The sequence below is a fragment of the Bos indicus genome, chromosome 26 (assembly GCF_029378745.1).
Source record: "Bos indicus isolate NIAB-ARS_2022 breed Sahiwal x Tharparkar chromosome 26, NIAB-ARS_B.indTharparkar_mat_pri_1.0, whole genome shotgun sequence".
NCBI classification, from domain to species: Eukaryota; Metazoa; Chordata; class Mammalia; order Artiodactyla; family Bovidae; genus Bos; species Bos indicus.
In genome coordinates, this window is record NC_091785.1 from 37,470,834 (window position 1) to 37,615,012 (window position 144,179).

Below are 144,179 nucleotides of genomic sequence, written 5' to 3' on the forward strand. Positions count from 1 at the left end.
GCTGGGGACTTGAAATTTAAACAAATAATCATTTAAATGGCGGCCCGGCATTACGTTCCGAGTTGTGTGCATTAATGTCAACATCTGGCACCAACATTTTGACAATTCTATTAAAATGCCCCAGCATTCCCTATCTAACACCTGTTAGCTCTAATTTTCTTTCCTGAGAAGCACACCAGTAGACAGGGTAGATTCCAAATCATTTATCACTTTTAAAGTGCTTCCATATGCGTGCTGGACCCAGCCTGGCCCTAGGCAAACGTTTTCTGAATGCATTAAAATTCAGGACTTTTTTTTTTTTTTAAGTGTAGACACCAATGTTTCATTGAATTCATGTCTGGTAATTATTAACTTAAATTATGGCTCACACATGACTTGACAAAGTAGACCATGAATTAAAACACGCGTGCACACACGCACACACCCCAGAACTCTTCAATAGATGCGCCCAACTCCTACATTGCTTGTTATTGAGATGTCAGTCAGTAATCATTAGGCAAACACTCTTCATGGAGGGAACTGCTAAGAGGCCCAGGAGTCCCAAGAGACAATCTAAAAATGTCAAAAATGTTACAGTATAAATGAATGACACCAACAAGAGAACATGTGTTAGCGATGCAAGCAATTAGTTAATATATTACAAGCTTCAACCTCTGAGCAAAACAGGCAACACAAATTTCCTCTTGACAAAAGGCTATAGATAAGATCAGGTGGGTTCCGGAACAATACAACCTCCCAGAATTGGAGCAATCCTCCAGCAGGCTGGGAGGGAGAGATGGGGGTCTGAGGAATCTGGGGTCTGTAGAGTGTGAGTCACCAGGTAGGTCTCACTGTCCCTGAGAATGACTGGCTGGACTTTTGGGCTCTTTGCAGAGGAGAAGTGGAGCCTGAAATGGAAGAGGACATCCGGTGTCCCCCGGATCTGGTTCACCACAAAGCTGCCTCCTCCTTGCTGGGGCTTCAGAATTAAAGTTAGAAGGTGGAATGAAATCGTATTGCTGTTTTCAAAGGCAAGGAGGTGCCTGTGCAAGGTGATGGGCATGGGGATATTATATGGGCAAATGCTTGATCACTGCTTTCCAGAGGAGATTTTAAAAACTAAATATTGTATATTACACAGTTTCTATCTCCCCCTTCTTCTCTTTCTTCTCTCTTTCACACACACACATAAAGATGTTTGAAACAGAAAAATCTTCTTACATATACACACAAACAGACAATATGTTTTAGGTAAAATACACATGATTGATGTACACTTGGACTAAGGATTTGAATAAGTCCCTTAGAAATACCAAGGAAATACTGAGAATGCAAGAAGGCAGGAAAACCTGAATTCACCAACTCAAAATGTAAAAAAATTTGTAGACAGTTAAAAATGTCTGCCCCTGTACACACGCACACCTACACTTTCACACTTCCTCTGTTTACTAAATAACATTTCAGCACAGTTTTCATCTTATAAGGAAAGTGTTTGAAACTTGGAATAAGTGCACTTAATTAAAGGAAGGCTGTGAAAATGTGCACTAATCTGATATGACTAATAGCAAAGTGCATGAAATTGCTAATTAGAATTTCATTAAAGGTGCTGCTTTATCAGCCTGTGAATATCACAACCTTTAAAATTCTTTCAGGAGAGCTTAATTCCTTTTCAAACAGAAATATTCTTTAAAGACATTTGATTTGTTCTGAAGGAATTCGTGGCTTAGGCTGGAACTTAAAATGTTGCCGATATTCCAGGAGGTGATATCAGAATAGGAATACAGATCAGGGACTTTGTTTCATTTGCCTGATGAATCCCTTTCTCCCCACCTCTATTATGGATTATCGTTCAAAAACCCAGTCATGAAAACAGAGTTGATTCCTGGGTTTATTCCACATGTAATTTGTTTTCTACTGAAGCCAACGTTTATTCTCTCTTAAAAGAATAAAGGAAAAATTACTTAAAAAAACTTAAGTCACTGAATATAAAATTAAACATTTTAATTTTTATACTCATTGCAAAAAATAAAAAGTAGACAATAAGATATTTTTTCCTTAAAGGAAACAAACATTCATTTAAAAAAAGTCAGCAGACTTTGCTTAAAAAAACCTTTTTAAAATAAATTACACTTCTTAAAATTAGGAAAGTCCACTATTAACAATAGTAGATGTATTTTTATTCTTTCTCTGACTTGCTTTCCTAGGTTACAGGATTTTCTTACTCTACAGTTTAATTATTCCTGACACTAAATCCGCATTTCACCTTGCTTTTTGCTTTAAGATTTTAGAAGTGCTGCCTTCTTTCTACTCCTTCATTTTCTCCATTTTCAACCTTATTTATAGATTTGTGGATATGAAATAGATCACTTCTATTTTCATATCCATAAAGCCTTATGACATATTACTTTCCCCGAACACAGTTCCCAATGTTAACAATTGTATTTTTTAATTTGCAGTTTTTCCCTGTTGATGAAGTGTTCTCACAATTAGTAACTGGGTTCTTTTTAATATTCAAGTTTGATTGAACAGTTACATTTTGTTACTGAAAACCCATTAATGTTAATGGAAACTACAGCTCACTGAAAGCAGCAGTTTACTTTTACAGAAGTTGTTAAAAACCTAGCCTGGCTTCAAATTTGCTGAACACATCAGTTAACAGTGATGTAATTTTGCAGAAGTGAATATTTTAAATACACTTTAAAACCTTCGATTTAAAAGCTAATCAGTTATATTTACCTGACGACCATATCTGAAAGGAGAGAAAATGAGAACAGAAGTAACTTTGAGAACCAGTGTGATTTCTCTGGACACTGAAATCTCAAGTGGCTTAATTAGAGTTTGCTCGATTTTTGCTTCAGCAAGAGGAATTTACATGGTATTTAGATAATTTATCTACTGGACTAGGTAACAGACAAAAGATTACATTTTCCCTTCCAACATTTGGGAGGTACATTTTTAATGCAACGATTTTAAAAGATCGGTCTAGACTTAAATGAATGAAAATTAGGCTTGTTAACTGTAATGTCTGCAGTCGGAGGTGGGGTGTCAGTCTTGCCTATCTGTGGGCCACCGTCGTCAAACAAAGCTGCTAATTCGAATGTTTTAAGTTTCAAATTGAGAAATATTGTTCTAATGTGGCAACAATGGGGCTGTTGTCCTTTCAAGCACTGCGATTGCGGCTTCCTTACGGCTCGTTTTATGCAAAACGAGTGGCAAGTAATTGTGATTTAATTCTTTTCAAGTAAATTACAGTGAGTGCGTGACACAAAGCCGCGGCGGACCCTGCTTTCTCTGTCAATAGTTGAATTAATGATGGCAGGAGTAAAAACACCAATTGTGCACCACAGCCCTCCCTCGGCCCCCACCCCTGCCAGGGGGAGACCTGCCAATCAGGCCGCGCCACCGTGAGACTGGGAATCCTCAAGGACCCGAGGATCGGGCGTGGAACGTTCCGGAGTCTCGGCGCGGGGGTCGCGGGGGCCCGAGGCGGCCGCAGGGGTCAGTATGTGCGTGCCACCGGCCGGGTGCCCGCCGCGCGGACACCGTGGTCGCCAGGGGTTTATGGCGCTAGGCACTCGCTGCCGAGTGGAGGGCAGAAAGTGTTCCCCAGGGGGCTTGGGGGTCCTGGCGCTCGGTCTATGGGTTAGCTGGGCCAGGCTGGCCTCCCCGGGACTCCCCGGAGGGCTTCCCGAGGAGGCGGCACGGCCCGAGCTAGAGGCGGAGGGGAGGCAGGGCTGCCAGCCGGGTTTGCGGGCAGCGAGGGGTAGCTAGGCTCTGCGCTTCGGGGTCCGAGGGCCGGAGGCCGGAGCGCTAGTTCTCACCCAGAATCTGCGAAGCCCGGGTGGGGAGGAAGCCGCTGGGGGAGGCCCGAGGGGCAGGGCAGGGCAGAAAGGCCGGGTCGCCCGAGAAGATCGCAGGTTGCGACCCTAGGCTGTCTGCAACCTGCCTGAGTGCGAAAAGGGCTCAATAATCACTGTACTGGCCACGAACGTTCAGTGTGATCTGATTACTTCCCGTTGTACTTGAACGAAATCGCAACTTTTTTTCTGAGGCCCAGAGGTTCTCTGTCCTCTAGCATTTGCCTGGATTCCCAATGCCAGGGAGGGAATCCTGCCTGCCCTGTTTTTCAGGCGTAACTTTGGAGGGTGACTTGACCGCTCTAGCCTCAGTTTCCACAGCAATGGGGGTTAATAGTGAAATCCTTCCTTCTAGGGTCCTTGCTAAGTCACTTCAGTCGAATCTGAGTCTTAACCACCGGGTGGACTGTAGCCCGCCAGGCTCCTCACTGCATGGGATTTTTCCAGTCAAGAATACTGGAGTGGGTTGCCATTTCCTCTTCCAGGGGACCTTCCCAACCCAGGGATCACACCCACGTCTCCTGTGGCTCCTGCATTGCAGGAGGATTCTTAAGGCCTGAGCCACCAGGGAACCTCTAGGTTCCATTATGAGCATTTAATAAGCTACTGGTAAAGTGCTTAGAATGGTGCCTGGAACAAAATGAAGTGCCCAGAACTGTTGGCAGGGCTTACTTGACCTCAGCTTACTTGACCACCTTCCCTTTTCCTGGATCTCCATAACCAAGTCCCTGCCTCAGGGTCTTTACACTTGCTGCCTGAGCTGTTGCTCTGCTCCTTTCATAGCTTCTGATTCAGGCCTAGGCTCTGAGAGACCTTCATGACTCATCACTGTCACAAAGTTCTTTGTTTCGTTCCTAGACATTATCCTTATCTGAATGTTTTTCCTCTATTTGCTTAGCCATTATTGTCTCTTTCATCCCCAAAATGTAAGTTCCATGAGAATGGGAACCGAGTTTGTCTTATTCTCTGCAGGTCCCAGCACCTTGATCGGTGTCTGCCTTTCAGCAGAGGCACAGTAAATTCCTGGAGAATGGATGCGTTCTTCTCACCTGTACGTCAAAGTGGGTGAACAGCTTCATCGCTGAGTGCCCATTCCTGTCATTCAAGATTATAAGTGAAATCATTGGCCCGGAAATAATATATTAAAAATTAAAAAAAAAATAGTAAGTTTCTAAAGATTTCGAGGTTCTCAGGAAGGGTGCTAGACAGTTGGAGATTTTTCTCCATGTCACCATCTTTCTACCTTGACAAGTTTTGACCGTGAGGCTGAAGTTCTCCCTATGGCTCCCTGATCCCCCCAGGTGATAGAGGGACGGTCTGAATTTCCTCCCTAACCTGGGCCCAGGAATCGTGTAGACCTCCACCCCACAGCACAGCAATATCCACCTTCATGCTATCTGCCCTTTAGTGTCACCCTGATGACCACCCCTGCTTCCCCACGACTACATCATGTGCCCTGGCCTTTTGTCCCCAAGCTCCCCTGCCAGAGCTTTTCTGCTCCTTTGGCTGCCCTCTTTGGTATTCATCACAGATTCACACCTGCTTTTTCTCCTCCCAGGAGCCAGTTGCCTTAGACTGGCTCCTGCTGGGCTTGCCAGACCGTCTGAAGGAGCCAGAGAGGCCAGCAGAGGCTGGGTGGGGCTGCCTCAGCAGCTCTGCTCATGCTGGGGAGATGAGTCAGCTGGCTCGGATCACCGGGTCACTGTGTTTCCTTGTCCCGGCTGGAGCCAGGGACAGAGTATTTCTGGAAGTCTGGCCAGGCTCCCCATCTCACACTGTGTATTTACTCAGTGAGGTCATTATAAACAATGAGTGTCTCGGACACGATGACCATCCTTGGCCAACTCCTGGCCTAGGGTCCTATCTTTGGGACAGAATTTGGAGAAGACCTCTGGCTATCTGGAGAACAGAAAGTATAAATACTCAACTCATTCATGGGTGCAAAACTAGCTTCTTAGCACCACTGGATCGGACACAGTAATGGCTGCTGGGGACATAGGTACGATAATAGCTAACATTTGTTTAGCACTTCTCATGTGCCAGAAACTGTTCTAGGTGCCTCTTGTGTGTTACATCACTAAACAAAATACTCAAATCTCAATGAAATAGGTTCTATTATTATCCTCTTTTATTCAGGTGGGAAGAGGCTCAGAGCAGACATAGAACTTGCCAAGGTTACCCAGACAGGAAGTGATGGGTCTGAACTTGGAAGCAGAGCCTGCACTTCTAACTAGCACACTGCATTGCCCTCTGTCTTAGTCTCCAAGACGGATAAAATGCAGCTTTGATCATCCAGGGGTACAGGGCATCAGAAGCAAACAGAAGGTAGGTGGGTGGCTATAGTTGCCCACACAGGGAATCAGTAGTGACTCGTAATGGTTCTTCCTGTGCACCAGGCCCTGTTCTAATTGCTCTACATACATTATTAGCTCTTTAAATCTTACAGCCCCCATAGCACCCTAGAAATAGGAAGTGATGTCATCCCCATTTTATAGGTAAGACACTGGGAAGTGCAGCCACTCATCCCAAGGTCTCAGGCCAAGTAGGTGGCAGAGCTGGGATTGGAACCCAAAAAGGGCCTCTCTCCAGGGCCCATACTCGTAGCCCTGCCCTGGGTCAGACCTCTGCCCAGCAGTCCCAGTGTTCTGTGCTCGTCCTCAGATGGTTAAGAGGGTGCTGATCCCCTTTGGTGTCACCAGAGACACCCTGAACTTGGAGCCCAGAGCTGCTCCTCACTAATGGAAACCCCAGAGAAGTCTCCATGACTGGAGGTCATGAGGTCAGCTCTCCCTACCTCTCAGAGCTGCTTCCAGGAGTAATGAAAAGAATGGACAAGGAAGAGCCCTGTGAAGTATGAACTCTCACCGCAGAAACACTTGGTTCTGCAGGCCTGGCCTGTGCTGGGTACCCTGGGAGGAGGCCAGGCGACTGACCTACTTTAAAGATCAGGATGTAGGGCCACGAAAAGGGAAGAGGTGATTATTTTAATTGTAAAATGGACAGCTGTTAATGAGGTATTTGGTTGGATGGTTAGAGACTTGTCTGCTACTTTTTTGTTTGTTCATTTCTAAGAGGACTGTACTCTGAGACCCTCAGAGAGCTTCATGCCTGTCCAGGTGCTCAGTGCTTTCTGTGCCCCATCCCTGGGCCCTCCTGCAGTCCTGTGAGGTGAGATGACACTGTGTCCATTTTACAGGCCGAGAAACTGAGGGCTAATGAATGGAGGAGCTGGGCTCCGAACCAAGTCCTGCTGACTGCAGTCCTGGCCTCTCTGCTCTGGAGGGTCCTGGCACAGACCTGGTACAAGGGGGCTGTCCCTCTCTGCTTCTGGTTCTGGACTTCCGGGTTTAGTTGCACTTTTGTCGAGGTTCCCCCTCTCTCGACCTTGGTACTTTTATGTCCTCACCCCTCCTCAGTCCTGGGGGTCCACCACCCACAGACCTCTACTGAGTGTCAGAGGGATGATCCCACTCTCCTCCACCCACCCACCCGCCAGCTTGCTGCTTTCTTGTAAGAGCTTGAAGTCAACCGCTTAACTTTGTGTCAATACCTCTGCCCAAGATAAAGAGATGTCTCTCCATCCCCAGGAGCTCACCCTGTGTGCAGGGGCATCCAGCAGGACTGGGGAGGAGAAGGGCAGGTATCAGTACAGACTGGGCTGCCTTGGTGCCCCATCACATTCACTCCAGGCCTGCTTCTGGTCCTAGGAGCTGAATTTATTTTGGCTTAAATGACACAGTGCTCAGAGATGGTAAATCTCCTTTTATCTGGTGGACTGAATGGGGTTGTGAAGGGGATGTCAGCTGCTCTTGGGCTTGCAGTGCCTGCCTTACATGGGCTCTGCCATGGGGCTTCCAATTTGCAAGTAGCTGATGACTGTACTCATGTGTCAGCCTGCCCCTGGGCACGTGCTCACCCTTAAACGGTGACTTCTTAAGGTGGGGGACAGGCCTGATGCAAGATGGGGGCATGAAGATGAGGGAGACGTGTTCTCTGCCTTGAACTCGTGGGGCGGCCATGGGCAGCTGCAGCTGAGTCAGTACAGGCACTGGAAGGAGGGTTTGCCTATGGAACTGGCTTGGGTTTCCCCAGTTACTAGCCACGGGGTCTTGGGCAAACTACATGACTCCTCTTTGCTTCCATTTTCTCATTCATAAAGCTGGGATAATAGCTGAATGTAGCTCAGAGAATTACTGGAAGAAGTTGATTATTTGTTCCTGGAAAAGCATTTAAAATGGTATCTGGTACAGAGTAAGCAGTCAATAAGTGTTAGCTGACCCCAAAATACAACCTCAAGATTACCTTCTCCATTCACATCTGCCTTCCCACTCAAAATACATAATATGCCAAAGTCGTAAAATGGGATGCCTTTAAAGCTCCATGTTGACAAGAGATAGTCCTGATGGGTATTTTGGGCCTCACCATTCACTACTGTGTGATCCTTTGCAAGTGACTTCATTTCCTGAGTTCCGGTTTTCTTCTCTATAAAATGGATATAAAATAAAATATCTGTTGTTAGTGGTGAGAATTAAGTGAATAATGTACATAAAGCAAATGGTACTTATCATTCTTCCTCATACCCTGTCCCATTTTCCCCCTTCTGTACAAGTTCTTTTGTAAGGCTATGAGATGTGTTCTCCAAACCAGTTTTCCTTCCCTCCTGGGTACACTGGAAGACTACATTTCCCAACCTCCTTTGTGGTTAGAGGCCTCATGTGACTGAGTTCTAGCCAATGAAATTTGGGCAGGAGTAATCTATTCTACCTCCAGGCCCAGGCCCTAAAATGTCTTGTAAGATCTTTCATGCTCCTTTTCTCCTCCATCCACCAACAGAATGTGGCTCAGGGTGACCTTGGAAGCCTACATGGTGAAGATGGTGGAGCCCCTGCCAGCAGAAATCTGTCCTTCACTGCCTGCTGGTTATCAGGCTGCTTGGACTGGGACATGTGTATTAAACCACTGAGATTTAGGGGTTGTTTGTTACTTCAGCTAGCAGTTAGCCTATCTTGACAAATAAAGAATTTTACAGAGACTCTACCTAGTGTATACACCTGCATACATTCATATTATAAGATTTCCCATGTATTTTAGAGCCTTCCTGGCCCCCATCCCCCTTAAGCTCATCTATATGACCCAAGTTAAGAACCAGACCCAGCAATTGTTATTAGTACTGATGGTGAGATAATTCCTGAGAGCAACTTTCTGGCTTCAGAGCTGCCCTGTAGCATAGAGGTTTTGAAGAGAACTCTTTACTAAGAGATTTTAGTGTCAGCCTCCTTTCTCAGGACAGAGGTCTCCTACGCGGGTTTTGCTAGTCATACACTCTCTTTCCGGCTATAGCTGCCAAAGTGCTTGCTTTTGTCCTCCCAGCACATCCACCAGATTTGATGGGTAACACGTTACAGGCTCTGGCAAGGGCTCCTCCCAGCTGAGCCCCTGAGACTTGGCCCAGGTCCCCCTGATAAATCCCTGCCCTCCTTCTGGCTTGGGTGAGATGGGATCCTTCTGTGCTGCCTCCCACTGTTAAATTGAGGGGAGCCTGAAGACTGGGGCTGAAATGTGTATCCATTCCCTCTCCTTAGAGCCAGCTGCAGGGTTGGGGTGTGGCCAATATCATTTGTTTTGCACAGGATTGTTGATTCCAGGGGTCAAGTACCATCTTTATGGTGTTCTGGAAAAAAAAAATCCTCAGCTTGGATGAAGTTTATAAGAATTACAAATAATAAGGATCTTAATATGTTGAATATCTGTTCTGTACCAGGCCTCCTGTTATTTCTTCAGATCCTCTCCATCATCCTGTGAAGTGAGTCTTAAGTAGCCCATGTGTTGATGCCGGCCCAGTGACCCAGACTGCTGGAGGTAGCCTGGAGACTCTAACAGGGATCAATTCAAAGGTAATAACCGTTAACTTTTCCTGAGTTAGGAACTGTGTATCGTGATGTGCTTTTGCTGAATCATTTCATTTAATTTTGATAATTTCTTTATGGAGTAGGAACTACTATTATTTCCATTTCACAGGTGGGAAAACCAAGGCTCAGTGAGGCAAATGATCTCTTTTCCCCAAGGTTTCATGGCTAAAAAAGGTGGTGCCCAGCTTCAAATTCAAGTCACTCTTGCTTTCAAACTTGTACTTTCACTCATGCGGTACCTTGCACTGCCTTGGCTGCCACTTGGAAAGTGCAGAGGGGACCGGGTAAATACACTTCCAGGGGTCATGGCTTTGGGTGGAGAGCCAGCCTGTGGTCAGGTGGACAGCCCACTGAGTCAACACCTGTTATGTACAAAGTCTGACCCCATGCCCCTGATATGATACAGGGGAGGTCCAGACTATCCCATGGCATTGGCGCCCTGGGTTGAGAAGAGAGCTGTGTATCTCTACCTGCAACCTGGATAAGTCAGTGCCCTGGCAAGGATAGATGCCACAAACCTCAGAGGAGAAAGAGAGCACCCAGGGAGGGGCAGGGATGGCTTTCCCATAGAAGTGGGATTAGATGAATCTGCTTTGCCTGGATTTGAATCCCAGCTAGCTCAGTGACTTTGGCTGCTGCTGCTGCTAAGTTGCTTCAGTCGTGTCTGACTCTGTGCAACCTCATAGACGGCAGCTCACCAGGCTCTGCTGTCCCTGGGATTCTCCAGGCAAGAACACTGGAGTGGGTTGCCATTTCCTTCTCCAATGCATGAAAGTGAAAAGTGAAAGTGAAGTCACTCAGTCATGTCTGACTCTATTCGACCCCTTGGACTGCAGCCTACCAGGCTCCTCCGTCCATGGGATTTTCTAGGCAAGAGTACTGGAGTGGGTTGCCATTGCCTTCGCCAGTGACTTTGGAGAGATTACTTAATTTCTCTGAACCTCCATTTTGCCATGTATAAAATAGAGATAGTAAAAGTACATAGCTCAGTTGGTAAAGAATCTGCCTGTGATGCAGGAGACCCCGGTTCGATTTCTGGGTTGGGAAGATCCCCTGGAGAAGAGATAGGCTACCCACTCCAGTATTCTTGGGCTTCCCTTTTGACCCAGCTGGTAAAGAATCCTCCTGCAATGTGGGAGACATGGGTTCAATCCCTGGGTTGGGAAGATCCCCTGGAGAAGGGAAAGGCTACCCACTCCAGTATTCTGGCCTGGAGATTTCCATGAACTAAGTCCATGGGGTTGCAAAGAGTTGGACACGACTGAGCAACTTTCACTTTTTCACCTACCTTGGAGGATTAAATATTAATATATAAAGTGTTTGGCACATAGGAAGCTCTTGATTATATACTTATTTACTCTTTGCATCATCAGGGACTAGTGTACTTTCATTAGGTAAAGAAAGGAAGCTTAATGTACCAAGTGAGTATTATAAGCAAAGCTTCAGAGCTGAGAAAACGGAGGGTTTTTTTTTTTTTTTTTTTTTGAAAATAATAAATGGCTCAGTTTGGCTGGTTCATATGGGAGCAATAGCAGATGAGGCTAGAAAGAGAGCCTGAGGCCAGATTGGTGAGGCCATGAGGAGCCACTGAGGGGTTTTGAGCTGGGGAGTGTCATAGCCAGAGCTGGGTTTTAGAAAGATAAGGCTGCTGGGTGTAGGGTGGATTGGGTGGGGACTGATGGGAAAATCCTTGTAGAACACTGTTGTCATCAGCCAGGAGAGAGGGCGGTGGCAGCTGGTAGGGCAGGCAGGTGTGAATGGGCACATGGCAGGGGAAGTCCTCTGGAGCTTGGTGCACTATAAGCTTGGTGCCGCATGGGGCGTGGGCTATACACACCCTTGGCCAAAGGCAGGTGTGACAGTGGTGCCCATCCAAGTCCAAGCGAGTGGCTGGGAACCAACAGCAGGGTTTTCCTTTTGCAGGCCCAGGCTTGGGAGGCCGTCCTTCTGGGATCATGTCATCACTGGTATCTTTGTTCCAAGAAAGAGACAAAAGAAAAACTAGAGAAAGGAGGGACCAGCCTCCTTTTGGTCCTGAAAACCCAGGGAGCCTGGTATCCTCAGGGTGGCAAAGCCCTTTAATGGTCTGGAAACAGGTTCCAGAAGACTTGCTTGGAAGTGAGAAAGGAGGCAGGCTCCTTTTGGGTTTTCATCTAGGTTTTTGAAAAGCAAAGCAGGCTGGCGAGAGCCGCCTGTCTAAGGCGTGTTTTATCTTAACCTTTGCATGTAATCCTGAAAGCCCACCTAATCAATTGAAGATCATAAAATATTAGACTTAATGCTGCAAAGTGCTGCTTTTTAATTCACATAACAAGCTCCTAAATAATTCAAATAGCAAACAGACCTGGCAAGTCAATGGTGGGAGGCTGCCTGGATCAGCGGGAGAGTGTCAACACATGCCGCATTTCCCGGATCGACTCCATTTCAAGAACCCTATTAAGTTAATTGCCGGTTTCTGACAGCAGAGAGCATGCTGGGAGCACAGCAAGCTTTATTAGCCTCCGTGGCATCTGGAGACATCAGCCATTTTGCCCCTACTTGCAGGCATCGAGAGCAGCATGGAGAAAAGTAAATCAAATTATGAGACAATAAATGCTTTTGGCAACACGTGGGCATCAGATTCATCGGCGGATACAAAAGAGTTCGAGTGTCAATTGTTGGCTTGTTAATTTTTTTATAGCAACACCGTCTGTTGCGAAAGTCTCACAGGGTGACATGGAACGGTGACATCATTTGGCACTGTCTGGCTGATGTAGGTCGACATTAGTGCAATCGAGGGGCCCCCACTCCCTGGGTGGAGAGAGAGTTTGTAAGTAGAGCAGGAGTTGGGGTAGACATTTAGAGAGCCCTCAAATAGTCCAGCTTCCTGAGTGGCTCAGTGGTAAAGAATCTGCCTGCCAATGCAGGAGATGCAGGTTTGATCCCTGGGTCGGGAAGATCCTTCAGGAAAGAAAATGGAAACCCACTCAAGTATTCTTGCCTGGGAAATCTCGTGGACAGAGGAGTCTGGTGGGCTACAGTCCATGGGGTTGCAAAGAGTTTGATAGGATTTAGTGACTAAACAACAACAGATAGCCCAGCGACTCCACAGAGCCCAAGCATTGCATGTTTAGGATTGTAGGCAGACCTGTCTGGGTTTGGAGACCCAGTGGAGACACCCATGGTGTTCTGGAGGCAGCTGGAGACGGGCAGGCAAGATGTGTGAAGTCAGGGTCCCCAGTCTTCTGTCCATTGGGAGGTTCCAAGTAGGCCATTGTTCCATGGCTAGCTGCTCTCCCCTTGGCAGCCTTGATACATATTGAGTTATGTAGTGGGTCGGGACGTCCTGGCAGCTTGGAGATGTACCAACAGGCGCTGCTCTGTAGAATGGGGATCTGATCTATCCAATGCACATTTCTGCTACATGAGAAAACAGGCAGAGAGAGATTCCTCAACTGTCCCCAGGTCACATAGACAGCCAGTTCTCTTCTGGCATCATCCCGTTTTGTGCTGTTTCTCTTTTAGGCCTTAAGAATGTGGTGCTATGGTGACAACCTAGATTAGATCTAGATTATCATCCTGGTTCAACTGTTTATTGTCTGCCTGACCTTGACTTAAGCTAAGTATGTATAATAACTTCTCTGTCCTTCTATCCTATTGGCAATATGAGGATGAGAGTGCTTACTTGGTGGGAGTTTTATGGACAGCATCGAACTAATGATAGGTGAGCTCGAGAATCTCAAGCTCGATAGCTCGGGACTAAGCATAATGTCATTACCCTCAACTGTGTGGGCGATTCATGTGACTGAGAGAGACGAGCAAGATTATTTATGCTTCTCGATGATTCTTTTACAAACCAACAACCTTCCAATTTATTTGCACATCTGAGTTTTTACATCAAGTTTACGTAAAGTGAGACAAATGATGTGCCCAAGTGTCTCCTCGCCTGAGTCCTGAGATCTAGCCTCAGTGTCTGCAGAAATAACACTTCTTCCAGAATCGGGTCCTTGATATGATAGGAATTCAATAAGTAAGAACATTGTAAATGACTGGTGGAGAGAGGCTGGGGGTAAAATCGGCACCGCTAGAAGTACAGCAGGTGGACTGTCTGTTCTGATCCTGGTTCTCAGACTCCCTTGTGTTCCTGGGGTTACTGCACTTTGATGCTGGGAGGGGTCTTGGAGATGGAGTCTGGCATCCTTGGGAAATTGCCGCTCAGAAAGAGTTGGTGACTAGCCTGAGGTCACACAGCTAGACAGCAGCGAAGCCAGTGACAGGGGCTGGGTCTCCTCCTGCCAGTCCTCAGTTAGGATTGACCTTTATGGCATTAAAGCTGATTCCACTTCGCCTGGGAAAGAGAACAAGTGTATACATACGCATGCGTGATTAGTCGTATCTGCCTCTTGGTGACCTCGTGGACTGTAGCCCGCCAGATTCCTCTGTCCACAGGATGTCCCAGGCAAGAAGACTGGAGTGGGTTGCCATTTCCTCCAGGGGATCTTCCCGACCCAGGGATCAAACCTGTGACTCCTGTGTTTCCAACACTGGCAGACGGATTCTTTATGACTAGTGTCACCTGGGGAGAATGTGCCACAGCCCCAAGACCCCTCTCTGAAAATAATAACATCAATGCGTAACTAATCTGTAATAATCACAACTGTCATTCCTAAGGGCTGAATTTCAGGGACTTGATTCACATTATCCATGGAGCCCTTTGTGGTGGGCATTACTGGGACTCCCATTTTTCAGAGAAGGAAGCTGAAGCTCAAGGGTTAAGTGGTTTTGCCCAAAGTGACACAGCTGTTAAGATTCAAAGGTAAGACTTGAACCAAGGCTCATGCAGACTTATGTTCTTTTCCTGCGGCAGCACCCTGCCCCACATTGGATTTTGGCTTAGGTTGGAGGTCTCTAGAACGTAAAACAGGGAGGGATGGATCACTGCCCAGGGCTAGAACAAGCCAAGATCAGTGGGCACTAGTGAGAAGATGCTGTTGGATGCTCCCCTGGCACCGGGACGTTCTGCCCCCTTACATACCACCCCCACTTGTATTTCCTGCCAAGCATGGGTTAGTAGCCAGGGACACAGAGCAGTCTCTAGTAACTCAATATATATGTTAGTTACTAGATATATATTGCACCCAACAGAAAACTCCAAAAATAGTGGCTTAAATGCATAAAGGTTTTCCCTCTAATGTACAAGAAGTCCTGGGGAGGCTGGTGTGGTGACCTCACGATCATGTGGGGCCCAGTCTGTGTCTCTCTTCTTGCTCTGCCATTCCCAACACTTGGCTTCCATCCTCGGTGTGCCAAGATGTCTGCTGTTGCTCCAGTCATTGCGTCCACATTCCAGGCAGCAGGAAGGAAGGAACAGGGTAAAACAAAGGGGTCTTTCTCCTGTCATCTCTTCTTCCTTTCAAAGAACCTTCCCTGAAATCCTCTGTGAGTTTCTCTTGTTTCAGTGACCACACCTTAGCCACATGGCCATACTTAGCAGGAAGCAGAATCTTGAACTGGACATATCGCTACCTCAAGAATATAGAGCTTGTGAGCAAAGAGTAATGGAAGAAGCAGAGGCAGACCCTGCCATGGCACGATTCTGTGGCACCTCTCCTACTTGCAAAGTGCTGATGACTGAGAACAGTCACGTTTTGAATTAGAGAAAACTCTAGTTAGCTCTGATCCGAGTTTTGTTTAATGCACGTGGAGATAATTGGAAACGCCCGGGGATGCCTCAGACCTAGGGTTGGAACCACTGTGCTTTCTGGGGCTGTTTGTTTCGGGGATGGCAACAATGATGAAATCAACAGTAATTCACACTGTCAGCAACTTTCATCCTTCACTGTCCCTTTTCAAAATACAAACACGTTTATTTCTCTGGATTTCTGCTGTTCATGATACATTTATTCTGTGGGTCTTCTGAGGTTGATTGGAGGATGTGTTTCCTGTTCTGGAGGAGTCACATGATTAATGGGCTGTAGAAACAAACACAGACACCACTGAGTCAGCTCCACCCATGTCCCAGGCTCTGTACATGTGGCACGTCATGTTACTCTCACAACATGAGAATATGGGAGAGGGATTATGATCCCATTTTACCAATGAAAAGTGGAGGCTCAGAGAGGCTAAGCAACTTGACCAAGATCACACAGCTGGTGCTTTGGAATGAATGTGTATCTCTCCCCTCCTCCCACTCACCCCCCCACCACTGCAGTTCATATGTTGTAACCCTAACCCCCGATGTGATGGTATTAATATCAGGAGGTGGGCCTTTGGGAAGTAATTAGGTTTGGATGAGGTCATGAGGATGGAGCCCCATAATGGGATTGGTGCCCTTAAAAGGGGATGAAGATTGCAGAGCTCTCTCTTTCTCTGCCAAGTGAGGACATAGTGAGAAGGTGGCTGTCTGCAAGCCAGGAAAAGAGCTGTCACTGCACACTGACCATGCCAGCACCCTGATGTTGGACTTCCAGGCTCCAGGACTGTGAAAAATAAGCATCTGCTGTTCAATCCCTCAGTTTGTGGCCCTTTTGTTGTAGCAGCCTGAACTGACTAGGGGCTTCCTAGGTGATAAGGTAAAGAATCCACCTGCCAATGCAGGAGATGTGGGTTTGATCCCCGGGTTGGAAAGATCCCCTGGGGGAGGGAGTGGCAACCCACCCCAGTATTCTTGCTGGGGTAATCCCATGGACAGAGGAGCCTGGCAGGCTACAGTCCATGGGGTCGCCAAGAGTCAGACATGACTTAGCAACTAAGCTCGCATGTGTGCAGAGCTGACCAGGACAGCTGGTCGGTGCAAGAGCTGTGCTTTCCCTCACACCACGAGCCCACCTCATACATCCCCATCCTTCACGCTCCTTCCCCATTGCCGACGACGACAACAGGGCCGTCACTGAGACCTCCAAGCCTCTCTGTCTTCTGAAGCCCCTTCTTACTTCCAGCTCCTCCTTCTTGCTCCTCAAGCCCTCTTCTTTCGGAAAGACCCCTTGAAAACTTGCCATAGGAATCCAGTTCCATTACCTGCCCCTGTGTGGGTTCTGCCAGCCACGCCTCCTTTCTGGCCCCACCTGGCGCATGCTCTGGTCCAGCCCATGTTCCCGCATCTCAGCTCATCAAGTCATCATAGTCCACATCACCTGCTACCTAGGACCAGAGTCCGTAAATAGGAACAAAACATAGGTGGTCCCCGTCCCCTGCACTCATCCCCAGCTCACTGAGTGAAGCCAGTGACTCTGAGGACAAAACCAGAAGCCCCTCTCCCTGCAGCCCCGAGAGGCAGGGAGGGCTGTGTGTGCAGCTGGGGCCTGGCTGCCTGCCGGCGCCGCTCACATCCTCATATACATAATCTAAATATATACTTTGAAAATTGAAAAAGAGCTCACATATAGAATGTGGCTGCACTCTCTTTGAACATGTCTCTTTAAAGACAAAATTTTCCAAGTGCTTTCCTGCCCTTAAGGAGACACTTGAACATGGCAGCAGATGTAAGATGGAAATTGAAGTGTCTCTCTCAGGCCACCGTACATGTATAAAACAGGCACAATCTATTCTAAGCGCTCATTAATAGCTGGTCTCTGAGGGCCCTGGCAGCAGCCAGAGGATCTTACTCATTAAAAAGGTGGCGAGGTAGACTTTTGTGCCTTCCCTGCTTCTCGCTGCGAGATCCTGGTGTTTAGATGTCGCCGGCAGGCCCCGAGATTGCTGGCACAGGTGACTATTTTCTGAAGGGTCTGAGAGTGTCACTGGCTCATTGGTGGGGCAAGAAACCCTTGTCATTTTTCGAGGGGGAATTCATCCCTCTTCAAGGTGGGCCCAGAGCAGCATTATCTGAAGACAGGTGCAGAGAAGAGAGAGCTTTAGTTTGTCAGCTAATCAAACGGTCATCAGTGATGCTCAGCACAGCATTGTGGTCCTCTGAACGCCACTGTTAATGACACAGTCACAGGCTTGGTCCTGGCAGGGAGGCCTCGGGTCTCTAGACCCTTGGAATCACAGGGCTGACAGACAGTCCCTTGGGTTTCACAACCAGCAGTGATCACTTGCAAGAGAGCCATTGGTTTACTCTAGCAAAAGAGAATCCTCAGCTCTTTTAAACCTCCCTCCCTCTTTGTTCTTTGTTTTGATTCTCCCACTGTTAGGACCAGTGTTTTGTCCTCTTCTCCTCTCTTATGGGGAGAGTGACATTGTCCTGTCCCCATTGGCATATCAGTGGGGATTCTGGACAGTTTTCTAGGAATCGGGAGGTCTGCCTGTCCAGCCAGAAACCTGAACACAATTTGGAATGACCTTGTTTACTTGGTAGCTCCCTTGATAATTGTGGTCTCACCCCCACGCCAAGGGTAGGTCTGGGGGCACAGATCTTCTGTCCTTTTACCTGTTTTTGCCACTGCTCGGCAAGGAGCCTGACCCCCCAAAACACTTGCTTTATTGAATTCATCCCAGCTAACAGAGGGATGAAACAGGGGCCTGAAATGGCACCCCACTCCAGTTCTCTTGCCTGGAAAATCCCATGGACGGAGGAGCCTGATAGGCTACAGCCCATGGGGTCACAAAGAGTCAGACATAACTGAGTGACTTTACTTTCTTTCACTTTACGTTTCTGTCCCAAGGCTGGGCTCTTAGTCACCCCACTGGGAGATTTGTGTGTGAGTGACCCTTTGTAGCCTCTAGGCTGTGGTCCCCAACTCTCCCTGGGGTGTTCCCTGCAGGAGTGCTACAGGGCTGCCCTACCTGGTACATTATTAAATCAGGATCACCCCAAGGCTACAGACCTGAGATTCAGACAAGAAGGTCATGGTATAGAGTTCCCATAGGGAATGTTTCCTCGTTTGTTTTTATGGCACAACATCAACCGTGGATTGAGAAATTCATTTATCTATCTTCACCCCACATTAGCAGGTATAAAATGTATTATTTTTGAAGTGCTAATAATGAATTGAGTGGTTTAAACTAAACTTCAAAATAATTAAGCTCAATATTAATAAAATAGGTTCAGGGTTAGAGGGGGTGGGGATATATACAGAGAGCATTCTGGAATTATGATTACTTTGTATGTAAAGAGCACTGGCTCATCCATGGAAGTATTTGAGTTGGCCTAGAGATATGCAGCCAACATCATTTCACAAATGATGAGGATTTCAACCAGAAATCCTCAGGGAAGAGAAATAGGCAGCAAAATCCATTCAGGTGAGGACTTACTATGCAACGTGTCCACCACTAGGGTCCAGGTGCTTTGGGGTTACTATGCATTTGGCTCTGAATGTCTGAGAAGCCAAAGTCAAGAGAGAAAAAAGAACAGATGAGGTTTGCAGGAGGTGCAAGTTCTTGAACTCTGGAGGGAAGTCAACTGAGAGGGAAGAGCACAGATAATGTTGACTCTTTTGAAAAAAGGATTTCAAATAATTTCTTAAAAGATCAAAGAATTGTCAGCCAAGTTCTCAGGCTGCTGAACTATCCGTCTCCAGTTAGTTAAAACCACCTGGGGGCTGGTAATCTGATGGCCCAGGGGTACCACTGTTCAAAATCCCCCCAGGCCTCCATCTGAAGACCCACCATTAGGGCATCACTTCCTGGAAAGAGCATGTGATTATGCTGCTGTGTGAAGGAGGCTGCAGGAATGGGCTGTGTTTAGGATGAGGGGGGCAGAGGGCTGGGACCCTGCGATGTGGGGTTCAGGGTTCGAGGAGATGCTGATGATGGGTACGCTGATTTCACAGTGGGATTGGATGGTGTGGATGGTTGGTGGGATAAAGGTCCAGTTGGGGCACCACTGAGCCAAGCTTAGATGTGACCCTGTCTGTGCACAAGGCACCCAGAAGCGTGACTGGTCCACAGCATCTTTGGAATCCCCAGACCGTCCTGACCCCGGGATCAACATCTCTTCCTTCCCTGAGAGCACTGTGTATTCATCTTCGTCTTATAAGCAGCTGATATGACACTGAACAAATATCCCTGAATGAAGGAATGGATTAACTAACTGAGCAAGTGAGTGCCAGGACTACCACCATGGTCCAAATGCCATCTTTCTTTCAGCTTTTGCTCAGGGTCACTTTCTCCAGGAAGCCCTCCCTGAATTCGCCTGCCCGATTCCATAGGCGCTAATAATGGGCGTGAGCCACTGTGGCTCCATGGTAAAGAATCCGCCTGCCAGTGCAGGAGACATGGGTTTGATCCCTGGGTTGGGAAGAGTCCCTGGAGGAGGAATTCTTGCCTGGGAAATCCCATGGACATACAGTCCATGGTGTCACATGAGTCAGACAGGACTAAACAACAACAAGAACAAAATAGGTAGGTCTTTTTTTGTGTTCTCTGTTGTCCCTCATTCCAGCTAGACAAACTCATTTTTCCAAAATACCTTCATTCAGTTGCTATGTATTCCCCACACTGTGCTAGACAGGAAGAGTTCAAGAGTAAACCAGACAGACAAGGAGTGATAGTCCAGTGCAGGGATTGTTGATTCACAAAAATGGGCAGGGGCCAAGCCCAGCCTCTGCCTGTTTTTGTAAATAAAGTTTTATTGGTGCACAGCCACACCCATTTGTTTACATATTGTATGAGACTGTGGGTTTGAGTGAGAACGGCAGAGTTGAGTTGTTGTAACAGAGAACATATGGCCAGCAAAGCCTGAAATATTTGCTCTCTGGCCCTTTCAGAAAAATGTGCTGACCCTGCTGGGGAATACAATCTAGAAAAAGATCTTCACAGCAGGATGTGTGCCCTGAGGGGCCAGAGCAAGTTTACGTGATTGAGACTAGCTGGGCGGGGGGTGTGCTCTTGTAGATTGGGTGGCTAAGGAGGCCTGCTCTCCTGGAAATGTCACCTGAGTGGAGACATGAAGGAGGAGAAGGTTGCCATGTGAACAGCTGGACATGAGCATCCTGGTGGAGGGAACAGCGTGTGCAAAGGCCCTCTGATGTGTTGGAGGAAAGGAGACAAGCTACAATGTGTGGCTGAGAACATCCTAAACAGGAGGACTGCAGGAGATCAGTGTTGGAGAGGCAGGCAGGGGTTAGATCTGTGATTCCCAAGGAAGGTGATTCTGCCCTGAGTTCATTTGGGATATCTGTTGGACTGCAAGTGTGCTCAGTCATGTATGACTCTATGCAACCCCATGGACTGTAGCCTGCCAGGCTCCTCTGTCCTTGGGATTTCACAGGCAAGAATGCTGGAGTGGGTTGCCATTTCCTACACCAGGGTATCTTCCCAACCCTGGGATTGAACCTGCATCTCTTGTGTCTCCTGCATTGGCAGGTGGATTCTTTACCACTGTACCACCTGGGAAGCCATTTGTTGGGGGAGGGGAGTGCCATATATGCCGTGAGTAGGCACCAAGGCTGCAAGACCTCAATCAGCATATCCAAGAGTCCTACACGTAGAGGGGCTGGCCTGGGTCCTGCAGGCTTTAGGATGTTCTGGTAGATATTCATGTAGGTAAAAAGCCAATTTCTAATAACCTGAGTCTGGGTATAACTCTCTAATTCACATAAACAGAAAGTAATTTTAGCACAGTGTTAATCATACATGGAATTTTCTAGGAATGGCGCTACTATATAAATGAAGGGATGACTGCTCTGTGTTTGTTTGGAGTATTACCAAGTGGTGCTTGTCATGTTGGGAAAATGTCACCCATGGCAACATCACTCTTGGTATTTGAGTCTCCAAACAGCACCCTGTCATCAGGTATGAGTTTCTTGTGACATTCACTATGATTTTACACACAAACACAAGTCCTTGTGTTGAATAGTGAAGTTGTGTCAGAGAACTGTCCAGTTGAAATGCATCTTTTTTTGATATGAATTATGTCTCCCTCCCATATGAAAGTTAATATATTAATATATTGATTAAAACATCTTGTGAGTAGATAAATTCTATTACTATTTCCACTGAATTCTATATCAGGATATCAAAGGAGCATTACAAAATATTGGCTGAGACAAGTCCTGGGACTGGATCCCAAAGTTTTCTGTACATCTTGATACAGGGTTTGGATTTTATGCTGAGGAAAACAAGGAGCCATGGCAAGATCTTAAGAACAGTGATGGGTTCTTTCAGGCAAGGGTGATGATTACACCTCCTCCTTTTCTCTTTGATCTGCCATCCTTCTCCTTCCAGCACCTGGCATGATGCGGGGTGCCCAGCCGGCACTCTGTAAATTAAAGTGCTACCAGCCAGAACAACCACAGCCCATGAGCTAAGCAGGTCTGTATGCCTCCCATACAAACTGAGATTGCTGAGGCCAACAAGGGTTAAGTTGCTTTCCTGGACCAGGTAATATCTGGTAAGTGATATCTGATAAATAGATATCTGTATGCTTGAGTTGGGGGTTGTTGTTGTTTAGCTGCTAAGTTGTGTCCGACTCTTTTGAGACCCTATGGACTGTAGCCCTCCAGACTCAACTGTCCACGGGATTTCCCAAGCAAGGATACTGGAGTGGGTTGCCATTTCCTTCTCCAGGGGATCTTCCCAAACCAAGGACTGAACCTGCGTCTCCTGCATTGGCAGGCAGATTCTTTACCCCTGAGCCAGCTGGGAAACTCTGGGTTGGGGGTTACCCATCTCCTTTTCTTGCCCCTGAGAGCAGTTCTTTGGGGCTTCCCTGTTTGCCCAGCTACCCACTAATTCTGCTCAGGCCCAGCACTGCCCACAGGCCTACCTGCCTCACTCCAGTTACCTGACTGAGGCTGCAGGCATCATTATGTCCCAGGAGCCAGCTTCTCCACCTTCAATCCTGGCCAAGATCTAAGAATATCTCCGAGAGTATTCCCCAACACCTGCAACAGATGTGCCCACAAATTACCTGGTCCCAGGGGTGGGGAGCAGGCCAGGAAAGGGCAGTGCTTTCCTAAAAGCATTACACACTTAATTTGCAAAGTTACATCACACATATGTGCACAGGTCAACTTTCTGGGAGCTTATTTCAGAACCGGAGGCAGGTCACGGATCCTGAGCGTGTCCTTCACAGAGAAGGCAGGAAGGCCTGTAGACGTTCCGTGAGTGTCAGATTCTTTCACACAAACCAGGGCAGATGGGGAGAGCTGGATATTTGAGGGGCCTGTTTCATCTCTGCACGGGCCCAGTGGGTGCCTCGACAGACACCATCTCACTTCTTCCCAGGAAAGCCCCTACCAAATGCGCATGCGCGGATCCTCATCTCACAGGTGTGGAAACTGAGGCCAGAGGAAGTCAGGTGTCTTTCTGTCTCTTACAGACCATGTGACATGGGCAGAGTCTGAATTTGAACCCAGGTTCCAGACTCCTAATTCTACTTTTTCCCCACCGCCCAGTGCAGTGAGAGATGGAGCAGGGGTGATGCGTGTTACGTATTACTTTTTAGAGTGCAGTTGCACATATACATCTGGCTACACTTCAAAAAGTCTTTATTGAAGTATAGTTAATTTACAATATTGTGTGAGTTTCAGGTGTACAGCCAAGTAATTCAGTTTTACAATACATATTTATATATATTCTTTTCCAGATTATAATTTATTGTAAGATATTGAGTGTAGTTCTGTGTGCTACAAAGTAAATGCCCTTATTTACAAGACAGAAACAGATTTACCCAAAAAACAAACATGGTTATCAAAGGGGAAAAAGGTGGGGGAGGAATAAATTAGGAGTATAGGATTATATACGCACTACTGCGCTACTAGTAATATACACACCACTATATATAAAGTAGATTTTAAAAGGACTTACTTAACTATAATTTTTAAAAGTTATTTAATGGCCTTGGGTACTTTAGTTATAAGAGTCACAGAGAAAGCTAGGGAACCTATGTGAGATTACAGCCAAGGAACTGTCTACAGAAGCAGTGAAACAGCAAATTGTAAAAATGAGTAAGATTGAGTTCACTCGACAGTTGTGTCAAATTCAGCTCATTTCATTGACAAATTAATTGCCTTGAATTATTATTCGTAATGTTAAGGTTTTACAAAATAAACGTGGTCATTGCATACTCAGAGGGGACCATTTAGAAGTCCATTTATTTCTAAAACTAATACTAGATACAATACAGTTGCAAAGTTAGAACCCTCATTCTTCCTTATGCTTTTATATTCTGCCTCTAAAATATATTTGTTTCTTCTCCTAGCTATTGTTTTTACTGTGATAAAACATGCGTGCCATAACATTTTTTGTTTAAATGATTTTTAACTGTATCAATAGAGTCCAGCGGCATCAAGTCCATTCCTACTATTGCACTACCTATACTTTTTCGTGAAACGTAAAAAATCTCTTCTGAAAATTCTAGCAAAGAACAAATGGATCAAAGGCATGGAGAAAAGTCAGCCCCGCACACCCCCAGATCCCCTTCCCCGGGTCCAGGGAGCACTTGTAAGCAGGTCTGCTTGTCTAGTGAGATGTGGATTTCTGCCAGATTTGCTCATTCGGTGAGACTTCTTCACTCCTTACCACCGAGAGAGCGTCTCAAACCCAAGCTGCCTCTTCCCTACCTCTATATTTCCAAGCAACGTTTCCCTGACCAGATTTACATTTTCAAAAACCCTTCAGATAATCACAAACCCAAGAAACTTCCACTCCTCTGAGGTTTAATTAGGAGAAACTGTCTTCCTGGTACTTCCGAGTGCCTGCCTCTAAATTTCTTGGCGGAAAGGCTAGGTTCACGGCAGATGAGTGGGAGCTAGCAGAACCTGTGAATCGCCTCCCGCTCCGTCCCCGTCTCTCCCCAGCGACCGGGAGAAGGCTGGGCTGCAGGTCATTGAAATCACATTGTCGTGTGCCCTCTGTCATTAGGACCTAGAGAATGGGGACGATCGGAACGCAGGATAACACATTAGTGATAGATAATAGAGTCTAAATAAACATAATCAGCTTTCCTCTAGTCTCCAGACCAAAGCTTATCTATAAATACCCTAATGACGCCCCACCAGCCAATTACTCGTTTCTTGGAAGAGCCCCTTATTAATGGCGTTTGCAGTGAGGGAAAAACATTAATTATTGGACACAGTGGGATCTTTTACGTGCTGTCTGGTCCGGACAGCACCAATTAATGCAACAATTATTATCAACGACTGTGGCAGCATACTGAGCGCAGCCACCCTGGGCTGGCTTGGTGGGGTGGGAGAACCTGTGTGCTGGGGGACCATCACCCACTCGCTGTTCCGGGACTCTGCTTCTTCCTCACTGCGGAAACTGCTGGAACAAAGCAGAGGGTGGCCAGAGTGTGTTGGGTGTTCCTTTTTTTAAAAGTTATTTATTTATTTTAATTGGAGGATAATTACTTTACAAAATTGTGATGCTTTTTGCCATACATCAGCATGAATCGGCCAAAGGCATACATGTGTCCCGTCCCTCCTGAAGCCCCCTCTCTACCCACCCTATCCCTCCAGGTTGTCACAGAACACTGGCTTTGGGTTCCCTGTGTCACAGGTTTTTCCTTTTAAGCCTGAGCATAGTGCTCCTGGGGTGCTAAGTAGGGGCGAGGAGGAGGATTCAGGCACTGGTCTGTTGTGTTGAGTTGTTCAGTGAAGCCAGGTAGAATATTGGAGAAGACAGGCCACCCTTCTGCAAAGAGGGGTGCACCTGGCTTGCCAACCCTTACCCCCCACCTCTAGTCCCTTCCCTCTCACTTATCACACTGCAGTCCCACAGTGTCTCGCTCAGCTTTTCCAATTCAGCTGTGATCCATCTGCCCCGGGACATTTACACAAGCTTGAAAGATCTCCTGCCCTTTGCAAGGCTGGCTCTTTTCCAGATGTAGTATGAAAGTTCTCTCTGTAGTGAGGTCCTTCATGAGCCTGAGCCCATAAAACAGCTTACCCTTAATATTAGTCACTTCTTGTTTCTATTCTTTACTCAGCACCTATACTAAATTATAGGGCTTCCCTGGTGGCTCAGAGGGTAAAGAGTCTGCCTACAACGCTGGAGACCCAGGTTTGATCCCTGGGTCGGGAAGATCCCCTGGAGAAGGCAATGGCAGCCCATTCAAGTACTCTTGCCTGGAAAATCCTATGGACTCAGAAGCCTGGTAGGCTACAGTCCATGGGATTGCAAAGAGTCTGACACGACTGAGCAACTTCACTTTCACTTTCACACTAAATTATATTTAACAAACATTTATCATTTTATTTGTGTTTGTTTCCCCCACAAGAATGCCAGCTCCGTGAGAGCGGAGAGTCGGTTTTCTCCAGCATGTCTTGGAGTGTCTTGCATGTAGCAGTTGCTCAATAAATATTTGGTGAGTGAAAAAAACAGTGAAGTATAGAAGCAGTTCATACTTAAGGGGCTCCATACTCTTATTTTGGCCACCTGATGCAAAGAGCCAAACTCATTGGAAAAGAACCTGATGCTGGGAAAGACTGAAGGCAGGAGAAGAAGGGGACAACAGAGGATAAGATGGTTGGAAGGCATCACCGACTCAATGGACGTGAGCTTGAGCTAACTCTGGAAGATGGTGAAGGATAGGGAAGCCTGTCGTACTGCAGTCCATGGGGTTGCAAAGAATCAGAGACACCTGAGCGACTGAACAATAACAACAAAATACCAGATGCCATAAAGACTAAACCAGCAATTCTGTTGCAGAAATTCCACAGGAAAAAAAAAAAAAAAAAAGCCCAAATTGCTCTATCAACAGCAATAATGTCTCCTGCAAACTCTATGTGGACTCTGCCTCTGCATTTGAAAAGTGATGAGTGTGCTTGAAGGAACTTGATGGACTGTCTTGTAAAATATGGGCCTCTATTATTACCCACATCATGGTACTTTATTGGAGATGGCTAGAAATGAACCTTCCCTGCCCAAGGTATAAAACAGTTGCAGGAATGCTTTTATTTTTCTCTTCTCAGTGACAAGCAGAGGATCTCTTCTGGGAGGCATTAATTACAGAGTACTTTGGAAAATTGGTTCAGAGAAGGCTGGGAGAACTCCCCTGGGCCTTGGTCAGGGCTCTGAGAAGAGGGTGTGCCCTTGTGGTCCTGGAAAAAGAGCTCCAGGCTATTTCTACTACAAATTACCCTTCGGAGTGTTAAAGTTGCTTATTTGTGTTATTCAAAATCAGAGTCAAGTTCAAGATGCTCATTCAACCTCACTGAACCTCAGCAACCCCCAGGGCCACTCACTGGGGTCCAGTCTCATGCACCCTTGACTGAGGTGGTCTTCTCCTGAGGTTTTCTTACTGACGAGGGACCATGGAATCTTAAAAGCAGCCATGGGGAGTCCTTAGCCTAGGGCTGCTCTACAGATGTGGCCATGGCAGCCTTTACCATCCCAACTCCCCTAAATAACTGTCTCCAGGGAAACACTTAGAAGTAATGGGGACACTCAGGGCATCTGTCAGGGCTGTTTTTGCTTTTATCTCCTAGAGGGTGGCAATGACCTCAACTTGCAATGATCTCACTCCGTTTGCATGCCTCCAGCACATTTGGTCTTGACCCTGTGATCGAGTTCAAGACTACCCAGCATCTAGGCAGTTGAGGGGCAGACAGATTGTAAGCTGCTGGAGGGCGGGGTCTGCAATGTCCCCACCCTGTTCAGTGCCAGCTTGGCGATGCCAGCTTGGCAGTGTTCAAGTCTGTCTCAATGCCACGTTGCACTCACATTGTAAGTCTCTTCGTCTCCACCCTACCCCTCCGACACCCGACCAGCCTGTGATTCTTGGACAGCTAGAACCACAAACTTGCATCCATCTCTAGTGCCTAGTGCAAAGGGCCCAAGCCCTCGAAATGACTTTCAGACTTCAGAATGAGGGAAGTCACAGGTCCTTGAATGAAGCTGCCGCAAGGAGATGCACAAGATGACAATTCCCGCTGCAGAGGTACCTCCCTCTTCCTTCTCCTTGAGAAAGTGCATTTGGGTTACTGTGGACTTCCAGATGCCCAGGATGAAAATTAAAATGAAGCATTAGAGTGAAGTCATTCTGAACAAGGAGGTTGGCTCATCTGGGTTTGAATCTTGGTCCTGCCACCTACTGGCAGGAGGCATCGAGCATGAAACTGAATCTTCCAGCACTTTGGTTTCCTTGTGTCTAAGATGATGTCTCAGTCAATAAAGAATCTGGCTGCAATGCAGGAGAGCTGGATTCGATCCCTGGGTCAAGAAGATCCCTTGGAGAAGGGAATGGCACCCCACTCTAGTGTTCTTGCTGGGAGAATTCCATGGACAGTGAAGCCTGGCAGGCTATAGTCCATGGGGTTGCAAAGAGTAGAACACGACTGAGCAGCTAACACACTTTCAAGATAGAAATGGCCAAATTCTCTTCACTTGGGTGGAGTGTTCCACGGGGTGATGTCAGTAGAGTGTTTACCATGATGATTAGGATAAGATAAACTTTTAATAGATGTTAGCTGCTGTGATTACTGTGCTATAAATGGAGAGCTTCAGCACATGGGACAGAGGTCAGCTGACAGATTTGTACTGGATGCTCACTGGGGGCCTAAGTGTTGTCCTCTGCCCTGAAGATGCCATGGTGACAAAGGTTGAATCTATCCCAGAGAATCTGTTGCACATTAACGATGCATGGCTTACTGCCGACTGGAACTCACTTATCCTGGAGACTCTGGCCTGTGTCTTGCAGAAGGACACCTTACATGGATGCAGAGTGTTTGACAAAGGAAAGGAAGACCAGAGATTGTGGGGGTGTGGGCTGCTTCCAAAGGCACCAACGGCAGTACTGGGGTATATTTCACACCTTGCTGTAGTCCCCAGACTGCGCTGGACAATTACTGCATGTATGCATACTCAGTCAGTCGTGACTGACTCTTTGCAACCCCATGGACTGTAGTTTGCCAGGCTCCTCTGTCTGTGGAATTTTCCAGGCAAGAATATAGAAGTGGGTTGCCATTTCCTATGCCAGAGGATCTTTCAAACCCAGGGATCAAACCTGCATCTCTTGCATCTCCTGCATTGGCAGGCAGATTTTTTACCCCTGTACCACCTGGGAAGCCCCTGGACAATCATTAACCATCTTTAAATCAACCAGTGCCTGCAGCCATGTAGAAATGCCCATGTCAGAGGATCTAAATCATGGGCTGCAATTCAGATTGTCTGCCATTAGAACTCTAAATCAGGGCTCGTGTTTGAAACTGCTGTTTATTTTCTCTGTGGCTTCCTGATAGATTTCTTAATCAACTGATAGATACTATCAGCTGCTCAAGGGGATGACTGTCTATTTCTCTAGGATACTGCGAAACTCCCTGAGTGAATGTCATGTGTGCAATATGGCAGCTATCTTATTTGGCCTCCCCAAATGTACTTTCTAAATTTGGAGAAAATCAGCCAGGCATTTCATGTGCTGTGAAAACAGACAGACAGAAAAGTATTTCATTTATGTAGATTTGATGTATAGGATCTCTGGTTTATGCCACTTGATATCATTTGATTCTAATTCCTCCTTCCTCTTTATTTGTCATCCCCTCAACCACACACACGCGCACGTGCACGCATGCACACACACACACACAGTAGTTCCATGCCCGACTCTTTCTCAAACACAGTGATTCTTGATTTCCTGGACTGTTGAAGAATATGGTAGTCATTTAAAAAGTGTTAAATTCTTTCCCCTAAATTGCAGTGTCTCTTCCAATGATTTCCATGATTATTTAAGACAAATGACTTTTCTTTTTGAATTCAGAATATAATTTATTCCAAAACAACAGCATAAGTTTCATATCAGTGTTCAGTCTCTATTGTGCAGTCAGCTGTACTGTGCTATGCTACGCTAAGTCACTTCAGTCGTGTTTGACTCTTTGTAACGCTATGGACTGTAGCCCACCAGGCTCCTCTGTCCATGGGAGTCTCCAGGCAAGAATACTGGAGTGGGTTGCTGTGCCCTTCTCCAGGGGATCTTCCTGACACAGGGATCAAACTCGCATCTCTTATGTCTCCTGCATTGGCAGGTGGCTCTTTACCACTAGTGCCACGTGGGAAGCAACTCCGGCCATTAGTGGAAAGACCGATGAAAAGCAATGCTCTTCCAGTTCGGAGTTTACCCACCCACGATAGTTAAGGAGTAAAACTTCACAGCTGGCTCACTGCTCTCCACTTCTTATCTGATCACACTTGCATCATGCTTGCTACCTCGTGGTATTTTGTGGCAAGTTCAATACCTTCTCTAGTGCAGTGCCCATCTGTGAACCTTGTGTAATTGGGGTCCCTCACGAAATATGTGTACTTTACATAATTGCTCTAACCGTGTGCATCATGTAATTGGAAACCAGGGACCTTTGAGCCATCTAATGACATCATATGACTTTTATTAATTTCTTCTCATTTGCTCAGTTGCCCATTTCTATACTTGTTCTAAACTTTGATGAGGAAAGGAAATTCTGATTATGTAGTTACCAACAGAGTTTATTCACACAATAAAAGCAATATCGAATGAAAAGGAATGAAGTCGGTGATAAATGAAACCCACAAAAATATAAAGCCACGGTACTGAAGACTCTCTTGAGTACCAACAACACCTTCCTTTACTTTGAGGATGGAAAAGTCTCCTGAGCTCCAGACTGCCTCTAGGTAGAGTGCAGGTGAGCAGGCAGAGGGTACAGGGAGGCCCTGGTGTAGTGAGAAAGAAAGCTCTGGCAAAGAAAACAGGTCCTGAGACAGACTGATTAGTGGAGAGATCTGGGGTAAGTTATTTGGATTTGTGAGGCCTCTGTTTTCTCATCTATATAAAGAATCAAAGTTAACCCTCATCTTACTGAACAGTACTGGGTGTAAATGAGATAATTTATGTGATGGACTGAGCACAGTGCCAAGTTCCTAGAGAGTACTCAATAAAGGAAGGATAAATGCTTTTCTAATAATTAGAACCAGTTAAAGCTTTATTGACTATGCCAAAGCCTTTGACTGTGTGGATCACAAGAAACTGTGGAAAATTCTGAAAGAGATGGGAGTACCAGACCACCTGACCTGCCTCTTGAGAAACCAATATGCAGGTCAGGAGCAACAGTTAGAACTGGACTTGGAACAACAGACTGGTTCCAAACAGGAAAAGGAGTATGTCAAGGCTGTATACTGTCACCCTGCTTATTTAACTTATATGCAGAGTACATCATGAGAAACGCTGGGCTGGAAGAAGCACAAGCTAGAATCAAGATTGCTGGGAGAAATATCAATAACCTCAGATATGCAGATGACACCATCCTTATGGCAGAAAGTGAAGAGGAACTAAAAAGCCTCTTGATGAAAGTGAAAGAGGAAAGTGAAAAAGTTGGCTTAAAGCTCAACAGTCAGAAAACGAAGATCATGGCATCTGGTCCCATCATTTCATGGCAAATAGATGGGGAAACAGTGCAAACGGTGTCAGACTTTATTTTTTTGGGCTCCAAAATCACTGCAGATGGTGACTGAAGCCATGAAATTAAAAGACGCTTACTCCTTGGAAGAAAAGTTATGACCAACCTAGATAGCATATTGAAAAGCAGAGACATTACTTTGCCAACAAAGTTCCATCTAGTCAAGGCTATGGTTTTTCCTGTGGTCATGTATGGATGTGAGAGTTGGACTGTGAAGAAAGCTGAACGCCGAAGAATTGATGCTTTTGAACTGTGGTGTTGGAAAAGACTCTTGAGAGTCCCTTGGACTGCAAGGAGATCCAAGCAGTCCATTCTGAAGGAGATCAGCCCTGGATGTTCTTTGGAAGGAATGATGCTAAAGCTGAAACTCCAGTACTTTGGCCACCTCATGCGAAGAGTTGACTCATTGGAAAATATCTGATGCTGGGAGGGGTTGGGGGCAGGAGGAGAAGGGGACGACAGAGGATGAAATGGCTGGATGGCATCACTGACTCAATGGACGTGAGTCTGAGTGAACTCCGGGAGTTGGTGATGGACAGGGAGGCCTGGCGTGCTGCAATTCATGGGGTCGCAAAGAATCGGACACGACTGAGCCACTGAATTGAACTGAAAGATGGCATGGGCTTCCTTGGGGATGGGCTAGTGAGTCCCCTGCCACTGGAAGTATTTAAGAGGAGGTAACTGGCTTCTCAGTTTCTTGTGCAAAAGATTTACCTGGGGAGAGTGTTAACAGTTGACTTCTGATTTACATAGGTTCTGGTTGGGGTCTGAGGTTCTGCATTTGTAGTTACCTCAGGTCAGTGGTCCCCAACCTTTTTGACACCAGGAACCAGTTTTGTGCAAGATGATTTTTCCACAGACTGGGTGAAGGGTGGTTTGGGGATGATTCAAGGGCATTACACTTATTGTGCTCTTTATTTCTATTATTATTACATCCGTTCCACATCAGGCATTAGGTCCTGGAGATTGGGGGACTCCTGCTATAGGCGATATTATTGCTACCCTATGACCACACTTGGGTAGAAGGGAGCTAGTTGATTCACTGGGGTTGGGGTTTGCTGGGGAAGATACTAGACAACCCAGATGGACCAACATGCTCCATGGTGTCCTGTTTGGTGGCCATTGGCCAACTATGGCTGTTAAGCGTTTGCAACATGGCTGAGTCCAAATTCCGATGGACTTTGAGTATAAAATACACAAAACTTGGTATATTAAAAAAAAAGAATGTAAAATATCTCAATAACTTTTATATTGATTGCATACTGAGGTGATAATATTTTGATATATTAGGTTCAATCGTATATGAAAATTAATTTCACCTGTTCCTTTTTATGAATTCATTTAATTTTTACTCTGGCTATTAGGAAATGTAAAATGCCATGTGTGGCCCACATTCCATTCCTATTGGGAAGCACTGAGCTGGACCAGCCCCACAGTCCCCCAGCGCACCCAGGGTCCGTGGTTTTCACGTGGACTCTAAGCTGATGTCCACGTGTGCCTAGGTGTGTGTCTCCTGGAGAATGTGTGGCCTGCTTCCTCCCTCTGTTGATGGTGTGGGCAGGGGAGAGACAGAGCCCAGGTTCTCCAGCCTCCTGATTGCCTGGGACCAGGTGTAGGGTGAGGAGGGAGCCTCTAGGTCTCTCCACTTTTCCCTCCCTCCTCATCTCCTTCAGAGCTAACAGACAACAAAATGCCTACAGAATAATCAATTTCTACCTTTGAATATTCATTGGAAGGACTGATGCTGAAGCTGAAGCTCCAATACTTTGGCCACCTGATAGGAAGAGCTGACTCATTGGAAAGCACTCTGATGCTGGGAAAGATTGAAGGCAAGAGAAGGGGGCGACAGAGGATGAGATGGTTGGATGGCATCACCGACTCAATGGACATGAGTTTGAGTAAACTCCAGGAGATGGTGAAGGGCAGGGAAGCCTGGTGTGCTGCAGTCCACGGGGTCGCAAAGAGTTGGACCTGACTTGGTGACTAACCACACCTTTGAAAATGTAATTTCTTGAAACTGCCTTTCTGGAGGAAAGCAAACTTTGTCTTTTACCCAGAGCTCCTTACTGAACTTACACCTCACCACCCAAAAAGCTGCCTGGGGGAGATATTTCCTTTGGGAGCTGGGTGTTCAGGAACCCAGGAGGCAGAGGCCCTGTCAGTGTCCATGGATGGACTCATGTCATCTCCCGGAAGGTCTCCTGGTGGATGTAGCTTGAGGGCTCCTGAGGGTCTGAGGAAATGAGTCCTGTCACCCTGCATATGATGTGGCAATCAGAGGTGGGGCATGCACATGTCAGAGGTCAATGCTAGTGTAACCCCATAACTGCAGACTTTTAACATCATCACTAATCTCTGCTCCCCATGTCCAGCCTCATGCTATTTTTGCAATGTATGGTTGGGTTTTTGCATGCATAAAAGTGAAACTGGAATCTGAAAACCACCTGCTATATCATCTCCACCATTTCCATCTTTCCGCATCTGTCCGTATCCGTAGTGACTGCTGGATATGAGGTTCTGATTTTTGCTTGAAGAACAGGCTCTACCCCTGCTCCTATGACTTTGCACAGTCATCTCTTTGGATAAGACCCAGTGCAGTAAGGAGTAAGAGGCTTGAATCCAGCCCATGTTCCTTTCTACCTGCGGACTTCAGACAAGTGGTACAGGAGTTCTGCACCTTGGTTTCCTTTCTGGAAAATAGTGACTTTGACAACACCTGCCTCCCCCCTCGGCAGAGCTCTTGTGAGAATTACTGAGATTATACGGTAAGGGGTTGAGAAGAGTTCGTTGTCCTAGAAGACTGAATATATTATGGCTGTTATTCTTGGCTAATAAGCACTCCCTGAATGGCAGACTCTTTTTTCAGCTGGCAGAGTACCTAGAAGAGCCCCCAGATTGCACACCTGGGTGAATAAGTCAGGTCCCGGGTGGCGATGATGTAACATCTATTTTCAGTGGCCTTGGCAGTTCAGGGAGTGACCCATTTTCTTGCACTTCGTCGAGGTCATTGCAATGGATTTCATCAACCGAGAGGTCTGGAAAGGAGCTTTTCCTGCCACTCTGGACCACTTTTACCCTGTGTGAGTCAGGGCTGGGAAGGGTGGAGGGACATCTCCATGCAGACATCCACGTTCAGCCAGATGGTAAACAGAGGTGGGAGGTGGAGCAGACCACACGGGGCCCCACTTGACTCCCCAGGGACATCTGCTGCATCGCCAGAGAGAGGGGTGGATTTTTGTTTGTTTAGTTTTTGACCTGGAAAATGTAGGTTGGATTTTCCAGGTATGTGCAGGACTTTTTGAAGATTGAATGACAGCGTCCTGGGGGAACACGTGTTGTGCAGCTCCTCCTGTTGTTCCCGATAGAGGGTGACATGGTTCCTAAGTATCTCGTTGGGCACCCTTGTCTGTGAGAATTTCTCAAGAATTCTGAACTTGCACCCTGGGGAGAATCATCGTGAGTTTCCGTACCACCAATCCAAACGGAACAGAGGGCTGTATGTGAAGGAAAACTCCAGCAAGTACAAAGAACCTGGGGGTTCAAACTCTCTTTGGGATGAGACTGACTGTGAATAAAAAAGTATAGATACTCAACTGAGTCGTTACCTGACCCAGTGTAAATTGAGTTGCCAGAGCTGGTAACTGATGTTAGTCATTGAGTCAAATCAAATGAGGTCAATGCTAAGAGCAGAGGTTTGAGCCAGATGGTCCTGGATTAAAATCGTGCTGCACTGCTGTTGGCTGTGTGGTCTTGATCAAGTCACTCAACCTCTCTGAGCCCTGGCGTGCGTGTCTGTGCGATGGAAGGTGAAGCCAACCTTACAGAGCTGTCAGAGCAACTGGGCAGGAGGCAGCCTGAGGCCTCCTGAACCTCCTGGTAAAGACTCAGGCTCTGCTGTTCCCACGTGACCCTTGGCTCCCTGGCTGCTTCTCATCTTCCAGGTTCAGCTTAAAGGTCACCTCCTCAGTGAGGCCTTCCCTGGTCACTCATGGGAAGCTCCCTGCTCCTCCCACTCCCTCTTGCTTTCCATTGCTTCCTCTGGTTTGTTTCCTTTCCGGCTTGAGATACAGTCTGCAATTTTCTTGTTTGTTTATTGTCCTTTTTTATTTGTTGATTGCTGGCTGTCTCGGGTCATAAGATGGAGGTCACTGAAGGCAGGGGCTTGATCCCTATGTGTTGGGACTTGGAATGCCTGACTCACAGCAGATGGCTGGAATATTTAACCAAAGGTCCTTGTAAACAGGGCAAGCTTCTGAGCCTCGCTGTTGTTATTCAGTCACTAAGTCATGTCCGACTCTTTGCGACCCCACTGACTGTAGCCTGCCAGGCTCCTCTGTCCAGGGGGGATTTGCCAGGCAAGAATACTGGAGCAGGTTGCCATTCCCTTCTCCAGGGGATCCTCTTGGATGAGGGATTGAACGCAGGCAGGCGGATTCCTCATCACTGAACCAGCAGGGAAGCCCTCTGAGCCGCGTTAGTCCTCAGTTTTTCTGTATCTGTGGCACCGGGATCCACTTTAAAGGGTTGTCGTGTGAAAAGGATGCGCTGAGATCCAGTGTGGATTTCACTGAGCACAGGAGTGAGTGACGCACGGCAGAAATCAATAGTGTTTAATAATATCATGAAACAGCATATGGAGTAATCAGTGCCTCCCCCCAAACATATATATATTTTTTCCCTCTGCTCCTCTATGAGTTTGTTAGTCTTACTTGTAAATACAGGCTACACAGAATGGAAACCTTGGGTTAATAGATGTGACCCTGAGAAATGAGAGAAGAGAAAACAAGAGTTGTCAAAACCCACTATTTCACTTATTATGGCAGTGGAAGGGGACACTCATTAACACCTCAGCTGTCTGAAGGAGTCATCCTAGATGGGAAAGGCGTTATCTTTACACTTACTGGTACATTCCATCAAAAGAAGAACACAACTCTTTTCTTCTGTAAGTTTATATAAGGACATTTCTTCATGAGATCATCTCTACTAAAAAGATTTGATGTTTCCTCATCAATAAGAACTACAGAACAGAGTGGATGTCTTTTTTTTTTTCGTCGAGTGGCAAGAAGGTCAAAGTTAATTTCACCGTTCAATCATAGTATTAGCTCTCAAGTTTCTATTCCGACTTATTTCTGTTTTGAAAAGAAGCAGAACTGAAGGAAATACTAATAAATGCATTTTGGAAATGTGATTTGCTTAATAAAACCCTATGGTTGAGTTTTCCGCGGTAGAAAAACTACCCTGATCCTCCTTTTTTTAAAAAAATATAAATTTATTTATTTTAATTGGAGGCTAATTACTTTACAATATTGTATTGGTTTTGCCATACATCAACATGAATCCACCACAGGTGTACACATGTCCCCCATCCTGAACTCCCCTTCCACCTCCCTCCCCGTACAATCCCTCTGGGTCATCCCAGTGCACCAGCCCCAAGCATCCTGTATCATGCCTCAACATTCTTAAATTTTGCAGTGGCGTTTGTTGAGAAGTCTCTGTAATCCTGAGCATATCTCTCTCTAGCTCTGGTCTACAATGTCCTCAGCTGTTAAGAGAGGAGTTTAGACTGAGGAAGGCCTTTCTGGGCACCTATAGATTGAAAATGCCTTCACATTTTTAATGTGCTAATGAGCAGTGACATCCTCTCTTCCCATCCCGCTGTGTCTCAATGCAGTGAAGCAGGAATTCTTTTCAAAATTTCTTTTTAAAGCCACATTGTCTCTCATGCAAAAGAAAACTGATGGGGAATCCAAGTACATGAAACAGATCAGAGCAGAGCTCTTGCGGTTGAAGTGAGGGGTGGGGTTGTGGGCAAAAAATCCTCCCCTCTCCCTGCCCTCCCCCTCACAGTCACTTCCCACAGCCCCAGGGCACCTCTGAACCATCCTCAGAGTTCTAGGGAACACAGCTCAAAACCACAGTATTGCAGGATTGCACCACAGAAGCAGAATGGAATTTGCTTTCTAAAATCTATCTGCTTGGAACCCAACCTAGATGGTAAGCTTCTCAAGGGCCAGCAGTATCTGGCAGCTATTGAAAACACACGTGTGAGCGATGAAAGGGACGTGTGAGTTCAGCAGGCTGTTCATTTCAGAGACTGGAGTGGCTTCGCAGGTCCAGTACACACCTCCCAGCAGCCCTTCATCATCTTTTTTTAATACCTGTATTGATTTTGTGACAATATTGCTTCTGTTTTACCTTTTGGTCTTTTGGCCAGGAGGCGTGTGGGATCCTATCTCCACGACCAGGGATCGAACATGCAGCCCCACATTGGAAGGTGAAGTCTCAACCTTTTGGACCACTAGGGAAGTCCCCCTTCATCATCTTTTGAGGCCACAGAGCAGGGGGTCCCCCGCTGCTCGGGGACTACGGAGCATGCACTTCTGTGGCCTTTGCATCAGAATGATTTGTGACTTCTCAGATGCAACTGCCAGTGATACAGTTAACATTTCAAAACTTGGCCAACCACAGATTTAATTTCTTTGAACCTTTGGGGATGTTTAAACAGTAGCTTGAGTATTATATTTGCACTTTATGAGAATGAGGGAAGAGGGACATGGAGTGGGGGCGGAACAGGAGGGGAGAATTTCCCAAAACTGTATGAAAAAAGGATGGAAAACATTGTTGAGTTTCTGCTTAAAAAAATTTTTTTTTCTTCCATTGAAATACTGCTTTAAAGCATTGGCAGGCTTACAGAAGTGAAATGAAAAACAAATCCCACAAAAATCCTGGAGTACCATAAAAATAATGAATAAAGTTGTGCAAAATGCTTTGATTTCAGTAATATTTTTCAATAAAGCTGGTGCATTCCAAACTGGGGCATATTTATCTTGAAGGAAGCCCTCTGCACCATGGCTTAAGAGTTTACAACAAATCTGGTGGTCTTGGTTGTGATATGATAATAAAAGTTACTCATGTAGTAAAAATGGCATGGGCTTTGAACGTGGGCTGATCTGGGTTCGAATTCCTCCTCCCCTTTATATTACCTGAGCCTCTTTAAGTGAGTGACTATGCTATCTATCTAGTTTGACTTTCCTCACCTGTAAAAATTCTAAGAATAATGCCTGTCTCAATGGGAAGCTTACATGTGTGGAAGCTGCTGGGGTTGTGGGTAGGCACTGGCACTGAGCTTGTTTGGGTAAGGAGAATGATTCAGTATTTGTGTCCAGAGCATTGCAAGATATCTGTAGTATCACACAAAGTTCATAGTCCAGCAGCACAGGAAACTACACCTTTGTCCTTGGTGTTTTTTTTTTTTTTTTACTGATTATGCAATTAATACGTATTTACTGGCAAAACTTGAAAACTAAAGATGGATATTAAGAAGGAAAAGAAATCATCCACAATCCCAATAAAAGATTGGTGTGTTTTTCTATGTCTACAAATAACATTTTTCTTTGGTCAAATTTATATTTCTTGGCAAGAAAAGAGTCTTATTCAGTGATAGTTTCAAATATATTAGAATATAATTTTACATATCATTCTTCTCTTATAATTTCTTAAGATATCATATTTTTTAAGTCTTACTGAACTTGTTACAATATTGCTTCTGTTTTATGTTATGGCCTTGAGTCAAGTGGGATCTGAGCTCCCTGACCAGGGATTGAACCTATATGCTCTGCATTGGAAGGCAAAGTCTAAACCACTGGACCACCAAGGAAGTCCCAGAATACTATTTTTAATAGTATAAGGGTAACACTTTGGCCACCTCATGCGAAGAGTTGACTCATTGGAAAAGACTCTGATGCTGGGAGGGATTGGGGACAGGAGGAGAAGGGGGCGACAGAGGATGAGATGGCTGGATGGCATCACTAACTCGATGGACAAGAGTTTGGGTGAACCCCGGGAGTTGGTGATGGACAGGGAGGCCTGGTGTGCTGCAATTCATGGGGTCGCAAAGAGTTGGACACGACTGAGTGACTGAACTGAACTGAACTGAATGCATGTACATTGTTAAATATTCATAAAAAGTGAAGGCACAAGAAGAAATGGAAATATTACCTATAATCTCAATTCACAGAAATAGTCACTGCTGACATTTAGCTGTGTATCCTGCTATTCCTTTTTAAAAAGTTTATATATATATAAAACAATCACATATAATATGTATATTATATATGAATATATATATAAAGTATATGTTTACACTTTATATATGATAAACTGTTAGATCTGCAGTTTTCTTGGGATCTAATTGTTATATAACATTGTATAAATTTAATGTGTACAACACAATGATTTGATATATTATATATTGTGAAATGATAACCACAATAAGTTTAGTTAACATCCATCATTTCACATGGTTACAATTTTTTTCTGATGAGATATATAAATTTAAAATTTAAAACTTAAATTGGGAACTTCTTGAATAACCACCACTACAGACTACTTTCTTTGGATGAATATTGCATTGAGAATCTTTCCTACATCATTAAGTTTTTCTGTGTGTCATAATTTTTAATAGTTGATACTATTTCAATGTTCTATATCATAGTTTATTAATTCCCTAATATTAGCTAGATTTCATTATTTTATTATCATAGGCTTTTTTTGGTTGGTGAATATCCTAATAGCTTATGCTATATCTAGGCTTCTCAGATAGCTAGTAGTAAAGAATACACGTGCCAGTGCAGGCCATGTAAGAGACGTGGGTTCGCTCCCTGGGTTGGGAAGATCCCCTGGAGGAGGAAATGTCACCCCACTCCAGTATTCTTGCCAGGAGAATCCCATGATCAGAGGAGCCTGGCAGACTGTAGTCCATGGGGTCACAAAGAGTCAGATACGACTGAGTGTCTGAGCACATGCTACATCCATGATAGATTTTAAACATAAATTTCTAGTGGACTTGCATGCATATTTTTAGGTCTTCTGCCCATGTGCCCTCTAGCAAGGCTATACCAATTTATCCTTCCACTAATAGTACATAAAATTACCTACTTCCTTGTACGCTTATGGTTATTATACTGGTGATACCATCAAGAAGAGAAAAGCTTTGTTAATTTGTCAAAAATTTTTATACCTGATTGTAATTTACATCTTATATTAGTAGTATATTTTTTCTGTTTTGCATTGTCTTCCATATATTTTACATATTTTTCTTTTTCATACCCATTTGTTGTAGTAAAGCAAGACTACAGAAAATGAATAAAATACATTAATTGGGTACAAATAGATTAGTTTTGACAGTTGTACACATCTGTATAAACACTTAGATTAAGGTATAAAATATTTTCAATACTCACAAGTAGAACAGAACCTCCACGGATCTATTTGTCTATTCTTGTAGTAATGCCACATTAAAAAAAAAAAATCACATACCTAGGAATGGCTGTTTAAAAAGGTGTGCAAGACATAAGCTCTGAAAACTACAACACGTTACTGACATAAAATTTAAAACACCTGGGTAAATGGAAGGATAGACTATGTTCATTAATTGGAAGACTCTATGTTGTAAAGATAGTATTCTCCCAAAATTCCTTTATAGATTAAGTGTCATCCCAAACAAATTCTAGAAAGCTTTCTTTTTCCTTTGTGGAGTCAGCAAGTTGATTCTAAAATTTATCTGGAAATTCAAAGGCCAACAAATGCCAAGTCAATCTTGAAGAAGAAATGAAAAAGTGGATTTATACTACCAGGTATCAAGACATGATACAATGGGAGTTATTAAAACAAAGGAGTACTATATGTAAAAGACTTGAACAGACGTTTCAAAAAGAGGATATTCAAGTGGCCAAAAAACATATAGAAAGGTTCTAAATTTTATTAGTCATCAGGAAAATACAAATTAAAACCACAATGTGGTACAATTACACACTTGCCAGAATGCCTGAAATTAAAGACAAGCATACTACATGTTGGAAGGACGTGGCAGAATTGGAACCCTTGCTACAGTCACTTTCGAAAATCATTTGACCACATCCATTTACTTTAAACATATGTCTTCCTACTATGCAACAATTCCATTTGAAGCTACATAGTCAGCTGAAATTCGAACATATATTCACCAAAAGATAACCTTCATTAATGAAATGTCTACCAGTAGCAGAATGGATGAATTGCAAGATATTCGTATAATGGAATACTATTTGGCAATGAGAGTGAACAAACCACAAATACAAGTAGAAACATAATGCTCAACACAAGAAGCCAGACACAAAAGACTCCGCACTGAATGACCCCACCTATGCATGTAAAATTCTATTAATGAAATAGGCTAAATGAACCTATGGGGTTAGAAGTCAGGAGAGTGGCTACCCTTTGGGGTATGGAGTGGCTGTTGGGGCATGCTGGGGTTCTGAGCTGATTGTCATATTCTGGTCTTAACCAACTGCTTATTATATGGGTGTTTCTTTTTGAAAATTCATTAAGCTGTGTACTTATGATTTGAGTACTTTAAATTTTGTATATTATTTCTTACTTTTCCCCCCAAGGAAAGGTCAATGCTGTTTAATCTTTTTGTTTTGTGTTGCTGGGAAGAATTTTGAGGTCAGATGGGTTTCCTTTTCTTGGGTGGGATTATAGTATTTTTCTTAAGACTAATACCTAATTATCAGAATATTTCTATATATTAGCTATTTAAATTAATATTGTCTGATCTTCAGTGTCCCCTTTGTATCTAAAGACTTATTTCTTCTTCTTCTTTTTTAGTTTTATAAAATTTTCTTCTAGTATTTGTTATATTATTGTATCTTCTATCTCCATTTTTTTGGCTATCTACATTGATATTCTGGATAAATGATGATTGAATCTGGTTTTAGAAAAAGCAGAGGAAGCAGAGATCAAATTGCCAACATCTGCTGGACCATCAAAAAAGCAAGAGAATTCCAGAAAACATCTATTTCTGCTTTACTGACTATGCCAAAGCCTTTGACTGTGTGGATCACAAGAAATTGTGGAAAATTCTGAAAGAGATGGGAATACTACACCACCTGACCTGCCTCTTGAGAAACCTGTATGCAGATCAGGAAGCAACAGTTAGAACTGGACATGGAACAACAGACTAGTTCCAAATAGGGAAAGGAGTACGTCAAGGCTGTATATTGTCACCCTGCTTATTTAACTTATATGCAGAGTATATCATGAGAAACGCTGGGCTGGAAGAAGCACAAGCTGGAATCAAGACTGCCAGGAGAAATATCAATAACCTCAGATAGGCAGATGACACCACCCTTAGGGCAGAAAGTGAAGAAGAACTAAAGAGCCTCTTGATGAAAGTGAAAGAGGAGAATGAAAAAGTTGGCTTAAAGCTCAACAGTCAGAAAACTAAGATCATGGCATCCAGTCCCGTCACTTCATGGCAAATAGATGGGGAAACAGTGGAAACAGTGGCTGACTTTATTTTTTGGGGCTCCAAAGTCACTGCAGATGGTGATTGCAGCCATGAAATTAAAAGATGCTTACTCCTTGGAAGGAAGTTGTGACCAACCTAGACAGCATATTAAAAAGCAGAGACATTACTTTGTCAACAAAGGTCTGTCTAGTCAAGGCTATGGTTTTTCCAGTGGTCATGTATGGATGTGAGAGTTGGACTATAAAGAAAGCTGAGCGCCAAAGAATTGATGCTTTTGAACTGTGGTGTTGGAGAAGACTCTTGAAAGTCCCTTGGACTGCAAGGAGATTCAATCAGTCCATCCTAAAGGAGATCAGTCCTGGGTGTTCATTGGAAGGATTGATGTTGAAGCTGAAACTCCAATATTTTGGCCACCTGATGGGAAGAGCTGACTCATTTGAAAAGATCCTGATGCTGGAAAAGATTGAGGGCAGGAGGAGAAGGAGATGACAGAGGATGAGATGGTTGGATGGCATCACCGACTCAATAGACATGAGTTTGGGTGAACTCTGGGAGTTGGTGATGGACAGGGAGGCCTGGCGTGCTGCAGTTCAAGGGGTTGCAAAGAGTTGGACACGACTGAGCGACTGAACTGAACTGAATCTGTTGAATAATTTAAAAAAATCCTTCCTTTTAAAATGTGCAACTCTTTATTCTGGGAAAATTTCTTGGCCTTATTTTGTATTTCATTGACTTAAAACTTTAGAAGTATTCAAAAATTGCTACTTGTTGCTTTCAATTCAGAAATTGTGCTCCCCATCATTTAATAGCATTTCCTGATCTCTGATTCTTTTTAAATTATCACTTGCTCTTGATATGGTGTTGAGAATACAAATTAGATAATTCTTAAAAACTTCTCCTGTTTATTGCAGTACCTATTTCTTAGGAAAACACTTTCTCTGATTCCTTGGAGGTTCCTGTCTTTTTTTTTTTTTTTTTTGCACATCATAATCTTTTGGTAGAGATGCTCAGAAATTGGAACTAAGTTGGATTCTGTTATTCCATACATCTTTACTATGTATTTACCAGTCATTCCCCTAAGTCCTGAAGATAAAGTAACGAATTCTCCCTGAACCATTCCTGTTCCCATGGTTCATGAATGAAGCCTGTTGAGAATAGATGGAATCTGGGGAGGCTGGCATTGTGGGTTTTGATCTTTGCAAATACTGGTCATGAAAAATGTGAACTTTTAGTCATAGATAGGAAACTCATTCTCCAACTTCATGAACCTGAACTTCAATAATTAATGAGCCAATATCATCCTAGAGAATACGGGGTAGCCCCCAAACTCAGTCAATTTTGAAGAATAGCCAGTCAGTGTTGTTAGGATTCATAGAAAGAGTGGCCCGTCCCACTGCACTTTCTGGGCAAACATTCCTGAGACAGTTGGCAGATGGGAAAGGAGGAGTTAAAAATCACGCTATGTGATGCTGAAATCCTAACTTTGTCTACTGGCTTCAGTTTGTAGCTGGTTGGCCTTGGAGAGTTTTCCAGGAAGTTCTGTTGCCCAAACGTAGATGGGAGATGAGGTGTTAGCGAGATAACCTTAAAATCCAGGTGGAACTTGGTTCTGAATGCTTTAGGAGACCTTTCAGCCAAAATGAGTAGCTGTGCCAGATGGTGGATTTGTGAGAAGCTCTACTACCAATCAGGGTACGTGTCAGTCCCAAACCGAAATCGGTCTGAGGAGAATCTGGCCTGCTGTAGATTCTCCCAGGACAGAGAGAGTAGAAGAGGGGTGATCCTCCTTGCAGGCGCATGTTCTAGTCACGCCCTCCCAGTTTCTACAGGAGGATATTAGTGGATACTTTCCCTGCTCATCTGATGGTTAAAGCACGTATCTGTGGATACAGCTGGAAACCCAGAATGGCAGGTACCTCCCAGGGAAGAACGGGTCAAGCTCATTGCTACTCTTATGGATCCTCCTTGGCTTGTCAATTCCTCATGGCCACCCACATCCCTTTCTTTATCCCATATGGTGTCAGGTTTTGGTATTTTCTATACTGCATTGTATGCATCCTGTTTTCTCTCTGAATTAAATTATTTTATCTTGTTATGATATATCCAATTTGCAAGTATTGGATATCAATACTGATATACAATATACCAATTGCTGATCCAATATCAGCAAAGTACCATTTAAATGAATCAAAATAAATAAAATACGGAGAGACAGTTCTCTCCTCATTTGCCCACCAACCCTGTACTTCTGGGAGGCTGACTGTCTTCATATAAATAATAGGAGGGGAATTGCTATTTTTCCTAGCTTATACCTCAAGGCAGAGAACAAGTCATAAACTCTTCTAGCACAGAAAGGGACAAGAACTATTTTTTCCAGCCTGACCTTTCCATAAGCTCAGAGGCAATCAATCCTGAGGATTCTCCACTTTGCCTTCTTCCTTTCACAGGGTCTCGATGCATGAGGGGTGAGGATGGGAAGACAAGAGTTTAAAAGAACCAAACACTGATGGTCAGAGATGAAAGAGAGGAACTAGGGAATTCTGTCTATTCACTGAGGGACCAGGGACATCTTCACCATCTAGCAATCAGGCCCAAATCCCAACCGCCATAGACTCTCTGGATTGAATTACATGGGTTGAATTAAATGTAAAGAACTTATAGAAAATTCTTTGGGGTTCTGAGTTTGTTCTTGACTGGTCATGAGGAGAAGTCCTCTACTTTTTCTTTGCCCATCCATCTTTCCAACCACCCCTAGCCATACTTCCATCAGAAGCCTGGCATTTAGCAAAGAGTCAGTAAATGCTGGTTTTTATGACTGTTGTGTGTTACAATTTGTCTAGTGTCTGTTGTAGGCAAGGCCATCGCAGACCTCCTTCCCAGAGGCCTGGATGAGGATGCTATAGACCACATGTGAGACTATGCTATGAATATTTAGTCTCAAATGAAAAATGTGGGACTTTGCATTTCTTCCTCTCTTCTCTAACAGTTCCTGCTTCCTAGCCAAAGGAGAAACTGTTTAGAAAAATCAGGCTATGATTACCCCCAAGAGAAAATATGTTTTGAGTCTAGTGAAGGCCTTTGCTGAGTGACATTAATTATACTCATTTAGATTTGACATTATTAATTAACCTTCCCAGCTGTTTATATTGTAGCCTTTTATTAAAACAAAATGATTAAAACAAATAATTAAAGAATATTACTACCACCTTAAATGTGCACATTGTCTTAAGCCTTACGAAAGGCTTTTATCCACAGTCTCACATAACACCCATTAATTCTACCACGTGAAAATGGCAAAGCTTATTTTTTGTTTTTTCATTTTTAAATTTTGGTAAAATATACATAATACAATATGTATAATTTTTAGCATTTTAAAGTGTACAACACAGTGGCATTAAGCACATTTACATCATTGAGCAACCATCACCATTATCTATCTCCATAATTTTTTCATCATCTCAAATAAAAACTCTATACCCAGTAAACAATAATCTCCCATTCCCTCCCCTCTCCCAGACCTTAGTAACCTCTAATCTACTTTCTGCCTCTATGAATTTGACTGTTCCAGGAACCTCACATAAATGCAGTTATGCAATATTTGCCCTTTCGTGATTTCTTTCACATAGGGAAGAGCCCCTGGAGAAAGGAATGGCTACCCACTCCAGTATTCTTGCCTGGAGAATCCCATGGGCAGAGGAGCCTGGTGGGCTACAGTCCATGAGGTCACAAAGAGTCGGACACGACTGCGCGAATAACACTTTCACTTATATAATGTCTTAAAAGTCATCTATGTTGTAGCATATATCAAGATTTCATTTATTTTTAAGATTGCATCATATTCCACTGGCTGTCCACAATGCATTTGTTTATCCTTTCATCCGCTGATGGACATTTGGATTGTTTCTACTTTCGGCTATTGTGAATAAAGTTGCTGCGAACATTGAAAAGTCTTATTTTTATTTGAAAAGTGTAGCTTAGTGATCCAGCAAGTCTGATGGAGATAGAGCCTAGTGTCCAGTCCTGGATGCACGTTAGAATGGCCTGGGAATTTGAAAAAAAAAAATCACTCTGGACCACCAGAATGTCAGATTCTCTGGAGGTGCAGACTGGACAGAGCAGTTTAAAAAACTCTCTAGGGGACTTTCCTGGTGGTCCATGGGTTAACAGCCCACCTTCCAATGCAGGAGACATGAGTTCAATCCCTGGTCAGGGAACTAAGATCCCACATGCCACTGGGCCCACACTGCATCTGCTGAGCCTGTGCACCCTAGAGCCTGTGTACCACAGCTAGAGAGCTGGCCGCAGTGGAGACCCAACACAGCCAAATAAATAAATAAATACATATTTAAAAAATGGCCCTCTAGGTGATTCTTCTGTGCAGCTAGAATTGAGGGCTATGGAACCCAGGTCGAGTCACTCACTGCCTTTTGCAGGCTTTCTCCTTACATCTTCTGTCTGTCTTTCATTAAAGTCACTCATCACAAATTGGTTCACCAAAGTAGATCCTCTTTGTATCATTTTAACCTATAACTTGGGGCAGGAAAAATAAAACAAAAATTTTAAATTCCAAATTCAAGTGAAAAAAAACAAACAAACAAATGAAAAACACCCATCCGCTCAACACCATGAAGCCAAATGCTGGTTTGTTGGCTAAATATAGGGACCTATTTGTTTTTTGCATTTTAATCATCTTGTTTTAATAACACACCACAATACAAACAATTGTACGGGTTAATTCAGCTCTATTTAAGAAGTCTTGTTCTGTACTCCAGAGCTTGTTGTTCTGTCTGGTTAAATGCTCATGCATTAAAATGCTAATAATTAAACTGTTACGATTGACTAATGAACTCTGCCAGCGATAAATGATGGTCTTGTTAGATTCACCGCCCAGCAAGCCTCCTTTTGTACTGAGAAAGTTAAAGGTTAGAGTGCTCTTGAAACCAGTGAGTGGATCTAGAAGCAATTACAATTTTTTCCCTGAAACAAATAGTTACTACAATAATGTTTCAGTTCCAAGTCAGTAAGAGTGAAAAGCGCCCTCTTTATCCCGCAGGGCAGATGACATGGTTTTCCAGACGAAAGCGTGCTTAGACAGACATCCTTCTTAGAACCAGTCTTCCCAAGAATGCAGACGCAAATGGTGAGTTTTCAGGACAGCCAGCAGGTGACCCAGCATCGTGGGTACTACTTAGAGCAGGATGTTTAAGCAACACAGAAAGTTTCTCCCCAGTTCTCTGTGTGACTTGGGGGAAGCTGCTTCATCTCTCTGGACCCCAATTTTCTCATTTGAAAGAGCAGAGTCATAATCACAACCCTCTATGGCAAACATTTGCTTTATCCTGTAGAGTAACTAGTTCCCGTTTTTTTCCACTCAGAGCCTCCCAGCCAAGACTTCCTTCTGGGTTCTCGGTTCACAGGGTTTGGGTTGGGTTGGGGGGGCGGAACTGATTGCAACCCACAAGCTCCAGGGGCGAAGCATGTGACCAGCCCTGGCCAATCAGAGCTTCATCTCCGAACCAGTCAGAGCAAATTCTGGGACTCCAGCTAGAGCCATCTAGAAAGCAACACCCCTTGACAGTGGACCTGAACCTAGAAAGATGTGAACCTAGAGTGGCTCTGGCCACTGTAGCAGACGGCCTTCCAGACAAAACAGCTGAGAAGAGGCAGATTCTTCAGGAGCTGGATCCAGACTTACCCAGGGAGTTTTCAATGACTTGAGCCAGAATCTCCCTTGTGTTCCCCCATCAGCTGGTTTAAGCTGGGTTTCTGTTGCTGGCCAGGAGTTCTTCCTCATGGCCAAGGAAGGATTCCAAAGCTCAGACTCAGCCCTGCCTACTTGGGCGCCCCTCCGAAGGCTCCGGTGTGACAGGAGCCACTTCCTTTGACTCTCAGCATTATAGGGTTCTGGGCATTGCCTGGGGGCTTGCTTTGCAGCTCTGGGAGCTTTCTGTCTCCCACAGGGCTGGGAATTCCCCAAGGGCTGGGTTACCATACCCACCTCCCGCCTGCTCTTCCTTAGACCCTTAAAGGTGAGCCTGGCTTCTCAGATGTGGCAAAGATGCAGAACCGACCAAATTCCACAGTGACCATGGACCCAAAAGGCAGGGATGGCAGAGAAAAGCCTAAAGGCATTCAGGGTTTTCCCTCCTGGAGACCCCGTGCCCTTTTCTAAATAGGCTTTTTTTTTTTTTTCTCTCTGAAGGATGAAATGGAAGAGTCTGCTGAAAAAAGTGAACCAAAATATAAACTCAATTCATTTGCAAGTTTCCTTAGCTCTTCTGCTTGATCTTTGGACTTGAGCTTAACGCTGGCCACATGTAATCAACCCGCATCATTTCTCCAAACATTTGGTGACAGTGTATTTTTAGAAGAGTTATGGAGAGAGCAAAGCTTAGGACCTCAAGTCAGAACACTATCCAGGTGACACAGAGCAGGCCACTGCCTCTCTCTGAGGGTAGTGATGCTCAGAGGATAAAATCCTTATTCTGGGATGCTGGGGGAGTAAGCTGAACCACGGCAAGGATGATGAACTATTTGTATGGAGATCTCTAGTTTCTATAGAGTTTTCACATCTACCTTTGTGTTCGGCAAAAGGCATGTAAATGAAAAGCATTATACAAATGTAAGGGGATTTATTCCTTTAAATTCTTTCCTGGTCACTTCATGTATTTCTTGTCTCCCTAAAAAGTTAATTCTTTTGATAAATATTTACTGAGCATCTACTACATGTGCAACCTTTTCTAGGTGCTGAGGGCATAGCTGTGAAAATGAAAATGTGGTGTCAGCCTTCATGATTCTTTAATTTGTAGTCTCCTTCACAAAACCAAAAAATCCACAAGGGCAGGAACCATGTCTATTATCCATTCTTCTACCCACCTATCCATCCATCATCCATCCAACTATCCCTCCATCCATCATCCATATATCCACCCAAAACAAATATTTCTGAGTAGTGCCATCCATGGGCTAGGCACTGATCTGGCCACTAGGAAAGTTGCAGTGAACAAAACAAAGTCTTTACAGCTTACATTTTGGTGGGTGGAGAGAGACAATAAATGATAATCAAATACATGAGGAACCTATCCAGGGTAATAAGTGCTATGTAGAAAAATAAAACAATGTGGTAGTAGTGGGGGATGTAGCGTGATGAGCAATGGGGGTCCACCCCCAGGACCTCAAAGAAACCTACAGATTTACCTCCCAGGATTTTCTTCAAAGGACAGGAAGTCCTGGCTGTCACTGGTCCCCAGCCGGCAGCTGGCCCATTTTCTACTGGGACTCCTGGGCTCTGCTTCTGTACTCTTCTTAGGAAAGAAATAAGTGAAAAGAAAGACATAAGGAGTAAACTTTGTAGTATCCAGCCAAGGGCCTGGCATTTAGTGAGCACTCAGTATCAGATGAATGAACGCAAGATGGATAGATGGGTGGATGGATGAGAGGGTGTTGTCATGGAGATATATGGGATGGGTTGAAGGCTGAGAGCAGCCCTGAACCCGTCCAGAGCTGAGGTGGACTTTGGGAGTGCAGATCCTCACCCTCACCTTTGCTCACTGCCCACGAGACTGCCCATGGAGAGAGCAAAGTTTAGGGTCTCAAATCAGAACACTATCCTGGTGACTTGCAGCAGGTCACAGAGGATCCTCTGGGGAAGATGAGATGGGTGGAAGTGGCACTTACAGGAGACTCCCTGAGTCTCCCCCAACTCCCCTCGCATGAAAGGCAGCTCAACCTGATCCCTGGGGCAGTGTCCTGGCCCAAAGCCTTGAAGCAAAGGGTGGGGTCCTGGGGTGAGGCTCCAATCCAGGTGACCACAGAATTCCTCTTCCTGGATCCACTCAAGTGCAACAGAGGCTCAACTGGCAGCTAAAATAAGTTAATAAGAAAGCCACATTGTGTACCTAATGAATTTTCTAAATCAATTATGAAACAGTCTCATTGGTCATTTGTTAACATCTTGAAACCTTTACAAATTAATTTTACTGTATTAAAAAACAAACCTCTCACAGTCTGTTAACTCCATAAATGTGTTTTAAATTTGTTTTTGAATGCAACAACAAGCTGTGTGTGTGTGTGTGTGTGTGTGTGGTTCAGACTGACGATTCCCAGATAAACTACTTGGCATTTGAATGGAGTCCACCTGTCCATTCACAAGACAGACTGTTTGGCGGTCAGTGTCAGTGACAGTCCGGTCCTCGAGAGAGGCAGCTATGGTACAGTTGCCCTATGTGTCTGACCATCCTGGGCCAGCAGGGTGGCACCTCTGGAGACACTGCTTAAAACTGCCACCCGGCCTAAGGCCAAGTGTTCTCCTGGGGCAGAGTTAGTGGCTGATGACTGCAGCAGGCAGCACTGAGAGAAAGGGACCAAGTGAATGCAGCCACGCTGAACCCTAGAAGGCAAAGAGACACAGGAATCAGAGCTGGGAGGCCTGGTTAATGAGGAGGTCACCAATGCAGTCCCCAGAGGCCAGGCTGCCCGGAGAAGCTCGCAGCGGTCCCATTTCAGAGAAGTGCTGTTTTCTTAAGCTGGTAGCACGGGAACAAATTGATAGGAGGCGGCTTTGCAAGGCCTCAGAAGCAAACTGCTTGGCCATTTTCGCTTTGGCCAAGTCCATGCCCAAGTTTGGTTTTGGGTACCCTGTTTGGAGAAAGATGCAGGGATCCTGGAAAGAGGCCAGGGGAGCTTACAATCGCTTGCAAGTGTTGAAAGGCAGGATTAAAGGAGCTAAAAGTATTAACATTTGGAGGGAGAGAGGGACGGAGGATGTGGAGAGGTGGGGACGGCTTAATGGCTCCCCACTTTCAAGTCTGCTGAGGGCTTTGTAAGCACATCACCAGTCATTTCCATTAAGACTAATGATGGGCTTTCTTTTGAAACTGGAGGGAATTAAGTTAGACCTGAGGAAGGCTGACTTGAAGTAAAGGAGGTTTATCACAGTGATGACCTCTGACTGGGAGTACAGAATCTGTCTCTTCCTGAAAACTCTGAAGAACATCTCTGTCTTCTGACCAGTAGATACAGTCTTTGCTGCAGACCAGTCTCATTCTGATTTGATAGGCTTTATACATATCTACATACCTACATACACATATATAGTTTTTTCCTTTTATTTATTATTTAACTTATTTTTAAATTTATTTATTTTTATTTTGGGCTGTGCTGGGTCTTCGTTGCAGCATGGGCTTTTCCTTAGTTGTGGCAAGTTATGCTCCAGGTGAGGTGCATGGGCTTCTCATTGCATTGACTTCTTCCATCGTGTAGCACCAACTTCAGGGTGCCCGGACGGGCTTCAGTAATTGTAGCTCCCCGGCTCCAGAGAACAGGCTGAATAGTTGTGGTGCACAAACTTAGTTCCTCCACATCATGTAGGATCTTCCTGGATCAGCGATCAAACCCGTGTCTCCTGCCTTGGCAGGTGAATTCTTTACCACTGAGCCACCAGGGAAGCCCTGATCTGACAGTTTTTTAAAAATTAAAATTTTCTTGTTTCCCATCTTATATGTCTACATAATCACATTTCTCATAGTGAAATATAGCTATGTTAAACTTGTATTTTTAAATAAATCTTTTTTCCCCTGACTATATGCTTATTGTAAGTAATTTTGAAAACAGACAAGTACCAAGCAGCAGAAACAAATTGAGGCAAACCCTGCTAAAATTTCTTCTTTCTTTGCTAGACATGTAAATCTATAGAATTATCCCATCTAAGTGTTTGTACTTTGAATTATTTTAGCTTAACCTTGCTTCAAAATTATTTTCCCATGTCATTACAAAAACCTTCAAACTTTTCCCTACATTAAATAATGTATTTTTATTGTTTTGTTTACAAATGAAATACAAAGTAATGTAAAATTTATTTCAGAATTACCTAGTAGTAAAAAGGGAAGACACAGTCCCTCCTGTAAAACTGCCCCCAAGGATAATGACTGTGAGCAGTTTGGGGTACACTTCATGATGTGAACCCTTTTTGGTGACTGTATAATATTCCTTCAAGTAGATATACTACATTTTATTTACTTCCATGTTCCCATTGTTGAAGAGCTACATTTTTAGGTTTTCACTGCATTTCTGGTCTTCTCTTTGTCACTGTTCATGGGTTTTTTTATTTAGTAACCACGGGCGAGTTCCACGTGCACTGTCCAGGAGGGAGCGAAACAGATGGAGCCCATGGCCTCAGGACGCTTCCAGTTTGGAAAAGGGCACCTGACCATAAACAGATAAACAAAGAGGGTGTCGGAGGTGGGAAGTGCCCCGGAGAAAACGCCGCAGGGAAGGGGGCAGAGCGTGCCGGGTGGGGCCCGCTGGAGGGGCTGCTGCGTGGGTTCCTGGGCATGGGCACAGTGCTCAGCCTGCCCTCTGACCTTATGACCATGGCCCACCTCCTCAGCAGACTTGGGAAGGCCATGCCCCTTCTCCTCTGATGCCAGACCTCGGCCTTCCTCCTTCCCCACATCTGTTAGAGTTGAGTCTGGAGAATTCGACCTCAGGCTTTTTCTTTCATGTGAAAACTCATCAGAAATTAAATTAACATCAGCCCTTTGCCTGTTTTCTCACCTGCTCAGGAAGCAACACAATTACCACAACCTGGGAGATTGGGCAGAGACCAAAACCCCACAAGAGGGGACAAGCCCCTCCCTCAGGACTCCCAATTCTGCCTCCTCAGAGATGGCCCCCCAGGCTGGGCTTTCCACAGCCTCAAAGCCTGGTTCCCAGGTGGCCAGCATGGTGGAGGGGCCACGCCAGACCGTGTCTACCCATCAGAGGACCCCTCGTTTGCATGAGGAAGGCATTTCCAACAGCACCACATCCAGGCCTCCCCACGCCTCTGACAGGAGGCACCACAGTCCTTCAACCAGGCAGCCAGGGAGGGGGGTCCCAGTTGCCTGGCCTGGGTCTTCCCCACACTCAGCAACAGCCATCCCTGCAGAATACCACCTGTTTGGGTAACAAAGAATCGCTTAATATTTCACTTAAAGTCACCAAAGAATAAGCACATTGGAACACTGAAAGCACCATCAATTTAATAACTTTTTAGAATGCAAAAATTAAGTTTTTAAAAGCATTTTGTGAGACAAGAATAAAGTACAGAAAGAAAAGGTGTCTCCATCCCAGCCGTCTCCTGAGTGTCCAGTGATGCTGGGTCTGCGGTCTATCCTCTGTGGTCTCTCCTCCTCCTTCTCACATACACATACCCTGAAAGAAAGTGAATGCGTTAGTCTCTCAGTCCTGTCTGACTCTTTGCAACCCCGCAGACTGTAGCCCACCAGCCTCCTCTGTCCATGGAATTCTTCAGGCAAGGATACTGGAATGGGTAGCTATTTCCTTCTCCATGGTCTTCCATGACCCAGGGATCAAACCAAGTCTCCTGCTTTGCTAGCAGATTCTTTACTGTCTGAGCCACCAGGGAAGCTGCACATACCCTTTTATTGTTCTTGTTCAGTCACTCAGTTGTGTCCGACTCTTGCAACCCCATGGACTGCAGCACGCCAGACTTCCCTGTCCTTCACCATCTCCTGGAGCTTGCTCAAACTTGTGTCCGTTGAGTCGGTTATGCCATCCAACCATCTCATCCTCTGTTGCCCCCTTCTCCTCTTGCCTTCTATCTTTCCCAGCATCAGGGTCTTCTCCACTGAGTCGGCTTTTCACATCAGGTGATCAAAACATTGGAGCTTCAGCTTCAGCATCAGTCCTTCCAATGAATATTCAGGTTGATGTCCTTTAGGACTGACTGGTTTGATCTCCTTGCAGTCCAAGGGATCTCAAGAATCTCCTCCAACTCCACAGTTTGAAAGCAGCAATTCTTTTGTGCTCAGCTTTCTTTATGGTCCAACTCTCACATCCATACATGACTACTGGAAAAACCATATCTTTGACTATACAGACCTTGGTGGCAAAGTAATAGGGGCTTTATTTGTTGTTCTTATGGAGATGGAATCCTACTGTATAAATTTCTCTCAACCTAGTTTGCTTTGAATACTTAATGGCTCTACAAGTCAGTGAATATGAATCCATCTCAATCTTTAGTTTTTCAAGGTCATAAGCACTCACACACAAATAATTTGTATATTTAAGATTTTATTAAAATGCTGATTTTGAGAGCAGGCTTTTGAAACACTTGCTTTCCCCGTCTTATTCCCCCAGCCCCACCTCCAACTCAGGCTAGTAATCTGTTTTCTGTCCGTCTACACCCTTTTTCCAGGTGGCACAGTGGTAAAAAATCCGTCTGCCAATGCAGAAGACTGGGTCAAGAAGATCCTCTGGAGTAGGAAATGGTAACCCATTCCAATCTTATTCCATGGACAGAGGAGCCTGATGGGCTACAGTCCAGGGGGTCACAAAGAGTTGGACATGACTGAGCACACACACACACACGCACACACACACACACACACACCCTTTCCAGTGCTGATAGAATGATACATAGGTAAATATAGACGCGTACAAGATGATGCACCTGCGGAGGGCACTGCTGCCTCTCGCTTTTCTCATTCACCACTATGCTATGGAAATCCACCCCACCCCCCAGTCTCATAGTGAAGCTCTCATTCACTCACATCTGATTTATTCGGCCATTCTTCCATTGATGGAAATTCATTTAATGTTTAGTTTTTATTCTTGGCTACTGTGAACGATGTTGTGCTGAACATCCTTACGTGTTTACACGCAATCCATATCTTTTAGGCAACTGCTTTTCCTTCTATGGAATAGGTTCCCAGGAATGAAAGTCCTGAGACTTCAGTAGGATTTAAGGTTTAAAAGAAAAAAATACTAAAGGAGGAAAACAAACGATTCATTTTTATATAAGCCCTTAGCTAGGAGCTTCTGTGGCTGGGACATTTTTCATGGTCTCACTTTTCCAACCTCATTCCTCAATGGCTCAGAGTGTTCCTTCTGCCTCTTATAGATGGAGCGACAGGGCTCTCAGGCCACTCTCACATTCTCCCAGAGGCTGGTGTAGGAGGAAAAATAGCAAAGTAGGGGCAGGGGCCTCTCACTAGCCTTGTGATCTTGGACAATTCTCTCCATCTGCAAAGAGCCCAGTGGATCTGGTGCGGAGAGCTGGGTGGTTGGGGATCCCCATGAGTAAGCGCAGGGTTTGGGAAGGTACAGGCATCAGCCCTAGTAAGGCTCCAACTTGAACTTGATTTCGGAGGCCTTGGCAGGCGATCAGTATGACCCAGCCTGCCTCTCCTTCCCTTACCTACAGCTGTGGCCTCCCTAGGGGATTCAACTTAGCATTTCTTTTCCTTGATGAAAAAAAAAAAATGACTGCAATTGAGCGGAATAAGCAACCATCCATGTTAGTCTCCACACAAGAATGAATCATGATGGATGAGAAGGAAAAACCACAAAGGCTTAAGGTGGTTTAGAAAAAGAAATCTTTGTTTGAAGCTGGTTGATACAATCTCCACCCGTTCGTTTGGCCTTGTTGTTTATTAACCATGTAGCCAGACTGGGATGAGCCAAGGGGTGGGGCAAGCCGAGGGTGGAGCTGTGTCTCACACTCGTCCTGCATACACAATGGAGACTTGGACAAGAATAATGTGCTGAAACCTGGCGTAACATTTACCTGGTGTCCTGGCACCTACGCTGTGATATATGCCATTGGTATTGCGACCTGGGGGCAAGGGGTGGAGAAGCAGTAAAGGGCACCTTTGATTTTGAGCCAATCAAGAGATGCTGAACTCTGCTGGGAGGGAAGGGGGTTTCATGCAGGTGACTTTATGAAAACAGTTTCTCCATATTTATAAAAATCCCAGAGACATCTCAGGACTTCCTGGAAAGAACGGGAATAATCAGGGAACCTGGCTGTGCCACCAAACAGCTTTGATGACCTTTTTGGAGGCACTTCACTTCTCTGGGCCTCAGTTTACCCACCTGGAAACTAAAGTCATTAGACTAGATGAATTCTAAAGCTATAATCAGCTGTGAACCTCTAAGTACCTTTTTTTTTTAAATTAAAAATAACTTTTAAAAATATAACAGAAGAAATCACTTCTTATAGAGAAATCGGAAAACATGAATGGACCAAAGAAAAAAATTCGAACAAAATGTGAAATCTGAAATTACAGTACCGAGAATAAAATTAAAGAAAAATTATAAAAAATTGAAATCATGTGACTGAGCAGTAAACATTATTAACCAACTCATGTGTCCCCTCATGGGCTTTTAAAAATAGGCCTTTATATCTTTTAATAAAGATGAAAAAAAAATAAAGTTTGCTTTTCTAGTAAACAGGGGATCAGCCTAGACACAGAGCATTACAGTACGCTTATTTGTAACTTAGAGCAACCCATGGATTTCTGTTCACGTACACAATGAACCTCTTTCACATCGCTATCAACCTCATGTAAATAACACCTGCCTTGTTCTTCAGCCAAACTAGGATGAATGCTCTAAATTTTATTAATGCTAGGCACTTAAGATGTTTTGCGTTTTCAATATTATACTAAGGCTTGAAGAACACCCTGGTAATTACCTCTGCACACACATCTTAAAATTATGTCCTTAAATAGGATGGTTAGAAAGGTGTAAATGCATAGGGTTAAGGCTGGTGTGTGTCAAGAGCAGAGAGTAGAGACTAAGTGGGGTCCAACATGGTTTTTGAAGGGGAGGAGATGAGAGACATCTGAGTCCAACACTCACTGTGGTTTTGTTGAAGGGATCTCTAACTGTGCTGACTGGGGTAGCAGCAGAGCCGGTTGGGTTTGGGTGGCTGGTTAGTGAGATGCGTATGACCGTGTTCGTGCGGCGTACCTGCCATGTGGGGAAGGGTCTATGTGACACGTGTATAAAATCTTTCAGAGATGTGCACCGAGTAGTGGGTGTTGATGAGGGGGAAGTGAGTAATCCTGCATGGCTGGGAACTCTGGAGAATGTTCTCTGATAACAATCACTTGTTCAGCTATTCCCTGAGGAGAGAACTAAAGGGTTCTCCTCCATTGACTCTCGGAATGCCATTTCATTGCCCTCCTCATTATAAGAGGGAAGAATAAAAGCTGAGGTCTCATAAACAAGTGCTTGCAAGATTACTGAGATAATATGTAAAAGCATTTGAATTCCTTCATGAATAAAAAAAAATGCAGAGTAGGTTCAGTGGTCTTGATAACTGAGCAGATGGTGGAGGTGCCAGCTCCTGAGGATGGTGTGTGCTGTGATTCACAGGGAGCCCCTCTGTACCCATTTCACAGATGGGTGCTCTCAGGGTGTGGCAGTCCAAAGATGGGACCAATTCTATGCAAGGGAGCCACAGCAGAGGTAGAAACCCACTGCTGGTCCTTGGATGATCATCCCTGCCTTGCCAGCTTTAACCGTTGGGAAGTTGGAATGAGGTAACGTCTCAGAACGTCCTTTGTAAACTATAAAATATTATATGTCTATGTGAGAGATTACCATGACTTATAAAGCGAAGTTACAGCACATTCTAAATGAAAAACTCAAATGGCCAGGCTGTCAATGGCTAACTTTTCACATTCATTTTTCCTAACGGGACAATAAGGATGGTGAACATGTATTGAATTCTGCTATGTGATCTACGAGCTTCTAAGATGTTAACCCATTTCATCCTCACAAAATCCCTGTGAGGTGGGTGCTACAGTTATCCCCATCTCAGAGATGAGGAAACTGGGGTGCAGAGAGGTTAAGTTAATTGCACAGAATCATGCTATCTGTGGAGAAGGAAATGGCAACCCACTCCAGTATTCTCACCTGGGAAATCCAATGGACAGAGAAGCCTGGTGGGCTACAGCCCATGGGATCGCAAAGAGTCAGACATGACTGAGTCACTAAACAACAAAAATGCCATCTCTATGTACTAAGTTGGCTGACTCGTCATCTTTGGGGCATCCGTAGATCAGAGAATAATATACTTAGAAAAAGAGGACTTGGATTTGAGTTGACCATTAATGTACCTTTGGAGAGTCTGCTGCTGCTAACTCACGTCAGTCATGTCCGACTCTGTGCGACCCCACCAGGCTCCCCCGTCCCTGGGATTCTCCAGGCAAGAACACTGGAGCGGGTTGCCATTTCCTTCTCCAATGCATGAAAGTGAAAAGTGAAAGTGAAGTCGCTCAGTCGTGTCTGACTCCTAGCGATCCCATGGACTGCAGCCTACCAGGCTCCTCCGTCCATGGGATTTTCCAGGCAAGAGTACTGGAGTGGGGTGCCATTGCCTTCTCCAACCCAAAGAGGTGTCCTCCTGTTTTGCTAGCACAAGGCTACCCCTCCCAGGATCCTCTGTGCTCTATGCATGTGTCTCTCCTGGAACAGAAAGGGTTAAGTTGACCCACAACCCACTGGACCCTGAGACATTTTCCTTCTGGGCCACATATGTAGATGGACTCTGAAGACAAACCTCTCTCCTCCTTGGAAATCATGAATTTTTATGAAGCCAGCCCAGAATTCCCAGAATTCAGCCGGGTGCACTTTGCAGACCCTAAAATGCTGTCACCATGGAAGGTTTCATTGCTTGCACCTGCTAAAACATTTGAGGCATTTGAGAGGCAGTGAAACACATTTGCTTTTCATTTTATCTGACTTTGGAAACCTTTGAAGTGTTTAATAGTAGAGCCCAGGAAAGATCCCCGCCTCTTAATCATTTACTGGTAAGTCACATTCTCGGCTGGTAGCCTGTCAAGCAGAAACTGACCTGAGCCCAGTTTTATTAAGTGTCACATGCCCAGTCACTGTTCATTAAAGGTGTTTTAAGGTTTGAATTATGTAATTTATGAGAAAAAGAAATAAAAATTCCATTGTTTTATTAATATGCAGCCCAAGATCTCTCTCTAATAACAAATGAAGGAAAGTTGGATAAAAGGATGGGGGGCGGTGATGATTCTCTGGCCTTCCTCGGCCCCTAGCACCCCCATGTCCACTCCACCCAACCCCAGGCAGGAGCCTGGCAAGTAGGCAGCACTCTGGGAAGGGAGCCATCTCAACCTGTCTTCCTGTGTCCTCTGCCTGAGACCTGATGACAAAGCAGCCACCTTCCTCCTCTTTCCAGCTCTTCTGTCTGTTTTCCAGCAAGGCAGGAAAAGCATTTCTAGAGTGACCTGGGGTGATGGTGTGAGTCACAGTCATTGAGAACGAATGCCCCTTGCTTTCAGGACAGCTGGGAGAGGGTGCAGTGCTGGGCACACGGCCACCTGTTTCAGGCAAACAATTTCATTGGATCCTCACCTTACCTAAAGGAAAGCGGAGACTGTCCCTGTTTTATAGAAGAAAACAGAGGAGCCAAGGTGGGATCCCTGGGCTGTGCTTGTCCTTTTGTCTCTGTAACCGAGGGCATCCTTAGCCCAGGTCAGCCTTCTTGGAATCATTCAACTGCGCAGTCAGGAGGAGGGGCTGGACTGGGCCAGGCAGCTTGTGCCTTCTCTGGACTTGGGCTCTGTGCTCTGGCCCAGCAAGATTAGCAGCCTTCACGAAGGACATTTTTCTCCCGCAGATTCTCGATTTATCATCAGAGCGCTTGTAAGTCTGTGCCCACTGAAGGCTCTGCATGCGGGGTTGCTCTGGGTGGGGTCTCCCTTATCTGACACAGTGGGACCTCTGCTTCTTCTTAGACCCCCAGTCTGCTCCCTGGCATCTCAACAAAGATGAGGGAGCCAGCTCTGCCTGCCCTGGGGTACGGGTGGCTTTGAATTCCTCCGGGTTGTTCGCCTGTGTGGATCTCCCTGTGATCAGCCCAAAAGAGCACCAACAGGGGAAAAGTTATTTGCCCAAATGTGGACAACCCAGAATATTGAGACTGTGATTAAGGTTTGAAAGCTGATGCAACTGAAGGTATTTCTCCCCCTCCACATGCTCCCCCTGACCACCAACTTTCCCCACAGGAAAAAAATTGTGAACTTGATTTTAATTTTGAACTTGATTTTCTTAATCAAGTGACTCATGTGTTACAGGTGCGAAGTTGCACCGGACTTTGCCCTCTTGGTTCAAATTTGTGAGTTTTTAATTCTGAAAGGGGATCTCAGGTGCTAAGGCTTTCTAAGACATCTCACAGGAATGGTGTAGAGTTTTGAGAACAAGGGCCTTTTAAAATCTGGGTGGAGTGGGGGCAGGGCATGGCAAGAGCTGAATGAACTCCTGTTTGGGAAGCTCCCAGCCAAGGCAGAAAAGGAAAGGCCCTGTTTGGAAGGAGTGTTGGTGGGCCAGGTTTTGCAAACGGACCGTCAATCATTAACCCACTTAATTTTGAATTACCGATTCCACTGATATTTCAATAGCTGGCTGCTGGTGACCTGAACTGTAGGGGCTGTTGTCTTTGATCTGCCAGGCCAATTTCCATTAGCAGTAAAACCACAGACCTCTGCTGGGCCACAGGCCAGCGAGTTCTAACATCTCCCAGTGTCTTAGAGGAGCTCTGAACTGCTAGTCCCAGTGCCGAGAGAGCCTTGGGTAGAGTCTCCAGAAGCAGTCGTCACAAATCAATCAACTCATTAATTCTGCACAGTTTTCAGTTCTGCAGTAGGCACTGGGAAGCAGAGAGAACTGACTTATTTCAGACAGCCGAAGAGACAGGGTGTCAGTACATAGGGTTCAATACAGGCTTTGGTGGAAAAGAACAGGCAGCTGTGGGAGCTTTGAGAGGTGCATCAGGGAAGGCTTCCTAGAGGAGGTGACACCGAAGCTGCGACATGAGGCTGGGATAGGAGTTAGCTGGGCAGAAGAGCAAAGGCAGTTTCAGAAAAGTCTTCTACATCTTGGGAAGGAGTTGGAATTTCAGTCACTGATTGTTTTGAAGAAGGGATGGGTAACTGGAGTAGATTCATAGTCTAGAGCAGGGGTCCCCCTCCTCCAGGATCTAATGCCCTATGATCTGAAGTGGATCTGATATAATAAACATAGAAATAAAGTGCACAATAAATATAATGCACTTGAATCGTCCTGAAACCACTCCTCACCCTCCCTGGGGTCTGTGGAAAATTGTCTTCTATGAAACTGGTCCCTGGTGCCAAAAATGTTGGGGATCACTGTTCTAGAGGATCAAGTGTGGCAAGAGGGGTGCAGAGGAGCAGGAGTGGGAGTGGGGAGGCCAGAGAGGAGTCTGCCGTTAAGAAGGAGGCTGCCCAGGGGGCGTTTGGGGTTTCACAAATCCTTAGTTGAGACTGCCCCAAGATGGCTCAGCAGCTGAAATATATCTGTCTGCAGTGCAAGAGACACAGGAAACACCAGTTCAATCCCTGGGTCAGGAATATCCCCTGGAGAAGGAAATGACAACCTGGTCTAGTACTCTTGCCTGGGAAATCCCATGGACAGAGGAGGCTGGCTGGCTACAGTGCCAAGAGCTGGACACTACTGAGCAGCTAAGTAATGAGCACACGTGTGCGTGCGTGCGCGTGCGTGCGCACACACACACACACACACACACAGCCTAACTTGGGCAGATGTGGTACAAGCGATTGGAGGCGAGATCCTCCTTGGAGATCAGGCTCTCGGAGATGACAGGACCACTCAAGGTGGGGGCCTCCTGGTATCTGTCTGAGCCTGAATCTACTGAGCTCCTACTCAGAGGTGGAGACCCTCAGGGAGGTATAGACGGACACAGGGAAGAAAGGACTCGGAGATTGGTGGGAGGAGGGGTGCTCTCTTTTCAAGTCGAGGAAGATTTAATTAGGCTGTTGGATAACTCTGAGGACTGAAAATTGAGGAAATAACTTCCCGTGGACTCTAGATACACATTGGGCAAGAGCAGGACCAGGGCAGCCATGGGCAGCCATGGACAGCCGTGCAGGTTTATTTAGTACACAGCCAGGTAGCCGTGGCAGGTGGCCCTGGGTGGCATGGAGCTTGCGTCAAGCATCAGGGAGACTTGACCTGAGGGTTGGAGGCTAATTTTTTTCCCTCATAGAGTGTGGTGAGGTTGGCAGAAATACTCACTATACCCAAAGGGACTCAGTCCTTTGTTTCAAAAAATGGTGTTAAATGTGGCCATCATCTATCAATCATAATTATTTTTTAATTAATTGAACACTTCCCTGATAGCTCAGGTGGTAAAGAATCTGCCTGCAATGCAGGAGACCCCAGGTTGATTCCTGGGTCAGGAAGATCTGCTGGAGAGGGGAGAAGCTACCCACTCCAGTATTCTTGGGCTTCCCTTATGGCTCAGCTGGTAAAGAATCTGCCTGCAATGCAGGAGACCTGGGGTCAATCCCTGGGTCTGGAAGATCCCCTGGAAAAGGGAAAGTTTACCTACTCCAGTATTCTGGCCTGGAGAATTCCCTGGGTCCATGGGGTCGCAGAGAGTCAGACATGACTGAGCGACTTTCACTTTCTTTCACTTTACTACCTGATGGCTGTGTTCCGTGTTTTCATGTCTTAGTTCATTGAATTCCCCCCATCCCTGAGAAATGGGCATCATTATCTCCACTTTCACTGATGAGAAAATTAAGGCTCAGAAAAAGTAAATCGTCAGTGTAAGTTTTCACAGTTGATAATTGGAAGAGTGGGGGAAACGTCAGAGCACGACAGGCATTAAGGGCTGGGGGTGGGGGCATGTGATCCAGTCTTCTCCAGCAGCTGCCTTTACCAGGCTGTGGAATGGCAAGGCACTGTCTGCCAGCTGATTCCCGCACATCCTCCCCTTCACTCTGACTGTGCTGCTCACTTAGATGAAGCCACTTATCTCTCTTTTTCAAGGCACTGAATGCAGCACTTCCTGTAGATCAAGCAGGCAGAGGATAGGAGAGGTTTGCCGCACCCGGCCCTCCCTCTAACCGCTTCTCCCGCAGTCGGTGGCCTGGTGAACGGGAGGAGCCCATCGAGGCTGGGGATGAGGGCATTGCATCTCTGCTTCCACTGTCAGCTCTGCAGTGATTTCTGTGGCCGTGGGAACAGCACGTGGGTGACAGCATACTGCCGGCTAGAGCTGGTGGTGAATGTTGACCCCAGAGAAGCTGGGAGAAATGGGGGAGAATACTGCTTATCACTCAGCTGCCACAAGTCAGAGCAGTCTGATACCATCTCTGAACAGTTGACAGCCTCCTCTGGATGATGCCTTATGCAAACAGACTGCTTTTTCCTGGGGTGGCTAGGAGAGAGAGCCCCCTTCTGATTTCACAGTGAGTTCTAGTGGTGAAATAGGAGGCAGGTGTGCATGCATGCCAAATTGCTCAGTCGTGTCCAACTCTGCAACCCCATGGACTGTAGCCCACCAGGCTCCTCTGTTCATGGGATTCTCCAGGCAAGCATACTGGAGTGGGTTGCCATGCCCTCCTCCAGGGGATCTTCCCAACCCAGGAATTGAACCCACATCTCTTATGTCAATGGCACCCCACTCCAGTACGCTTGCCTGGAAAATCCCATGGACAGAGGAGCCTGGTAGGCTGCTGTCCATGGGGTCGCTGAGGGTCGGATACCACTGAGCGACTTCACTTTCACTTTTCACTTTCATGCATTGGAGAAGGAAATGGCAACCCACTCCAGTGTTCTTGCCTGGAGAATCCCAGGGACGGGGGAGCCTGGTGGGCTGCCGTCTATGGGTCGCACAGAGTCGGACACGACTGAAGCGACTTAGCAGCAGCAGCAGCAGCAGCAGCTCTTATGTCTCCAGTATAGGCAGGCCGGTTCTTTACCACCAGTACCACCTGGGAAGCCAAAGTGGGAGGGCTTAACCGCTATTCTGTGCTGGGCCCTCGGATAGACACCTTATTTCTTTCACTGACCCCTCCTGGTTACCCCCTCATGGCTGATACCACCCACGTTTTCCTCAGCTGAACATCAACGTGGGAGGCTTCAACATAATGTCCAAAATCTTGGCAGCAGAGTTGGTGCTCACTTGCTTCTGGCTCATTCTGAAGGGTGTCTGGGGGGTGCGGCCTCATGCAGAGGAGACAGTCTGGAAGTGCAAAAATGTGTTCCAGTCCAACAACAACAAGCAGAGTGCCATCATTTTAGATAGATCTGTTCTTCATAAAAGCAGTGACTACTTTCCAACTTCAAGTTAAGGGATATTTTCAACATATCTGAGTTTGAAATTTAACCCAACACCACTGAGATTTTTACCCCAAAGTGAGTTATGCTGGGAGAAAAATAAAACACAAAAACTCTACCTGCCCCCAGATGAGAAGAGGACAGGTGCTGGCTTGCCAAGCAAGGGAGACAGGCTTAGTGTCGTGGGAATTAGCTCCAAGTTGCCACCTAAAGGCAGGGGGTGGGCACAGGGGCCCAGGCCAGGTGTCCGTTCCCTGAGGCTGAGAGGTGACATGATGGATGGGACAGGGTGTCGTGGGCCATCCCTTCAGGCTGCCCTGGCCTTTCACAAGTGACCCCACACTGCTATTCTCCCTAATCTGGTGACTTTCAAATTGTTTATACACATAGTCTTGGAAAAGCCCTAAGTCCTACAAAAAATTTTAAAACATTTTATTTCAATAATATAAAAAATAGATCCTTAACAAGACATCCAAACATATCTTCTCTGTTAAACTGATAATCTACATTGTTGTAGAATAAGCCATTCATTTTGCTGTATCTCAGATTGGGGTTGAAGAGGAATTCTCCAGAATCTCCTAATTATTTTTTTTTTCCTTTAAATGGAATCCACACACAGTTGGGGTTTGAGAAATCTAGCTGTCACGTGACACTGCACTTCCAAGCCCCCAGGCTCAGATACGGTGAACAAATGACCAGGAGAGACCCGGGTAGCCCTGCTCCATGCCCGCAGGCTTTGGCACTGGGGGAATGGAAGAAGATCCATTTGCCAACTTGGCTCTTCTTGCCAACTCTAAGCAAAACTTGGCTTCAGAAATGATGAAACGCATCCCAGTGACATGACTGCCAAGCTGGGGGACACAGCAGGGTCCCTGGAGACCCAGAGCACGTTAAATGGGAGTAATTTCCTGACTAACCCCTGATTCTCCTGGAGGTGGCTCCTGGAATATTGCTGAGTTTCCGGTTTGGCTGCTTTGGTCTGAAATGGCAAACATGTGCTCCCACTTTCTTGTGCACTGTTAGATATGGAGGACTTGGGGTGTTGCCCAGAGCACCATGTGGATCTGCAGCCATCACAGCCACCCACTGGACATAGACCACTGGGTTTGCATCAACAACAACAGAATCCAGTAGCAGTGGCAGCCAGTGTTTGCCAGGGTCCCGCTGTACAACGTGGTCTCATTTTATCCTCCTTCAGAGAAGGCGGGGGTGTTGTCTTCACCCTCTTTATAGATACCCAGGCTTGGACAGGTCAAGTAATTCGCCCAAGACCACCCTCTATAAAACTGTATCCACAACCACTTCTCCCAAATTCAAGCTTCGTGAAAGGGGTTTGCTGAATACCTACTGTGGGCAGATCCTTTTTCTTGAGTGCAACTGGGGATGACATATCTTGCCGTTTAGAATCATGTCCAAGCAACAGTCATCTGTTCCATGTGGCTACTGAGCACTTTGAATGTGGCTTGTCCTGAGATGTATTGTGAGTATCAAGAAACTTTAGTGTCAAACACACTCTGAATTGAAAGGTAGTGCAAATCAGAGAATGCAAATCATTTCATTAATATTTTGTATCCATCATATGTTGAAATGATAATATTTTACATATATTGGGTTAAATAAAATGTATTATTAAAATGAAGTTTGTCTATTTCTTTATACTTTTTCGGTAGATGTGGCTGCTATTAATGACATTCCGTAGGACTCTTGCCCTTCTTCTACCGACAGCACTACCCTTGAGTTTCTTTCTGCAGCTCACACACACAAGGTTTCTGTCTTGATCTCAGGCTGGTTCAGACAGTTCCAGACTTCAGGCTTCTCTGCTTGTGGTGATGAAGAAGACTGGGAGGAAAGAACTGCGTTTTTCCTTCTGCCCTCCAAGAGCAACAAGCAGAGGCCTGTGTGCAAAGAAGAAACTTCAGAAGTACAGCCTATTCTTATTATTCATGGCAGTTTATGTCCTAAGGTAGCTTCAGGGGCTTCCCAGGTGGTGCTAGTGGTAAAGAACCCATCGACCAATGCAGAAGACTTAAGAGATGTGGGTTCAGTCCCTGGGTTGGGAAGATCCTCTGGAGAAGGACATGGCAGCCCACTTCACGATTCTTTGCTGGAGAATCCCATGGACAGAGGACCCTGACAGGTTACAGTCCATGGGTTCGCACAGAGTCAGACACAACTGAACTGACTTAGCACACACTCACAGGCAAGGTTGCTGCAGACAATGAAATAGCAAGTAAGGAAACATTGCTCCTCAGGGAAATACAGGGTTAGGGTTCCATGATCCACTTCTTATAACATTTTTGCCAACTGATCAATACATACTCTTGTTTAATGTGTGCTTCTGTTTAGTTTCTGTATATACTAATATATATACACACATGTGCACGCATGCTCAGCTGTTCAGTTGCGTCCGACTCTTCACAACCCCACGGACTGTAACCCACCAGGCTCCTCTGTCCATGGGATTATGCCTGCAAGAATATTGGAGTCAGTTGTGATTTCCTCCCCCAGGGGATCTTCCCAACCCAGGGTTTGAAACTGTATCTTCTGCATTGGCAGGTGGATTCTTTACCACTGGGCCACCTGGGAAGACACATATACAAAAAAGTGGGTGTATATAGTTGGTATATGTAGTTGACTCACCAACATTGAACTCGCAGCCACCAACACTATAACTCATGCTTGACTGAAGCTTATCTAACACTCCATTAGGCACATCACAGTCTTCTTGAGCTTGGGGGTAACAGACGGTAACATGCTTGGGGACCTTTTTAACCAGGGAACTCACCACCAACAAAAAGCACAAAAACATGATAAACATGGCACTAAATGTATCGCAAAAAGTACATTTATGAACATGAGTCTAGTGACTCAAAATTTTCACCATTCTGCGCATGTCTGCACATGACCACAAAAGCACCTGCAAATACTGATCTGGGTGTGACAAATAAATTTTAGCCAGGAGGTGAATGCAGAATCTACAAATAATGAAGATAGATTGTGTTTGTTAATTGAGGTCAGTTAACAAACTGACGCTCACCTGCCACTGGCTGCTGATCTTTTGTGCTCAGAAAGTACCCTGAGAGTCCTGCTTGTGTCCGTTTAGCATCAGCAAAAAGTGAAGAGGAACTAAAAAGCCTCTTGATGGAAGTGAAAGAGGAGAGTGAACAAGTTGGCTTAAAGCTCAACATTCAGAAAACAGAGATCATGGCATCTGATCCCATCACTTCATGGCAAATAGATGGGGAAACAGTGGAAACAGTGTCAGACTTTATTTTGGGGGGCTCCGAAATCATTGCAGATGGTGATTTCAGCCATGAAATTAAAAGACGCTTACTACTTGGAAGGAAAGTTATGACCAACCTAGATAGCATATTCAAAAGCAGAGACATTACTTTGCCAACAAAGGTCCATCTAGTTAAGGCTATGGTTTTTCCAGTAATCATGTATGGATGTGAGAGTTGGACTGTGAAGAAAGCTGAGCACTGAAGAATTGATGCTTTTGAATCGTGGTGTTGGAGAAGACTCTTGAGAGTCCCTTGGACTGCAAGGAGATTCAAGCAGTCCATTCTGAAGGAGATCAGTCCTGGGTGTTCTTTGGAAGGAATGATGCTAAAGCTGAAACTCCAGTACTTTGGGCACCTCATGTGAAGAGTTGACTCATTGGAAAAGACTCTGATGCTGCTAGGGATTGGGAGCAGGAGGAGAAGGGGACAGCAGAGGATGAGATGGCTGGATGGCATCACCGACTCGATGGATGTGAGTTTCAGTGAACTCTGGGAGTTGGTGATGGACAGGAAGGCCTGGTTTGCTGGGATTCATGGGGTTGCAAAGAGTCGGACATGACTGAGCTACTGAACTGAACTGAACTGAATCCCCTCCATGGTGGACCAGGAGGTGGTGAAGCCCTGAATTTGGAGGAGAGGAGAGTGACTGGAGTCAGCCCTGGACTCACAGTTTGTAAATCTCACAGGATTGGGCAGGACATGTCACCTCTTCAAGCCTCAGCTATCCAGTCTGTAAAACAGGGGTCATAATGATTTATCTTCCCATCTTGTGAACATCTAATGAGATGACTCTGCAAAAGTGCTGTGGAAGCAGTAAATAATCAACAGATGTACAAGATTTACAGGCTTTCCTGATAAGCTTTGAGCTGGGGAAGGCAGAACCCCGCTAGGATTTGAATCCTGAATGGCACTGACTGCTTACGTGAGCTTGAGTGAGTGACTGAGCCTCTTAAGGTCTTAGATCACGCCCGTGAGATGAGGATGATACTAATGTAGTATGTATAGGGATGCTAAAAGTTTTCAGTGAGACATGTATCTAAAGCACTTTAATTCCCAATGAATTGTGGCTATTTCTACTGTAACAAGTGACTGTGCCCCTCATTTGAGCTGAGTGATGGGTGTAGGGGAAGTCGGAGTGAAAACCACAATCACAGAAAACTAACCAATCTGATCACATGGACCACAGCCTTGTCTAACTCAATGAAAACTATGAGCCATGCCGTGTAGGGTCACCCAAGATGGGTGGGTCACAGTGGAGAGTTCTGACAAAACATGATCCACTGGAGAAGGGAATGGCAAACCACTTCAGTATTCTTGCCTTGAGAACCCCATGAACAGTATGAAAAGGCAAAAAGATAGGACACTGAAAGATGAACTCCCCAGGTCGGTAGGTGCCCAATATGATACTGGAGATCAGTGGAGAAATAACTCCAGAAAGAATGAAGAGACGGAGCCAAAGCAAAAACAAAACCCAACCGTGGATGTGACTGGTGAAGGAAGTAAAGTCCAATGCTGTAAAGAGCAATATTGCATAGGAACGTAGAATGTTAGGTCCGTGAATCAAGGCAAATAGGAAGTGGTCAAACAGGAGACGGCAATAGTGAACATGGACATTTTAAGAATCAGAGAACTAAAATGGACTGGAATGGGTGAATTTAACTCAGATGACCGTTATATCTACTACTGTGGGCAAGAATCCCTTAGAAGAAATGGAGTAGCCATCATTGTCAACAAAAGAGTCTGAAATGCAGTACTTGGATGCAATGTCAAGAATGACAGAATGATCTCTGTTTGTTTCTGAGGCACCATTTGATATCACAGTAATCCAAGCCTATGCCCTGACTAATAATGCTGAAGAAGCTGAAGTTGAATGGTTCTATGAAGACCTACAAGACCTTCTAAAACTAACACCCAAAAAAGATGTCCTTTTCATTATGGGGGACTGGAATGCAAAAGTAGGAAGTCAAGAGATACCTGGAGTAACAGGCAAATTTGGCCTTGGAGTACAAAATGAAGCAGAGCAAAGGCCAATAGAGTTTTGGCAAGACAATGCACTGGTCATACCAAACACCCTCTTCCAACAACATGAGAGAAGACTCTACACATGGACATCACTAGATGGTCAATACTGAAATCAGACTGATTATATTCTTTGCAGCCAAAGATGGAGAAGCTGTATCTGACAGTTGGCAAAAACAAGACTGGGAGCTGACTGGCTCAGATCATGAACTCCTAACTGCCAAATCAGACTTAAATTGAAGAAAGTAGGGAAAACCAATAGACCATTCAGGTATGACCTAAATCAAATCCCTTATGATTATATAGTGGACGTGACAAATAAATTTAAGGGATTAGATCTGATAGACAGAGTACCTGAAGAACTATGGACAGAGGTTCATGACAGTACAGGAGGCAGCGATCAAGACCATCCCTAAGAAAAAGAAATGCAAAAAGGCAAAATGGTTGTCTGAGGAGGCCTTACAAATAGCTGTGAAAAGAAAAGAAGCAAAAGGCAAAGGAGAAAAGGAAAGATATACCCATTTGAATGCAGAGTTCCAAAGAAGAGCAAGGAGAGATAAGAAAGCCTTCCTCAGTGATCAATGCAAAGAAATAGAGGAAAACAACAGAATGGGAAAGACCAGAGATCTCTTCAAGAAAATTAGAGATACCAAGGGAACATTTCATGCAAAGATGGTCACAATAAAGGAAAGAAATAGTTTCAACTTAACAGAAGCAGAAGATATTAAGAAGAGGTGGCAAGAATACACAGAACTGTACAAAAAAGATCTTCACAACCCAGATAACCACAATGGTGTAATCACTCACCTAGAACTAGACATCCTGGAATGCAAAGTCAAGTGGGCCTTAGGAACCTTCACTACAAACAAAGCTAGTAGAGGGGATGGAATTCCAGTTGAACTACTTCAGATCTTAAAAGATGATGCTGTTAAAGTGCTGCACTCCATATGCTAATTTGGAAAACTCAACAGTGGCCACAGGACTGGAAAAAGTCAGTTTTCATGCCAATCCCAAAGAAAGGCAATGCCAAAGAATGTTCAAACTACCCCACAACTGCACTCATCTCACACGCTAACAAAGTAATGCTCAAAATTCTCGAAGACAGGCTTCAACAGTACGTGAACTGTGAACTTCGAGATGTTCAAGCTAGATTTAGAAAAGGCAGAGGAACCAGAGATCAAATTGCCAACATGCGTTGGATCATCCAAAAAGCAAGAGAGTTCCAGAAAAACATCTACTTCTGGTTTATTGACTACACCAAAGCTTTTGTGTGGATCACAACAAACTGTGGAAAATTCTGAAAGAGATGGGAATACCAGACCACCTGACCTGCCTCTTGAGAAATCTGTTTCCAAGTCAAGAAGCAACAGTTAGAACTGGACATGGAACAACAGACTGGTTCCAAATAGGGAAAGGAGTATGTCAAGGCTGTATATTGTCACTCTGCTTATTTAACTTATATGCAGAGAACATCATGAGAAATGCTGGTCTGGATGAAGCATAAGCTGGAATCAAGATTGCCAGGAGAAATATCAATAACCTCAGATATGCAGATGATACCACCCTTATGGCAGAAAGCGAAGAAAAACTAAAGAGCCTCTTGATGAAAGTGAAAGAGAAGAGTGAAAAAGTTGGCTTAAAACTCAATATTCAGAAAACTAAGATCATGGCATCTGGTCCCATCAGATCTTCATGGCAAATAGATGGGGAAACAGTGGAAACTAAGAGATTTTATTTTGGGGGGCTCCAAAATCACTGAAGATGGTGATTGCAGCCATGAAATTAAAGGACACTTGCTCCTTAAAGTTATGACCAACATAGACAGCATATTAAAAAGCAGGGACAATACTTTGCCAACAAAGGTCTGTCTAGTCAAGGCTATGGTTTTTCCAGTAGTCATGTATGGATGTGAGAATTGGACCATAAGGAAAGCTGAGCACCAAAGAATTGATGTTTTTGAACTGTGGTGTTCGAGAAGATTCTTGAGAGTCCCTTGGACTACAAGGAGATCCAACCAGTACATCAAGGAAATAAGTCCTGAATATTCTTTGGAAGGACTGATATTGAAGCTGAACCTCCAATACTTTGGCCACCTGATGCAAAGAAATGACTCATCAGAAAAGACGGTGATGCTGGGAAAGATTGAAGGCAGGAGAAGAAGGGGATGACGGAGGATGAGATGTTTAGATGGCATCACCAACTTGATGGACATGAGTTTGAGCAAGCTCCAGGAGCTGGTGATGGACAGGGAGGCCTGGCTTGCTGCAGTCCATGAGGTTGCAAAGAGTTGGACACAACAGAAAAACTGGACTGAACTGATGGGTGTAGGGGAAGTCACATGAGCCTCAGCATCTTCATCCTTAAAACTGGTACTAGAACCTCCTCCCAGTATCGGGTGAGAAGTAAATGCCCCTGAGCACAATGCTACTTTCTTGTCTCCCTTTATTTGTTTACTCCTCTAGGACCAGCATTTCCTCACCTGTTAAAGGAGAGTAAAGCACCTGCCCAGCAAGGTGGCTATGTGATTGAATGAGGTAAGTTACTGAGTGCACCAAGCACAGCACCCAGCACCTGGAGAAGGCCATGGCAGGGGACACGGTAAGTCCATCTGTCCTTCCTCTATCTTGCCTCCAAATGGGTCCAACAAACTGCTGGGCAGAAACAAGCAAAATTTAGTTAAGGCTCACAGAGAACTTTAATTTCAGGAAGGCCATGCTCACTAATTCCCAGGAAGATGCCTTGTTTAGGGGAGGAGTTGGGGGTGGGTGGATGGCTGGAGCGGGTCACCCTGTGGACCGAGGAATTTGATTCTCTGGAGAGCTTCACGTGTAAACCTCTGGGGTCAACCTGGGGCAGAACTGTCGGGTTTGGAGAGCCGGCGGGGGTGGTGCCAGGGGGGTCATTTGTCTTTAGCCTCAGGAGATGGTGAACTCTGGGCCTCCGGAGCCCTGGAATTGGGGACCAGGAGGGATGTCCTACCATCCTTCTGCTTTCTCTCACCCAGCTTCTAAGGAAATTCCATTGCATTGTATTTACAAGGCATCCCCAACTGTCAGCTTCCTTGAACACAATGTATTTAATAAAAAGCCATTAAGCCTTGTAAAGCTGTCAGAAATCTAAATGACACTTGTAATAAAATCTTGTCGGGTGACCTGTTCCAGTTAATCAGGTCCAGCGACATCATCACCCGCGGATCTGTCTGATACTCAGGGCGCTAGGTCTATTTAGACAGCTTTATGATCCACGCGGATTTGAGTTATTAAAATTGTACAGTTTTGCAAGGAATTTGGGATTTAATAAAGCAGCAGAGAAACTACAAAAGGAGCAATAACCTTCGCAAAGGCCAGTCCTCCGGGTGCTGGGGTGTGTGCTCTGGCTAGTCACAGAGGTATCTGATGCCAGGCGCTCACAGGGGTGATTTTATGTATCTATAATATGTGTATCTGGCATCTGCAAGGCTAGAAAATATATTACATGGTACCCAATGACTTCAAGGTGGTGAATTGTGCTTAAATGTAAAGATTTATGGATTTATTCAATTACAAGAAGATATTACCACCGATTGCATATTGGCTCTATTAAACCTTTTTTTTTTAGAAAATACAACCACTAGATTGTAAATATCTTTGGCCCTGCTTACCACCTGAGTAGTTTCTAGGGTGCTAGGGCCTTTAAGGCACGACTTTACTTATCTTGAACTGCAAAAGTTGAGCTTCATGTAACCATCAGGATGAGACAGACAGACAGACACAGACAAGTCATATCCATCTGCTCAATAATCTATAAATTTAGACTAATGAGGCAGATATCAAAAAAATGTGTTGGGTGCATGGTGAATAAATCACACTTGGTCTCCTGGCATAAACTGGCACAGCGTTCCTGATATGGCAGTCAAATTATTCCATTTGTTTCTAAAGATATTTTAATCCCACATGACCTCAAACTTCCCGTGAACCAGGGCCTGGACCCAAGGCCGCCCACGGCCTTTGCAATAAATCCGTTGTCTCCCTTCTCAGCCCTCAACCCAGGCCCATAGATCACCTCTCCCTGCATCTTGCTTCAATTACTCAATTAACTGCAGTAAAGTTCTTGTAGGTTTTGCAGATGTTGCTTTATTATCAAGGCCTCAGATGAACAGGAAAGTTCAGGAGCCGAGGTTATAGGAAGGTTGATGGGGGAAGGGCTGGGATGGGGCATAGGGGATATTCCCAGCAACCACTGGGGGCCGAAGGTCCCTAGAGGAATATTGCCCCCTCTTTCCCCCCTCCACGACTCTTCCCTGTGCTGTTAAATGCCCTTCACTGCTTGGGGGAATTTGTGATGTTATCTCACTGAGAAACTGCTTGAGAGAAGTAGGTATTCCACCTTCTGATGAGATAATGCTGTGATTAACAGATGCTTAATTGGGTCATTTATCAAGAACAGGACCTGCCCCTAAGTCAGTGGGCTAAGTAAATTATTACCCACCCTGCAGGTGTTGGACTGGCAGATCTATTACTCTTCTCGAAATGGTCTTCAGAAGATTTTATATGAAAAGATGATTTATTTCCAAAAGGAATTCTATTGTGCTGTTATTTATCCCGAATGTAGCCTGGTTCTGCCCAGCCCCTCTTCCTTCGTGCACAAAAGAGGATTGTTGAAAATTAGAATCACAGAGAGGGTCAGAGCCAGAAGGACTCTTAGAGATCACCTAGTACAACCTGGCCATTTTACAGATGACAACACTGAGGTTTGAGCAGACTATATCAAATTACATAACCAGTTAGCATATTGGCAAAGGCATTTCCCTCCCTTTTTGTTTTTCTTTTTTAAAGGGTGGTTTCTCTAGCTGATGTTAATAGAATTCCTAGAAAGCAAGAATTTAACTGTGAACAAGACATGTTTATACTTGAAAATAAGGTTTCTCAGCCTTGGCATTATGGACATTTTAGCGGGGATTGTTTTGTACTAGGGGCTGTCCTGAGTATTAGAAGATGTTTAGCAGCATCCTGACCTCTACCCACTAGATGCCAGTAACATCCTCCCTCTTGGACAAGGCAACCAAAAATGTCTCCAGATATTGCAAATTCCCCTCGGAGGTAAAGTTGTCCCTACTTGAGAACCACAACTTTAAATATTGTCATCATTAGCATCATCATGAAATTAATAATGTGAATATAAGCAGCTAACTTTTATTGAGTGCTAGGAATGGTTCAACACTTTTTATCCATTCTCTCATTTAATCCTCACACTAACTTGATTATGTGGGTATTCGTATTAGCCCATTTCACGAGTGAGAAACTTTCAGCTCAGGGAGGCTAAGGTTTATGACACATAGCTATAAGTGCCAGAGGTGGGGTGAGCCCTGAAGCTCCCATCCATACCATTGAATAAACAATGAAGCTGCTGAATTTGGATTCGTTATTAAGTGATATAAGTGGACAAATTTGTTTCCTGTTATCCCTCATAGTAAACTTCTCTTTGACAGTCTGTTGGAATAATAAGTCATCTTGTTCCCACATTACAAAGAAAGCAAAATGTGGCTTGTCTGTGGATATGTCGTCTTCCCCATAGACGATGGCATAGTGTCCTTCTGGTATCTGGGGGAAGCATGATGCTTGTCCACCTCGTGGATGAAGGCACCCATGGCTGTAAGCTCACAGTGGAATTGGGAACATCTGAACAACTGTATTTCATGGAGCAAACCTCTTCGGCTATATCCAAAATTTCCAAAGAAGCTCAGCCTGCTCTTCTACAATAGACTGAGTCAGATGGCTTCCCCAGACCTGGGAGATGTCTGATATCTGGGAAAAATTTGCCAGGTGAAAAACGAGGAAGGCCATGGCTCTAAAGGTAGTGTGGGTTTCATGCCACGAAATAAATTATATGTAAAACGGTGATGTGCGGTGAGACACTTGCATGGCGGATTTGTTATATCGATGTCAACAAGTGTGTCTGGGCAGCTCCGAGGACAGTATTTGGGGGTAAAATAAAAGAATGTTTTCAAGTGTAAACTTCCCCATCCCATCTGTAGCAACTGGCAACTGTTCCAGATTTTATGACTTAGTGCTTGGATTAATCTGATTTTTACCATTTTTATTTTCTTTTCATCAGGATTTCTTTCTTTCTTTCTTTATTTATTTACCCTGTTGTGAACCGTATATGGATGTATGCATGTGTTTATATATATATATATGTTTGCACATATATGTGTGTGTATAGATATGTGTATCTATGTACATACCTATCTATAATGTGTGTATATGTATATATATAGTCTTTGTGATAAGTCATACCAAATCCTTCATAGAGAGGAAAGTATACATAACAAAACTGTGACAATGTAACAGCTCCAATGACTAGGTTTCACTCTGGAGTTTTAGGGCCTGGTGATTACTGCAGATCACTATGAAATTTTGTGATTTTATCATATCATGAAATTTTGATAATATTTTATGATATATATTTATCACATAATACATGATAAATATCACAATATGAAATGTACCCACCTTCCCATCAGCACTTCCATAGGCTGCTGAGTGCTGTTGGCACACGCTGTCAGAGCAAAGACCAAGCCCCCAGCGACACCTCAAGCCAGATGCATGCTCTTGGACTGGCGGGCCTGCTGGGCCCTTTATTTACTTACTTCCACCTGTTTCGTGTTTTTCATTCCAACAAGAGTCCTTGTCTGTCAAGAGAGGCCATACATCAAAATGCTGCCAAGTCTAAAGCACTTTTTCAAGCTCAGGCTCTCTTGTCTGTTCTCATCCTAATCATTGACTGTACTTTTTCTATCCAAGCTAAGAAGATGTGCAGGGCAAGTTGAGTTCTCATATGAATTAGCATGAGCTCCAGACTCAAACAGAGTGATGGGAAACACTGGCATGAATTCTAGCTCAGAGAGAGGCAGGTCTGCCGGGTGGGGAAACCCCACTGAAGGCCATGTTTTCTACCCAGGACATTCGTTTTCATTACATGGAGAAAGACATTGGTGCATGCACCAGGGTGATATGTGGAGGGCATCCATAACTTCACCCATAGCTATCCCAAGGATCTCATAAAAGATATAATGTTTAACCCACGTGAAAGATCAAAGAAGATGAAACTAGATAAAGCTAAGAGAGATAACGGGCTTGTTCAGCAACTGCCCACGTTTGGATTTAAACCCTGACCTGTCTGAGCTCGATGGTAAAGAATCTGCATGCAGTGCAGGAGACCGGCGTTCGATCCTTGGGTCGGGAAGATCCCTTGGAGAAGGAAATGGCAACCCACTCCAGTATTCTTGCCTGGGAAATCCCATGGACAGAGGAGCCTGGCGGGTTATAGTCTACGGGGTTGCAAAGAGTCAGACACGACTGAGCAACTGACACGCTATCTGACCCCAAACTCAGCATTTCTCCCTTACATTTTACTGCTAGAGGAAGTGATCCCAGGCCCTTCTGGGTGCCAGGCCTTGTCCCTGGTCCGTGGGAGTGGAGAAAAGGACACCCCCACGGGGTTCTCTGGAAGGCCGTTGGCTTCTCCCGTTGGCAATCTGGGGGCTCTAGCGGGGACCTCTTCTGTAGCCAGCTCCACGGAGGGCCGGGCTTGGCTCTGCCCTTTTCTTTTATCAGTGTTGTTACACTAATTTTTCTCTGCCAAACAGGCATCTCCCTGGTTACCTGGTTTGGCAGCCCACTTGTGGCCCCCTTGCAGCCCCTGGTATAGGCTGGTCATAGGACAGGCTGCATAAATACCTGAGGATGGACTGTGGATGGATCTGGCCTCAGTTTTGATGGGTGAGGAGGGACTTGCTAAGTTGCTCCTGACAACTGCTGTCTTTTCCATCTCCAGGCCCAGCCTGAAGCCACCAGCTCATAACACACCTCCCCACCCACAGAGAGAGGAGAGAAAGGCAATCATTTCAGATCCTGAGATGTGAAAACTGCCTGTGAGCGCCCCCACCCCCCAGTGGCTGCCCTTTTCTCCAGCCTCCCCTGAGGGGACAGCAGGCTTTTAGCTCATGGGCAGGCTGCTCTGGTGACTCCTGTACCTGGGGGCTGGGCGGAAGGAGGTTCCCAAAGGAGGTGAACGCCTATCACGCTCCCTCTTGGGAAAGGGGGGGAATTTTATTTTAACGAACGTTTGCTGGTCTTGGCTATTGTTAAAACCCCATTTGATTAGATCCCGGAGCTTAAAAGGGGTGGTGGAAGCTGAGGCTCCTGTAATTGGGGGCAGAGGACAGGGGTGGGGCTCTCATTGGAGCAGACAAAAAGCAGACCCATTTCTTTCTGGATGTTTGTAGGTCACGTAACCTAGGCTTCAGGGTAGAATTGATAACTTGACCCCAAACTACAGTTGGTAATCAAGCTTATTCACTTGTACATCAAATCTTTATTGAGCACCTACTGTGTCCCGAGCCCCAGGAGGACGGTAAGGCTCAAATGGCCAGGCGCTGCCTTCGTGGGTTGTACAGATGAGTGGGTGTCACAAGTGAGTCCTCATCAGATATTCCCACAAACCAGTATTTGAAGAAAAACGGGGCTAGGAACCATGAAGGGATAGAGCTGAGGAGGGGGTCCTGTTTGGATTGGGCACCACAGGTGGTTTCTCAGAGGAGGGGGCCAGGTTCTGAAGGACTTGAGCTGGGAGGAAGTCGTTAAAGTCGTTAAAGGGAAGAAAGAGGATCACGTGTGGAGGGACAGAAGAGCGTCTGCTTCATTTGAGGGTCTGAAAGGTGGACGGAAATGAGGGCAGGGCTCCCAAGGGTGAAGCAGACAGAGCTTTCCAGAACTTGTAAAGATGACAAAGGCTGGCTTTACACGAAACTGAGGTGGCCTCTCCTGGGTGCTTCCTTCTGTGGCAGTGCCTGCACCGTGTATGCCTGTGTTCCCCCCATGCCCCTCCACAGAGCCTGCTCTTCAGAAATAATCTCAGGCCAGTGGCTCAAATTAAAAGAAAGGAAGGAAGGAAAAGAAGCGAAGTTTCTTAGATGGCGAACCTGTGAGGGACAGATAGGCAGGATATGATCTCTGCCCCAGGATGCTCACAGCCTCCTTAATCTGTCCCCATGGAAACATCTGCAAGACCCCAGAGGTAAGGACCCAATAGAGGAAATTATGGGAGTTCAGAGACGATCACATGGGCACCAGAGCAGATGGATGGGGGGCTTCTTATTGGAGGTGAATTTCTTCAGATTTACCTGATGACAGGTTAAGGGGACCACCCAGAAGGGAAGTCCCGTGTTCCCTCTCCAGGGAGCTCTGTCTTTCAAGCCTGATGTCTGATGGGAAACAAATGGAATTTCCGGAGCGGGGAGGAGACCCTTGGAAGGACTGGAGCCCCTTAATGCAGAAGAAGGCTCTTTGCTCTGGTAGATTGTTCGTCCTGGACAGGAGACGTGTCCTGTGCTTTGAGGAAAGTTGTCAGGACAAGACCCAGCATCATGGTGGACAAAATCAGGAAAGATCCCCAGGTCTTGCTCTTAGAGACCTTCTGGAGGAGGGTGGGACTCAGATCCCACCAAGCTGCTTCCTTATCATTTGTTCAGAACTCAGCTCGAACATTCTTTCCTGGTCTTTAAGGCAGACAACACGCTGGTCACTCTGTCAGCCTGTGCCTCACTTATTACGAGCCTGCCAATTCCCACCTCAGGGCCTGGGGCTGAATTTGTGAGCACGATGGTTATAGGGCCCCCAGGATGTAGTGAGTCCCAGGCTGCAGGCACTGGGCTTCAGATCTTCCCCAACTCCCCACCCCACTATCCTGCTGGCAGACTCGCTAAGTGTCCTGCCTTTCCAGGAAGGCGTGCTGACCTGAGAAGGTTCATTGCTTGGTCAAGGTCACAGTCACCCACGTGACTTTGAGACTGTGTTACCTGACCTCCTGAGGCTCTGTGCTACCCTTTGTTATCTTTCCCAATATTTTCTCTAGCATGGTGTGGTCGGTTGACTGATGCCCTCTGAGCAGGTTCCCTGAGGAGGCTTCTTGGCCCCATTTTACAGATGGGAAGGATGTGGCCAAGGGCAGGGATGTGGAGGAAAGTGGGCAAGTGAATTACTCCAGTCCCAGAGGGAATTAGCGGCGGCCGGGATAGTCCGAGGCGGGCGCAGGCCGGTTTCCACTCAGCTGCCTGAGCCACACTCCTAGGGCCCGGCTGATAATTGCTCATTATGTGCTTAATCTGGGCACAGCCGGGCCTGGCAGCAGAATTGCATCACATCAAAGCGAGCTCTTCAAAGGAGCAGAAAGCTGGCCCCTGGGGTAATTAGCAGAGGGCCTATTCTCTTCTGCTTAGGACAGTTGGGGGGTTTCGGGCAGGGTCCAAACGGCACGAAGCAGAGCTCAGAATCGTCAACTCTGCTGAACTTGGACAGGCAAGGCGATGCCTCAAATTATTCGGTGTGTGTGTGTGTGTGTGTGTGTGTGTGTGTGTGTGTGTTTCTTTCATAAGCTGGTAAGACAGTTTTCTGCCTGCCTGGCCCAGATGCCCTGATCAACTGAATTGCCCTCTGCTTTTCTAGAACCCTGTGGACCCTTTCTCTAGACTGCTACATTCTAGAAGAGTTGAAGAAAGCACACACATTCACACGCACATACACTCATCACCACCACGACCCCAAAATAAAAGCTGAAAGACGGTGACACCACCTGGCTTGTGCAGAGTTCGAAACCGCATCACTGTGGCTCCGTCTCCCCCGCCGTCTGCATGGAGGGGCCCCAGGCGGCAGCCCCGACTGGCAGGGTGTTGGTTCATCCATCAAAGTGGAATTCGGTCAGGGGGCAACAGGCCTGGCACGTGGCCCCTGAGAAAATCAAAAGATGCAGCTGGTTGCTGAGCACGACCCGCCTCGTCCCTTGCTCGGCTGGAGGAGACAAGCAAGGTGATGTTCTGTCTCTAATCCCATTTGCAGGCCCCTCTTGCACAGCCAGGTACCGCGCCAGCACGCCGTGGAGGTGCGCAAAGTGCTAAGAGACGTTATAATGGAGTCTGGTGCCTCTTCTTGATGGCCTGTGGGGCACGCAGGCTAACAGGCCTGAGTGCGTCTGCTAGCTGGGAAACAATGGTGCTGAGCTGGCCGGCAGGGGACCTGAGACCCTTTGCATGTCTGGCAGGGCAAGTGCTGATTCCAGGACTGGTTGGTGCAAGAGAAAAGAATGGGGTATTTTTTTTTTTAATCCCCGCTTTAATAAATGACAACGCTTCACTTTCTTGAAAGTTGGGAAAATAATTCATCTTACCTTTCTCTTGCTCATGCTCATGCTCAGTCCTGTCTGACTCTTTGTGACCCCACAGATTGTGGCCCACCGGGCTCCACGGTCCATGGGATTTCCCAGGCAAGAATACTGGAGCGGGTTGCCATTCCCTTCTCCAAGGGATCTTCCTGACCCAGAGATCGAACCTGCGTCTCCTGCATCGCAGGTGGATTCTTTACTGCTGAGCCATTGGGGAAGCCCACCCATCTCTTAACCATATTTGAATCATAACCATAATAATGTGATTATTAACGTGGCAGAACTTCTCTGAGCCACGTGAGGAAAGCATTCTTAAACACTGAACAAAATCCATCAGAACTGGGGGTGGCGGTGAATCACAGTACACAGGGATGTTATATTTAATAGAAATAAAGCCATCGACTTTGTATTTCCCGATAATGCAGACTGTAGCCCAACAGTGTCTTCATCTATAATTTCTGAGCATGAAGATTTCTTGTATCAGTTATTCTGCCTAGAGTGGGAAAGAAATGATTGAGCAGACACTTCGAGAGTCAGTTGAGAGTGGACATTACCCCATAAAGGAAGCCCTTGTGGCCCCAGGAACAGATTCGGACACTATTGTATCTAAAATGATTTAATCCAGGGCCATTCCCCTTTAGATCTCTCTGACTCCTAGTCTCAGGCCCTCTACCCTACAGCCAGTTCCTGTCCTGGGGGCAACAGGCCTGGCATGAGGCCTCATGTGATTCATGAGCCCCATGCTGCAAACACGAGCCTTTAAAATAACTTCACAAAATACCTGTTGCCTGGCTAATCATCAGGTGAGAATATACCACACATCTGCTCCATGCCCCTTGGTCTGTATGTTGAGTACATGGGAAGTCGCTTAGGGCACTCTGGGGAGTGGTGAGGCCATAAGAAGACCTTAAGACCAGGGTTTGAGTCTGTCATTCACCAGCTGGCCGAAATGGGCAGGTCAGCCTCCATTTCATCGTCTCTAGGACGGGCTTTGGGGGGTGTGAAGCCATCTGGATTGGGGACATGTCTTCTGTGGTGCTCCCTTCCCCTCCTCCATATATGGACATTGAGCTTTTTGTCTTCAAGCCTTTCCCTCTCTTCAGTTAAGCTTCCTAGAGGATACAATGTGAGTTTAACTTTTCTCTGTGTTTAGGAGCAAAGTGCCTGGTACACAGCCTGTGCTCAATAAATGCTTAGTGAATAAGACAGCACCTACTTGGTCTAACTTGAAGATTGGAGATATACATAGAATAATGGGTACAGTCTGGGCTGACTTAATACTTTATGGTCCAGTGCGAAAGAAAACACGGGGTTGCTCATTCAGAAATTATTAAGAGTTTTAAGATGTTGACAGCAGAGCCCTGAGACAAGTGCAGGGCCCTTCTGCATGCTGGGCTCTGAGCAATTGCTTGGGTCATATCATCATTACTGTAACTTAATGGTGCTGTATCCGTCTGCCTGGGCTGCCAACAGCGAAGATCCCAGTGGACATCTTAAACAACAGAAATTAATTTTCCCACGGTTCTGGAGGCTGGATGTCCAAGATCAAGGTGTCAGCAAGGCTGGCTTCTTCTGAAGTCTCTTTCCTTTGCTCATAGATGGCCATCATCTCCTTGTGTCTTCATGTCCACTTCCCTCTGTGTGCATCTGTGTCCTGATCTCCTTACAAGGACTCCAGTCATAATAGATAACAACCCACCCCAATGACTGCATTTTTAACTCCATGACCTCTTTAAGGACCCTATCTCCAAATAGGGTCATATTCTGAGGTACTGGGGGTTAGGACAGGGAGGACAGGATGGACAGGGAGGTCTGGCGTGCTGCAGTCCCTGGGGTCACAAAGAGTCGGGCACGATCAAGTGACAGAACTGAACTGAGGGGTTAGGACCTCAGCATAGGATATGGAGGTTGTTGTTCAGTCACTAAGTTGTGTCTGAGTCTTTGCAACTCCATGGACTGCAGCATGCCAGGCTCCTCTGTCCGCCACTGTCTCCCTGAGTTTGCTCAAATTCATGTCCATTGAATCCGTGGTGCCATCCAACCATCTCATCCTCTGCTGCCCACTTCTACTCTTGCCCTCAACCTTTCCCAACATCAGGTCTTTTCCAGTGAGTCAACTCTTCACATTAGGTGGCCAAAGTATTGGAGCTTCAACTTCAGCATCAGTCCTTCCAGTGAATATTCATGGTTGATTTCCTTTAGGATTGACTGGTCTGATTTTCTTGCACTCCAAGGGACTCTCAAGATGCAATTCAGCCCGTTACATTACCATCACGTATAGATGCTCTGTGGTCATCATTCTGAATTTGGTTTCAATCACAGGCTATTGAGAAGAACTGACTCATTAGAAAAGACCCTGATGCTGGGAAAGATTGAAGGCAGGAGGAGAAGGGGACAACAGAGGATGAGGTGGTTGGATGGCATCACTGACTTGATGGACATGAGTTTGAGCAAGTTCCAGGAGTTGGTGATGGATAGGGAAGCCTGGCGTGCTGCAGTCCATGGAGTCGAAAAGAGTCAGACACAACTGAGTGACTGAACTGAACTGACAGGTTATTTCAACCCTACCCTGTAGAGATTCGTGTAACTTTTACATTTTATTGGTTATAAGAGAAAAAGGTGAAGAATTAAAGCTCACCATTCATCTCACTATCCAGGGGTTAATGCTTTGATGTACATCCTTTTTGTCTTTTTTCAACACCATCTTAAAAAAATTATTTATTTTAATTGGAGGCTAATTACTTTACAATATTGTAGTGGTTTTTGCCATACATTGACATGAATCAACCATGGGTGTACATGTGTTCCCCATCCTGAACCCCCTCCCACATCCCTCCCCATCCCATCCCTCAGGGTCATCCCAGTGCACCAGCCCTGAGCACCCTGTTTCATGCATTGAACCTGGATTGGTGATCTATTTCACATATCGTAATATACGTGTTTCAATGCTATTCTCTCAAATCATCCCACCCTCGCCTTCTCCCACAGAGTCCAGAAGTCTGTTCTTTACATCTGTGTCTCTTCTACTGTCTCACATATATGGTCATTGTTACCATCTTTCTAAAGTTCTTATTTATGCATTAATATACTATATTGGTGTTTTTCGTTCTGACTTACTTCACTCTGTATAAAAGGCTCCAGTTTCATCCACCTCATTAGAACTGATTCAAATGCATTTTTTAATAGCTGAGTAATATTCCATTGTGTATATATACCACAGCTTTCTTATCCATTTGTCTACCACTGGCCATCTAGATTGCTTCCATGTCCTAGCTATTGTAAACAGTGCTGCGATGAACACTGGGGTACACGGGTCTCTTTCAATTCTGTTTTCCATGGTGTGTACGCCCAGCAGTGGGATTGCTGGGTGGTATGGCAGTTCTATTTCCAGTTTTTTAAGGAATCTCCACACCGTTATCCATAGTGGCTGTTTGCGTTCCCACCAACAGTGTAAGAGGGTTCCCTTTTCTCTGCACCCTCTCCAGCATTGTTTGTAGATTTTTTCAATACCATCTTGATGGTACTGACTGAGATTTTACCATTTAGGATCTTACCTAGCCCACCCCATTGAATAGTTTGAATTGGTTTTGGGAAATTTTACAGCAATATATCATATTCCAGACTCATCCACAGTTCTCAGATGCTGAAGTCACCTCCCAGGATAAGTCAGTAGCAATTCTGCCTGGGTGGGCACAGGTGATACCATCCCTGGAGCCACCTTGGGGCACTCAGACCACAGGGCAATGAACCCACCCAATCCTTGTGGGGTAATGCATTTGTTGATCCTCGATTGGCTGGGCAACATGAAACAGAAGAGAGAGTGTGAAGGATAGCATTGTGGTTTCATGGAGAAGTCTCCATCTGTCCACAATGGTTTCAAAGCTAATTGCTATGATGTGATGGCTCAGCATTCATTCCTTAATATAGTTCCCTCAAGAAAGAAGCATTTAGCCCACCAATTATTTTATCTCCTTTATACTTTCTTAATTGCAAAAGAATCTAAAAATACAATTGGCATACTTGATGTGTGCAGTATCTTGTTTAGAAAGTTAGGCTAGGAGAGAGAAAGCAATTAAACTGTCAAAACGTAATTGTTTCTCATATTTAATTTAAAGTGGCTCATTTTCATTTAGTTTTCATGGTGTTGGAGTTAAAAGCAAAGAAAGTTACCAGGGCAACTGGTGAAGATGGTGGGACTCTGAGTATGGGTGGCAGCTTAGCTGCTGCTCTCAAATGAATTTGGGTTAATAACACAATCTGATGCTCAACTTCTGAGATACTGGAAGCACAGCATTAGCTGGTTTGGGGCACAATGAACCATTTTGATGGAAGAAACGAGAGAGTCAATTCCTAGGTAGGTTGATAAGAAGTCCAGGATCCCCACTGAGGAGAAAGGAGTCTGGAGCTTTCAAGAAGAAAAAGACAAACTCTTTTTTTCTACATTGCTGTATTTTAGTCAATATAAAATGTATCTCCCTTGAGGATATGTTTCTCCTTAACAAGAAAGTTTCCTGACTAATCTTGTTATCTTAAGACATATGTTGTGGGAGTGGGCCTGCTAAGACCTTTCTATTGTTAGTTATAATCTTGTTAATTTAAGATGTATGTTGTGGGAGTGGGTCTGGTAAAAGTATGTAATGAAAAATGAAGTCGCTCAGTTGTGTCCAACTCTTTGCGACCCCATGGACTGTAGACCTCCAGGCTCCTCCATCCATGGGATTTTCCAGGCTAGAGTACTGGAGTGGGTTGCCATTTCCTTCTCCAGGGGATCTTCCTGACCCAGCGATTGAACCCAGGTCTCCTGCATTGCAGGCAGATGCTTTACCGTCTGAACCACCATGGAAGCCCCCAAAATATATAAGGCCCTGATAAGACTAGTGAGTGGGGGCACTCTCTGTTCCCCTTCTGATATCTATGTCAGAATCTGTCCCTTTTCACTTTAATAAAACTCTGCTACACAAAAGTTCTTGAATGATCAAGCCTGGTCCCTGGTCCTGAAGCTAAATCTTCTTCAGAGATATGAATCCAACATCATTAACCATAAGCTACTAGAAATACACTGTACTGATAGTAATTCCAAAACCCACCAAAAGAGCAGGGGTGTGTGTGTGTGTGTGTGTGTGTGTAGCTACCATGGGTTACTGCTTTGTTTAGGTCGCTCTTGATTTCTTTATAAATACAAATGAAGGATCATTAGTTAAACAGAATGGGCATTCTTAGTCAATTTTCTCAAAGGAAAAAGTCACACTGGGTGGTTACATGTGTGTGTGCATGCATACGTGCTAAATCATTTCATTCATGTCTGACTCTGCGACCCCATGGACTGTAACCCACCAGGCTCCTCTGTCCATGGGATTCTCCGGGCAGGAATACTGGAGTGGATTGCTATTTCTTTCTGCTGGGGATCTTCTTGACCCTGGAATCCACCTGCATCTCTTAAGTCTCCGGCAGTGGCAGGCAGGTTATTTACCACTAGCGTCACCTGGGAAGCCCCAGCTGGTCATGTAAACGTTGTTTATTCTGGAAATGCTTATGAAACATTGATGTGATGTTTTAGGCTAGCTCCTGGGAGCTGGAGATGGACCAGACTTGATTTCACTCCTCAAGCTGCTAAGAGACAAGTTGGGGAGACATAGAATTTTGATTGAATGTCATAAACACCGAGATACAGGTAGGAAAGAACAGTTGGGAAACCACGAAAGAGGGAAAACCACCCTGGATGGCCACACACATCTGCTCAGATGCAGCAAAAAGCATATGTAATTCAATTCAGAAATACTCAGTTGCTTGCTGTACTGGGGGCATAATCCAAATCAGGCATAAGCTCAGTCCAGAGCTCGTGCTCTAGAAAGGTGTGGCCCATGAATGAGGTGAAATGAAAGAAAGAAAAGTGAGCAGAGTCATAGGTGTTCCAGAAACATTTGACAAGTGAGTGAGATGAACTGTAACAGAGGTGAGTACTAAACACTGCAAAGAATACCCAGATGAATGAGACAAGGCCATAGTTCCTGCCATGGAGGAGACAGGGAGTGGGAACTGGTGAGGAGTAAGACTATATTCACTTATCAAGCCATTTCTTTTTCATAGCATTTTCCCTTTTATTTAAAATCTAATTGGGACTTCCCTGGCGGTCCAGTGGTTAAGACTCCACACTCCCAACAAAGGGGCCACAGTTTCCACCCCTGGTTGGGGAATTAAAATCCTGCATGCGGCCTAAAAATAAATAGATAATAACAAAAACAACATAAAAAATGCCTTAAAGGTGGGGGGGGGGTGCGCAGAAGATGCAAGTATATATTTAAATAAACATTAAAAAACCAAAACTCAATGCATGCATGCTTAGAAGGACGTAATATCACTTACATGATACTCCTGCCAAAAATGTATAACCTGAACCTAATCATGAGGAAACATCAGGCAAGCTCCAAGTGAGGGATATTCTGCAAAAACAAATAAATAAATACACAAAATAACAAGCATATAAACTTCAAAATTATCAAGGTCAAGAAACACAAAAAAGGATAAGGAACCATTCCAGGTTAAAGGTAAGAAGAAATGAATTTCCTGATTTTGATTAATGTATCATTCATGTATTTAGGGGTCAGGAGACACAACAGCTGAGGGAGAGAGAGGAGGGACAGAAGGAATGAGAGGACAAACAGAGTCAGATGTAATTGTTTGGTGAACCTGTGTCCAGGGTTTCTGGAAGTTTCTAGGACTTTCTTGCAACTTTTCTGTAAAACAGTATCAGGAACTTTAAAATAATATAAGGGACTTCCCTGGTGGTCCAGTGGTTGAGAGTTTTGCTTTCCAATGCAGGAGGTGCAGATTCAATTCCTGGTAGAGGAGCTAAGATCCCCACCTGCCTCATGGCCAAAAACATAAACAGCAGAAGCAATATTGTAACACATTCAATAAAGACTTTTAAAATGGTCCACGTAGGGCTTCTCTGGAAGCTCAGTGGCAAAGAATCTGCTTGCCAATGCAGGAGACGCAGGTTCGATCCCAGATCTGGGAAGATCCCATGTGCCCCGGAGCAACTAAGCCTGTGAGCCCTAATTAGTGAGCCTGTGCTCCAGGGCCCGGGAGACGCGACTACTGAAGCCCACACACCTAGAGCCTATGCTTCATAACAAGAGAAACCACAGCAGTGAAAAGCTGCGGTTTTTCTAGCACTGCAACTAGAGAGCAGCCCCCGCTCTCCGCCACCGGGAAGCAACGAAGACCCAGCACAGCCCAAAATTAAGTCAATAAATAAACAAAATTATCAAAAATGCTTCACATGAAAACTTAAAAATATATAAAAGGATCTAAAAATATAAAGTTAGGTAATACAAACTAATTTTAGAGATTTTGTAAGGTCAGGAAAGCTCATAGCAGCCCAGAGAATAAAACTCAGTCTCCTCCTTCTGACATCACTGTGCTCAGCAAGCTGTCATTCCTTCCCAGTCTTTCCTCTGTGCCTTTGTACAGTGTCTAGAATGTGCTGGAAGACCTTTTAACTGTGCTTTGCATGACGTCTCTTGAGCGCTTCTTGTGGTTACGGACACACGTCGTCAAAGAGGTCCGCCTTGCTTACTAACTTGTTTGGTTTGGCAATAGGAGTTGTAATCCTGATATGTGGGCGTTTGACAAAGTGGTTTGGCAGCAACTGCTGACTGCTTTGCCATAACAGGTGGGCACTGCCCGCATCCTTGTCAGTCACCAGCCCTGGATGTGGTTTCCCATTATCCTCCGGCTGCCCTCCAGCCACTGGTCTTCTTTTGGTTTTTAAAGCAGGGTTTCTCAATTTGGCGCTACTGACCTTTTGAACCAGATCATACTTTGTCATGGGGGCTGTCCTGCGCTTTGCAGAAGGCTTTGCAGCATCCCTGGTCTCCCCCAAGCTGATGGCAGTAGCACCCCCACCCCAGATGTAACCAAAAATGTCTCATACAGCCCCTGCTAAGGATCCTGATAACTTGGAATCTTTATTATCCCTGGTTGGCAGTTTTCCCAAAGCCACACCCCAGAACCCATGCCCAATGCACCACAGATGCTCTGCCCCCAAAACTGCCAAATGCCAATTGCTCCCTTAGCATCTTTAAGAATTTGTCATCGGCTAGAGGAGAAGGTGAGAAGTGAGACATAGTGCCTCATCTGTAAACAGTAAGGAGGGCAGAATGGGATAACCAGCTGACTGTAACCAGACAAACACTACTGATGCGATTATTATGGTTTGGGAATAAAACCCAACCACGCCTCACCTTTAACTGAGAAAAACAGCTATGGACATGGCCAAGCTTCTCTGTCACTTATCAAAAACAACAACAACAACAAAAACCAGACACTGATAGAGGTAGTTTGTGAAAGAAAGATCTACCATCAGCGGGTACAATCAGAATTTGATTCAGGTTAGAAACGTTGATTTTTCCCAGGTTGCTTCACACAATTTCCTGCTGTGTAACACTGGGCTTGGAATAGCTCTTCATACAGTCACTGGCATAAAATAAATCCTTCTTTGATACCCTTTCAGAAACAGCAGCATTGCATCATGAAAAAATGCAATGTTTTTTTTGTTTGTTTGTTATGCTTTTTAAATACTGACCATTTGGGATTCCCAGGTGGCACAGGCGATAAAGAATCTGCCTGCCAATGAAGGAGACACAAGAGATAAGGGTTTGATCCTGCGTTGGGAAGATCACCAAGGAAATGGCAACCCACTCCAGTATCCTTGCCTGAAAAATCCCGTGGACAGGAGTCTGGTGGGCTACAGTTCATGGGGTCGTAGGGTCAGACACAGCTGAGCTCACAAGCAGGCCACCCCCACAGAGAACCACACTTGCATTAGAATGCGCACTGCCAGTAGCTCCAAGGCCGGTGGTCCTGGACTCTTTAATGGTGAAAAGCAGCCTTGGGTGTGGTGACTGCTGCCCTTGGCCGTTGAAGGGTCTGTGGATGTTAGCATGAAACATGGACCTGATTCCCTTTCAGGCCTTGGGACTCCTTTGGAATGTGCTGAACATGGTCCTAAATTACAAACCCTGAGCAGTCAGGAGGTCTCTTGTGTTCTACCAGTTCTACTTGCTTTCCAACTAAGAAATTATTTTGAGGGAGTATCGCCTGGAAAGAATTTGCATACTTATAGCCAGGGGTTTTTTTAAACAATGGTAGCAGCTATCTAGCCGGACAGATACAGTGTTGAATTCTGGCATTGCCTCTTACCGCTGTGTGACCTTCAGCAAGTAACTTAACCTCTCTGAGCCTCAATTCCTACTTCTGAAATGCGGAGAATGATAGCGCCAACTCTGCCAGATTATTGTTCAGACTGGGATCATCAAGGTTTATAAGAGTGGCTAGCACATAATGAGTGGTGAGTAATGGCAGTTTTTATTGTTGTTACTGATGTTATCAGCACTGAAATTAGTTGTGTGCAATAGCACATGTTACTCTTGTACACTTGAGATTATACTCGATTTGGTCCTTTAGGTGAATAGAACTGCTCACATGTACACAATATGTGCCCGTGGTCTTGTTAATCTGTACGTGTGCGTTCATGCACACATGCACACACATACACACACATGCAGACAGAGGGTCTTTGCAGGACATCTTATCCTGGTTCTTGGGCCCCTGGGCTGGGCCACACTGGCTGGCATGGTTTGAGTTTCTCTGTCTTGCTCCCACACATCCGCTGTCCCCTTTGCACGTCATTACCTTTGATCCATCTGGTTATCGCATCCAAGTTCTCTTCTCTTCTTCAACTCAGGCTCCCTCCTCACTGCCCACTCCAGCGCTCAGCAGCTCATAATCTTCTTATCACACATCATCTGTCCACTCCTGTCTCCACGCATTGCGCTTTCCCCCAACCCAACCCAATTTTCTTTCTGAAGCTCCCCATTTTCTCCCTGCTTGTCTTCTCACTCACTTCATCATTTTAAATCTGACCTCCGGAAGCCTTTCTCTTCCAGACCCCTGGCAGGTACAGGAGTCTTCCTTCCAGCTCTTCTGCTATTCCCCCACCCTGGGCTGCGATGGGTCACCCAGCTTTGCTGGCGGAGTCTCCCACATGCGTCCCACCTGGTTTGCTTGGAACATTCAAGGGCTGGTGGGCTCCTCCTCGTCGGAACAGCTCACCTTTACTGAGCATTTGTGTTGGCATGCTGCCTGCGTGATCTCACGTGCTGTAGTAGGCACTTGCTGTCCTCATTTTATAAGTCACAGCACAGAGGCTCAGAGAAGTTAAGGTGCTTGGTCCAGGCTGCAGAATTAGTAAGCAGTGGAGCAGGGGTTTCAGCCTGGGTGAATCTGACTCCAGGTACCTTGCTCTTAACCGGAGGCAAAACCCCGTGGTCAGGATATTGGAACAATCAAGGGCCTGGCTTTTACTGTTGTTACCTGTACCTGAATTCCCCAGTGGCTCAGCTGGTAAAGAATCTGCCTGACAATGCAAGAGATGCAAGAGATCCCTGGGTTGGGAAAATCCCCTGGAGAAGGAAATGACAAACAGCTCTAGTATTCTTGCCTGGAAAATTCTGTGGACAGAAGAGCATGGTAGGCTACAGTCCATGGGGCCTGTAAAGATTCAGACATGACTGAGCACATACACACACACACACACGTACTTTAATTAGTCATTCACTGATGTGAGGGCAAGAAAGGATCCGGAGGAATCTCTGAGGCACCCTCCTCCCAAAGCCATCCTGACATCTCACCTCTTCCCCATCCTCTTAGTGAAGTCACCCATACCTGTTGACCTGATTCATTTGTTTAGCTGTTTCTTCCCCCCTACCCTCCATTTCCTGGGTGTTACTTGGTACACGGCATTTAGGAGGAGCTTGCTAAAGGCTCAGGACAAGAATGATCTACAGGAGATGGTGTCAGAGGTAACCCAGGAACAAAGTTCTGCCCCCCAAACTCCCTAGTCTTGTAGGTTGGCCATTTAGCTCCCTTTTCTAACTCCCCACTACAAAAAGCATCATCTAGGGATTCGCTCTTGGGAATTCCCTGGGGGAGGTCCCATAGGTGTGTTACACTCAATGGCTGCCTTCTTCATCCAAGTCATGCAGCCTGGAGCTGACATCAGCATCTCTGCCAGGCAGGGTGGCTGTTGAATGGGTGGGCAGCTCACACTCCTGGTCTGGGAGTCCAAGCCTGAACAGTACAGGCTGTGTGAGTGGGTGACGCGGGGGACAGCCATCGCCGTGGACCACAGGGCACAGAGGAAATTGTGTACTGTGACAAGTTTCCTGAGTGGGGGTGGCCACCACCCAGTCCACTGGGTTTTCCCGGGGTGGGGAAGTAGTGGGTGTGGGTCCATATGCAAATCCAAAATGCCTGAGCATTATTTCTGGCTCAGTCCTCGCCACATCACTATGCTTACTTAGCAGATGAGAAAACTGAGAAGCAGAAATCAAATGATCTATTCAAAGTCAATTAGCCAAGCAGGGGAAGAGTGAAAGTCAAGTCTAGTACAAGAGTCCCCTGGACAGGAAGAAAATCCAACCAGTCAATCCTAAAGGAAATCAACCCTGAATACTCACTGGAAGGACTGATACTGAAGCCAAAGCTCCAATACTTTGATATCATTAGAAAAGACCCTGATGCTGGGAAAGATTGAGGGCAGGAGGAGAAGGGGGTGGCAGAGGACAAGATGGTTGGGTGGACTCAACGGACATGAGTTTGAGCAAACTCCACAAGATGGTGAAGGACAGGGAAGCCTGACATGCTGCAATCCATGAGGTCACAGGGAGTCAGACATGACTGAGTGACCGAACAATGATGACAACAACAGCTGATGCCACGTGGTCCCAAGGAAGAAACAAATAGCCTGAGACTGAAGGAGACACCTGGGCATCCATGGGTGCTCAGATCCCATCACTGTTAGAAAGAAACAACTTTCTGTGGCTGGGCAGCAAAATGGCAGCCACCCTCTTTGGAATGGGTTCCATGTCAAACCCCTTCCTTAACCCAGACAGAAGTGATTTTCTTTGCACTTGCTATGAGCCAAGAAGGGATGGGGCATAGCTAAGTAGAAGCAACATGGTCTCTGCTCTCAGTGACATGTTGGGCTGGAGTAGGGAGGGACAGAAAAGCATGAGTAGAACGTAGCACATTACCCTTGGCTCTGGGCCCAGGGGACAGAGGAGCTCATTCTGAGGGGGCAGGGCGGCTCTGGGAAAGCTTCTAGGGTCCGGCGGCAGTTGAGTTGGGTCCTAAAGCATAACAGACTTGGAACAGCTTGTTTCAGGGCTTGCATGTGGCCTGGGACCATCAGCTCCTGGATACAAAACTTGGAGCCTCCCAATCAGGAGAGAGGTGACATTTGGGCAACAACCAGCAGTTTTAAATATCATGGGTCTTCCTTTCAACAACTCTTCCTTAAAGTGGAGGAGTGAGATTAGTGATTATGGGCTCTTACTAGGGGCAGATGGCCCTGGTCCTAAGTCTTCCTAGCTTCCTATCTGTGTGATTCACTGTGCCTCAGTCTCTGTATCTGTAAAGTATGTTTGCGCTGAGTTGTGCCTGTCTCTTTGCGACACCAGGGACTGTAGCCCACCAGTATCCTCTGTCCATAGCATTCTCCAGGCAAGAATATTGGAGTGGATTGCCATTCCCTTCTCCAGGGTATCTTCCCAACTTGGGGATCATACACGGGTCTTCAACGTGGCAGGCAGATTATATACCGTCTGAGCCACCAGGGAGGCCAATTCTAGTAGCTCTCAGTTCTAGGGCTTGGCACACAGTGAACACTCATTAAATCAAAGTCTTATCATCATGATCAGCATCACTCATCATTATCATTTCTGTAGTCAGCACTTGGGCAGAAGTAGGGAGGCGAGGGTGCTGTAGCAAGAACCCCAACCTTGGTTTCCCCCATGGGCCTCTTTAATGCTACAGCACATTTTTGCCCATGTCTTCCCTTTAGCTACCTTCTAGATCTGTAGGGTGGGTTCTGTGCTCTGTAAAAGGCTGTGTGTAAGAGACCCACCAAAGAGGAATGGACCTCTGTATGCAGAAGATGCCAGCTTGTCAGCCAAGATGGATTTGTTTTAAAATGATTCTCTTATCTTAAATAAATCTGATCTCAGCTCTGATACTGAGAAACTGGGTGACTTCAGGCATCTACCTCATTTCCATCAGCCTCAGTGTCCTCTTATCTCAGAGGGGATTGAGGAGTGTAAAGGAGTTAGAGATGCCTGCTCCTGGCATGGAGCATTGCACCCAGAAAGCACTCATGTAGGAGCTGTGGTCTTCCTCCTTCTCTTTCCTGCCCTTCTCTCCTTCTCTTTCTCTTCCTCCATCCTCTTTTTCCTGAAACCTACTCCCTTCCCCTTTTTGCCTAGACTGGCTCAGACTTCCAGTCAGCTTCTGCGGCATCCTCCCTTAGGAATTCTGGTTATGGTGCCAGCAGCAAGCATGAGTTTCAGCCTGCATGGCTAGCTCCCTGGCTACATCTGATTACGGCAAGAGGACAAAAGGCCTGTGGGCCTGTGGCTGGGCCCAGAGCTCCTCAGATCTGAAAGCAGGACATCAAGTGTCCACAGGGCTGCATCTGGGTGGCCAGACTCTCCAATCCCACTGGACAGAAACTATAAGCTGTCCCAGGTGCTGGACTCCTTTCATAGCAAAGAATGTCTCGTGGCCAGAGCCTGCAGTGGTGCAAGGCGTGTGTATGTTAGTTACTCAGTCATGTCTGACTCTTTGCGATCCCATGGACAGGATCCCCTGCCAGGCTCCTCTGTCCATGGGATTCTCCAGGCCAGAATACTGGAATGGGTTGCCGTGCCCTCCTGCAGGGGATCTTCCCAACCCAGGGATCGAACCTGTGTATCTTTCATCTAACCTGCACTGGCAGGCACCGCCTGGGAAGCCTGTATACATGTATAACTATATAATTACAAATAGTAGTAAACGCGATAAGAGAAACAGGTAGTTGCAAAACAGAACCTAATGAGATTCTGGAATCTCCTGGAAACGATCAAGGAAGGACTGTTGGAAATTTAAGCCAAAAGTTAAGGGATGAAAAGGACCAAAAGTGGGACGAAAGAGCTGCAGCAAGAGCATGGGGTCAGGGAGGGGTCTGAGTGGCAGGGGGACCACGGGACAGGAGAACCCAGGCAGAGGCAGGAAGAGGTGAGACCATGCCAGGCCTTGGATGCCATGGTCAAGGGTCTGCATTTCATCCAAGCTGGGGCAAGAGGCAGTCCTGGCAGGATTTTATAGGGAGGGGACATGAGTATTTATGAACAGGGACCACATTCATAGGCAATAAGAACCAAACTTCACCAGTCTCCACCTCTGCTTCTCTCTGGCTTTTCAGAACTGACTTGGTAAATTTGTGGGCTATTAAGTCCATTGGACCAGATCTTGGTAGGAATATCATAAAAATATCTGATTTCACCCATCAGAGGACAAAGCACCCTGGATGAGGCGGGTAACTGGGTTACCTAACTTTGATAGAGACTTACAATCCTGAAATTCCAGAGTGTGTTCATTAAATACTTAATAGTATTTACTGGGTTTTCCTGGTAGCTCAGCTGGTGAAGAATCGGTCTGCAATGCGGGAGACCCTGGTTCAATTCCTGGGTTGGGAAGATCCCCTGGAGAAGGGATAGGCTACCCATTCCAGTATTCTTGGATTTCCCTGGTGACTCAGATGGTAAAGACTCTGCCTGCAATGCTGGAGGGAGACCTGGGTTTGACCCCTGAATTGGAAAGATCCCCTGGAGGAGGGCATGGCAACCCACTCCAGTATTCTTGCCTAGGGAATCCCCATGAACAGAGGAGGCTGGTGGGCTACAGTCCATGGGTCACAAAGAGTCGGACACAACTGAGCTACTAAGCACAGTACAGTACTTACTATGGGCTATAGTGACCCTAAGAGGCAGTACAATTTTTAGGGAATGTCATCATTTCTTTGCGATAAACAAAAATACAGCAAACCTCATTTTTGAACCCCACCCATTTGGAATTTGCTACCTATTTCTGGGCAGTTCTGCAAAGCTAAGATGAGGTCACAAGTGCAACATGATGACCACATAGTAGGTTCTTAAGAAATAGCTGTTTCTCACCCCTTTGCCTTTTGTCTGTAGAAAATAGGTTTTCCAAGCTGGGGGAAAAAACCCCACGTATAGTTAGAATGATAGGCACTTTGCAATTTGGTTAAGGCACACATTTCAATCACTTTGGAAACACCCATTCAGGCACAATTGCTGGGCTAATTATAAATCACTCTTTTTTATTCATTAAGCCAGAGTCCCCAAGGGCCCCCACAAAGGTGTGTTCTGTTGGACTAATTCAAGGCCTTCTGGTTTGACAGCCCTCCTTTGTCATTCTGGGGTTGGGGGACAGGCTGAACAGGTGTCTAACAGCTCAGCAGGGTCATATCAGGTTCTTACTGAAAATGCTTAAATTTCAGAAAACACGCTTGGCCTCACACTACAACCAAGTCCATATGAGGCGAAGGGATGTTGTAATGGGGCTCCTCTAAATGTGAATGGAAGGATAAAATGTCCCTTTCTTTTGTATCAGTCCAAACTGGAGAGGTTTGAATAGTTAATGATTATTGGAAAGTATTATTTCTTTTGATAAGTTTCCCCCTTATCTTGGGCCGGATGGGTGAAAACTCTGCCACAGACTGGATTTGCAGTCTGATATTATATTCCAAATTGCTTGCTTGAAGTTATCCCAAGCAAGTTCCTTGCATTAAAAAAAAATGTGTGCAGTGTTTTTGTTCAGTCATAAACAGAACCTTTGTGGTCGAAAAAAATTACACACAAATATTATTTTAAAAACATAAATATATAATGAACTTGAACGATTCTATATAGTCTAACCAGGTCAATCAAAAATAATTTACATTGATTGGTCACAATTTTTAAATTTAGGGCACACTTATCTAAATACAATAATGATTCAAAAAGATTTGAGGTTCCTGGAGGGTATTTTTTCCAACACTTGATCTTTGCAAAGCCCTGATCAAGGCTTTTTCTTGATGGTTATAAAAGGAATGACATGGAATCACCATTAATTCTCAGGATCAGTGTCCTAACAGTCCTGTGATATTGGAGGGAGAACTTGTATCCACTACTTTTCAGGTGTTTAGGGGCCAGGGGAGGCAGGCCAGACAGAATGGTCTTTCTGGATCCGACCCTGTGGCTCTACCCACTTTCTAACTTTTTCCATCATGTGATTATTTTATCAACTATACTGTTATTTGTTTTTAATTACTATCCTTTTGGAACTTCAGTGATGAGATTGTTTAGTTCAACTGAATCTTAGACTAATTTTCTTCCTGGTCAAGAGTGACAGAAGGGAGATTCATGTGTAGCTTCTGGTTTATGAATGGAAACCCTCTTGTTTACAGAAATGTTTGTTTTTACACAAATAGACCAGTGAGGCAGTTCCAGATGCAAACAAAACAGAGCAAAATAAAATAAAAATGATGACAGACAAATGACAGAGACATTGATCAATAGAACAAGACACAGAGTGCAGGAACAGATCCACACACATACGATTAATTGATTTTTGACAAAGGTGCAAAGGCAATTTGATGGGAAGAGGATGGTCTCTTCAGGGAACAGTGCCTGTATACAGGGAAAGTCAACCACAATCCATGCCTCCCACTTTCTACAAAAACTGACTCAAAATGAACCACTGATCTAAATATAAAATGCAAAGACTTTTAGAAGATACAACAAGCTTATCTTTGTGACATTGGGTAGCGGATATTTCAAAACCAAAATCTTGATCCATAAAAGAAAACAATATGATAAACTTGGCCTTATCAAACTTAAGACCTACTCTTCAAAAGACAGTGAAGAGAGTTAAAAAACAAAGACAAAACCCACCACAAATTAGGAAAAAATGTTTGCAAAGCCCACATCTAATAAAGGACTTGTATTAATATCAATAATTCTTATAAAGAACTCTCAAACCTCAATAATGAGAAAATAAAAAATATTTCTTAGGAAATAGGCAAAGTATTTGAATAAAAGTCTTCACCAAAGAAGATATACAGTGCAAATAAGCTTGTGAAAAATGCTCAGAATCATTAGCCACTAGGGAAATGCAAATTAAAACTATAATTTAGAAACCACAACATATTAATTAGAATGGCTATTTTTTTAAATCTGAAAATGCAAAATGCTGGCAGAGAATGTGCAGAATTAGAACTCTCATACACTGCTGGTGAAAGCCAAAACAATACAATCACTTTGGCAAACAGGCTGGCAGTTTCTTATTAAATGTACACTAGACATATGACTCAACAATCCTATTCTTAGGTATTTACTCAAGTGAAAGAAAAACTTATGTTCACACAAAAACCTGTGTGAGAATGTTTCTAGAAGCTTTTTTCATAATAATCATCGAAGCTGAAAACCATTCGACTATGCCTCAGCTGGAGAAGGCAATGGCACCCCACTCCAGTACTCTTGCCTGGAAAATCCCATGGATTGAGGAGCCTGGTAGGCTGCAGTCCATGGGGTCGCTAAGAGTAGGGCACGACTGAGCAACTTTACTTTCACTTTTCACTTTCATGCATTGGAGAAGGAAATGGCAACCCACTCCAGTGTTCTTGCCTGGAGAATCCCAGGGACAGGGGAGCCTAGTGGGCTGCCGTCTATGGGGTCGCAGAGTCGGACACGATTGAAGTGACTTAGCAGCAGTAGCAGCATGCCTCAGCTATGGACAGGACAAACTTGTGACAGATGTGTACAGTGGCTACTCCATTAAAAGTATGCCAAGTAACATCACTCAGGATGTCACATGGATATCGTGTGTTGTCATAAGAGGGGCATTTCACCTTTGTAGGATGTTCCCCCCAAATCATCGACTAATCATGAGAAGAATATCAGACAAACCCAAATTGAGAGACATTTTACAAAACACCTAACCAAGACTTCCTTGGTGGTCCAGTGGTTAAGAATCCTCCTGCCAATGCAGGAAACACAGGTTCAATCCCTGGTCAGGGAAGATCCCATATGCTGGAGCAACTAAGACCACAAACCATAACTACTGAAGCTTGCGTGCTCTCGAGCCCTAGAGCTGCAGCTACTGAAGCCTGTATACTCTGGAGCTCATGCTCTGCAACAAGAGAAGCCCACCCGCTGCAACTAGAGTGGCCCCCATTCACCACAACTAGAGAAAGCCTGCGTGCACAGCCAAAATTAATCAATTCGTTATTAATTGAAAAAACACCTGATCAGTACTTCTCCAAACTGTCGAGGTTATAAAAAACAAGAAAAGATTGAGAAATAATCACCGTTTTTCTGGAACAGGAAAAAGGACATTTATGAGAAAATGGCAGAATTCAAATAGTGTCTGGAGCTTAGTTAATAGTAATATATCAACGTTGGTCTCTTTGTTTAGACAAATATGTCATGGTGACGTAAGATGTTAACCTTTGCAGAAATAAAACATGGTGAAGGGCAAATAGGAACTTTGTCCTCTCTTTTCAACCTTTCTGTACATCTATAATTATTCCAAACTGAAAGAAATTATTAGAAAAATAAGCATGTAGTGAGCACTCAATAAATGATGACTATTGCTACTCATTTGAGGAGAAAGCCCTGGCAGAAAATGAAGATTACAAAACTTTGAACTTCCATTGCATGACAATTCATAGATGGTAAGTTGGCTCTTACAAATGTTATTTCACATATTAGGTCATAACAGCTCAGATCTAGAAGAGATAGATACATTACCACGTCCAACCCCCTCATTTTCCAGATGAAGAACCAGATGCCCAATAAAAAGCAAGAAGAGGAAAAATAACAGTGATTGAAATAATAGAAATAATGGTAAGAATTTTTTTTAAAGTAACAGTCACAAATAACAGTAAATAAATAAATAACAGTAAATAATACGGTAACTCAGGCACTGTTCTAGGTGTTTATACCTGAGATCCCATTCATAACAACATTACAAGATATATTTTATAATAATCTCTATTTTTGTAGAGGAGGAAGCAAGGTTAAATATCTTGCTCAGGGTCACATAGCTTGCAGGCTGAGCTTCAAACACAAGAAAAGAAAGGGAACTTAGATTCACTGAGAACTTACCACAGAGCGGGCAAGATGCCCAATGTCTCCTAAACCTTAACTCATTTAATTCCTTACAAAATTCTGTGAGATCCCCATTATCCCAGATTCACTAATGAGGAACTCAAGGTTTACATAATTGTCCTGCCACACAGCTGGCAGGTGGCAGAGCTGGGATTTGAACTTAGATCCACCTGCTCCTATTCCTGCTCCCTCTTTCCCATACTGGTCTCCTCTCGATACAGGTCCAAGGAACCAGAGGCTCTGCCTTTTCAGTCACTGTTTATTCCACATTCAGGAAATCTTAGCTTTCCTAGTTGTCCAGCTTCTGCTGTTTCCTGTTTTACAAGCAGAAAAGATATCATCTTCTCTCCATAATTCCTTAAGACTCAAGGAGCTGACCTAGGGCTCTTAAGATCCTCAAGACACAGGATAACAACCATGTCCATTCAAAAAATTCAAAGTTCATCCAATACCTAGAAAATATTAACAGAGTCAGTAAGATGTTAACATATGACAATATTAGCTGAGGCTGATGTCTGATGCTTTGGCCAAGCACTCACTGTCCGGCGGCTCAGAGGGTCTGAAAAGCGTTACATGTATTTAAACATATTGGGCAAAATAGCACAAAGCGATCATCTGTTTGTATCCCCTTGCACATGTGGCCACAAATGGAACACATTGGAAAGGTTATGAGAGATCAGGAGATTTAGTGAACAGGGCACAATACAGCTTTGTGGTCCGGTTTATTTTCTCATGACAATGTAAAATATAGATTGAGATGAACTCAAATCCTTCATATTTAGTTTTATAGCTTAAATTCATAAATTCTCTACATTCATTAGAAAGTGATGTACTATCTGCACCCACTTGAAAAGATAGCATCCCTGGGGACAGATACAAGAATATTAAAAAAAAAAAAAAAGCCTGATCAAAGAAATATTGCTTCTTTTCTCCTTTCATTGAACAGATGTGCAATGTGTCCAGAGAAAGAAATAGAAAAATTCCTGAGTGATTTATTTGATGAACCTAGTTTTAACCGAGGTTATTGCATGCCTGATATCATGACGGGGGTTATTAGTTTCTAGATGAAAATGACCAGAGAGAATCCCATTCACTTCATCAATATGGTCCATTTATAGGTTGTCAGGGAGGCGACACCATGCAGCCACAGCACTTTGTCTTAGACTTATTTCTCTATTAGATGGTTGCTGTCTTTATCATGAAGACTTTTGGTTATTTAAGAAAAGCCAGACCAGAAAGATATATCTGTTCCATCCCAGCATTTAAGTCATTAAAAGCAGATGCATCCCTTAGAAAAATGAATCCTCAATTCAAAGCCACATTGCCGCAGAAAAAGACATTACAAAAGTCTCATTTGCCACTGAAAAAATAAAAACAGACCAAAACAACCACTTTTTTTTTCTGGGAAGAGAGTTGAGTTTAGGCTTTGCTGGAAAGAATACTTTGTAGGAACCAGGGGTTCCCAGACTTTGTGAAGCAAGACAATTTTTTTTTTTTAATTTTTACTTATTTTTAACACCAAAAACAGCAACAAAATTATTTTTAAAAGTTTGGGTGAAGGTCCCTCCACATAGGATTGTCAACTTTTAATTTTGCTAAATAAACTCATTCACAAGTGTTTCCTAGTGTCTCCATCACTCTATAAGGAAAGGACATTTTAAGACAGGTCAGATTTTAAAATAACACACACGTTTAAAAAAACCACTATCTCAGAAAGAAAGTGTTCCTTCCTGGGTGAGACAGCTGGAGGTTCCTCCTCTACAGACTGAAGAAGCTGTGATTGCATATCAGAGGTGGCCTGCATCCCTGGGAACCTCCAGAAAATCTGATAAGATCAGTGACAAAGTATTGATGTTAGAGGTGGAAGCTTCTGGTTCTGGAAAATTTTTTGGTAATTTCATCATACTTTACTAAATTGTTACGGCACTAAGTAATATAAATAATGAAAAAAATAATGATAATAAAAATAAACAACAATGAAAAATAATACTCTTATTTTTATTAAAAATAAACTTTTTATTTCTATTTTATTACAAATAAAATAATAATGATGAGTAGGTAATACTATTTATTAAAGTACAGATTAGATGTCAGCTGGTTACTAATTGCTTGGCGTGTCGGCTTCTCTTCATTCTTGCAACAACCCATAACACTGGCAGCATTTCTGTCACCTGAAGGACTAGGTAACCGCGGCTCAGAGAAGTTACAGAGCTTGCCCGAGGCACCCAGCACTCAGTGACAAAACTGGGATTCCCGTCCAAGTCCCCGGGAGTCAGAAGCTAGTGCTTACACTCAGGGTCCTGCCTCCTTCAGATTACGCTCTGCTGTGCTTCCATGTCTCAGGCTCTGTTTTTCACACATGTGCTCAGGGTTTTGTTTTTGTTTTTTTTTCAATCTTCAAATCCTCAACACTCAGGCGCAGTGCCTGACAAATGGTAGACACCTACTCCCGATTTCTAAACAAATGTATAAATGAAGACTTTCAGTTAGAGAAATTTGTTTTCAAACATAGGGTGGTATGATAATTAAATGAGATCATAGACGCAAAACACTTAAAACTGTGTCTGGCATAACACAGGAAGCCATTGATATATGTGAGTGACTTTCATTACCGGTGTTAAGAAATCAGCTCCCCTTTGAGAAAGCTGTCTTGGCTTGGTCTGCTGGAGAAATTCTGGCAAACTTGCAGAAGAATCTTCATACAGAATATCTTCTACAGAAGGACTCAAAAAATTCAGAAATGACAATTTCTAAAATGCCCACATTTTCTTCTTCTTTTGCTGTATATATTATCATTACAACATGTCATTCTATTATATATGCCATACGATATATATCATATGTAAATTAATGTCCCTGATCTCATGAATGAAGGATGTGCAATTTAATAATAAAATAAAATCAATCTTTAGGTCCTCCCCGATGAAAGAATTTTTAAAGCAAATCTTGCTTTGTTGGGCCCCAAAGTTATAAGTGGTTGAAAATTGGGGTTCCCCTGTGTATAACTTAGAAATACAAACTTTTCCTAATTTGAAAAGCAGAATTGACCGGTGCTATTTAGAAAGAGCTCCCTGACATTCTCTGTGCGTGTCCTTTACAGATACAGTCTTAGGCTCAAGCTTAGATTTTTCATTCTCCTCTACGGCACTGTGAAAGCTGCATTGCGAGTCAGACTGTATTACTAGTATCAGGGGCATTGTATTATTCTCCCAGACCTTTGCTGGAAATTTCCCAAGATGGTAATGAGAAAACGATTACAGCAAGCTCCATTTGTCTCTGATTTCTGCACCCTAAATTACCAGGGGTCCCAGGGACCATCCTCCCCAAGGCAATCTTGGGGACCAGATCGAGAAGGTGATGTTCCTGCTGATTTTTATTTCAGTCAGTGATACTCCCTGCTTCCTCCCCTGGACAGATGTTTCTCTGAGCAAAGCAGCCCTGGCTGCTGAAATGATTTCTAAGTCTCTCCCATCAGCAGGACTGGGGGACAAGGAGGCTGGTTACTCTTCAGCCCTTCAAATGGGTTAAAGTGTTGAAAGTCGGAGTTACCACTATAGCAGCAGGATTTATAAATGTCTCAGTTCCCTAGATTACATTGTGGAAAGCAACTTCATTGCATTTTGCCATATAAAATAGACATTACCCAAGATAAAAAGGACAGGAAAAGAAAATTTGGGATAAAGTAGATTCATGCTTGTTTATTTTACCCCAGGCAGAAACAGGCTAATTTCTGACAATGTGGTACCCTGTGTTTGGGCTCAACGTGATTTCAATATCGTGAGGTTTAGTCTCTGGTGCTGAGAGGTGAATGACCATTTTCCATCTTTGTTCATAGATGGAGAAATATAAGCGGCTTCAAAATACTCAACAGTTAGATGTTGCTTGTAATACATTATTCTTACCAGACAGACAACGTCTGAATTGAGTTTTGTAAAAATAATTTCACAGATAAATGTACACCTTAAGAAGAAGTAGAGGTAAATTAAAAGTATCTTTTCTATAGATAATACATAAAAATATTATCTTTCAGGGCTTCATAGACAAATAGGTAAAATTATCTTTTTTTCATAGATGTGTGTATTTTCCAAAGAACTTAAAGTCAACCAAGAGCATCTTTTTGTGCATCTTCTTCATGAGTAAATTACACAGAAAATCCTACAGTCACATAACATAAGCTTCTGCCCAGGCAGATCATTTTCTTTAATTCAGGAACAACAAAACACCCCAGATCATCTCAATCTTCTGCACACTAAATATCCCTCAGATGAGGAATAACTGGACTTTTGTACTGGAAACCCCACTTAAACAAGACTGCTGTCAAGGATGCAGAAAGTAAAGATGATGTTTGCTTTATCGTTTTCAAGATAGTCTCAAAGAGTTGTTGGCTGATTGGCTCCAGTCCTTCAGCAGCAAATAGAACAATTACAATGGAAAAAAAAAAGTCAAAACCCCCCACCTCTTTTCTATAGTAGATCAAGCCCCGAGGGTTATTTTGTTAAAAAAAAAAAAAAGACTTGGTCCAGAATCAGTTTTTCCTCCTTCCTCCCACTGCTCCCCTTTCAGTTTGTTTTTAAAGGCTTTTGTTTTTGTTGTTTTCTTAACCAATTCCATCTGCACTTGTGAATGATAATGAATTGGTGCTCTTGGAGGAACTTGAACTTCTTGGATAAAAGATGTGTTCGATGTTTAGGTCGTTAACATTGACATGATTATCTTCAGAGTTTGGCCCCATTAACTTGATTATTGAGTCACTGTTTATTGTCATAGTCTGTCACAGAGCTTAACAACAAAAGGTTGTCAGCACGAAAGGACCCAAGTGATGCGGACAGAATGACTGATCTTCTTTTGATGAAATAGTTGCTGTTACTTGCTCTCGCTTCAGGGTGAATGACATAAAATGCTTCTGATTTCAACACCAGGACAATTATTTTCAAGCTCTGTTGAAAATCTGCAGATTTGAGTAGGTATCAGTGTCCTTAAAAGTGACCATGCCCTTTGAGCCAGAAATTCTATTTCTAATTCTACCAAGGGAGCAGTAAAACATAAAAAGATTTATGTTCAAAACTAGTCATTTCAGTTTTGTTTATAATACCAAAAAATTGATGGCAATCCAAATGTCTAACTATTGAGCCAAGTAAATTATGTTATCAAGCACAACACCATGATTCAAAATCAAACCTTCAAATAATAGTTACTAAATATAGGGAAAATTCAAGGAGGGCATGGCAACTAGCTCCAGTATTCTTGCCTGGAGAATTCCATGGACAGAGGAGCCTGGGGGGCTACAGTCCATGGGGTCGCAGAGTCGGACCCGACTGAGCGACTAAGCACAGAATAGCACAGCATAGGAAAAATTCATGGTCTCTTGTTAAATAAACTATGGATTTAAAAAAAATTGTAAGCAGTAAGCCTGATGTTCCAAGATGTTACATACTTGTGTATAGGTAACAACAAAACCTGCAGGATTTTTCTGGTTCTTAGCCCTGGATGGGGGGAATTATTTTTATTCATTCTTAATATTTTTCTCAATTTTCTACAACCAGTACACATTTCTCTGATAACTTGAACAATAGTAAATGCAAATTTTAAAAACTAGAAGGATGCAAGCATTTGTATTTATCTGAAGTATGGACCCGTGGTCAAGTACACAGGTGAGCAGGCATGCAAAACCATCTCACGGACCCACTCTTCCAGGACCTATATGTTGTCAAAAGGAAGTCCCATAACATGCTTTTGCAGCTCCGAGCCCTTTATTAATGCCACATGTGCTCTTGTAAGGTTAAGTTATTAAGTGATATACAATAATTGTCTCTACTCCAAAGCAGACATTTCATTTCACTTGCCTCATGTGGATCTATTTCGGTATCATTTATCACAGCCGCTTTTAAAGACACATCTCAGTCGGCTGCTTTCTCTTGTCCTTCTCTTTGAATGCAAGCCGACCTAAATGGCCCCAGTAAGAAATTAAATATAATTACCTATAGAAGCGCACAGGGGACAATGAGATCGCACCAGCTTCCGAAATGGAAAAAGGCGTTTGGAGGCCCCTCATCTTCATTCCTCCCCAGAGTTAATTTGTCTGCATTTCCTCCCTCGTGGAGAACGCTTACACGCAGCCTCACAATGACCTGTTTAGTTGGCGGTGGAAAATTATGTCATTTGCAAGCAAGCTTTCAGCTGTGATATTTTATAATTGTTAAGATGAAAACCCGATAATCCTCTCCCCCTTCACATAAACTGCAATCCATCTTTAAACCTGTGATAATTCCGAAAACCTGCCGCTTAATAAACTAACAAACCCCAGGCCTATGTGATTTTACGGGGAGTCAATCTTTGATCAGCCAAGCTGAAATGGGTCTGATAAGGGGACGCCCTTCCACTCTGGGAGTCGCCACTTGAGTGGGTGATTGCTGTTTCCTCCCCGTCCTCAAGTGCCAAATAAGCAGAAGTCTTCCTGAGCTTCTTATCTCTTTCACTTTCTTCTCGAGATCTCTGTCGCTTTAATCCGGCATGTCTGCTGCTGGTTAACAAGGAAATCCTGTGTCAATTATCGCCAACAACTTCCTGCTGCGAAGCAGTGGGGAATCAAAGCGTTTGAGAGCCTTTTCACACCAGAGAGTGGTGCAGGGCCTAATTAAATGGCCCTCATATCCTGCAGCCCGTGGAGGCCACATGATAGATAGCTAATGAAAGATAGCCTAATTTTTCTAAGAACCGTTTGGAAGCTGGTGGGCTGTCCGGTGGGTTGCAGGTGTGTCCTGGAGTGGGACTGTGTGTTTTCTTTTCTTCTACTTCTGCTAAATGCAGTGGGCCTGTTGTTGGCATTGGACAGCAGGCTCGGAAGAGAGCCACCTTTCAGGAGACTGCATCTTCTTAGAGTTGTTCTCCACATCTGAAGTCCAAATGAAGCAAGAGCGGGATGTGCGTGAAGATACGGAATGACGTGATGTTCAGACCTGGAAGGAGACCACTGTCTATGGAATGATTTACCTGGCCCCAACATGAAGATTCCTCCTCCAACCAAGGAATTCTCTGTTATTTAAAGTTATTTATTTATTCAGCTGCATCAGGCCTTAGTTGCATCATGTTGAATCTTAGTTCCCTGACCAGGGATCAAACCCATGTTCCCTGCACTACAGGGCAAATTCTTAACCACTGGACCACCAGGGGAGTCACCGATAGTGCTTTAATAAAATCATTTGATAAGATTGCTGCCAGTCATTCCTTTCAGGTTGACTTATTCCCTGAGGTACACATATTCTATAGACAAATGAAACTAAAAACTATGCTTTTTATTCTCTTATGTTTTTTGTGTGAGAAATATTTTTGTGACTCACATTTGCTCTCACAATTTTTCTTTATCTCGAGCAGTGATCCTCAAAGTGTAGTCCCAGGGCAAGCAACTTTACCTGTCAACTTGCAAGCAACTCAAATTTCTCAGACCCCACTCCACACCTTGTGAATCAAACACTCGAAGGGTGAGATTGATGACCCCAGTTTTAACAAGCCATCCAGGTGATTCTGAGGCATGTTAAATCTGAGAGCACTGGTCTAGTACAGGACTAGAAACTCTTGTAAATGGCCAGTTTGGATTGTTAATCATATATATCATCATTTGTTTAAAAAAAAGTCCAGCAAGTTACATAGTGGACAGACACCGCATGTTATTTAACCTTGATATGATGTCTGTCTACATTTTATCAAAATGCATGTATACAAGCCTGGGATCATTTCCTGAGTTCTGACTCATGATGTAGTACCTTACTGAGTGAGGTGACTTTGGGAGGTGGGGAGTATATCCACTGAAATATTTAAACCTATTTTCCAGACTTGTGATTCTTAGGTTTGCAGATTAAAACAAAACCAAGGTACCAATAAGGTTTGTTGCTTATTCTGTTATGAATAATATTTACCCCCCTCTAACATTTAATAAAAGAAAGGACAGTTTTTTAAATGACAAAAAGAAAACTTATAAGAATTATAAGGACATAATTTCAGAATAAATGTCAATCCTTTAAATGAAATGAGGTTTGCTTATGAATAGTTCATTCTACTGTCTTCATTTTTCTCTTTTAATTATGGATTTGGGAGTTCTTTGCCATGGAGTGGCATTGGCTTGGTTAACTGATATGTAGAAATGGCTAGTGTAGGTTTTGGTTACAGAGAGGAGGTAACACTTTTTAACTTGGAAGCTTGTAACTCTTATAACTTGGAAGCAGTCATGTCGCTCTCCTGCTTAAGATTATTATCTGTTTCATAGAATGAAAAATTTCTCATAAGATCATTTTAAGTGCTTTCTAGTTTGACCCTCAGCTTACTTTATTATCATAATTGTTACTACTACTAATATTGTGCCTATTACTATTATTACATCTACACCTACTACTTCAACAGAATGCACATTAGACAAAACTCACTATATCCAATCATCCCGTAAGGTCAGTTTTGTGGATAACCTTGTCAACCACCAGTTACTATTGTTACCTTGATTTTTACAATTGAGAAATTGAGGCACAGGAAAGTTAGACTGATTGCTCAATTACTAAATGAGAAAACTTGGGCTGAGAGTCAAGTGGCTCAGCTATTAAATAATTGCAAACTGGCTGCTATAGCTCCAACCATCACACCTACATTCCAGGAAGGAAGAAGGAGGAAGAAAAGCAGCAAAAACCTCACCTAATAACTTTAGCCTACATACCACTCTCATAAACTTAGTTGCATGGTCACTTCCAGCTGTAGGGGAGGATGGGATAATAGGTTTATTATTTGTTTTTCATCTTGACACATGACTGCTCCCTAATAAAATTAGTTTTGCTAGTGTGAAAAGGAAAAGATGAACATTGAGTGAACTACCAATAGTTTCTTCCCTGACACAAGACATTCTCATTCACTATGGGGAAGAATTCCACGAATTCTCATGTGGCTGAAGGACTACTTGTATATCAGGTGGGTTTTTGCCTTCTGGTTGCTTCACTGGGACACAAATGAGTGGTATATGAAGGGGGACACTTATCACTCCTCTGGGAATGGGGATGATAATTATAGAGTGGCCATAAATATGGCTACGTGATTGGAAAATCAAGATGAACCCAACTCTGTGCATTTTACATTTAGCTATGGTTTGATCTAGGACAGTCTAAAAATCATCGACTTTTCATCAAAATGTAAAATGAAAGCTTACCACATTCAAGTCATCCGTGTCCTTTCCCCAAACATCTCACTCATACTGTGTCTGGCTTCTTGGTAGAGGGACACTCCAGGGCAGCATCTTCACATCTTTTCTCTCCCATAGCCTTTGTTGCAAGTCTGTTCTCTTGTCTACATTAACGTGATGTCAGCACATGCCCACAGGCTCACCACACCACCCTCACCTGAACAACAAAAATGGATCACAACATTGTAAGACCAACGACGACTGAGAACTTTAAGATTCTATTTCCTCTAATTTTTTCTCAACAACATTCAATTGACTTCTGCCCAGGATTCCAGAATCTCCTAAAGATAACAGTAGTGGAGATTTTGTGGGACATTTGTTCCTACATTGAAATGTGAACCAGTTCTTCAAAATCCTAATTTGAGTGTTTTCCTTTTAAATGAATAATTTAAATATCAAATATCTTTCTTTGTGTGTCTATATTAAATATCATACTATCACCTTTTAAAAGTTTGTTACAGACTCACAGAGAAGCAGCAAGAGTCAGGACTGTATTACAATCTATCACTATTTGAATTATGGTGGATTAGTTTAGCATCGTCCCAATGGGGTGAGGACAGAGGAAGCAGAAAGAGAGATTTTCCCACAGGGAAAAGCACACAGCTTTGGAATGAGACCAGCGTTTGAAATCAGGCTCAGATGCTTACTAGCAAACTTCCTAAGCTTTTCTAAATGTTGGTTTTCTCATTTGTAGAATGGGATGCTGTGAATGACGACAATTACGGCAATGAACATTTATTGAGGGTGTCTCACGGGTTGGACACTAAATGTATTGTGTTCATTATTTTATTAATTCTCATCATGATCTAATAATGTAGTTACTGTTAACATTTTCACGATACTATCTGTTTCAGTTACCTATAGCCGCATGATGACCCCTGACTTTCAGTGGTAAGCAGTAACCCTCCCTCTAGCTCACTTTGAGCTGGAAACTGAGGCTGGGCTCTGTTGAGTTACTCTGGTCTCCGATGGACTCTCAAATCTCTACAATCAGCTGCAGGTCAGCAGGGCAGCTCTGCCTCAGGGATTCGGCTGCTGGGTGACAGGGGTGATTTGGGTCATAAGTCTTTCCTCTTGAAGTTAGCTAGCCTAGGCTTGTTCATATGGTGGAACCAGAGTTCAGAGAGAATAAGAGACAGAACATTAGCCCTGTTGAGACATAGCCTCAAAACCAGCACGTTATCACCTTGCTGCATTCCGCTGGCCAAAGCAAGTCCCATTCCACCAAACCCAGATTCAAGGAGTGGGGAATGGACTCCATCTCTTGATGGAAAGAAACACAAAGTTTCCAAGGAAGGAGGGTAATGGTAGACAGTTTTGCAGTCTCCCAAGTCTCTACCTCATAGGGTTGTTGTAAGGATTCGCAAATAATAATAGCTAATCTTACTTAATTCTCATAATAATCCTGTGATATAGGTATGATTAGTGTCTCCATTTTACAGCTAAGTGAGCTGAAGCAGGGAGATGTTCATTTTCTTTCCAAAGTTGCAAACTGCAGATGAGGAGCCAGACTCGCATGAAGGCAGTTCAGGTGAAATTTGACGAGGACGGCATCTGGGTTAATATATGATATCAACGTCAGTTTCCTGGTTTTGACAATGTGTCATAGTTATGGAAGGCTTGATGGTTGGAGGAAGCTGGGCAAAAGGTCCACAGGAACGTTCTGTACTGTAGTTTGCAACTTCTTGTGAATCTTAAACTAAGCACAATTAAAAAAAATTGAGGCAGTTCCAATACTGAGCTAATGTTCTTTATATGAGGACCATAGTGCCTAGTCACACAGTAGGTGCTTAATAAATGTTAGCTTCCTCTGCTGAAAGCCCATTATCCATTTAAAAATGAAGAGATAGCATCTCAAGTTCCTAATTCAGTATAAGCCTGGGCACCACCTCAAACAGGCTTGGAAATGACCACTCCCATGTGGCCTGGGGAAGTCTGGGATGTAGCAGGGCTACAGCTGGTCTCCCATTAGGGCAAACTTCGCAGTTACAGGGCAAAAGCAGATGTATTTCAGAATTTCTGCTCTTCGAAGATTACTTTACGGAAAATCTTTTTCAGATCTCACGGATCCCTGAGGAGCCTCAGCTTGGAACTGGGAAAACTGTTGGGAAGTCTAATTAAAAGAGAACAACGTGATACGCGGATTAGTCGAACTTGATAGGGTCAAGTCAGGCACGGTTTCTTACCTCTCCTCCGAGTTAGTGGAGAAAAATTCTGTAACAGGAAAAAAAAATACATTAGCAAATGATAGGGTACAAATAGACCTAGTTAGGTTGGATTTTCACAAAGAGTGAGATAACAGGCTTTGAAAAACACTTTAAAGGGAAATAAATAGCCAGGTGTTAGAGTCACAGAGCTGGCAGAACAATAATAGTAACTATAATAAGAACTAGGAGGCAGGTGCTGCTGGCAATGGACATGGCCATGACCTGCTGCTTTAGCTAGTTCTGCGAGCCCAGTGCCTGTGCATTAATGATTAGAGGAGAAGCGGGTGATGTCCAGAACTTCGCGGAGGATGTTTTCTCATAATGGCCAGTTGGTTTTACATGATACCTTGACAGATGAAAATAAGGACTATACCCATAATGGTAATAATGACAGTAATCATAGCATTTATTGGGCACTTATTCTGTGCCAGGAACTCTTTTTAGCATGTTACCCTTGTTATCTCATCGAATCTTCACAGTCTTTTACGAGTGAGGAAATTGAGGTCTGGAGGCATTAAAGAACTTTTCAAAGCTTGCAGGGGAAGTGAGGATAAAAGGATGCTTTGTCCCAGTGTGGCAACAGGCTCATTTTGGAAAAAGCGTTTTGGGACATAACACCCACCGCGGTCACCTTCCCGATTGTCAGTTTTCCAGGGGATGTGGAGTGTCTAGGCTTGGAACAATGAGGCTCCAAGGTCACTCCTCCCCAAGGACAGAAACCAGAGTGCCTGCTTCTCAGGTGGAAAGTGTTGAACTTTCTCCAGACTCTTAGTTTCTGAGTATTTCATCTGGAATTTATTTTTGTTTATGACGTGAGGTTTGAGATGTAGCATTCACCTCCACCCCAATGGCCAACCAGTTCTTTCTGCGTCATTTGGTTTATAAACTACCCTCTTCACATTGAATCAAAGCGCCACCTTTTACATGCATTATGTTCCCGTATACACTGTGAGTTATTTCTCATTCTCTGTTTTGTTCTTTATTTATTAATGTATTCCTTGTCAGTGGCATATTGCTTAGATTATAGTGTAGTGTAGTATATAATACACGCACACACATAGGTATAGTATAATATAAGGAGTTTTATAATGTTGTAGGGTAACCCCTCCAAATATTGTTCCTCTTTCAAACTTCTCTTAGTCACTCCCAGATAGTTATTACTTACATATAAGCTTTAAAATAGGTTCATGCACTCCCAGCATCCCCAGCACCTCAACACACAAAACGCACAGGGATGCCAAACTGAATTGTGTTTTATTTCTAAGTTAATTTGAGGACTGAAACTTTTACGGCATTAAGCTTTCTTTACTAGGAACATGATATGTTCCTCCATTTCTCTGGGCCTTATTTTAAGATCTTCAATAAGATTTTATAGCTTTCTTTATATAGGCTCTATTCCCTTATTATTAAATTTATTCCTGGTTAATATGGTGAATAGGACTTTTTCACTTCCCTTTTGTAACTGGTTTTCACCAGTGTGGCAGGTACTGTGGCTCTGGCCCACATCCATCCAGACTCCTGACTGAAGTGTTCCCAGGTTGGCATCCTTCTCAATGTGCCCGTGAATTAATATTCTCTAGGAGACTGATGGGAAATGAAATACAAATTTCCCAGCTCCCTTTCCTCTCCCTTGCCTCACCCCACGCTCACCCTTACGGCCACATGAGAAGTTCTCTATGGCCAACTGACGGAGGAGAAAAACCCAGTCTGGGGCTCACACATGGGTCAGTTCAGTGTGTTGTGGCAAGCTAGAAATAAATGTCACCACACTACATTCATTCATGGGTGACACTGGAAACTGGGGCGAGGGTGGGTAGGAAATCCTTGCAGCTTCAAGGAGTAAATCCTAAACTTTGTCATGAACTTGGTGTGGCAGGAGACATGATCTGACATAAGGATAAACATAGACTCCTGGGAAGTGGTGAAAGGTCTGGCTGGTTGGACACAGATCTGAAAGGATTAGATCGGAGGCAAAGAGGTCTAGGAAGATGGATGTGGATAGATTCCAGGCAGTGGGTTCAAGGTGACCTACATCATTGCCCACCGTCACTGTTCATTTGCAGAGGGGGCCCGAAACAACACACAGAAAGTGGGATCAGCCAGGCCCTGCCCTGCCCACCCTGCTGCTTGCACAACAGGTCCATGAATGGAGCAGTCAACGTAGTTCCCTTTCACCACGGCTGATGCATCTCCTGCAGATGCTGCTGAATGTGTGAGCTACCAGCTGCAGACCAATGCTGAACCCGCAACAAGACCAGTCCTCGAGCAAAGAGAACAGGACTTTTGGTGATAAATTGATTACATCGGAACACTTTAATCCTGGAGAAAGTGACAACCTGTCTTTGTTAGGATTGAAACATATTCTGGGCATGGGTTTGTCTTTCCCACTATTCAAGAGCTCACTGAGTTTCTGTATTCTCACCTCCCCACCGAATTCTTATCTTCACACCCTCAGCCCCGCCCACATACGTCATTTTGTTGTGCTTCAGTTTACTACACGTTGCAGGTATTGCATTTTTTTTTTTTACAAATTGAAGGTTTGCGGCAACCCTGACTTGAGCATGTCTCTCAGTGCCATTTTCCAACAGCGTTTGCTCACTCTGTGTCTCTGTGTCACATTTTGATAATTCTCGGAATATTTCAGACTTTTTCATTATGATTATATTTGTTCTGGTGATCTGTGATCAGTGATCTTTGATGTTACTACTGCAGAAAGATCGCGGTTCTGAAGGATCAGATGATGGTTAGCATTTGTTTCTAGCAATAAAATATTTTTTAAGTAAGGTATCTACATTTAAAAATTAAAAAAAAATTCAGTTTATTTTACTTTATATTTATTCTTGGGTGTGCTGGGTCTTTGTTGCTGCTCCTGCATTTTTCTCTAGTTGCGGTGAGTGGAGGCGACTCTTCATCGTGATGGGCAGGCTTCTCATTGCAGTGGCTTCTTCTGTCGTGAGCACCAGCTCTAGGGTGTGTGGGCTTCAGTAGCTGCAGCGCACGGGCTTAGTTACTCTTCAGCATATGGGGTCTTCCTTCCTGGCTCAGGGATCGAACCCATGTCCCCTGTATTTGCAGGCAGATTCTTAACCACTAGATCACCAGGGAAGTCCTTCTACATTTTTTTTAGATACAATGCTATTGAGCACTTAACAACTACAGTATAGAGTTAACATAACTTTTATATGCACTAGGGAATGATTTAATTGGAGTCATTTGCTTTACTGTGGTGGTCTGGAATTGAGCGCACAGTATCTCTGAGATATGACTATGTTTGGAGATAGGGCCTTTATGGAGGTGGGACCCTGATCTCATAGCTTTAATCTTCTTTAAGAAGAGACACCAAAGAGCTTGCTCTCACTCTGTCTCTCTCTTTACCCTTTGGGAACATGGCGAGAGGGTGGCCATCTATAAGCCTGGAAGAGAGTTCTCACCAGGAATAGAAGCACATTGATCTTGCACTTTTCTGCCTCCAGAAAGATGGGAAATACATTTCTGTTGTTTAAGTCATCCAAGTTGGTATTTTGTGATATACAGGAGGGTTAAATATATTTATTAAAAGAATAAATAAATGAATGAAAGCAATTATTCAAGTTAAGTGTTTTAGTTCTTTGAGGTTAGTGATATAGTTTGATAAAATATATTGTTAGTTAAGGAATGATGTTAAATCATATGAAATTACCATTTCACAGATTAAAAACAGCCACATATCAATAATTTCATATGGCTCAATCTAATCTATATCTAACCTAGAATTTTAAAATAACATTTACTATTTCATGTCTGTGGCTTAATAGAATATTATTTAACGTCCATCTGAACTTCAGCCAGTCTGGTCCTTCTTGATGATACAGCACAGTAGCTTTGGACTAAAGCTTTAAAGAAAGAAATCCATGTTCAAATCTTGGTTCGGTCTCCTACTGTTTGTGTGACCTTGGGTAAATCACATAATTTCTCTGAGCTGAAACTTCCTCATCTATTAAATGGGGAAAAGATTTTCTTCATAGTGTTGATATGAAGGTCAACTACGATGTTGAAATAAAGTAATTGGCACGATGCCTATACATAGTAAAGGATCAATAAATGATTTCTAATGATACTCTTATTATTATTAATTTGTTTTGGTTACCTCTCTGTAAGATATTTAACGTCTTGTCCTTTCAAAACCAATTTATAGTGGTAGAGAGTTGTGATAGATGTCACAATATTGTTTTGCTTCTGGGTAGGAATAAATATTGACTACGAAGAGGCCTGACTGAAGGAATCCTTTAAAAAAAGTTATTTATTTATTTGTATACATGGCATGTGGGATCTTCGTTCCCTGTCCAGGGATGGAACCTGAGTCCTTTGCATTGGGAAGTGCAGAGTCTTAATCACTGGACCAGCAGGGAAGTCCAAGAAGGAACCATTTTTGGGTTGAAAATGTTCTAAGTCATAATCTGAGTAGTGACCACACGAGTGTACACCTATGTAAAACACCATCACTGTATACTTAAGATTAGCGCAGTTTTCTGTTTATGTTATAACTCAGTAGAATCGTTGCCTATTTGAGGAGTGGTGACTAAGATGGCAAAGAAGCTGTTTAAATATCCAGCAACATATGCTCAGTCACCAGTTGCACCCAACTCTTTGTGCCCCGATGGACTGTAGCCCGCCAGGGTCTTCCGTCCATGGAATTCTCCAGGCAAGAACACTGGAGTAGGCTGCCATTCCTCCTCCAGGGGATATTCTCAACTCAGGCATTGAACCCGGGTCTCCTGCGTCTCCTGCATTGCAGGCAGGAGCCATTAGGGAAGGCCCCACCCAGCAACATACATAGAGGCAATTAAGCACTGCATTTTATTTTATAAAAGCCATCATGTGTGCTGGACTTAGTCTCTAAGTTGTGTCCGACTCTGTGACCCCATGGACTGCAACACACCAGGTTCTTCTCTCTGTGGGATTTACCAGGCAAGAATACTGGAATGGGTTGCTATTTCCTCCTCCAGGGGATCTTCCCAATCCAGGGATGGAACCCCAGCCTCTTGTGTCTCCTGCAGTGGCAGGCTGGTTCTTCACCACTGCACCAGCTGAGAGGCCTTCAGAGCTTCATGTAAAATTCCTCGCCCCCCATTTTCCTTCTTCCTGTGCCACCCTGCCCTCCAGCCTCTCTGCCTTTAGAATCTGTAGCATATGTTCACGACCCAGCACGCAGGTAGATGTGGTCATGAAAAATGCCAAAAGGGGAGTTTTCAGGCAATCTGATGAGCAGTAATGTACAATTTATATATGGTGTGTGTGTGTGTGTGTGTGTGTGTGTGTAGAATGGAGGTTGAGGGTCAGCACAGAAACTTCTTTCAGATGAATGAGTCCATCAATATAGGTTGTTGATTTAGTTGAGAGACTGTCATCACCCTACTTATGAAATTTAAAAAAGAGGCAATACTCATTGAGCATAACCTCTCCCAACCCTGACTTTTTCTCATACACACACTGATATTTAGGACATTCCTTTTATTTAATTCCTTCTACTATAATCAGGGGGGCTTCCCTGGTGGCTTAGCGATAGTGAACTCACCTGCAATGCAGAAGACGCAGGTTCGATCCCCGGATCAGTAAGATCCCCTGGAGAAGGAAATGACAACCCACTCCAGTATTCTTGCTTGGGAAATCCTGTGGACAGAGAAACCTGGAGGGCTACAGTCCATGGGGTTGCAAAGAGTTGGACACAATAAACAATAACAATAATCAGGGGCCTCTCTTACTATGTTCTCTGTAATGTATTTGTTCCTAGGAGAAATCCCACTGTTTTCCTCTGGTTGCTGTTTGTAAGGTCATGTCTACATACCTCAGGAGCCTGGACTTTTCTGTGGAAGCCATCAAAACAAATGCCTACCTCAGCACAAATGAATATGTTTAAAGACTCCAGTTTCCACATGGCCTAAAACATTTCTGAATGTAGGGAGGAAAAGGAGCAGGTTTCCCTTGGATGTATGACTGGGTAAAAATCTATCAACTTGGTCCTTCTGGCAGCCGTGTGGATATTACCATGGTTTAAACTTCCTGGAACCTTCTGGAGCCTCACGGAGCGTCAGGGAAGATGGTCTTTAATCAGAACTCTTTTCCCAACCTTCCCCTGCACGTTTATCAAAAGCAATGCCAGCAGTGAGACGATCAATTGCCCCAAACCATTTTTAGACTCGTCTCTTCCTCAGAAGAAAGGGAAAAGTTGTTTCAATTCACACCACACACCGCTTTATGAAGATGATTTCAGTCATGATTTCCTATGTGCCTGTGTAAAAGAAAGAGTGGAAATAAAGAACGAAACCAATAAAGACCAAACCAAAAGCACATGTCCCAAAGGGGCGCACACCAGGCAAACAATGGCTGCTCAACAGATGAATCCGCCGAAATGTAAAATATTCCACGACATCGTGGCAGCTTTGAAATGCTACACTTTCTGGTGCTCATCTGTTAATCATCTGAGGGGACTTTCTCAGCTCAGCAGAAGGGATGGCCTTCTCTTTCTAAGCTCACACCACTGACAGGGCACACAGCTCAGCATCGAGGTGACAGGTCGAAAAGACAGCCAGCAAACCACTGCACGAAGGAAAAAACAAAGAAAGAACCAGGGAAGGAGAGAGGGTGAACGAGCTATTTGTACCCCTTTCACTTCCAAATGAAAATTCACTGAAGGTATTTTCCTGCATATAAGCTTTTCTTTGAGTTAGTTTCAAGATAAGTCATAAAACTATAATCATATTAATGATTAATGATGCCAGGAAAGCAAAGTGACATAATGAGAAGATTTAAGATTCTACACAAAAATATTTAAAGATTCTCTTAGGAAATCCATCTACTTTAAGTAGTATCTTTGAAAGCAAAAAGAAACCATCAACAGCCCTAAATTTAAGACCATACATAAAACACCTCCCCCACTGTTATTTCTAGACAGGGTCATTCCAGATATCTAGGAGTTAGAAAACACTGCTTTCCAGAAAGCAAGAGTAACCCCAACCAGAAAGAATATGTCAACCTCATACAATATGATACATTTTGGGACACACGGCATGAGTGTGAAATAAACTAGGTGCAGGCACCCACGTGCTGCCTGTGCATCCCTTTGTGAGCAACTAGATCTCTGGTGACATGGACCAGTGCAAGTGACCAAGAGGTAGGCAGGGGACCCTGGGCTGTTACACTACCTCCACAGAAAACCTTTCTCCTATTGGAGACGTGCGTGCTTAGTCGTGTCCGACTCTTTGCGACCCCATGGACTTAGCCCACCAGACTCCTCTGTCTGTGGAATTCTCCAGGCAAGACTATAGGAGTGGGTTGCCATTTCCTCTTCTAGGGGATCTTTCTGACCCAGGGATCGAACCCACATCTCCTGATGCTTCTGCATTGGCAGGCAGATTCTTTACCACTGCGCCACTTGGGAGGCCCTTTCTCCTATTTGAGGGAGAGTGTCTAAGTATCCAAAGATGGATGAGGCTGTCCACAGGATGGTGAGGTTGCCACTGGCATGACTCAAGCAGTGGCTCGAAGGGTCTTGGTGGCCCTATTGGGCCAAACCAGTAGTTCTCTAACTTTGCTATACACAGAATCACTGGGGGAGCTTTAAAGCCATTCCTACCTACTGGCTGCATGTACCCTGTATGAAACTCAGGCATCTATATTCTCTTAAGTTTCCTAGATGACGGAATCACCCAGGGGCTGGGTCAGAGCTCAAGAGCCCCAGCAGACAAGTGTTTCTGAAAACTTCCCGGCACACAGGCCACCTGGTCATGCTGTTGAAATGCAGATTCTTAGTGCGGGGAGTCTCAGGAGAGCCGGGCTTTTCTAACTGTTTTCCAGTGAGGCCCCACCTGCTGGTCTGGGAAGCACGCTTGGAGCAGCGGGTCCCGGATGACTCAAGTCCTCATCAATTCTGAGTTTCTCTGGGATTCAGCATCAAAGTGGGGAAAGAAACAGGTCACAGTGGTTAGGTAGGGTGGTTGCAAGCTGAGGGCAAGCCATTTTTCTCCGAAGCCTCGGTTTCTCTTTTTGAACAGAGAAGGGGCTTGGGAAGTACTCCAGGGCCTCCTCCAGCTCTCACTCTCTGGGACTCTGTGGGGGAGAGGAAGGGCCCACAGTTTCTAGAACGCCCCAAAGAAGACTGGCTACAGGTAGGCGGCCTCTTGGGCTCCCAAGTTGTCCCTGTGCCCTTGTCCTTCATTGATCTGCACTGTTCCTCCAGAAGAATCAAGTCGGGAAGGCTGCAAGGAGGAAGAGGCAGGGCTGAAAGATGAGGGTGCAGACATGAGTCAGGGTGAGGATCAGTGTGAGCCCTGATGGCAGCTTGAGGCCTTTGTGTGGGTGTCAAGGGGGCGCCACGAGAGGAGCCTTTGAGCCCCATGGAGAGATAGAAGCAGGACCAATGCAGACATGTAGACAAGATGAAATTTGCTTTGCTGCTGAATCAATAGTCCTTAGTATCTACCAGACATTCATTTCCATTAGAGGTTGACTGTTGAAGGGGAGAGAGGAGAGAATGAGAAAACCGCCCCCCACCACCACCTCCAGTGGAATCACCTTTTATCCTAGCAATTTAGTGCTGTCCCCGGCTCACAAAAGCCTCAGCAGCTAAGTGGACACATCCTTGTTAGAAAACAGTTGCAGAAGTGTTCATGGTCCCAGAACATGGCCGTGGGTCTCTACTCCCCCTTTAGCAGATTGCTGTTGGTTTCTCTATCACTAGGGTGCCAAGTTTCCCAGTTTTCTTGCAATTGAGGGATTTTAGGATTTGACACTTTCAATGCTAAAATTAGGTAAGTCCTGGCAGCCCAGGACAAGTCAGTCACCCTCTTCACCAGAGCCCCTTGGGCCACCTCTGACTTCAGCTACAGCTGTGGTGGACAGTTCCTATACAATCTCAAAGGCTGTTGCACCTCTCCTTTCTGTCATTAGGTCTTCTCTAAAGCACCAGAAGTCTAGAAGAGTTGTTATTGGTCAGTCCCTAAGTCATGTCCAACTCTTTGCAACCCCATGGACTGCAGCACACCAGATTCCCCTATTCTTCACTGTTTCTAAGAGTTCGCTCAAATTCATGTCCATTGAGTCGGTGATGCTATCTAACTGTCTCATCCTCTGCCACCCCCGTCTCCTTTTGCCTTCAATCTTTCCCAGCATCAAAGTGGGGAAGTTAATTCTTTGAATGGCTAAACGGTCCAGGCTTCCCTTCTTCGGAGAGACAGTTCTGAAACACATTCTGTGTGCTTTCTCAGAGGGCTGCAGTGGGGCAAGCCCCATTTGCCTGTGGCAGTAACTTCCTAGGAGAAAGGTACCGGGATATTTCACCAACCTGCTGAATTTGCCCCACATGACCCAGGGGACTCTGGGAGCAAAGCTATCCTATGGAAATGGGAGAGTTTCCCAGCAATCAGCCGTCACTTCCGTTTGTCCACACAAGTGGAAGGCAGCTTTTGGAGTGAAGCTTAGCTTCACCTTCCATCCCCCGACCTCCCTCCCCAGGGCTCAGCCGCATTTAAAATTCAGTCACTGTCATCAGCAAACCCCTCTGAGCAGAAACAATCCCATCGTTCTCTCCGACTTGCAAAGGTGTTTAAGATATCTAAATATTTTAAAGGTATCTACGAGAATTGCATTCTTTTCCTAGTGGTGACTTGATGAATAAATGATGCCCTAATTTCAGTTTAATTATTGTCTAATGCTCTCTAATTCATTTCAGATTGGTGTTTAACTTCCTTCCAACTTGACAACCTTTCAGGCAAAACTGATAAAAAAAAAAACAAAAAAACCAGAGCATCCTTTACATAGGAATGGATTATTTGTCTCTAGATATCAACTAAAGAAAAATAGCTGTTCAAATCCCTAATATTTTTGGCACATTGTAAATTTAAACTCCATCCAAAACACATCTTTAAAAAATATTTTAAGTCAGGGAGGGATTTTTGCTCAGAGTCTAAGATTTTGTTCTGCCAAGTTTGAGCATGGAGCCGATTTTTACGGTTGAATTATAAGCCCCTGAAAATAGGTTTATTATGGAAGTGTGAACACACAACTATAGCCCATAGCAACATGAATGGCCCTGTTATCATAATGCTTATATCCTCTCCTTTGTGCTGAATCGGCAAAGCAAGACACCTGCTTTGGCCTTTTTGCTAATACATGTCAGTGTCAGTTAACAGCTTGTGTCCCTCTTTAGAAGGATGCCCCCAAAGTTTTTCGTAATCCTGGCATTGCCAGGGACCCCTATGTCTCTATCTCAGGAATTAATTTATCATTTCCAGTAGGATACTTGGTGACATTAGAAATACATTCTCTGGTGGAAGGAAAACTGAAGGCTCTGGTGAAGGTTTGCTTTAGTTGTGGGTGTGCATTGCATGGGGCTTCCCTGGTGGCTCAGACAGTAAAGAATCTGCCTGCAATGCAGGAGACCCAGGTTTGATCCCTGGCTCAGGAAAACCCCCCGGGAGAAGGGCATAGCAACCAACTCCAGTATTCTTGCCTGGAGAATTCCATGGATAGAGGAGCCTGGGGGACTACAGTCTATGGGGTTGTGAAGAGTTGGACACGACTGAGTGACTAACACTTTGTTTCATTGTGTAGAAGTTAACTGCTAGCTATCAAGCACGTTTCTCACTAGACAGAAGCGACAGGTGTTAATCCCCCAAGCACGTTTCTCAGGGCCAGGAAAGAGAGTACGGTGCACTGCTTCTTGGAGGAATCTGTGTGCGATCCTGCTATTTGTCCAAAGTTCAAATAGTCTACATTCTTTAGGCATCTGAAGTTTCCTTGAAGAAGCCTACACGTCTGTTTTCTGTAGCTATTAAACTACCAAGTAGAACATTTGGAATTCTGTTGTATGAAATACAATTTCCATAACAGAATTAAAATTATACTCAGCTGTAGGGGAAATCGCCATCGTGATTGGCTGGCAAAGGCAATCTCCTATTATGGGCGTCTGCTCTCAGAGGTTCAGTCTCTGGGTAAAAAATCATAAACACCAGAGCTGCCTTAAACTTGTGCATAATTAAAACATAGAGAGGAAAGTTTGACATTTGTCAGCTCTACATGGTCTAATATCAGTAAGCCTTAACCCTACTACCTGGAACCCTCGATTAGTTAAGTCTTGGTTTCCTGCCTTCTCCTCCACCCCTCCCCCACCTTCAGCTCAGAAATACTTTTAGGAATAAGAACTCCTGGCCTTTACTGAATGCTTGCTGTGGGCTTCCCTTCCTTCTCAGCTGGTAAAGAGTTCTCCTGCAATGCAGAAGACATGGGTTCGATCCCTGAGTTGGAAAGATCCCCTGGAGAAGAAAGGCTACCCACTTCAGTATTCTGGCCTGGAGAATTCCATGGACTGTATAGTCCCTGCAGTCACAAAGATTCGGACATGACTGAGCGATTTTCTTTCTTTCTTTCTTTTACTGTGTGCTAGGAAATAGTGTAGGCACTTTCTATGTATTAATACATAAAATCCTCTTAACAACCCTAGAAGTAGGTGCTATTATTATTTCCATTTCTACAGAGAAGGAAATAAGCTTGGCAGCCAAGCAGAAATACTAGAAACTTTGGCTTTGTCGACAGACAGATCTCCCCAGTTTGCATCTCAGCTCATCCAGGCAGATCTCAAAGCTACCAGATAGCATCTTAACTCTACTAGGTAACAGCTATGTGACCTCAGGCAAGTAAGTTACTTAGGATTTCTGTGCTTCAACTGCCATCAAAACATTATTTCTCTAAAATGGGGATAACAGTATGAAATTACTGGTTTTTATTTCTCCAAAATTGGGATAACAGTGTGAAGTTAAAGGTTCTTGGGATAAAAAATTTTCTCTTTTAATTAAACAAGAGAATCTTATATTCTGATTATAAAATACATTTTAAAATTCTTTTGCAGGTTATTGCACATGAGTTTAGGTTTTCATGTTCTCCAAACATTATGACACACCCCTAATCGATCATGGTGTATCTGTGTGTATGCCCAGCATGGAAATGAGGAGTGGATGAGAGAGGAACCAAGAGCAAGATGGTATTTTTTCCTTTTGAAAGCAAGTGCTTCAAAGATTACATAAACCTGAAGTTGCCTGAGAATGAAGCCAAGATGGAGAGAAACAGAGGTAAGAAAGAAAAATAGCAACCCCTTCCCCCCAAAAAACAAGCCCCCAAATATGTCATCCTAGCACCTTGATCCAGGCATGTACCTACAGTTACATGACTTCACTTCCATGGCCCATAATTACCACCTTTCCCTGGCTAGTTTGAACTGTTTCTATTACATGAAATAAAAAATTCAATCTACAGGTGGAAGAAGTCAACTGCATGCTGACCACCAATGTGTAGGCTCCAGACCAGTTGGAACCAGGTTGATAATTGAGGTTTCTGAAACATTACCCTGTTACTTCACCATCAGTCAATTAGAAGGATGTTCACAGGCTGATTTCACACTCTACAACCTCACCCCTAAGGTTGCCTTTGAAAACCCTTCCCTGAAAGCCATTTGGGAGTTCAGGATTTTGAGTATCAGCTAGCTGCCTGTCCTCCTTGCTTGGTCCCAAGCTGGGCACCTTGCAAAAAAAAAAAAATCTTCACCAAAAAATAATTCTAAAATAATATCCTACTTTATTTCCCCTTCGCTTTTCTCTTCCACAATTCAAATCTAATCTGAGAGATAGCGTAGTATTTAGGCATCCATTCTTCTTTCCTCCCACCCATCCATTCCTCCTTTCACTTATTCATTCATTCAAAAAACATCCACTGAGCATTCATTTAGAACCAGATGTGAAGGAACAAAGATGAATGCGCTCCTGCTCCTTGAAGAGTTACGGGCACACCCCCAAAACTGCAAACCCAGCCAAACAGCTACTATATTTTAGGAATGAACAATTCGAAAGGTAGTTGTATGAATGGGGTGGTGTGACTTTGGAGGAAATTTCTTAATATCTGTCTCTATGTATAATTTCTTAAAGATTTCTGGGTGGTATGGGGAGGGCGGTGGGAGGGGGGTTCAGGATTGAGAACACGTGTACACCCGTGGCGGATTCATGTTGATGTATGGCAAAACCAACACAATATTGTAAAGTAACTAGCTTCCAATTAAAGTAAATAAAAAAAATATTGCATAGATTATATTTTAAGTTTTAATAGAGTTCCCACCTTTTCCATAAATCTCCTGAACAGAATGATGATGCATGTTTGAATGAAGGAATGAATTCTCAAACTTCAGACACCCCTCCCCATGCACACATTCTTTGCACCACCCTCAAAAGACTCCAGCCTGAAGTCAGGGGAGAAGAGTGTGCTCAGTATTTAAACAGCTTGAAAACCCCTGTTATCTTCTGCTGAAATAAGATGTGAATTTAATCTCCTGGTGAAATGAAGGGATCCTTTCTCAAGAGCCCCTCATAGAAGCCCTTAAGGGCTTCCCTAAAAGACCTCCTATGAGTGTCCTTTAATCACAGATAGACATTCATCATGACATAGATGTGATTTAAACGTGTGCCTAAAAGACTGAAGAAGAGGACTTCCGTGGTAGTCTAGCGGTTAAGAGTCCACCTGCCAATGCAGGGGACACGGGTTCTATCCCTGGTCCTGGAAGACCCCACGTGCTGCGGGCAAATAAGCCTGTGCACCACAACCAGTTTCTTCTTCAATTTTTTTTTACTATTTATTTATCTGATTTTGACAGCACTGGGTCTTTGCTGCTGAGCATGGGCTTTCTCAGCAGCAGAGACCCAGTGCCGTCAAAATCAAATAAATAAATACATTTTCTTAAAAAAATTGAAGAAGTAACTGGCCTGTCCAACTGATAAATTATTTTTCAGACAATCCTCTCTAGTTAGAGTACCTAAATCTTATCACAAAAGTGATCAAACATAACGTAAATTTATGAGGAATGCATCCTTGATTTGTTTTCATTTGAGATTATTGTGGGCTTATTTATTTATTTTGTAAATAAACTATGAAAACCTCTAATGTGCAGTATTATTTGGTAACATGATTGGGTTTAGAATTCACGTTGGACATAATAGGCTATCAAAGGAAACACTGCATCAGAATCTGTTGTGTTGTGTGTGTATGAAATGTTCAAAGTAATTACAAATGTGACAAAATCTAAATTGTATGTTTAGGAAGGAAATGGTGTTAAAAACTCTTGCTTGATGTTCAGATAATACAAACAGCTTATAAGCCTTTGGGCTTTGTTCTCTGTGTTGTAAATAATATCAGAAGCATCCCCACATCATGGGTTATTTATAAAACACTGACAAAAAAATCTAATGTTTTTCTTTAAAAAATAAAGTTATACTTTTAAGTCTTATTCCATATAGCCATCTTGCTTGTGCACATGCTTACCAGTTTTTAATCAATATTTTAATTTTTCATACCAACACAGTCAAATATATGATTACGTTTCAACGCAGTGATGCCAATCACAAGTTTTGGATGGTTGAGAGTAGGGAGAATTTTCATTTTGGTGGTGACCAAAGATGAGAGATGGGAGATACTTGGGTCACTTTAAAATTTTTTATTTATTTATTATTGACTTAAAAGATTCTATTTGTTTCAGGCATACAGCACAGCTCACAAACCACAGAAAGTTATTATATAATATTGGCTATATTCCCAGTGCTGTGCATTACATCCCTGTGACTTATTTCATTGTTATTAGGTTTTAATGAGTCACTTTTTATAAAAACATTTTTAGAGAGAGGTGGAATAAAAGTTGGGGGTTGTAAAAAAAAAGAAAGAAAGAAAAGCTCTATTCCATTCCCTTTTCTCTCCCTACATCACCATCTTTCCCTGGCCCACTCAAGAATTCTGGGCCCAAATCTTCCAACTGATAGCATGTCTCCAGCCTTCCAATCCCTGAATAAAAGTGAGGAGAATCTTTTCTCCTTTGGCACTTAGCCTCCAAGTATTTACTCAAAGGGACAGTGTCGAGATCAAAATAGGAAGGCGATGTCACCAGGTAGCAGTTTCTATAATGCCGTGAAACATTGATATTTTGACCTTGAGCAACCATGGTAGTTGAAGCCTCTGGAGTAGCTCTTCTCAAGCTTGAATGTGCAGAAAAGTCACTGGGGGTCTTGTTAAATGCAGACTCTGATTCAGGAGGTCTAGGGTGAGACCTGAAGTTCTGCATTTCTAACAAGCTCCCAGGTGATGGTGATGCTGTTGATCCTCAGACCTCACTCTGAACAGGGAGGTCCTAAAGAACCTATCTTGTTCTTGTTCAATTCTTCATTGAGAGAAGAAGAATTGAGAGATGAAGAAAAGTGTGTGTGTGTGTTGGAATTGGCCACCTAAGACTTGACCAGTTCTATGCCAGCCAATGCAGCCCCCTTGCTCTGATGAATAACCAAAATATTTTTGAGTCCTTGTGAAGTTCTGGGCTTCTTACTGTTATTTCGGTATATTACTGTTACCCAGATCCTTACTGTTATTGCAATTCCCAGTTTACAAATGAGGCACAGAGAAGTTAAGTGTCTTGTCTAAGGTCTCAGAGCTAACAATAGAAGAAGGACTTTGGGGGCCCAGTCTGCCAGAACCTGTATTGCATGCTCTAAATCACAAGGCTATCCTTCCCCTGAAGGTACGTTTCAAGCTCTTTCCATTCTCAGGACCTTTGCATATGCTGTTCCTTCTGCGAAGATTGCCTTTCCCTGCATTCTGCCTGACTGCTTATCCTTGAGATTTCAGCTGATATGTCACTTCTTAGTGAGGCTTTATCTGACTTTGTCCTCAAATTAAACAAGCCCTGCTTTCTGCTTTTTTACATAGCATTAATTTCCCTCATGAGAACTGAAAATGTCTCACAATTTTCAATTATGTCATTAGTAGCGTTAATTTCTTTTATACCTATATATTTAATAAAACTATAAGCTCTATGAAGCTGGGGACTATTTATTTCGCCAGTGCCTAGTGCCATGTCTAGTACAATGACCCTACTAGCACTATGTCCAGTATAGCCTGATGTTATTAGACTGACTGAGGTGAGTGTGAGTGTGAAAGTTGCTCAGTCGTGTCCAACTCTTTGCAACCCTATGCAGTATACAGTCCATGGAATTCTCCAGGCTAGAATACTGGAGTGGGTAGCCTTTCCCTTCTCCAGGGGAGCTTCCCAACCCAGAGATCGAACCCAAGTCTAGCACATTGCAGGTGGATTCTTTACCAGCTAAGCCACAAGGGAAGCCCAAGAATACTGGAGTGGGTAGCCTATCCCTTCTCCAGGGGATCTTCCCAACCCAGGAATCGAACCGGGGTCTCCTGCATTGCAGGCAGATTCTTGACCAACTGAGCTCTCAGGGAAGCTATCAGACTGACCTATAGAGTGACTGATTTACTAAGTGAATGAATGAATGAATGAAATTTACATTCTGCAAATACCAACTAAGCCACTAGGGGGCAAGTATATGCATCACACTTACAGATGGATGCAAATATAGCACATACGGTTGACATAACCAAGAAAATAAATTCAAGCAGTATTATACATCTCACATGTGCCACTGGCCATACAATAGGTGGAATAAGAAACTCATTTAAATTACAGTAAAGAATGAGAATATGGCTTTCAAAAGTCCACTTGTTCCTAACTTTCTGATACAGTCTGACCAGACATCAAAGAAAAGAGTCAGATGAATTTCAGATTTTTTGAAGCACACTTCTACTTTTATTCCTCTTTGCTCAAGTCCTTCCCTAGACTTAGCAGTGTGCTCTTCTTCCCAAGGTGTGCAGGGAACTTGGAGAACTGACACCCCCAGAGAAAGACGGATGTGGTTCGTCACAGAGGTGTGGTCCATGGATGCTCCACAGTGAGTCACCAGGATGTCCAGCATGGTGAGAGGGAAGATCATTGTCATGGCTTGAGTTCCCTAGAAGCAGACCCTGATACGAGTATTCTGGGCAACTTGTCTGCTGAGAGATGAGACAGAGATAGGATGGCAACTCTCAAGTGGATATTGCCCAGCCAGCGACCACTGTGAGTGTCCAAAGCTTAATCCCAAGGGGAGACTCTGGGAAGCATTAGGGTCCTGCCTTAGTTATTTCATTCAATGGATAAGGACCTCAGACATTCACACCCTACTCCATTCAGGGGGAAGCTAATATGCAGGCTCTTCTAGCCTGCCTGAAGTGGCCCCAGGACCCTTCTCTTCTAGGATCTGTGAGTGGGCCCTTAAGCAGAAGTACAGACATTGGCACACTTAAGGGTTAAGGTCCTAGGGAGCTTGGTAGGATGCTGATGTTGCCCACAACAGCCATGCTGATTCACAACTTCTTTAAGAGGATGAATCTTGGAGCTGATGGGCCATTATTCTAACTCAGAATTTACATCTTTAGTTCCTGAAACCCCTGAGTACCTCCAATGCCCCCCAAAGCCACCAAAGGAAGTACTATGGCCTAGAGCTGTCAGTATCCCAACTTCCACCGTTAATGTGGTCATTTGTCATCATGAAGGAAGCCCGCTTTATCAATGCCACTGTCCCTTCATTTCCAAACTTTTGAGATGACATCTCTTCTAAGTGCAGATACGGTCTACCATCCTGTGTGATCTTGGACTTGGATCTAACATTTTCTGGCCCTTTATTGCCCTGTCCGTGGAAAGAAAGTGAGGGTACCCTTACTGTGTCCACTTCACAAGGATGTTATGAGAAGAGACGAGATAGTATCTGAAAACCACTTTGAGCTCTGGAGAAAAGTGCTCTTATGAGCTATATAAATATAAGTTATTACACAGTATTATTTTAACCTGGCCCAAGTTTAGATTAGTTGTATGAATCATTCATCAACCTTTACTTTGTATAATTAAAAACGTGTGGTTCTTAGAATCTTGGTTTGGGAGGCAAGTTAATGTGGCGGGACTGGGATTGGCAAACTCTTAGAAGTCAAAGACTTCTGGTCTAAAGACAGATGCGCTGATTGATGGGGAAAGTTCTATTATCAGTTCTCATTTGGCGGTATCCTCAGTCAACTTCTTTAGGAGTTTATGATTCATGCTTTACTTTATTGGCCTTTTTCAGATTGCCAACCCTCACGGTATTTCACAAGGTATTCATAAGTAGTCTCCAGTTTTTCATTTCACCCCCAAGTGAAATCTATGCCATGTATCTGCCGCTGAGGCCTCCTATGGGCAATAATATGTCAATGTTGATTGATTCTGGGAGGATAATTGAAAATAATTCACTCCTTTGGGAGACACAATGGCCTCCCCATTTGGGTTTCTCTCCAAATGTTCAAGTGCCTATTTTAAAACGCACCCTTCCTTAATATGAATTGCATTGACCACAGCAGTGCATGAACAAAAAGCCGCAGCAGTGCATGAATGAATGCACCAATATGACAGTCAGTCCTATGAACCTGTGTGCTTCTTGATGGCGGTGGCTATAGTTCACTCATTTTTGTGTCTCCTTTGAAATGTCCAGCACACCTGGGATTCAATGGGTGCTCAACAATGGTTAATTGAATGAGTGCATGCTAATAAAGAAAGGGAAAAAGAAATAAAAACACAATGAACCACTGAACCCAAGGATATCATTAGCTATGGTCTCCCCATGTGTTAGTTATTAGCTATTAGTGGTGTGGGTGGTCTGGGAGAGATGGACTAATTCTTCTGTTGGCCACAGTGGTGTCAAACAGTATATTAACTATGGGAAACAAGGGTGTTGACTGGATTTCTGCTGTGAACTAAATGTCCCCTAGTGACTCCCATGAATTAGAGACATGCCCCAGGGGCCCAGGCTATTTCTGGCTTGTAACTGACACAGTGGAAGGATCTGGTGGAACAAAAGGATGTCAGGTAAGGTCTGCAGGGACCATCTGAGCCTGTGTAAACGCACCAGGAAGCAAATAGTTGACAAATCCCACCTAAGTCTCACTAATGATTGGGTTATGGGATAATGTGCAGGAGGGTAACTGACAATTTAGGAAGAGCTTAGTGGGAGCTGGCACCCACAATTCTGCTATTTCCTTCCTTTTCAAGCTTCATCACGAAATTTCTGCCATGGTCACGTGCACTTATGATTAAAGAGTTACTGACAACACATTCAAACTCTATCACAAATAAACCAAAGTGAACAGATGACTCAGTCTATCATAGATGGATCAATATCTGTAATGATCTCTAGCTATGTTTTTGTCCATTGATCATATAGAAATTATCCACTTTTTAAACAATTCTATTTCCATTAATTTTTAACTTTAGCCATTTCTTCTTTGTTTTAGCATGGGAAACACACTGCCCACTTCCTTGATCCAAACTTCAACCGACCTGCACTGTGTCTTTTTCTTTTATTTCAAGATTTAGGAGTTTTTGATTCCATCCTGAATTGTTAAGTGGCTTGTCTGTTAAAAGAAACCAGCAAACTATTAAAGGGTTTTTTAAACTTCTAGGACATCAGTTCACTTTTTCAGGAGAACATTTTGAAGAGATGGGATAAATGAAGTAGAAACATTCAGATTAAATTTCCTTTGAAATCCATGGGTCTTAAAATTAAGGGAAAGTGATTGGCAAAACATGTTTTGGTTTTTGCCGAAATTGAAATGTTTGAAAAATAGTTCAAGATGTTCTTCCACACCCCAACCAAATCCATCTGGGGCCGTCCATCTTTAGTTTAAATCTATTTCTTTGAATCTATTTCTATCCATCTGCCATGCAAAGAACATATCTCCTTATTGCAGCCAGAGGGCCACCAAATTTTTCTAATGGAGAAGAACATGTTGGTAAAAAGTAGATATACAGTCTTAGGTCTTGTGTTAGGCTTATGATATTCTTTTCAGAAGAAGAAAGTTCTAGAGTAGATGGCTGTGAAAAGGCAGTTACTCCTAGACTATGAATCATGGTAGGAATGTGAGAATAGTTCCTTTGCTTATGTGTCTATCATCTATCTATCTATTCATATATTCAATCATTCATTCATTCAACAAGTATTATTGAGTGCCTCCTATATGCCAGGGATTGTAGGACTACAAAGGGAAGTAAAAGATTTCCCCTGATCCTAGGGAGGGACCATTTTCTAGAGATATTTTTGAAGTGTAATGTGTGAAAGGTGCCATATTTGGGGCTGAGTTGGAGAAGGCAATGGCAACCCACTCCAGTACTCTTGCCTGGAAAATCCCATGGACGGAGGGGCCTGGTGGGCTGCAGTCCATGGGGTCGCTAGGAGTCGGACACGACTGAGCGACTTCACTTTCACTTTTCACTTTCGTGCACTGGAGAAGGAAATGGCAACCCACTCCAGTATTCTTGCCTGGAGGATCCCATGGACAGAGCACCCTGTCCATGGGGTCGCACAGAGTCAGACACAACTGAAGCAATTTAGCACACATACACACAGCAGATTAACAACGCTGTGATAATTTCAGGTGATTAGCAAAGGGACTCAGCCATACACAGGCATGTATCCATTCTCCCCGAAACCCCACTCCCCTCTAGGCTGCCACATAACGTTGAGCGGAGTTCCATGTGCTATATAGCGGGTCCTTGTTTCCCCTCCCCTACGCTTTATTCTAATGCAGAGTTGGGAAAACTTGGTGCAGAAAGTCTGCTTGCACTTTGGAATTCTGATGTCTCTGGGTGCGTCCATGTTAGCCTCTTCACAAAATAAAGCACCATGAAGGGCTTTCTCACTTTAAAGAACAGCCAGGGGCCCTGACAAGCAGGCTTGGGTGACACTGGGCTCTGACTATCGCTGTTTGGTTAGGGTTTTCTTCGGAATGCAGTAAGAACGGCAGTTTCCTCATATTGCACTGAAACTGCCAGTTAATTGTAGCTGTGCATTCACCTAACGGCTGAAAAGCTAGCTGTCCTTTGCATACAGGAAAATGGTGGTATTAGTAATTGGGTTTTTATGTGTGGCATAATATGTGGTTTGGAAGCCATTATAGGATTAGAGGCAATTTGGAGATTATCAGCCCCATGACATCGCCTATGGGGGTTGAGACTGGCAGGTCCATGCTTTCTGTGATTCCGATGACAGGGATTGAAATATGTGAAGGTCAAGTTTTCTGCTCTCTTGCCCAAGATATGATATATATAGGAGAATCTGGATGTCCTTACAGCACATTGTTGCTTGACATTGTTCTGATAAATACAGCATTATTCCTTAATTAAGAAAATATAAAAACAATGCAGAACATGGATGGACCTAGAGATTATCACACTAAGTGAAAAGTCAGAGAAGGAGAAATAGTATGACATCCCTTATGTGGGGAATCTAAAAAGAAATAATACAAATGGGCTTACTTACAAAAGAAAAGCAGACTCACAGACTTAGAGAATGAACTTATAGTTGCTGTGGGGAAGAGATAGTTAGAGAACTGGGGATGGACGTGTAGACACTGCCATATTTAAAATGGATATCCAATGAGGCCCTACTGTACAGCACAGGGAGCTCTGCTCAAGGTTCTGTGGCAGCCTGGATGGGAGGGGAGTTTGGGGGAGAATGGATACATGTATATGTATGGCTGAGTCCCTTTGCTGTCCACTGACTCTTTGCAGCCATTTGAACTATAGCCTGCCAGGCTCCACTATCCTTGGGATTTTTCAGGCAAGAATACTGGAGTGGGTTGCCACTTCCTCCTCCATGGGATCTTCCTGACCCAGGGACTGAACCCATATCTCCTGCATTGTAGGTAGATTCTTTACCACTGAGCCACCAGCAGGGGAAGCCCCCAGAAACTATCACAGCATTGTTAATTGGCTATGTGTTAGTTGCTAAGTCCTGCCCGACTCTTTGCAACCCGATGGACAATAGCCTGCCAGGCTCCTCTGTCCATGGAATTCTCCAAGCAAGAATACTAGGGTGGGTTGCCATTCCCTTCTCCAGGGGATCTTCCTGACCCAGGGGTTGAATCCAGGCCTCCTGCACTATTCTAATATAAAATAAGAAGTTTTTTAAAAAAACAATGTAGAGTATACATGTGTAGGCTGATCCCACTTAAAACTAGTCTTTCCCTTTTTCCAGTTCCACTTCTAAACAGCATAGAGGATTTGCCATTGTTGTTTCTACAATTTTATCTAAAGTGTCATGTGGAACTTCAGCTCCAATAATTGGTTTTTAGGAGTCTGAGCCTCTTCCTGATTTTCAGATTGAGAAGTGAGTGGGTCTCTAAAACCTTGGGGCTCCTTCCCTGCTTCAGTCCTTCTTTGGCTCCCTCTGCTCATCAAGGCTTTGTTTTCTTCCCTCCTAGAACCTCTTTCTCCTCCCTGGGTCCTGCCGCTGGACTCTGTCAACGCGTTGGAACAAGCTGGAAGAGGGTGACTCTTTCTAGGAGTTAGGAGATACACATGGAAGGGACTGGCAGAGGCCGCTGTGGGGAGGGTTTCAGTTTCTGTTCCAGGCTTCTGTAGTCTGTGCCCTTGGACCTGCTGCTAAGCTTCTCTTGGCCACAGGTGAGAATGAGTGGGAAGAAGAGTGTCACTTCCACCAGAATCCTTTTCTGACCCCACAGTCCTTCTAGATCTTTCCCCAGCTCCCTTGCTCATGCCTCTCCAGCACTTGTCTGCCTCATCGAGATGGGCTATTTGTCCCTGTGTCTCATCCATGCAACGGTAAGCTCTGCGAGCATGGAGGATGTGTGGTTGACATGGAGACCTGGTAGTAGACAATACATGAGTTAAAAGAAAAAGAAATGGTTCCTCACGGCACAGGACTTTGTGAGGCTGCATGTGGGAACACAGGTAAGGGCCCGTGTGTCACCTCCCAGGCATCACATAAAAGTCAGTGCCCTTTGTTCAGCATTGTGTTCCGGGGGCTTCATCAAAGCTGCCTGGCTGGTTCGTGTCCTTGCCAAGATTCCTCGAGGCTCTCCGCACGCCAGAGACGCATCGGGAGGGCTGGAAACGATCCGCTGTCACTGTCGAGTGTCAAGGAAGTGGTTCCAACTCACCAGGGCTCCCCCAGGCCCCCAGCCATCCCTGTGAGCAGAGACTTCTGCAGGGAGATGGCTGGGCCCCCAGGAACCCACAGACAGCCCAGCAGGGACACCAAGCTCCAGACATGAGGGAGGGCAGAGGTCAGTCAGGAGTGTGCTAAAGTCAGAAATTGTGATGGATCTAGAAGCCTCAAGAGGTGTATTTAAAGTACATGAAATACAAAGACAGTTATAATAATTTTTTCTTTGCACCCTCAAATGTGTAGACTGAGATTCGCACCTGCTACTTAGATTGGCATTTAGGAGCTGAAGCCATCCCTGGATAGGACTCAGATCTCTGTCCACTTAGAGATCACCCGCCAGTCCCTGGATGTGGAGTACGTGTGTGTGTGTGTGTGTGTTTGTGTGTGTGTGCATATAGGCTTTGAGCAATGGGGAAGTCCATGTGTTTTCACTTTGTGCCCAAGTATCCCAGAGTCCCCCAAAGTCTGCTTTCAGATGTCATTAGCATTATCAGTTCTCAAATTTTCTTAAGAAGCACATTTCATGTGGTTCCCTAAATGTTAGGACTTCTTTTACCCCCAGACCCAGCAGAGGACTTTCAGAGGGTTTCCATTAAATGACCACAGTGAAATGTGTCTCATGCCATGCTTGAGAGTCCCCACTTTAACAGGGCCTGCTCTCATGCTGTCTGTCAGTGAGGCCTCGGAACTACTCAAGTATGTCTCTAATTTGTGCTGGTCTCGGGAGAAGTATCAATAGTGAGAGATCACTTTCATAAGCGATATCATATCCTGATTGAGCATTGCCAGGGAGTCTTAGGCCACTTGGTGGTTGCACTGGCCTCAGATCCAATTACAGCTATAAAAGTGGTTTGCATTAGAAGTTCTGATTCTAGGATTTGATCATTATAAGTAGGATAAACCACCAAAAGAATGTGAATTGCCTTCACTAAAAGGATGTAATAACCCAGAGAATATCTTTCATATTTCAAATTCAGGAAATCCAGCATTGCTTTCCTCTCTGCAACTATCCCTTGAACACTAGTCACAGCAGCCAGGGTCTGCATTGGGTGGGTCTCTGGATCTTCTGGAGAAGGTCAAAGCAACCCACTCCAGTACTCTTGCCTGGGATGAGTACTCCCATGGACAGAGAAGCCTGGTGGGCTACGGTCCATGGGGTCGCAAGAGTCGGACATGACGTAGAGACTAAACTACTACCATCACCTCCAGATCCTCCAGCAAAAGGGATTTTAGTTCTTGGATAGCCAAAGGGCCTTCCTACAGGGCCTCTTGCAGAGCTGACCATGAGAATAGAGATTCAGGGATGCAGTAGCCAAAGGCAGTCGTCCTAGGCTTGTGCTAAGTGCCCAGAGATTTGAAACGGTCCCCTGTCCACCTTCCCCTCCAACTGAACTCTTCCCAAAGGCTGTAATATTCCTGCCCAAAGCTGCCCAACTGTGGAGGCATTTATGTCCTCGATGTCCCGGCAAGGAGGTTAACAGGCAATACATCCACGCTGGATATTAAAGAAATCAGTTGTCCCTAAAGACTTTGAAAGGCCGTTAACCTGGCTGGCAGTCGTGAAAGGGCCCAGGCCACTTCAGAGTCTGTTCACAAATATGACCTTCCATCTATTCCTTTCCCCATTTCAGAGCAATTTACCGACAAGCAACACACATGCCCTTGCTGTTCTCTGAGCTGGAATCCATGGCTTAGAAAAGGCTCAAATGGCTCAGAAGCATGGGTGGGAACCCCAGCTTTCCCTAGAGGTCCCTGGTTACCCAAGCACACCAGTCACCCCAGCTGTCTGTCAGCCTGATGATTGCTCATCCAATCCCCGCTCTGTTACTGTCCTGAAGATGCAGAGACGCCTGAGTCAGAAGACGGGAAGGCAGAGCTGGCGGCCCTTGTCCTCCATATTTTCCACCTCCCCACCCCCAGCCCCACCCCCAACACCCCCTCCCCCACTGCTGTCATGCCCAGTAAGGACGACCCAGTCATGGGACCTGGGAATGGGGCTCTCAGACTACTGACCAGGGTGAGCTACAGCCACGTGTCTTTGGCTGGGAAAGCTTTTTTGAGAAAGCAAAAGTATTTATATAAACAGTTCATGCTGGGAATTCGTTTGTGGCATAGAATTACTTCAAAGAGAAATCAATATATAAACCAGTAAAATGGTTTGCAGAGACTAGCAGTAGTGCCTCAACTGTTTGAAAGAAATTTTACTAGACATATTTGCGGCAAATTTTGGCATTTTACGAAAAGAACAACAGGTTTCATTTATTTGATTTTCCACAGCCCTGCAAATGCCCTTTCCTCCCTCCCTCTCCTCATTTTATCTTCCTCCCTCTCCCCCTCCCTTCTTCCCCCTCCGTCCCTTCCTCCCTTTCTCCTCTCCCTTCCCTCCTTCCCTACCTTCTTCCTTCTTTATTTCCTTCCTCCCCTCCTTCCTTCCTTTCTTCTTTCCTTCCACCTCTTTCTGTAACTTTCCTTACCACCCTCTCTTATTTTTTTTAAGAAAGAAATTGCATCCTATTGTCTTCTTTCTAAGTAATGACATTATTTTAAAATCCAGAGTTGAGCTGCAAATGAAAATTCATTGTTGCCTTCTCCATAAGAGAACTTAAATGATTCTCCAATGTTAATTCAACTAAAGAATTGCCAAGTAATTTTTCTTTTTAACTGCAGAATATCATTTGTTATGAAACGATCCAATTCAGTGTGTGTGTGTGTGTGTGTGTGTGTGTGTGTGTGTGTGTGTGTGACTTCCAAATTCGCTAAGAGGTTTGATGCTGAAGTTGGATCCACTGATTCTTACATAGAATAATATAAAGATTAAGAAGCCACCCCATCTACGGACCAGAGATTCAGCATCCAGTAACCCGTGGAGTATGCACCTCTCAGTCTACTTGCAGGGTGATAAGCAACTCTCCTGGCTTGTGGAGCCCGGGGAATCCTGATCCTGATAACAGCACTCAGATGACAATGCAGGAACTCACAGGAGAGCCGGCGTCTCTTGCACTTAGCAGCTGTAATTCTGAGCACGTTATACAGACAAATCAGGCCCCGCACGTAATGTGCTTTCACCTCGCAGCAAGCCGCGTTTGAGTTCAGGGAGAGAAAAATGTGTATTAAGAGAGCAGGTTAAAAATCGACATTATCCCAGACTTTCATGAAATCAAAAATGATGGCCATGATGCTAAGTTATTATAATGTATTTATTACCAGGATTGCTTTCATATTTAACCAGTTTGGCCCATCTCGAGACCTGTTTTAAAATGCAGCACCTTGCCCACCTTTCCCATTTTCATATGAAAAACAGGAAAGCAAAAACTAATTTACTCAGAGAGACACAGAGCCTGTTTGCCCGTTTATCTCTTACAGACCACCCCTCAGTCCAATGTTGACAGTACATGATATTCCATTAATCTGCCTAATGAAAATTTAACCAGTGTTATAAACAAATAATTGGCTATTATCCTCTCAAAGATCCCGAATAAATTACTTCTGCTTATTTTCCCCCCCTCTCTCAGTGCTCAAAAGCTAGCCCTTTCTGATGGATGTCACAGGGAGAGGGAAGGGGAGCATCCATCCCATCTCATTCCAGTGTGCTGGCAACCGCTGTCATTGTCATGGACAGATTATCCTGGGAACACGGGGATGGACCACAATGAGGGGTGGGGGAGAGATGACCAGCTTGGCCCATCTTTAGGAACCACTTACTACAACTCAAATATCTCCACACTCCCCGCCTCCCCGCCAACTTTCCCCCTGTTCTTGTCTTTTCTCTCCCTTCCATTAGATTCTCCTTCCTCCCCGTTCCTATCCTCTGAGTTCTTTCAAGAATCTTCATCTCCCCTTCTCAGCTCAGCCACACGCCCAGCAGCCCATCCACCGAGTCCTCTTACTGCTTCTCTGTTGTAATCTTCACAACACAAGGTCTGCTTTCAAATGGAGTGCCCAGTGCCAAAACGGTTGGCACACGCTATGCTGAATAAGTCAAGGAAACTATTTGGATAAGGGACAGACTCTGTTTGTAGCATTATATTGAATCAGGCAAATTGAAGGAATCTATTTCAAGTCATTATTGGTAAAAAGCAGCCACACCTCCAGAGTCCCATGTTAAAATTAGAATGACTCAGCTAAGTGGCAGGGAATTGAAAAGAAGAATCTGAGCCTGTACTCAGGATATTGCACTGGTTTTCTTAATTTAATCATCTATCTTCTTGACTAGATCACAACTGTTTTTTAAAGGGATTATGTCTTGCTCATCTATTTCATTGCCATGTAATATGTAACAAAGTGAATGAATGAATGGATAAATGTAAACTTTGTGGGCTTCTTTAAGAAAATTTCCTCTTAGGAGCAAAGGTAACAAAACTATTAGAACAATAGCTATAAATTTAAAAAAATTTATAATAAGTCTCTTTTCTTAAAGCCCTTAGATTTCCCAATACCCACAATTCAAGTCCCACAGTTTATGCTGCAAGCTGCAAAAATGAATTGAAACACCACCTACCTTTTCTCTTAAATGCTTAGTAAAAAAATCACTGTTCATTATGAAACAGTATAAAAGAGCAGAGAGTGGTGATTCTCACGTTGTGGTTATCAGTCTTTAGAATGCAAAGGTCATCTAGGAAGTGGTTTGGATGCCATGGACTTAGGCATCTGCTACTGTAGTAAGGAGATTCCCATGTAAGTGATCAGTGGACAGCTTCTTAAGAAATGCTGCCCTGATGGGAGCTTAGCATATTTGGGAGTCACCTAGAGCTTCTTATTAGGTTGGGGCTTCCAGAGACTCTGAGCAAAAGGTTTACATCTTCGAGAAGGTCCCTGAACTTGGTCCTGGACTGGAGGAGGGGAAAGAGGGAGCTGTCATCTCCCACCCTAGCCCCAGTGGCCACTTCAGCCAGTGAACCTCCACGATGAGTCTTCACCTGATGTTGTTCATTTCATCCATGGACCAGTCCAGCTTGCAGGTGAGTCTGGCACTTAAGAGCAACATTAGGACTGGAAATCCGGAATTAGAACTCAATCAACAGTCTCAATAATTTGGTACTTTCTTCCAAAGTGTAAGTTTCCAATAAATGCTTGCTCAGATTCACAAGTCTGTAGCACATTCATCCCAGTGGAAAGATACTACCGAGTGAGCAACATGGGTGCTGATATGTTTCACATTCATCATCTCATTTGAGCTGTGCAATGACCCTCTGAAGATGCGATCAGAGTTCAGTTTCTCATCCAACAGATGTGAGAGCTGAGGCCCAGAGCAGCTGGATGAGAAGCAGCAGCAGGAATTCTTAGTTAAGAGCAGCGTGAGAGAGTCAGATGGAGACTACAGGGCAGGTAGGGCATTGGGTTATCAGGATGGCCTTGGGAAGGATGGAAAAGATGAGATCCCTTCCCAGACACTAAGTCAATGTGGATGGACATCAGTAGGCCTGTTGAGTTGGTAACTTTACCATGTACACTAGTGGTGTGTTTCCAGGGATGGGACCTCGCTCTGACATCCCAGCATTGAGGTCTCATCACTACTACTGCTAAATTTGCAAAGCTGCCTCTCAGGGTGGTTGAGACAGCATATGTAAAGCATGTGGCCTGACCCGCAGAATGGGGCTGGGTTACTGATAGCTGCTATTATGGTAATTATTGTTCTGACCTCAGAAACATGTACTCTGCCCTCTGGGGTAGTCCAGCCAGGCCCAGTACGAGGCAAAATTGCAAAGCAGGTGTGATCATCCCAGGGCAGAGGGCTTTCTGGTGCCTTCAGATCCTACAGCTGGCATTATGGCCCCACAAGCCTGCACCAAACCCTGCTCTAATCACCAGCGAGGCCACTGTGGGAACTGGTCTCAAACAGGGAGAAAATTCCTAGAGAGAGGTTGGAGGTTACTTTATAAACTTCTGGAGAAGCTATTGGATTGGAGAGTGTCTAATGGACAGAACATTTACTTGGCTTGGTCTAGGCTTCTAGGGTGGCACAAGTGGTAAAGAACCCAGCTGCTATTGCAGGTAGTTGGAAGAGACATAGGTTCCATCCCTGGGTGGGTAAGAGCCCCTGCAGGGGGGCATGGCAACCCACTCTAGTCTTCTTGCCTGGATAATTCCATGGACAGAAGAGCCTGGCAGGCTACAGTCCACAGGGTCACATAGAGTCAGAAATGACTAAAGTGACTTAGCAGGCACATGCCTGCAGGCTCACAGGGAAAATCTGAATTTCACTGGAAAATAGACAGTTTTCTCCAGTGATCTCAAAAGCAAAGACACCAAATAATTTGATTTCTGATAATCAGTTTTTAAAAATTAAATAAAATATAGCTTAAGTTAGAGATGAAAATACAATAATTCCCCTTGAATTAGTAATCACTGGGCTTCCCTGGGGCTGAGCTGATAAAGAATCCACCTGCAATGTGGGAGACCTGGGTTCGATCCTGGGTTGGGGAGATGCCCTGGAGAAGAGGATGGCTACCCACTGCAGTGTTCTGGCCTGGAGAATCCCATGGACTAGTCCACGGGGTTGTAAAGAGTAGGACACGACTGAGTGACTTTCACTTTAGTAATCATTAAATCATTCCCATGGGTATCAGCAAGAGAAGCAGAGGTAACTCATGGGTGCAATTGGCTGCAATTCTAGAGAAGCCTGTGGGATTTCACTGTCTAGCTCCTGACGTCGACATAATTAGTGGCCACTGGATGACAATGTATCACCTGTGGTTGCTGTTGTGACAATGACTGAGCTAGACTGTGCACAAGGGGAAGAAATCTAAATGGAATTAAGTTCTCCTGTTTCCTCTTATCCCCTCCCTGGTCTGATCAGAACTGGGGTGGCATGTGGTACCCACCACGTGCAATGGTCCCTTCTGTGCAATCCACCAACCACGTCCATCAGTCTACTGGGGTTTCTGAATACAATGCCAATCATTTGAAGGTCATATCTTAGATCTAGTACAAATCTGTGGTTGCCTCATGAGAACCCATCCTGCAGAGTCACTCCAGCAGCCCAATTCAGGATGACTTGAATATCAATCAAAGGAATGATCCTTGGCAATTTTTCTTCTCTCATCCTGTGGCTCCAAAAACTGGGAAAATTTGTGAGCATCACTGGTCAAGAGATAGAGCGTAGATATGTCGCCTTGGGAAATTATTCTTCCAACATGCTGAGCGTGAGCATCAGAATAATACTAATAGAGATAATATTCATTGTGCACTTTCCATATGCCAGGTACTGTTCTAAGTCCCTCTGTGTTCATTAACTCACGACCTCCTTTTGAGGTCAGCACTGGTACCATCCTGAGTTTACAGATGAGAAAGCTGAGGCGTGTATTAGGTGACTTGTCCTAAACTACCGGGGAGGGGACAGTAGGGTCAGGATTAAACTGAGGCTGTCTGCCTCCGGTGCCCGTGTGCTTTGTCATGGCACTAAACTAGGTTTTTAATCACTTTAGACGACATCTCCTTCCAAATGTCTGTTCTATAGATTCTCTGGGAGAACCCTGCTTTTAGAAATGCTAGAATTGGAGTTTTTTCCTTCCTCTGGTAACGAAGTGCCAAGAATGTATCAGGGGCACGTGATGATTGCCCAGAAACCACACAGCCTATCGTATGTCATTCCTCATAATTTATTTTTATGAGAACAGTTAAGTGGTATCAGCATTTTGTAAGCATGTATTTATATTTGTTAATTTAATTTATGCAAATGCATCATTTATGTAAATCATACACAGATCCACATCAGGATATCTTTAGTGAAATTACATGATCAAGATATTTAGGGATCTAACGTATATAATCAGAGAATGCAAATTATTTTTACTGCATGTTCTTTATGCCATTAAGTTCATAAAACGTCAACAGTCTGGTTTTACTAAAGCTTGCCTGGCAGTGTCTTGGATGCTTTGGCCTTTATTTCCTTCTTGCTCCATTTCATTGCTTCTTTGATGACCAGCTCAGGCCAAGGTATTGCTGTTGTTGTTGTTGTTCGGTCACTCAGTCGTATCTGACTCTTTGCGACCCCATGGATTGCAGCACACCAGGCTTCCCTGTCCTTCACTATCTCCCAGAGTTTGCTCAAACTCATGTCCATTGAGTCAGTGATGCCATCCAACCATCTCATCTTCTGCTGCCCCCTTCTCCTCCTGTCCTCAATCTTTCCCAGCATCAGGGTTTTTTCCTGTGAGTGAGTTGGCTCTTTGCATCAGGTGGCCAAAGTGTTGCTGAGAGACATGGAATTGCAACTGAAGCAACATTGGAAGCCCCGCATTTTTGTCCTCTTCTGAGGGGTGGGTGAGGTTACAGTGTTATAAACACAATACTGTATATGATAGCTGTCCCAGGGCTTCGGGCTTTATCCATCCAGATAATGGTGCCCTCATTACCCCTTCGTGGTGCTGCTAGGCAGCTGTCATAAATAATAAGATAGTGAAGTCGCTCAGTCGTGTCCGATTCTTTGCAACCCCATGGAGAGTAGCCAACCAGGCCCCTCTGTCCATTGGATTTTACAGGCAAGAGCTGGAGTGGGTTGCCATTTCCTTCTCCACATGAATAATAAGCCTACCCCTAAATCTGGACCATCTGTTCTGAGTTTCTGGCATGTTGCTTCAACAGGAGGTGAGATTTTTTTATCTCATTTCCATGACTTTATATCTGATTCTGGGATGGGAGAGATGTATCTAATACTGCGAGCCTTAAGAATCGAAGATGGTCAAGGGTGGTAGGGATCACTGTTTGTACTCATGCTAGTAAGACAAGAAAATGGGAGTTAGGGGAAGACCTGACATGATCTTCCAGTGATCACATCTCAAAATCCAGAACATTCAGCTGTGCACCTACAAGAGCCAACGTTGCTTTTTGCAGTGGAAGCTGAAAATGTCACCTTCACAGTAAAAACTTATGATCATCACCAGCTGTCTTCCCTACTCCCCTGTGTTACTTATGGGAACCATTGACCACCACTAAACATATACATAAATTCTTGTTTCTCCTCACCCTGGAGCCTGCTACATAGGGTTGCCCCTATGAGAAGCAATGAAACAACACTCATGGAACATGTGTCTTTCTGGCCTTCCTTTTGTAGCTCACATTTGGAAATCTTGTTGATTTTCTGACCATAATATCTGTGGGTGTCTGACATGTCTCTATGGGTCATCCAGGTGCCCTGACTTTTATGTCAATTTCAGGGGCCTGGAAGATAACTCTGCCCTCAGGACTCAGAAAAACTTTTTGTATACCTCATGGCCTATATTTTCAGCCCTTATATATCATCCAAATTTGGAGAAAATCTAACAGTTTTTGTGTAAATTGGATTATAGACAGAAACAATTGTATCTCTATTAGAGTTAGCACTTAATAGACTTTTTTAAGAAAGTCACATCACCATCATTTGAGATATTCACAAAGGAATTTCCAACCCACCCTGAGTTCCTGTGGTGGGGTGGAGGGTGGGCAGCTCAGGGCATAGCTACTGGTTCTTCATGGAAAACAACACAGTATTCATACTTTTCTAAATGGAAAGAACATCTACTTTTAGCTCAGACCCTAAGAGAAATGCAGAAATGCAAATGAGGACAGGGGACCCTGGGCCATTGGATCAGGGCTGCAGCAAAGGACACTTGCTGCCCTCAGGAGCCAGACGGCAGGCAGTCAGCCTCACATGCAGCACTTAGTGGGGATGAAGGGAGCCTCCCCATTCCTACAGCCATGGCCAAAGGCTCAGTCGCTCAGTCGGGTTTGACTCTTCGTGGTCCCATGGACTATAGCCTGCCAGGCTCCTCTGTCCATGGGATTCTCCAAGCAAGAATACTGGAGTGGGTTGCCATGCCTTCCTCCAGGGGATCTTCCTGACCCAGGGATCGAACCCATCTCTCTCATGTCTCCTGCATTAGCAAGTGGGTTCTTCAGTGGTACCTGGGAAGCCCCAAGGATGGTATACAGAATGACAATCGAGTGTTTGAGAAATCGGAGGTACAGAGCTTGGTCTCTGTCTGAATCAGATAAAAAGTAGCCTTGAATCTTAGCTGCTTCTTAGTTTTGTCCTTTTCTTTCTGCTAGCCAGAATTCCCGGAGAAGGCAATGGCACCCCACTCCAGTACTCTTGCCTAGAAAATCCCATGGATGGAGGAGCCTGGTGGGCTGCAGTCCATAGGGTCGCTAGAAGTCGGAC

General features: G+C 44.4%; 1 long non-coding RNA gene across 3 annotated transcripts; it reads left to right on the forward strand.

Annotated features, from left to right (window-relative positions):
- Nucleotides 1-1,039: 1,039 nt before the first annotated feature.
- On the forward strand, nt 1,040-85,055 carry LOC109579098 (uncharacterized). Of its 3 annotated transcripts, XR_011564301.1 has the most exons (4): nt 1,040-3,477; nt 9,598-9,730; nt 11,669-21,998; nt 52,373-85,055. It is a non-coding gene; the product is annotated as an uncharacterized lncRNA (long non-coding RNA). The 3 variants fall into 3 exon arrangements; XR_011564302.1 differs by lacking the exon at nt 11,669-21,998; XR_002183777.2 differs by lacking the exon at nt 52,373-85,055 and having other exon boundaries at nt 11,669-34,414.
- Nucleotides 85,056-144,179: the final 59,124 nt, after the last annotated feature.